Genomic DNA, 137786 nt, shown 5'->3' on the forward strand with positions numbered 1-137786 from the left:
ATCAGCGCGTTATAAGCCATTTTGTGGTTATTTTTGTCAAAAATACATAGAATAATCTGTATTTTATCCTTGATAATTATCTCACTATTTTAAACTCAGTTAACGTTAATGTTAGTGCAACCTCAAATAACCGTATCAAATCATCAATTGATTGGTGACCGTGAAAAAGCGCGTTAATGCAATTTCACAATTTATTTTTAATCGCATTATTTTATTTATGTCACATGAAATAACATCAGCTCTTTTTGTTTACATTTGTTCCTTCTCGATCCTTCGTAATTACAGAAATATTCACGATAACTTTTAAAGCGTTTTCGCCAAAATTAAACAATTAGTAATTTGGTCGCACATGAGGCCTAATTTAAAGTTACACAGCCATCATATAACAATCGGAATCTGTACTATATAACAATGTACCATATGAAGAACAGAAGACAGGTCACAACCACAGACAATACTCGTCACACAATGGCTGCCACTGACATCTGTATCAGATAATATGACACACGATACGCAACTTATAATACCACGTAATTTACCATCGATAAAACCCTTAACAATACAGAAATAAGGTTTAATTTGCTATGTGTCAATTGTATTAAGTCTTTTGGTTATAAAATTGACAGGGTCGCGATGTGAGTAAGGGGTGCATTCAATGATTCTGTGCATTCATTCCGCTCGGTTGCGAGTAATTGAATTTAAGGGTTTTGTTTCTGAATACCTAGCTTGATTGATTTTCAAAGTTTTAATCAAAGTGAGATTATCTCAAGCAAAAGCACTTACCTACCTATCATATGAAATCGAGCTGATCATTTTTAACAGAGCCTGTACATACTTCGGTACAGAAAAATAGTGGTACATATATTGATAAATATGTATTTATTTATATTTATGAAAAAGCCTGTCCCAAAACCATTTTGTGATAATGTAGGTATTTAACGGATACCATCGTGTAAGTGGGTCTTTCGTCATCTCAACACACTTAACTCATCACGAATGTGTTCAGTTGGTGAAACTCAAAATTTTAACATTTATCATGTCGTCAACTCGACACGTCAAGATTTTGATGCGTGTTCAGTTGGTGAAACTTAAATTATTCACTTTTATGTTTTCACCGAGTCGACACGTTTTGGAATTTAACCCGATTTCAAGCAAAAAGTACAGTCAACAAATGAATGTATTCATTTTCTGTGTCACAAACATCATCGGCCACTGAGCTTAGTAAACGCTTGAAACGCGACTCCCAAACTACTTACTACAAGTACAGTTCTGTTACCCTAGTACTTGTGACAAACAATGATTCGATTTCAATACCATTATTTTATTGTAGAACATTATTAAAAGTTGCTATATTATAATGCATCTGGCTTCAATGCACTTATGATTTCCTAGTACTTGTACTAAGTAGTTTGGGAGTCCATGTTTGCGTTTGAAGCGTTTGCTAAGCTGACGTTCAGTGGCCGATGATGTTTGTGACACAGAAAATGAATACATTCATTTGTTGACTGTACTTTTTGCTTAAAATCGGGTTCAATTATAAAACGTGTTGAGTTGGTGAAAACATAAAAGTGTATAATTTAAGTTTCACCAACTGAACACGCATCAAAATCTTGACGTGTCGAGTTGACGACATGATAAATGTTAAAATTTTGAGTTTCACCAACTGAACACATTCGTGATGAGTTAAGTGTGTTGAGATGACGAAAGACCCGTGTAAGTAAATCCAAAGACTAATACCCATAATCGAAGCAAATTTTTCTCTGTCGACACGACGCAAAGCAAATTATGTCAAAATAGACTAAAAAACCAAACTTCGGATAGAAAGACCACTCGAGAAAATGGGAAAAATTAAAAAGTAATAAAAACACAAATGAGGTGCTTTCAATCATCCCTCTGACAACAGTGTCGTATGGGGGTGGGTAAGGGGGGATGACGTCACATGAGATTAAAAAGTTTGACGGGCTCTCCCACGGAAATTAGCATTTTACCCGTGAGCTTCATTTGCATACTGTCCGATCTAATTTTTATCTCTTGTTGATGTTAATACCGCGGGGAGTAGCATGTGAAGCGCTTGGCGATTGTGTTTTGTTGAGTCTCTGTTTGATTGTTTGATTAATGATGGCGTATGCGTTTTGATGGCAAACAATTTCTATTAAAAATAATATAATTAATTTATGTTGAAGAATTCTAATTTGTGTGTTTTTGATTTAATGTGTTTGTATATGAATTTTCCTTCCATGCTTATTCCATATTAAGCCAATAAAATACCGCAAAAGGAAACCGCTTAGCTTACTAAATTATTCCCGTAAAATAAAAAGACGTTTCTTTTATGTAATAAGCACGACTTATTCAAACATTATAACTTTTTAAAATATCGAAATCTTTTCAGTGTCCATGATACATTATGCAGACGGAATTGAAAAGCCTAATTGTAAAATGAGAAGCAACGTCGGAACCATTGTGAACGAAGACAAAAAATATGGAAAAAACTTCCCCGGAGACTTCAGAAAATAAGTAGAAAAGTCCCGCTTCGTTTTACACGTAACTTCACTTTTTCCCCCTTCAATGTTTGACAAAAGAATTTTGTAATAGATATCGAGTTTCTTGGATCTGTCAGTTAATTGAAATTATTGATACAATTTTAATTTTTACTCTATAGACATTATTCTATTGAAATAACAAGTCCGAGGAATTCAAATGACGAGAAATACTTTTCTAAACACACATCAAAATAAAAGAGTCTATTCTAAATACTAAATAAAAAGAAAACTTTTGTCTATACTACAAAAAATGCTCAGCACTCATTTACTTCTTAAAAACATCAAAAACGCACCACATAACACATCAATTAACACTAAACAAAAATACCTCCACCCAAAAAAATACACGATTAAAATTCCCGAGCCGGGAATCGAACCGCGACTGTCCGCCCTCACTAACCGCGGTACCGCGGTCTCACACAGCTGTCACTTAATAATTTAATTGTGCATTTCCCCCCTTTTTCACGGCGACGGCGACGCTTGGCGGCTGATGTTCAATCTATTATTATACTAGGTCTGTGTTGGTGAATATTTGATAATGGCACACAGATTTTTATTATAGGAATTAGTATTTTTTTTTAAGTAAATCAGTTTTTGGTGGCGGTTTATGGAAGTGTATAAAAAAAGTTCTCAGTGTAAGCAGCAAAAATATGAAATCAAATAGTTTTTTTTTGTTAATTTAATTGTGCATTTCCCCCCTTTTTACGGCGACGGCGACGCTTGGCGGCCGATGTTCAATGTATTTATACTAGGTCAGTAGATGGTGAATATTTGATAATGGCACACAGATTTTTATCACAGATATTTAGGAGTGCGTAAGCGGCAAAAATATGAAACCAAATAATTTTACTCGGGCTGTCAACAACACAGCCTAACCATGGGGCTTCAAAGCTAAAAAAAGGAACCTTTAATCTTTTGGGGGCATTTTTCAGCACAATTTCAGTTACCAGTGATCAGTGAAGATTATAATAACGCTCTCATAAAAAAAAATCAGATAAGTACGCTTAATAAAATAGAAACGCTTAGGTAAGTTATGATGAATTCTAATTTAGAATTACTAAATAAAATAAGTTGAGGATAGCGTAACAGATATAAGCGGATTTTCGTTTGCACATGATAAACCAAATCAAATCCGATTACCGGGAAAATGGAATTACCTACCACAACTTATAGCTGTGAAAAATGAAAAATATATTTCTACTGATTCCGATCGTAACGATAACGTTGAGAGATATATGTTCTTATACAAATTATTGTTCACACTATCATTTAAAAATTTACTTTACAATTAGGCCCCAAACAGAGGATTTATGCATTATCTTCATAGGATGCGACTTAACTAATTAAAACGTTCCCAAATAAGAGGTTCTTGACAAAATAATTCAAACAAACAAAGAAACGAATACCTAGCAAACTTGAAAAACTTCTAAACGCGCTGTTAATGAGCGAACTTTACAAAAAGTAACTAAGTGTGACATAGAAAGTATTTTTCCATATTCAATGGGAAAAATATAGGAAAACAGCTGCATGACATGACCTACGTTTCAAGGGGAGATCCGTAATCGATTCAGAGCAAAACGTTATCTATTCGATATAGCAAGTGCAAGAAACTCTTTTTACGCGACACAATTGATGGCGAAACTTTTGCAGTGCCACTTTTAATAGCCAAAGTGATAGTGTAACTTTTAAATTCAGTACAAAACAATCTTTAAAAAATCATAGAAAAAGGGATTTATTAAATCTACCATTTAAATGCCACAAAAAAAAGCAAAAAAAAAGTCATACACACCTGTTTTCTCCAACAGCGCCGACTCACGTAAACTAGGATAGGGTAAGCAACAACTTTACGGTGTGTTCTCTTCGACTACTCCGTGCATACTGGCTCTGACTCCAGGATTTCGCGACAGCCGCCCAGCACGGTAGGCGGGGCCACGTCTGGGCGGGTCCAGGGAACCAATCAGCTTCGTTCCTACTTCTTTTCTTCCCATTCCAAGAAGCTTTGGTCAGCTGTAAGTGGGCAACAGAAATGGTAGTTACCACGTTCTTAAGTTGAACAGTACGTAGATAGGTTTATTAGGTATGTAAAATAGGATAATAGCGTAAAATAAGTTGATCTCTTTATAAGCTTACATTTAAGTGGAAAATTATTTATGAATCAACTTTAAATGGCTCTTGAAGAATATTGAAATTGTTTTTAATAGTGAGTTGATATTAATTTGCAGCTTGATTAATTTTTTTACAATAAATAATGTAGCTTTGACACCAACATCTTATTAACCATTTAAATTGAAGAGGTAGCACCATTTCAAATGATATAGTCATTACCTATTGCCAAAACCGATTTCAGGACCTTTAGAGGAGATTTATCTAAGTATTCCTTTTTAAGGGCAAAGAATAGATGGTACAATAGTATCAGTAGGTAAGGTATGTGTTAATAAGTGAAGTGTGTGCTCCTATAGCAAGTACCCATTATGGTTCTAGTAAGCATGGACGTAGTGATGATGATGAAGTATGGACGTAGTGGTAGAACACTAGTTTTCAACTACACACCTACAGGTACCTACTACCTAGGTAATGTTAAATCTGTCATACCTAGGTTTTAATCTACGTTTAATGAAACAACGTAAGTACGTTAAATCAAACAACATTAAACTTACGTTTAATCAAACTATAATCTACATATGTGATCTAGAGAGAAAATCCATTTTTTTATTAAAATCGTTATTTTCGCTCTTTTAAATAAACGATTCGGGTCGTTAATGATTTTTTTGATGCCAAATTCTTTTGGACATGGAGAATTCTATAAGGGAAGGTGAGTAAGTCCTCCCAAGCACGTTGCGAGTTCTCCCGTGCAGCCAGGCGGACACAACCTGCCAAGTGCTGAGCTACTAGAGCCCTGGCGCCTTGGGGAACCCGCTTCAGTATTGGAATTGTGTTTTTGAATTTCGAAAGTCTTTTCCAGAACGGTTCCAAAGTTGATGTGTCGGTTATTGAATTAGTTTGAGTTGGGGTAAGAGGAACTGCACATTGGGGTTTGTGTATCTTCCCAATGTGCACGTTCAAACCCCGCTTACCTATAAAAAACCGTCCTTGGGGGCACAGCGGGCATCTCTGCAGGACATCCAGAGATGTTGAAGGTTTACACCCACTCAAACCACTTCCATCACTACTGCTTTACATCCGGGTGCCTCGCGTACACTTACAGCTATTTATATATTACCTAATATTTACAATAATAAAAGTATACAAATCAAAATAAAACTATTATAAAAAACACAAACACAATGTCAATTTGACACAGTCGCGCTCGCTGATCTGGCGGATGCCACATTTTGGCGCAGGACTCACTGGCCAGCTCCGGCCGGCCAGTGCCGCCCCGCGGCTTCTTCGTCGTATCGGTCTATAGCGAATAGTAATTGTTTGATGCTGATTCTATTACGATAAACAGGAAACGTCGGGCAGAAATACGATAGTATAAGGCAAGCGTGCAGACGCGGTTACTCCGTAATGCCGCACTGTTTGTATTATTTTAATGTACACTTCGGAAAGAATCACGATAATTCATTGTATTTCAATAACTAGATTCTCAAAAAAAGATATTTGTGATTTTATTTGATACATTGACATTGTCATTTTTTCAAAACAAATTCGATTTCGACACTAAATTACCGACAACAGGATCTACCTATTCGAGGACCATCCCCCACCTGGTAGAATCCAAGTTAAGTGAAGGTGACATAAGTGGTGCAGCGAGGATCCTCTTCAGCAGTGATGTGGTGGCACCGTGTTCTCCAGAAACACTTTCCGCTTTGGAGAGCAAACACCCTGCCCCATCCGATGACCTTTCTTTTCCCGACCCCCCTGATCCGGATATACATACCCTCATCGTTGTTCTCAAAATTATCCACTAAGGTATAATTGGATGGAATTATTAACTGCGGATTTCTGTACCTTACATATCTAACTCTTCTTTTGCGATTGGAGATTGAAAATATGGAGTTAATGTCAAAATTCAATCATAAGAATGTAGGGAATTAATAAGTATATGAAGGGATAAGTACATACATCATCATCTCCCGAGCCTTTTCCCAACTATGTTGGGGTCGGCTTCCAATATAACCAGGATAAGTAGGTCGCAGGTAGGTTATAGAAATCCCTCATAAAGAGACCTACAGGAAAATCGCAACCCAATATCGTCCTCCCACAATTGTGCAGCTTTAAGAGGCACCAGGAACAACCCTTAGTAACGTCCTACGAATAATATAAGCCCAAACACGAGGTAGTTTACAAATTCAGTCCTCGAGTTCCCTCGACCTTCTCTCGTCTCCATCATCAAGTCAACTTTAAACCTAAACTCTTGTATACTTAGTGCTAGCAGGTACTTCACCTGAGTGTCAAGTTTTTACCCTATGCTTACTTCACTTCGGCAACTTATCTACTAAAGTTTTAACGCCTACAACTTTAGTAGATAAGTTGCTGAAGTGGGCATAAGAGTGTCACTTTAATTTGCTAAGTTATAGAAAAGTGAATAACTACCTAGGTTTTCTTTCACCCGGCTCTCTACTTACCCGTACCTACCTACTGTTACGTGTGTGTTTAGGCTGACCACCTACTTCCGGCAATCGGTGATAGTAGGTATCTATTTTTAAGAGAAAAATAGAACACACTGATACTTAACCGACATTTGACTGACTAGGATTTGATTGATTATAGAAAGTCTTACAAAACACAGGGCTTATTATCTGTCTGACAACAGTTTGACGTCAGCTTAAGTTTTCTCGTCTACTGGGGCCCGATTCTCCTAATTTTACTTAAGCGCCATTCGATTGCCGTTCGACTCGATTCGACTGAGATCCAATCCCGACTCGATTACGATTGAAGCGTATGTGGCATTCCGCTATTTTTTCTTTGAAATAAACGTTTTTATCCTTTTCTGTCATTCAATAATGAATCATTTTGTCTGCAAATGATTTACGATTGCAAAATGATTGTACAGCAAACTACCGTATAGACCAAAATCATCAAAATAGCAGACCAATCGCACACCAATCAAATGTCAATCGAATACGATTGATCTTTTATTAGTAGCAGAATGCCCGATATGGTTAAAACTGCTATTACGATCATATTGCGATTCGATTTCTATTCGATTTTGACATTATTAACTTAGGAGAATCGGGGCCCTGCATTCTGCTACTAATATAAGAGCAATCGTATTCCAATGACATTCGATTGGTGTGCGATTGGTCTGCCATTTGGTCTATTCTACGGTAGTTTTCTCTACAATCATATTGAAATCGTAAATCATTTGCAGACAATTATGATTCTTTATTGTATCACAGAAACGAAAACAAACGAAAAAACGTTTAGGTACCTATTTAAAAGAAAAAATAGAGGAATCCCACATACGCTTCCATCGTAATTGAGTCGTGATCGGATCTCAGTCGGATGTGAATCGTATGTCGCTTAAGTAGGTAAACTTAGTGCAATTTTGTGTCTACGTTTGCTGTACAATCATTTTGCAATCGTAAATCATTTGCAGACAAAATGATTCATTATTGAATGACAGAAAAGGATGAAAACATTTATTTCAAAGAAAAATTAGCGGAATGCCACATACGCTTCAATCGTAATCGAGTCGGGATTGGATCTCAGTCGAACCGAGTCGAACGTGAATCGTATGTCGCTTAAGTAAAAATAGGAGAATCGGGGCCCAGATACTTAACACTCCTCTTTTGGCGGCAAGGATTAAGGCCACTGAAAATCAAGAGTAGGTACTTAGTAGGTAAAATATATATACAGTACATAATTCATGGTACTTACATACCTTCCATAATATATACCTACCTATGTTTTCATGCTTTCAGTCAGATTTTTCGCTTTTCGCACATCTAAATAAAAGATACCTAGTTTGTCTTTGGTCCGACCTACAGAACAAAGTCTTAGGTACCGAAGTCTTAGGTCTAGTACTCAGGTACCTACTTAGAAATTGCCTAGGTATATACTATACCTACTAGAAGTGCTACATTCGTAAGTCTTAGAAATCATAATGAAGTAAAAGGAAAACTTATATCCATGAGGAAAACTGGACTTAAAAATCTGAAATCGCCAATCCACGTTGAGCAGGCGTGGTGATCAACTCAATGAGGGTTCATGCAGAGCCTTCTCTGTATGTCTATGTAGTTTCTGACCTAGAATCGAACCCAAACCTTAGAAGCACCTTAAGTGCTTTAAAACCACTAAGCCTTAGGAAGGATGGAATAATGGAAAAAATCCGTAAACCTACCTAAGTTTGTAATTTTTTAATTATTGTATATGTTATGGACCATGTGATTAATTCGGGCATTATAAATAATGCCCGAGCATTATGAATAATGTCTAGCTTTATTGGGCCAAGTGATTAATAACTATCTTAACTTCATTATTTATCACATTGCACGGTCATTATTATATTGCTACATGACAGTTGGGCAATTTGATAATAAAGCTATATTTTACGCGGTGCGAGGGCGGGGAGGGAAGTACGCATGGCGTGACACGCTTTGACCAATCAGAGACAGCCATTCTTAATTTTATTTTATGTTATATTTTTAATATGACTTTCCTTAACATTTATATGCAAAAACTAGTGGATTTTTAAGGCAGAAGTCCTTGTGAGGAAGCGCCCGGGTGTCAACACTGTGCGGACAGCCCCGAGGACACGGTGGACCACACAGTCCAGGAGTGCCCTGTGTGGGAAGAGCACCGCCGGGTCCTAGTCGAGGCTTTAGGCAGCGGCGACCTCTCGCGTCCAGGTCTGGTTCAGGCCATGGTCCGGGGCGAGAGTCACGAGATGACTCCCGGCCTCCGTAGGCGTGGGTCTGTGGGCGGTTAGTTCGGGTGGCTCGCTCATGTCTATTTTTAGGCAACAGACCCGTGTCGGCGGCGCGCGTTGTTCCACGCGCTCCTCAAAGAGATGTCAGCAACCCCAGCGGGGCCCATCAGAGCCATGGTCTGCCGGGGCTGAGGGATTGTTCGAAAGACCGCGGCCCTGGTACATAAAAGGCCTACGACGGAACACGACGGTCAGTCAGTAAGAGTCTGACACCCTCACCGCTGCTAACCCACAGCGGGGGGTCATTTGATGAAAAAAGGCAGAAGTCCTTCATAATTAATCTAAATCATGAGGCTGATTATTTAAGTGGTTTAATATTTAGTTTATTTTAAGTTAAATGGCAATAACAATAAAAAAATTGAAATTAAACATGTTTTTATTACTTTGCCCAAAAGGTCACGGGCAATAGGTATACTGCCCGGTCAATTTGATTATTTGAATAATTATTATCAAATTGCACTCTCATATTGGGCATTTTTCATAATGACCGGGCATTATGTATACTGCCCAATTTATCACTTGGTCCATAACATGTATACGTATTCTTAAAGTAAGTAAGTATCTTTATGTACATTTATTTTCTTTTTATACTATATTCTGAATGAAGTGTTCTGAAGAATTCATCATAGTATTAGTATTTAAATTCAACATTCTTTATCTCAAACGTAGCAAACCACTCACATGAAATCATCGATGGTTTACTCATGACAACCAAAAGATGGCGCTTTCAGCATTTATATAAAATTAAAAAAAAATGTCTAATATTTTCTACCTTTCTATCTACCTGAAAGATATACCTACCCACTGTAAAAAATAAGTTACCTAAATTAAAATCCTCAGACAGCCAAAACGTTGAAATATTTATGTTGATAATCACTATTCGCACCCAGAATATTTTACCACCTTTAGTGAGTATCGTATCTAAGAAATACTGGATGACGGTGAAATATTTTGAAATAATAGCGCCACCATGAGATCATTATCCTGAATCATAATTCATTTTGGTTGTGTCTACTGATAATCAAAGGTCAATCCCCTCTTCGTACTACCTAGGTACCTGATAATAATCGTACTCAGTAGTAATCATGAAAAAAAACGGGATTCTACACGAAGTAGGCATCAAAACCTTTAATTCTTATAGATGTATTGTTTTGATATAAGTACTAATTGACTCCGCGCAATTTTACATCTTTATTTCCATATAATATATGAATGCTGCAATCAGAGCCCTCTATTGCCCTATTATAGTTACCTTATGTAATAATAGACAACCAAAGTGGGTTACGTTTCGTTGGATGCGTCATAATATTCACTTCCCGCTATGTGAGCGCTTGCTGAGTAAAATTAGAACGCGCGCAATCAATAAGTTCATAAGACATTCGTCTCAGATGGCGCCACTGTACGATTGTGCGCAATCATGTCAATCGAATATATGGAATTAAAAATACAATCCGCATTATAAAGTAATACAATTATAGTTGTGATTTATTTATTTGTTTAGAAGAAGCAAGTTTTATAGATATTTTGTTTTTTCTTCGTATTTGCGGTTGTAAGTATTGAATATGACTACATAACAGCACCGCCCCGCAAAGCGTCAAACTGAACAAGCTTGTTGTATTGAGGCCGCCGCTTTGCGAGTTTACACCGCCATCTTACGTCCACCGTGTCAACTTGTGTGTGTTGGATTTGGTGCAGTAATTTTGTGTTTGATTGTGAGTTGTGACGAGAGCAAGTTATCAAAATACAAACTATTCAGTTTGGCCGATATTCGTAAGTACCATGAATAAAACACAGCATATTTGTGGCGGAAAATTCAAGTGAAATGTAAATGTGAAACGCGTTGTTCGCATGGGGTGTAATAGCATCACTTCAGACTAACTAACAACGAATTTTAATGTCCGTTTACTGGATCAATAGTTGCCGCATTTAATCGCGTGTAACTCTGATGATGCTCACATCTAATGATGATAAACTTCTGTTTCAGCGCCTGCTGTGCAGTACAAATAATCTATATTATGGGATGATAATTTGCAACAATGTCCGACGTAAAGCAAGTGAAAGTTGACAACTGGGGAATATATTTCCTCCAGAGGCTAAAGCATTTCTTTAATCGAACGGATTACTGTGACTTGACGCTACAATTTCAAGACAATGCCCAGCTAAAGGTACATCGATTAGTACTCAATGCTTGCACCGAGTACTTCGAACTGTTGGAGCGAACATGCGAGATGTACGAAGATTGTTTGGTGATGCCGGACGACTTGCAAGCCGATGTCGTCGTGCCCATCGTCAATTTCATGTACACGGGACATTTAGAATTCAAGCAAGAATTACTCGAAAGATTGTATCAAACATCTCAGATACTAAACATGCCTGTGTTGAGTAAACTTCTCGAGTCGCACCGCATCCATTTGCCTCCAAAACAACCAACTCACAGTTATAGTGCCGCCAAGAGATACTCTAAGCAAAGTGAGCCTAGAACTACAAAGACATCAACAGCAGCTACTACTAACAAACGCTCCTATAGCAAAGCTTTTGACAATTCTGTAGTCTACAAAGATAAAAGGTCTTATCAAACTGTGAATAAACCTGACACCGGTCTCAACACTTATGGAGGACGAGCTCCATCTCCTATATCAGTGGATCCATTTGCCTCTCGAAAAACAGCCTTAAATGATCCTCGCCCAACCAGATATGAGTTACCTGAAGAACTGGACACTGACAACGTGTTTGACAATTCATTTTGCAATATATCTTATACTTCTCAGCCACTGATGGTCCATCCCGACACTGTCAAGCGCTATAAGGCTAAGAGAAGTAATGTATTTGGTGAATCATCAGGCTCCAAAAAAATCCCCACAATGTCTACAGTTGATATTGTTGAATGCAAGAAGATATCATCTAAAGATGACAGTTTATTTGATGACAGTAATGCTGATCATAGTTTTAATAATGAATCTGATTTGTTTAATGCTTCCTACTTAGAAAGTGAAAAAGATACTAACCAGCTTTTTGACCAGATCTTAGACTCGAGTGATAGCAGTGGTGGTCCTAAGGTAACAATAGAAACTAAGGACAGTAAAGCTGCCTCCAACCTAGACCATGCAAGAATAATAAGTGAAGTTTTGAAGAAATATCCTCATTTGGTTAAAAGTAATAAGAACATAAAGCTGAAGATTCTGGATCCTGTACCAGGTAAGAGCAAAAAACAATCAAAATCGTCTGCTCCAGTTTATGTTGAAGAAAAACCAGTCAAGTTAAAAAAGGAAGTTGAAGATTTTACATATGAAACTGACATTATTGACTCAAAACAAGCAGCTAAACTTATTGCTATGGGTGCGGAGAATACAAAAGGCCCTTGGATATGTTTGATATGTGGTACACCAGGAAAAGCCTTACATTTCAATTCATATTATAAATTCCGTCGTCATTTAGTAGAAGTACACAATGAAAAACCAGTATCTAACATTTGTGAATACTGTGGCCTCAGATCTTTGAAGAGAAATTATTTATTGCATCATCTGTATGCACAGCATGGAGTACAGCCTCCACCGCAGTATCACTTCCCTAAGTGCAACTTATGCAGCTATATTGCATTAACTGAAGGCCTTCTTGTCAAGCACAAATTGAGTCACAAGGATATTAAAAACTTCCGCTGTAATGTTTGTTCAGCCGCTTTTGCATCATCTAGTCAACTACTGCAACACATACAAAACACTGGACATAAGTATTCAGCTGAAAAGAAACCTAACCTGCAATGCATATATTGCTTGAAAGTGTTTTTGCGAGAGACAAACCTTTATGCACACATTAAAACACATCATAAAATTGAAGCTAAAAGTGATGGCATCATTGAAGATTCTGATGAGGAGGAAAAACCAAGAACAAAGCCTGTCAAATTTGAACCTAGTACTAGCTATGACAATGAGTTTGAATTAGAAATAGACTTACAGTATCCTTCTCCGCAGCAGAGATCTGCAGCTGAAAAACAAGTTACACCTAGGAAACAGGTTAACATTGCCAATCAAAAACAAAAGATATTAAATGCTGGCTTTGGTACTCCAAAACCTGCACAAAAGCCTAAGCCTATAAATAGTATGAGTCCATCTGTGCATAATGACTTCTTCCAAGATATCAAAATACCTATTAGTCCACTATCAAACAATAATCAAGAAGATGAGATTGTTGTTATAGAAAACAATGAATATATTATGAGGGATAATCAATTGATTCCTAAAAACAGAAAAACATGTAACACTGACTTTATTTTATCCTCCTTAGAGGCAATCCAACCGCCTACAACAACTGTAGACTATGGTAACATTCAAAACACAGATGTTACAGAAAATGTACCTCAGCAGTCCAGTATGATAATAAAGAAAACTACAAATCTTAATCAACCTATACAAATTGTAGTGTCAAATGAAGATGAATACAAAGCTTTGATGGCTTCTAACCATCCCATTATATTTGATAATGGTGAATCAAACAAAACTCTCACAGTATTAACCGCACCCCACCACAACCAAGATGTTGAGACAAGAACAATTGATTTGGACACTACTCAATCAAACGACATGATGATTCTTCCTGAAGGATATCATTCCTCGCTAAATGTGTCTGAGGCCGTCACATCCGATAACTCAAACATTGTGGTGGTTTACAGCCATCCTGTTGATGACCAAAACAAGCAATTCCAGATCATCACTACTGGGGGAGCACAGTTTGTGCAATCTTCTGCAATCATAACACAAAATTTTGAAACTGTAACTACCTCTACACCAACAATGAATGCACATTGCATTGAAACACAAGTGGATCAAAATTGGCAAAATAATATGCAAAGCTTAGATGGTCAGGAAATACAGCTACATTCACATGCTGTTATACAAGGCGTTGATTCTAACCAAGTAGTAATCAAGCCTATTCTTACTGAAACAGGTGATAATTTAGATGAGCTTCCAGAAGTACATTTAGGACATGAAATTCAAAAAGAACTACCTCCTAGTGAAACTGATATTGCTCTTGATCAGTCAAATATAACTATTGAACATATAAATGAAACTGTTGAACATAATGTTGCAGAAGAACAAACTAATGTAACAGAGTTAAATTTGATTGAAAATGAAACAAGTAATATACCTGATAATGAAACTTTGGAAACAGTTCCTCATACAAAATCAATGCCCGAAATTAATACTAATGATGAAAACATTCAGGAACAAATGGAAATCGAGAATGTACTCCAACAACCAGGTGAAATAGAGAATGTTATGGAACAACCAATGGAGACAGATAATATAGAACAACAAATTGAAACAGAAACAGTAGTAGAACATCCCATAGAAACAAGCAATTCAGTTGAACAACCAATGTTAACTGAGGGTGTACTTGAAGAACCAATAAGAGCAGACAATGAACTGGAACGACCACTAGATGCTGATAGTGCAATAGAACAACAAATAATGACTACTAATATGGCAGAAGAACCAGTTCAAACTGAAAATATGATGGTACTCCCAATGGAAACTGAAAATGTTTTACATGAACAGATCAGCACAGAAAATACTGTGGTACAGTCTATAGAATATGAAAACATTGAAAAACCGGTAGAATTAGACAATTTTATTGAAGCGCCAGTAGAAACGGTACCCGTAGAAAATGAAGGTGCAGCAGAACAAACCTCCAATCAAACTGAAGTTTCCTCAAATCATGAACAACTTGCAGAAACCATGAGTGAATACACAGTTATTGAAAACCCTGAGATTCCATCTGCATCAGAAGACCAACAAGCAGAACTTATTGCATCACAAGCGTATGATGACATTGTAGAAATAAATCGTGACATTAATGTAGAACCTAAAGAAACAGAGCTGGTACAATCACAAACTTATGATGAAATAGCAGAAATTACCAATACCAATAATGGGGAACCAATGAATATTCACAGAGCAAAAGGTAAGATTCAAAGTTTAACATCAGAGTGGTCAGAAGATGAGTTTGAAGTTGCAGAAGACCAAAGCAGTAGAATTACTGCAATTGCATCAAACAGTCTACCCCAACCTCAACCTAATGAAGATGTACCAGAATTAGAAGAATCAATAGAAAACATTCAACAAGAAGTACAGAAACAAATACAGATGCCCCCAGCCCCCAGCAACAATCTGGTGCAACCTGTGCATCTGGGTCAGCCTGAACCAGATGTTCAGGTTGAACCAGATTGTGAAACTGAAGAAAGTGCTGTTTCTTCCCAAGAAGAAGACTCATCTAGCCAGGAAATGATTCTTCCTCCATTGGTTGAGTCTCCTATATTAGAAAATCCGCAAGCACAGCAGAAAATATCATCCCTACTGAATGATTGGGAGGATAATGATTCCCAAGAAGAAATTAATACTGTCAGTGAGAATACTGACCTAAAATCAACCGAAGATCAACCCTTACCTGATAGTTCAGAAGATCCAAAGAATGACAATATCAAAAGCTTGGTCAGTGACTGGGATGATGACGAGGAAGAAATCAAGGAATGACATTTTAAATTTTAACCAGATCTTCAAATCTAATTGTGTGTTGCTTGATTCATGAACAATCTTAAGATAGTTAAACACAGTTATTCACTTAATAAATGCCTAAATAAATAGTTAGCCCTTTCCAGTTATCATTTGAATGTATTTATATATATATTTTATATAAATAGTTATAAGTAGAACTACTAGTAGTACTAAGTATGTAGGTAAATATACATAATTGTTTATGTATCATATAAAAAGCAATGAGTTTATATAAGTGGTTTATTATAATGTTTTAATCATAACATTACAATTCTTTTTATGTTTTATCAAATAGATATACCATGTCACATGTTCTGTAAAATACAATAGCAGGTCAACCTACCCCAATCTGTCAAATTTTACCATCCTAATATTGACCTGATAAGGTTGAAAATCTATTTTAAAAAATTGACAGAATAAGGTAGGGTGATGTGCTGTTGTCTGTACTTGAGCAAATTATTACAAAATCAAATATTGTTATATAGTTATTTAGTGGTGTAGCTTGCATTATTCTAAATATTTAACATGAACTGTATACCAGATATATGGAAATAATATGTAAACATCGGACTTCTGATTAAAGGAATACCTATACTTTAACTTTAACCTTAAATTATGGAAAAGATACTGAATGCCTGCCTGTTTTAAATAAATGGGTTGATGAAATAAAAATTCTTGTTTTTCATTTTATGTTCCAAAATAAAACAACATTTCATAGAAAAATATGTTTTACTAGATTTTAAACAATTTGCTGTTGCTAAAATCAATAGTACAATGATTACAATCCACATAAATTCATTTATGTGCAACATTGCATGGCAAAATATATATTGGCCTTATTCATGTAGTTTAAACATTTCGATTTCTAGGATTTAAAAAGCTGAAAATATAGCTAACCGATTGGGAAAAATACATATAGTAAATTAATATTATAGGAAGGCCAGAATAGTATTTCAACACAGCATGGAATTCATTTAAGTACTTTTATTATTTTAACAAGACAATAAACAATATTACACAATACACATTCAATAAAATTGCAATATGAATGTCACATGAAATAGTTGAAAATATAAAAGCTGCTTTGACTTAGTGACATTATGATTATCGTACAAATTGCAAAACAACTCTAGTGCTATAATGTAAACCAAACATGTTTCTATTTAATATTTTAAGGAATAAAATGTCCTGTTGTATTTAAATGTAAAGTAACATAGTGATAGGGACAACACAATTTAAATGCAGCAAAATAGAAGTCATAGAATTGAAAGATTTGTAGAATGAGAGCAACAAAAAGAATTAAACTTGGTACAGCCCAAATTAAGAAGAATCTTTACTACATAGTACCAAACTGGACATTAATAATCTTATTCATAATTGGAATAGTATGGTTGCCTAATCATCATTTATCTGAACTGGCAGTAATACAAATGTTAATTGAGATTACTTACTACATGTTTTATTTTCTTACTTTAGTAAACTTGCTAAATTTCTCTCACATCAATTATTATATTAAAAGCTAATTTGCAATTTTAAATTGATTGAGAATACTTGCAAGGGTGAAAAACTATATCACATTATTCTACACTTTTGTCTAATTTAAAACACACTACCTAGCTATTCATCACAAAGAATATCTATAAACACTATAAATGTGTGAATATACTTCATAATATGTATGTAATGGTGAAAAGTGCATAACCACATAACATATGTATAATATGAGTACTTAATGGTTAATTTCTGTTACAGCTAGTCATTTCTAAAATATCAAAAATGTGAAATAGCACTTTGGTACTAATTATTATATGAAACTGCTTCTCTAATGGAATTTAATTTTTATGTGAATTAAGACTGGGGCAGAGTCCCATAAATCTGGTTGGATGACTGGTAACTATACAATGTTAAAGAAACCACTGAAGCAGGCATGCTATTTCATCCAATGTCAGAACCGCCACTGATCCGTCAATAATTTCAATTCATAATTAATTAATTGAATCAATGCATTCATTACTGCTTCAATAATCCTGTATGCTTAGCACAATTTGTCATTTAATTATAAACTTCAAAATTTGCCTCTAATGGAATAAATGTATTTACAAAATAAATTACAATATTTACATTAATAAAAATACAGCATAACTAATGCCTAGTCATTGGATATGGAGAGTAAGACATATTTGACCATGTATGCAAGAAAAACAAAGCCTAAGAGCACAAATAAATTAGTCAAAAAATAGTACATATTTGACTGCTGCTCGGTAATCACTTCACCCTCACTCGTGTTGCTGTTGTCAGCCTGAAGCATAGCCTCCTGCCGTAGCTTCAGCTGCTGCTCAATCTCCTGGACATACTCCGGGAACAACTCACAAAACATTTTGTTTTTTATATTTGTCTCCAAGGATTCCGCCGCTAAGCAACGCTTTTGGAAATCCGATGTCTCAACAGAGCCCAGAGTTGGTGTCTTCTCTAACATGAAACTCAGTAAACCAGTTAGGATGGTAGATATTGACCATGCTGGGTTCCATGTGTCAGGATGAAAGTCGGTGATGCTAAGGCACAGTCGAGTATTTGTCTTAAAACGACCATTTGGCGTAATCATATAAATTGATGGCGGTTTGAACGGAAACTCCCTTGGAAATATGATCTTGCCATGATAGTAACCGCCTTCGTAGGGGCTCTTTTCTGGTCCTTTGACTACGTAATGCCATTCTAAAATGTTAGACGGCACTGGTTCAGCCGTCACATACGGAACGGGGTCATTTTTAAGCCTAAGGTAATCCTGCTTTAGTCTGCTGGTCGCTCCTGTAACTTTGGTTTTTGCCATGACTTAGCGCAAAACAGCAATCATAAAATATCCGACACACAATAAAATTTATATCACTGCAGTCATACACTATTAATTCTTCAATAAAGTTTGCAATTCCTATATTTTGGTAGATCGGAATCAATCGCGAATAAATAAAATAATACGTCAAATGATTTGCAATCATACGATACGTCATTCGAGTAGAGATGTGAAGTATCATTTAGTTCACTTCACCGACTAAAAAATTGTACTATCATGTTCGTGCGTTTCAATCTGAGATTTACATGATCACTGATTTCAAAAACTTTAAAAAATTGCATCCGTAGGGATCGTATCGTATCGCAGTTTTATGTAGGAGCCCTTATCCGTTAAACAATGCTGATAATCAAGAATATCGTTTTCAATTAGTACGTTTAGTCGATTGTCTGGGCCCAGTTTATATTTATCTTATTGAAAATGATTACAATCAGGATCTTGCAGCATAGGAAGATGTGGAAAAATTTGATGAAACTTACACTAAAAATCTGGGTAAAGCGTATTTTTCATTCATCTTGTTAAGTATGAAATAAAAATCACAATCATCATCGGCTCAGGGTCGGTTTTATATGAAGCGACTGCCTATTAATAAAAAAGATCCAATTCAACAATTCCAAAAATTTTATTTAGCAACAAAATTGTTCTTTATGTTACATTATCAGTCACAAAATGTGTTTTAACAAATCTTATTTATAATAACTACAAGTTAAAGAAACATGATAAAAATAACATCAATATCTTACGATTTTAATTAAAATAAATGGTATTATGAGTCCCAATTTTCTACCCCTTGTTTGGAAAGACCATAGAGAAATATAACGCAAGTTGTCATGTTACATTTCCGTTAACCAGATTATTTTCCTTTGTACTAAAAATCATTCTATTTTAGTGGCGCTAATTTTAAGGACTTGCCATAATGGGATTTATCGTAACTAGACAACAAACATTCAAGTTACATTGGAGCATGAATTATTATTCGAACGGTCGGTTATCCGTAATCGATATGAGTGTGTCTACATCTTTCAGCCCCACATAAGCCTACATGCGAGATTTCATTGTTAGAGGCTAGTAGGTGTTTTAGGGTGCGTCCACATCTGGCGAATGCGCCGCGAATGCGCAGCACGCGAGCCGATCGCGAGCTGTCCGCGAGCTGCGCGCGTGCAGTCACTGCAATAGTTCGGTGCTTGTCTTTAGCGCAACTCACGCAAGGCTCGTATAGAGCGCGCGAGCGGCGCGCGATCTGCGCGCAATCAGTTCTCGCCCTTACAGTTCCGTATATTGGCTCAGTACTATCGAAGATGTCAGACGTCGCGCGCCGCCTGCGCGCCGCTCGCGTGCGGCGCTTAGGTCGCGCGCGAGCTGCGCGCGGGCCAAGCAGAAGCGGCGCACGAACAAAAATGCACGCGCGCAGCTCGCGGACAGCTCGCGATCGGCTCGCGTGCTGCGCATTCGCCAGATGTGGACGCACCCTTAGGATAGCGAAATTTGGATACAAACATAGTTTTGATTCACTTTCACATAAAAATGAATGTCTGTATCTATTCACAATAAGTTAGAATCGGGACTTAATTACAATATTATTATAAGCCCGATTGTTTATAAATAATTATTATATGTCCGATTGTGTATAAATATGTGTGCAAGTCGCGAAAGATTATAGAACTATATCAGTTCGATTACTGAATCAAATCAGGATATTTCAACAACTATTCCCCAATCAGTTCAGATAATCGACGCTCTACTGTACCTAGCGTAACCCATCCCTAAATTCATTTGCATTTTGAGAGACTACAAAATAGGCCTTAAAACTTTGATGGCACAATGTAATAATGCTGTATTTTAGGAAGCCCTTTTGTAACATTCATAGTATAGTACCTACATTATTTATTTAACATACTCCAGGCAAACACTGAATCAACACTCCTTAGAGTAAGCACTTATCTAAACATAAACAATCTTGATATATTTTTTTTATTATACAAACTCAGTTTAAAAATAAAATGCTGCTAAAAATCAATTGGAATACTATAACAACAGTTATTTAATCAATTGACTCATTATTTTAAGCAGTACTTCATTTTTTTAATATGTATTTGTATGAAAAGTCCTATCTAAATTGTTTGCCTTTAGTTTCGTGCCTACTGAATAGAGTATAGTTAAGTATATTATATACTGTTATTTAAAAACGATCATTGATATTACATCATTAGGGGTATAAAAATAGTTAGGCCCAGACTCCACCAAATCGGAGGTTTTAAACAATCAATAGAATTTCGATATTCAAATAAAGGCTTAGTTCAAGCAAATTATATTCAATACTTATTTAGAATTAAATAAACGGTTTTAAAATTATGTACAAAACAAAAAAAAATGTATATTTGTGTGCGATTATCTTACATTTGGCTGAACAGATTTTAATGTAGTTTCCAGCACATTTTTTGTCAGACTTTTTTGTTTTCCTTATCTTGTCTCCACTCAGTAGAACATCCAAATTCTATTGGTTGTTTAAAAACTGCTTTGAAGTCTGGGCCTTCTCTTCAAAAGCACAGCACTACTGAGTATTAATTGTTTAGAGAACATAATTACATCTATATTATAAAAACCGGCCAAGAGCGTGTTGGACCACGCTCATTGTAGGGTTCCGTTGTTTACCGAGTTTAGCCCATACTTATCCCGACCCCATCAACTGAAAAGTATGAAAATAATCTACGGTCAAGTACCACAGTTAAGTAGTAAACTTCTAATTTCATGGTTCAGGTGTTTGAGCAAATCTTCGTCCGGGTTGTCTTGTTGTACTAGGCGGTCGCGTTGAGCTATCAACTCGTTTATTCTCTCGTTCATCGGATTTTTTGGGGCGTTCCTGCAATGATAATTTTTCATTCTATTAATATTTTAAGGTGAACTAACTCAGTAATTTTAAAAATTGATTTTGTCAATTTCTGAGAAGAAAGATGTATGAGATAGCTTTTCCACAAGTAGATTTTGTACATAGAACGAGCGGGATGGAACTGTTATTTTTCAATTGTCACCAACGCCTGTATGTAAGTCGCGGAAAATATGCTGGTTTGAAGCGCTCTTATAAGTAAAGCTTTATACATTTACTTACTTGAGATCATTGTACATTCCTAATTCATCTGGGCCGGCAGGATCTGTGGAATTGACCATTATTAAATTATTACACATTTTACTGTTATGATATTGCAATGGCTTTATTTATTAACGACTAGCTGTTCCTCGCGATTTGACCCGCGTCCCGATGTATCAGCAACAGCCGGATTAAAACTAGCCTGGTTTTTATAAAATTTGTTTATATGTAGTGTAAAAATTTAAAATTTAAATCAGATCGGTAGTTTGGGCTTGAAAGTGAACAGACAGACAGTTGGACATACAGAGTTACTTCCACATTTATAATATTAGTAGCAGAAATAAACTAACTTATAATAGAATGCGTGTTGAGTGTCGGCGTGTTGGCGAGTATGTCGACGTAGAAATCGTCCTTCAACTTTTTCAAGTCAACTGGAATTGAATTCACGCTGTTTTCATCTTGGTCTTCTATTGGCTCCAATCTGTAATAAAATTGAAACTGGTTATATTTCGCTGTCTGTTTCACCCGCTTCCCAAGAGACCTACTTACCGCATTTGTGTTCATGTGTTATTCTGATGTATAAGCTATTATTGCAGACTTTCATCAAAATTAATTCCATAGTTTTTCATGCAAACTTTCGCATACTTTAGTGAGATTATAAAATATGAGTATAGCTATAGGAGGACTGTGTAGGATTATTGATTAAAAAAATATATTGAGTTGTCTTTAGTTCAATCATCATTCTCCGAGCCTTTTCCCCAACTATGTTGGGGTCGGCTTCCAGTCTAACCGGATGTAGCTGAGTACCAGTGCTTTACAAGAAGTAACTGCCCTGCCTGACCTCCTCAACCCAGTTACCCGGGCAATACCCCTTGGTTAGACTGGTGTCAGACTTACTGGCTTCTGACTACCCGTGACAACTGTCTTTAGTTCAATACCCAACCGACTTCATAACAGTAAGAATTAATTACCCCATCTCCCCCAGCTGTTTCCTGTCCTCCTGCAGCTGAGTAAGCATCTGCCTCCTGGTGGATAGCTTGACGAGATGCAGCTCTCTGACAGCTCGTCCCCACTGCTCCTTGAAGAACGACTTGGACTGCACCGCGCTGTCTAACTTCTCTTCTAGGTAGCGCTGGGGAATAGATATAGAAAAATGTTAGTCGTCATTTTAATAATTTTCTTACCAATAAAAGCACATGAAGTGATGAAGAGCGGTTTTATGGGCTGCGTTTTGTAAAATTGGCCTAGTGAAAAGTGCTGATTTTATGTGGAATAAATAACTTTTTATCTTAAGCTTTTCTCTAATCTGTCAGAAAATGACAACTAGTGGTCGGAACGCATATCTATCGGAGCCGAAAGCGCCGAAGAAACCGCATTGCCTTTATTGCCTTTGCAAATCTGGTGACGACACCCGAATTGTGAGATGTGCAGTTTCTTATGTTGTTATAGAATATTCTAAAATCTTTTCATGCGGCGTATTTTATTTATTTCTTTCCTTATGATAGATGTGCCTTCATTACTTGGATTTTTGTGTTTGGTGTCTGACATAATATAACGCCAAACTTTAAACAATAGGATATGAAAAATGTAGCAACTTACCAGTTCTTGTATGAGACTCGCAGTTTGATCCTTTGTAAGGCCTGAATATCGGCTCTCGCATTCCTTTTCAGTGTTCTTTATATTGTTCTGAAAAACATACATTGGTATGTAATGTTTATATGGTACTCAACTTCCTGATGTGACCTTATTGATATTATAATTAAACCGGTTTCTAACTAACCAAGGATAGATTGAGGAAGGATTGTCCATTTATCGAAGAAGGCTCAATAGCCTTATAAATAATAATGGACAATAGAATTTTTAAAATCGGATCCGTAGTTCCCGAGATTAACTCGTTCAAGCATAAGTACTAACTCTTCAGCTTTATAATAACCTAGTAATTAAAAAAGAATATTTTTTAAGTTATCTGTACTCATAATTAACCTACCTTCAACAATTCCACTTGTTTCTGCAGCTGCTGCACCTTAACCTCCAGCTCTTCGACCCTCATATCCTTGAGCTTGAGCTGATGGTTCATGTCGTCCTCCATCTTCTGCGACGCCTCGCGTAGCTCCTGGTACTTCGCCGTGTAGTGAGATTCTAGAGCTTTCTTCGCTTCATGCAGCTGAAATGTTTGAATATACATATATGATAATATAATCCGTTTGAGTAAAAATGAATAATGTTGACAGGACTTTTCCTACAAATCGATATAGTGTCTGGCTTAAAGGTTTTCAATTCTCTAATGCCCTAAAAAAACAGTTAACAGTTTTTTCAGTATACCTTTCAAATGTCAAAAATATCGCCGTTCTATCCACCCACGTTTTCTCTTTATCACATACCTATTCTTTTTATGATGAAGAAGAAAAGACAAACTTCAGTGCAAAGATGAGGAAATTCATCGAAGTCAGTCGTCTTTCGGTAACGCAAACACATACAAAAAACTCCCCCAGTCATGGCATTGCAGCAATGCCATGACTGGGGGAGTGCAATGCCATTGCTCTATATTACTTAGTTTACATAACTCTACTTATTATTACAATATAACTTGTATACAATACCTTCTTCTCCCTATCAGTGTTGCGGTACCCCCGGAGCCGGAAGTCGTCAGTAGCTCGGCTGAGGTCAGCGGCTAAGTTGCGACATTGCTCTATGCCTTTACTTAGTTTACATTCTAGTTCCACTTGCTTTTTAGCCCATTCTTTGGCTAGAAGTTCTAGGTGGTATTCTTCTTTGCGTTTCAGCTGAAATGAGGAAGAAAAAGAATTAAGGTTCCCTATCAATATCATTTACACTTGGCTAAGTTGCCGAGCCAAAGGGAGTCTCTCAAGTACACGAGTGTCTGGGTTCGTTTGCAGGTCAAGCAATTGTCAGTGTAACTTCTAAGATATAAATATGTATTTTCCAAGTGCCAAGTGTTTCTATGCCAATGACTGAGTAAATATGAGGGAAAACATATTGAAGAAATCTGAACTTTGAAGTCTAAAATCGCCTCCGCCCCGAGCAAGCGTGGTGATTAACGCTCAATCGTTTTCTGTATGAACAGAGATATACAGTGGGACAATAAAATTCCAGATGATGAGTAATTTAAAAATAAATAAATATTAAGTATCCAAATGTGTAAATTATATGGAATAAAGAGATATAAAAAATTATTTAAATTACATCTAAGTTTAGGCTTTATTGACTGTGTTTAGCAATTTATTTGTATACTAACTTGACATTTAAACATTTCCTGTTGTTTCTCCTTCCAATCCTCGAGCTCGTCCACAAACTTCTGCATGATGGCGTCGCGTTCTATTGCTGGGATCGTCATCTTTACCATATCTGTTTATTGTAAAACATATAGTTTTGTTAGTTAAGTTAAACTATTCATAACTAATAACATAAAAAACAGATTAATTTTTATAAAGTCCTACCTTTCTCGTTATGCGTAATACAAGTGTCACTTTTGCTTGTTTCTAGTTTGTCTGGCCTGAAACACATTATTTACATTAAAGTATATAAGTGAGTAACTTATATACCTAAGTACCTAATTTGTTTATCCAGTAGCGGGGCAAGACCAAAATTTGATGTGGGCAAGACAGATTTCGCGAGGCCCTGTTCTATGGCGACCTGAAGACGGATTCTTTAAAATAATAAAAACAAACGAAACAATTAACACTGCCTTTTTTTCATAAAAATACAAATTAGATTAAAGTCGCTGGCAGAAACTAGTATTGAATAACACGTTTCCATTTAGTGCCGGTTTTAACTCTACCAGCGCCCTGGGCGAGATTTCTACGGCGCCCTCCAACTGCAATTCAACCCCATAGGAAAAACAGAGACATATGCAGTCACCGAATTTTTTTTGAAAAATGTAGCCCAATCGTACATAAGTTATTGCTGGTTGGTTGGTGAAGGCAAAAATACGGGAACATAGCTTCTGATTACGCGAGCGAAGCGAGCGGTATTTTTTTTTGTAATATTGTAGAACTCAAAACAAAATTTACTTAAAATTAAGCCCAAACGTACGTATAACTCTTTGTTGACGCCTATGTATTACAATTTTGGGACTTAAAGTAGTACCGTAAATAAGAAAGTTCATATGGAAACTATAAGTTACTTTCATATTAATAAAAGGACTTAAAAACGACACTTAACTTTTTGCTAATGTAGACTAAAAAATGTTGACACTAACAATGAAAACAACTATATAGTGAAGCAAGCCCGAAAATTTTTGAGTTTTGGATCAGGGCAACTGTGAAGTGAAGAAGGGAGCGCGAATTTTTGTGAATATTGGGACATTAATAGTAGCTATATGTGATAAAAAATGTAAGTGTAAAGTAAAGAAATCGCGAGCGAAGCGAGCGCGAAAATTTTTGAGTTTTGGGACATAAAAGTAGTGTTTGTTCGAGAACATGTTTCACAACAAAATTGATTCATATCTTTTATTTTATTCTCGCTTTAAACATTTTTGAGGCGCGAGGCCCCTTGTACCGCGAGGCCGTAGGCGGTGGCCCACGTCGCCCACGCCTAGCGCCGCCTCTGTATTTATCACATTTTAGGCAAGAAGAAAAGAAGGGTGCTGATCGCGTCTATTTGTGTCTGTGGCACTGTAGCTCTTAACGGATGAACTGATTTGCAATGCTGTTTTTTTTTTTAATGAAAAATAAATCTAAGAATGGTAGCACTAATCTGTTTAGGTTACTCTGTAGCTCTATAAACTATACCCACTTATTATCACCACGGCACGTGAGCAGGGTGTCACTAGCGCAATGGGGCACGGCGTCAGTATCACACTGCACCTGCATGTCAGCAGTGGTGGGTCTGACGCGAGTCTGCAACAACTCTTGACTGACGGTTAACGACTCGTACATCTTCTTTATCAGTTCTGCTATCTCTGTGGATTGTAGGACCGTATCGCCGGATGCTGTTTTGTATCTGAAATTGTAGGTTTTAGTGTTGAAAATTGTGTTTTCAGTGAAAGGAGTTAACTGCAGATAGAAATACTGAAAATGAAGTGCTTTAAAGTATTTCGTTTGGGAATACTATCTACTAAACAAAGCAAATTCAATTTTAGGTTTGGTTATAACCAGCTGAGTATTATTTTTTTCCCGCGTGGCAGGCTCGCGATGACAGCGAGGCTGCCGCGCGTGGCAGGCTCGCGATGACAGCGAGGCTGCCGCGCGTGGCAGGCTCGCGATGACAGCGAGGCTGCCGCGCGTGGCAGCCTCGCGATGACAGCGAGGCTGCCGCGCGGGGCAGGCTCGCGATGACAGCGAGGCTGCCGCGCGTGGCAGGCTCGCGATGACAGCGAGGCTGCCGCGCGTGGCAGGCTCGCGATGACAGCGAGGCTGCCGCGCGTGGCAGGCTCGCGATGACAGCGAGGCTGCCGCGCGGGGCAGGCTCGCGATGACAGCGAGGCTGCCGCGCGTGGCAGGCTCGCGATGACAGCGAGGCTGCCGCGCGTGGCAGGCTCGCGATGACAGCGAGGCTGCCGCGCGTGGCAGGCTCGCGATGACAGCGAGGCTGCCGCGCGTGGCAGGCTCGCGATGACAGCGAGGCTGCCGCGCGTGGCAGGCTCGCGATGACAGCGAGGCTGCCGCGCGTGGCAGGCTCGCGATGACAGCGAGGCTGCCGCGCGTGGCAGGCTCGCGATGACAGCGAGGCTGCCGCGCGTGGCAGGCTCGCGATGACAGCGAGGCTGCCGCGCGTGGCAGGCTCGCGATGACCGCGAGGCTGCCGCGCGTGGCAGGCTCGCGATGACAGCGAGGCTGCCGCGCGTGGCAGGCTCGCGATGACAGCGAGGCTGCCGCGCGTGGCAGGCTCGCGATGACAGCGAGGCTGCCGCGCGTGGCAGGCTCGCGATGACAGCGAGGCTGCCGCGCGTGGCAGGCTCGCGATGACAGCGAGGCTGCCGCGCGTGGCAGGCTCGCGATGACAGCGAGGCTGCCGCGCGTGGCAGGCTCGCGATGACAGCGAGGCTGCCGCGCGTGGCAGGCTCGCGATGACAGCGAGGCTGCCGCGCGTGGCAGGCTCGCGATGACAGCGAGGCTGCCGCGCGTGGCAGGCTCGCGATGACAGCGAGGCTGCCGCGCGTGGCAGGCTCGCGATGACAGCGAGGCTGCCGCGCGTGGCAGGCTCGCGATGACAGCGAGGCTGCCGCGCGTGGCAGGCTCGCGATGACAGCGAGGCTGCCGCGCGTGGCAGGCTCGCGATGACAGCGAGGCTGCCGCGCGTGGCAGGCTCGCGATGACAGCGAGGCTGCCGCGCGTGGCAGGCTCGCGATGACAGCGAGGCTGCCGCGCGTGGCAGGCTCGCGATGACAGCGAGGCTGCCGCGCGTGGCAGGCTCGCGATGACAGCGAGGCTGCCGCGCGTGGCAGGCTCGCGATGACAGCGAGGCTGCCGCGCGTGGCAGGCTCGCGATGACAGCGAGGCTGCCGCGCGTGGCAGGCTCGCGATGACAGCGAGGCTGCCGCGCGTGGCAGGCTCGCGATGACAGCGAGGCTGCCGCGCGTGGCAGGCTCGCGATGACAGCGAGGCTGCCGCGCGTGGCAGGCTCGCGATGACAGCGAGGCTGCCGCGCGTGGCAGGCTCGCGATGACAGCGCGGCTGCCGCGCGTGGCAGGCTCGCGATGACAGCGAGGCTGCCGCGCGTGGCAGGCTCGCGATGACAGCGAGGCTGCCGCGCGTGGCAGGCTCGCGATGACAGCGAGGCTGCCGCGCGTGGCAGGCTCGCGATGACAGCGAGGCTGCCGCGCGTGGCAGGCTCGCGATGACAGCGAGGCTGCCGCGCGTGGCAGGCTCGCGATGACAGCGAGGCTGCCGCGCGTGGCAGGCTCGCGATGACAGCGAGGCTGCCGCGCGTGGCAGGCTCGCGATGACAGCGAGGCTGCCGCGCGTGGCAGGCTCGCGATGACAGCGAGGCTGCCGCGCGTGGCAGGCTCGCGATGACAGCGAGGCTGCCGCGCGTGGCAGGCTCGCGATGACAGCGAGGCTGCCGCGCGTGGCAGGCTCGCGATGACAGCGAGGCTGCCGCGCCCTCTTGGGGATAGTTTCCACGCGCGGCAAATGGACACGCCTATTCGCAAGTAGGTATATCGTTTTAGGTAAGGCATTTTTGGTTGCCTATCTATACTAATATTATAAAGCTGAAGAATTTGTTTGTTTGTTTGAGCGCGCTAATCTCAAAAACTACTGGACCGATCTTTCAGTGTAGATAGATAGCCCATTTATCGAGGAAGGCTATAGGCTTTTTATCCGGGTTCGTGCCGTGGTTCCTACGGGATGCAGGTGAAACCGCTGACAGAAGCTAATACTAAATAAAAAATAAGTTTTACCTAGCAGTATTAGTAGCGGAGAGGTTAGTATAGGCCACTCCTCCCACATCCCTGGCGACGTTGGTGCAGCTGCCGGCGCGGAAGTCCAGGATGTGTTCCTGAGGAACCGCCTCCCGACGCCGACCGCTCTCCAGGTGAGTGGCGCTGCGAGCCGTCAGGTTGTTTGGTTTCTTCTGGGGAATATAATGTATGAAAGTTACAATATGCTGGCTAAAACATGATGATGGACACTGCAGGTGGGGTAAGACCCGGAAGAGATGGCGTATCGATCTGGAAATTTACCAATGAAACTATTGCCTGTTCAACGGATCCGTAAGTGTGAGAGGTGTCTACTAGCATCGGCCAGCGGTTTCGACCGCTTCTTAAGGGAACTACTTGCCGCAACCAGATAAAAATTAGTAGTAAGTATGTTATTCTGATCTATTCAGTAGTTATTATGTGAAAGAGAAGAAGTAGAACCAATAGAATAGAATTATACAACGTCGTCACACCTCCTACTCGTACTTTGTGCCATATTTTAAGCTAAAGAGGTAGATTAAACTATAAGAAATATTACCTGCACTTCCTGTTTAACTCCAAGATACTTTAGAGACATTTCCACATCAACAAATGGTCTTCTGCCATAATCTAACGCAGGCGTATCATCACATCTCAGTATAAAACATCTCTCGTGTATCGTTAGAGCTCCGTCACTGTTACAGAACTTGTCCACAAAGTGCTGAATGTCTTCTGTGGGTATTAGCTTGCGGAGATCCATGCTGCAGATGCCTGGAAATAATATTTTAAAATGATGTACGAATATGAAAAGGATAGTGGAATTAAAGACCACTTTCTATGAAGTAAAGGGAGTACTGTTTTTACCTCATGATTTTTAAGCAAGCAAAGGAAAAAGAGGAGTGATTAAGCTTTAATGTGTATTTATTTATGGTATCGTAACTCCCAAACGAATGAACCAGTTTATGCAGTTTACTGAGTCGTAGGTAATTTTTCGTAGGTAAAGTATCACCTCGATGTTGTTAGGTTTGAAGTTATCTTAGAAATATGTCTGATTGAACTACATGATTTATGAATTTACTAGCTTCCTATGTCCTTTTCCCGGGTCTAACCTATCTTTCCTCTAATTTTTAGCTTAAGCGGTTCAACCATTCTCGAGTTATAAAATGTGTAACTAACACGATAAAGGACCATGGGCAAAAATGTATGAAGCCTGGGCTCACCCACCAACAGAGATGAGACCACTTTGAATATACTTGTAAAGCACTAAATATAAAGACTTAAACTCATTTTTGCGAAGAATCCATTGGGTTATTTTGCTATAAATATTTTTCTCCGACCATAAATAAAAACTAATATTTTGCAAAAAGTAGTGCTGTTATGGCATTGTAGGTTTTGTTATTGAACACCTTTAATTAGTTTTAATTCCAGGTTTAATGTATACATAAAAAATAAAACAGCTGCTAACAGTTAAAATTATTTTTGTTAACATTTCAATCAATATCAATAATAATGTCGTCTAAATATCCTGCCGGTGGATTAAATTGTGAGTGCCTGCCTAACCCTAGATACCATATTATTGAAATGATATGAGCACAACTTCCTACTGTGCGTCTACCTGTTAGACACGAGCAGTAAGGGTCATGGCACAGTATAGCGGCACCGCAACAGCACGGCTCCACACCAGCATAAGTTGTCATTCAATTTAGAGCATTAAATCGTGTATATTATAATATATTTCGTAATGTCAATATGAAAAAGCCAACGGCGAGCAGTCAGCGCGCTTGCCGCTACCACACAACTCGGCTCGCAGCCCGCGTGCTGCAAGCGAGCGGACCTCATGCGTACAGCGCGCCGACGGCACGCTCATTACGCGCCGACTCTGAGTCGGCAGCGAAACAACGTCATTACGTCGTGTTCAATCATAACTATCTTAAAATAATATTGAGTTTGCGGTGACAGCAAGCTTACACCTCGCGGCCGGCGCGCGGTCGGCGAGCTTGCACCTTGCGGACAACGCGTAGTTAGCGCGCTGGCAGCTAGCCGTAGTCTTAATTCGAGGCGACGCCGTGCTGCAGCCGTGCTGTTGCGGTGCCGCTATAATGTGCTATGACCTTAATACTGAGCGATGGCATCTCGAGCCATTTCGTTTCTGTTAACCAGAATGTATACGTAATATGTACGTGCACGAACATCTCTTGACTGTATTCTTCCTCTTAATAGCCACACATTTTGGTGATGGATATTGCATGCTGCTAAATAATTTAATTCATTTTCACGACATACTTCTATCGTATATAAATTATAAACCATTGCGTAAATGTTCGCTGCAATATGATTTAGCAAGTTCCATTTGATATGACCCAAGCGATATCATGAAAATCTCGTTTATTGTTAGCCGAGGGAAGTCTTCCAGCTGATTTGCTTCCAATGTAATGCTCTTTGTCTATTTAGGTTCCTCAGTTGTACATAGTCGTTCAAAAGATTAGGTGTATGGAGTCCTATATTGGGTATTCTTAATATTTCATTTGCATGTCAGCTATAACAATGGCTTTTGTATTTTCTTCGTTGCCAAACAAGCCTTTTGGTAATAGCAGGTTTCTTTGCAGTATATTTTCTCGCGAAATATGGCTAATACCAAGGTGTCTGCTAACGAAGTCATTCATTAAACATTGTCTGGCTATTGCAAGTTTTCGTTCCAGGGTTCGGCGAGATATATTAAACAATGTTGACAATCTCTCGTTTGACTCTCCTGTTCTTAGTTTCGTCATATAGATACCGAGGACAGTCCGTGGACGATTTCTTCTTTGTGCTAGAGATGGAGTCTCCTGATGTCTCCTATGGATGTTCCTGAGTTTATACGCCACCGACTTCTATGCCGATGCACCTAAGAATAGTTTTTTTTTTTGCTTTTCAGTGTTTTTGGGAGTCGGTTTTATTTTTTTGTAATTTTTTTTTTATTTTTGGCTTTTCAGTGACAATCATAGTTGTCACTATGCGCATTTGTGGAAAGTTCTCATCAATACGAATAATATAAGCCCAAACACGAGGTAGTTTACATATTCAGTTGTCGAGTTCCCTCGACCTTCTCCGGTCTCCATCATCAGGTCAGCTCCAAACCTTCACTGTTGCATAGTGTTATCAAACGTACACCTCATTGTCAAGTTTTTAACCTATGCACGCCTACAATTTTTGAAAGTTGCCCTCGATTTCTCAGGGTTTCCATCATCAGATCCTGACCTGGTGATGAAGGTGGTCCCATAATCCTAGCATAATCAAATCCTGTGAATCAGGTTTTATGTCATGAACAACCAAGCGCACTACGACTCCTAACAATTCTTTTTCTACAAAACCTGTTTAGGTGCATATCTTTTTTTTGCCATGGAATTGAAGGTAGTGCCCATAGTAACAATTTTAGTACAAACAAAAACCTTCATAACGGCATATGCTATAACTCTGTTGGACAATGAGCCCATTTTGACTCATGGTCCTTTTTATATACAGTAATTACATATTCTAATCTAACTTACCAACATCATTCTCAGCAGCACAGACCCTAGTGACCAGATGCGGACACTCAGCGAAGTACCGGCTCAGTGTGGCCAGGTCGGACGCCAGCCGGAGTGATGTTCGCTGGTTGAACTGCACGTGGCTACCGCCGTTACTGCTTAGAGAGGCTGCTACCCTGGTACATGGAAGACGAGTTTGTAAGGGGTTTTGGTGTAAATATATAAGTTGGTAGTTGTTGACCCGGCAAACTTCATATGGTTAAACTTTCTCTAGACCTTTACAGATAAATTTAAAACCAAATAAAGCCAAATCGGTCCAGCCATTCTCGAATTTCAGTGAGACCAACGCACAGCAATTCATTTTAAATTTATTTTATGTGAATAAAATATAGTTCTACTAGCTGGTTTCATCCGCGTTCCACGGAAACTACTTATTTCCCATACCCGGATAAAATTTAACCTACCTATATCACGAGATAGTGTTGCTCCGTACCAGTGAAAATTTTATTAAATTGGCTCCATAGTTTCTGGAGCATCAAACAAAACATTATTTTTTTATTATTTTACTTCAGATAATACATACCTATCCGTGCTAATGTTGTGAGTGAACACGGAATATGTGACGTAGCAGTTCACTTCTCTATTCGCATTTCTGTCAGGTAACAACTGAAACACACGGCATGATAATTTTAGTACAGTTTTGCAACACATTTTTACAGTACCTTATTTTATTTTTAAGTTACAGAAATACTTGATTATGGCGACCAGCTTGACTGTCGGTCATGGCATGGCATATAATAGTGCAGATGCTTTTGCTTGGACACAGGTGCACTTCCTATTCCCTGTCTGCTTGCGATGGGACGGCAGTCCGACACCACCGGAGAGAGATCACAATCATGACCGTCATTGATGTGCTTTTACGGGATACACAGGTGTATCAATCACCAACTTCCAAAGTACTTTGTGTTTGTTTAAAAAATAACATTTCCATATAAATGTACCCACTTATTTATACGTAAATACTTACCAAATCTAGATTCTCAACGGCACCAATGACAAAGCTGAGCACAAACAGTTGTTTCCCCGCGCCGATCCTTATGAGTCCCTCGTCACACAACAACTGTGGTATTAAATCCGGTGATGATACTACCCTCTTACTCTCTGATATGTATTCTTCTGTAAATAAATAACAAAAATAACATTAAGGCGCGTCCCCGAGCAAAACGCAGCGGAAGCCGTTTATTGTACTGTTTTTTGAAGTCAACTTCTCTTTGTCTAAAACAAATACCAACTCATAAAAAATACATAAAAGGACAATGCCAGGGTCTGGGCTCATAGTTTGCCCAGCAATGGGAGTAGTTCCAGGGGGTTCCTTAGTGCACTCTGAACACGTAATGCAAATATTTTTGAAATCGCTCCCTGAGGTCCCGAGGAAAACCGGTTCAAATATTCTCCATGAAGAGTCACTTTACAAGGCCTGAGCCATTTGCCCAGTGGTAGGAGTGGTTAGAATAGATTCTTTACTTCACTCTTAACACGAAATTAAAATATTTTTGAAATCGGTCCCAGGGGTCCCGAGAAAAACCGGTTCAAATGTTCTCCTTAGATAGTCACTTAACAAAGTCTTTGGCATTTGCCCAGTAGTGGGAGTGGTCAAAATAGGTTCTTTACTTCACTCTTAACATGAAATCCAAATATTTTTGAAATCGGTCCCTGGGGTCCGGAGAAAAACCGGTTCTAATATTCCACATGAACAGTCGCTTTACAAAGCTTGTGTCATTTGCCCAGTAGTGGGAGTGATTGAAATAGGTTCCTTACTTCACTTTTAACATGAAATTAAAATATTTTTGAAATCGGTCCCAGGGGTCCCGAGAAGAACCGGTTCAAATTTTCTCCTTAGATAGTCACTTAACAAAGTCTTTGGCATTTGCCCAGTAATAGGAGTGGTTGGAATAGATTCTTTACTTCACTCTTAACAAGGAATTAAAATATTTTTGAAATCGGTCCCAGGGGTCCCGAGGAAAACCGGTTTAAATGTTCCACATGAACAGTCTGTTTACAAAGCCTATGCCATTTGCCCAGTAGTGGAAGTGGTTGGAATAGGTTCTTTAATTCACTCTTAACAAGAAATCAAAATATTTTTGAAATCGGTCCCAGGGGTCCCGAGAAATTAATCTGATAAGACTTTTCTGCCAAATAAGTCTTACTCATATGTATGTTGTCAATCTCAATGCTCAGGATCTCGCTGTCAGGATCCAGTACTGGAAAATGTTGGAATGGGTTTTTTTTTACTGTGATTTTCAAATAAATTCTAAAAGCGTTGGATTCTAATAAGAACTGACAATGATTTTCTGAAAAAAAGGTAATTACCGCAATATTTTTGAATTTATGGTTTAAATCTACAAGGCGCCTGCGCTATGAGCTATCTTCTAAAAAAATCTTATCAAGACGAATAAAATAAGCTCGAACATGAGGTAGTTAGTAGATACCGTTGAGGAGTTCCCTCGTCTCTCTGTCGTCTCCATTGTCAGGTCAGATCTTAACCTTTACAGTTTTGTGGTGTCTGAGACATATACCCGAATGACAAGGTTTTACTCGATATGTGTCTACAATTTTCGAGAGTCGCTCCCGATTTTTTTTAGAGATTCCATCACCAGACCCTGGGCCGGATGACAAAGGAACCATTGAGGAAGTAAGCCCTTTCAAACAATAAAATAATTGTTGAAATCGGTTGGTAAACGACGGAGTTATGCACGTACAAACTTAAAAAGAATACAAATGAATTAAGAACCTCCTCCATTTTTGGAAGTCGGTTAAAAAAAAGTTGTCGTGTACAATACCTCGTATTTGTCAATCAATATAATTCATTTCAATTAAGGTAATAAAAGTGGAATAGTTAAGAGTTCGTAAGCTTATTTTATGTAATATTGAATAATAGTCAAACCATTTTTTCTCAGGACTCCCGGGATAGATTTCGAAATGCTTTGGTCTGGGACCTTATATAAGCCTATGGAACATAATACACTATGCAGTTACTGTGGGCAACACTTGAGCCCAACTTCCATACAAAGAATAGCATTGTCCTTTGTAGTATTCTTGACTCTTGAATGGTATTTTTTTTTTTTTTATAAGCAGAATAATGTCTAATTATAGGGTCACAACAAAACCACAGAAATGAGAAATAATCACTAATAAGATGCATCTCTTCGTTAAATAACTATTATTTTTATTTGCTACCTAAACTAATAGATAGGTAATTTAATAACGAACATTATGGTAATTTTATTTTTTTCAAACCACGAACATTTTATTTTATAAACATTTTAATCCAAAATATGAGCGTTCTCGCTACGTATTTCTTGCGCAGAGTTTGTATGGCGCAGAGGCTCAAGGTCATTTGCTCAGGGTACCGTCTTAATGGTAAGATTTACAGGTTGCTGATAATGTATCGGATAGCTTATCTGACACATCTCGGATATTTGGAAGAAATTTTAAATGCTCCTTACCTGGCAGATAGCATTAACTATCAGATAACTAAGAGATGCTTTAAAGTAACCAGTGAAACCTAGCTTATACATTTTAATTGTTAGGCCCAAGTGTTCTTAAAACAACTGAAAATGTGAATGTGTGTGTGAAAATGGGTGTAAGTGTGTTACTGTTTGATAGCCCATTTATCAAGGAAGGATAACGGCTTTTTATCCGGGTGCACGGCTTTGGAACTTTGGATGTGCTTAGTGACTACAGGAGTGAGTCTGACTGTGCAAATGGAGCATAAAAAAGTACTTACTCAAAGACATCAACATAGATTTGGCAGTGGGAGGGTTAGAAGCTAAGCAGGCAGCTGGAAACGCTACCTCATTGCTGTGGAACATTCGTAGCTCGTTCCTCTGAAATTATAATTCATTTACTTTATTTATCAATTTGTTGTAGGCATTAAAAACTTACCTACTACTAGGTGCATATAAACATCACATATGTACTTTAAATATATGACTAATATTATTAAAACTAATACACAATAACACATATCACTTAAATCAGTTCAGTAGTTTTTGCGTGAAAGCGCTACAGGAACTACTTTGGAACACTACTTATTTTGACAGTCTAATTAACTCCAACCAGTAGGCACAATCTTTTTATGGATCCATTAGCAGCTGATACATAAATAACAAGAATCATGCCCCATTCTTCCGCATTTCATTATTAAAATTAACAATTAAATTACTTAGGTGTATAATTGAAGTTTACTTAAAACTTGATAGTGATTACACACATGCAACACACCAAATTGAACATGAATAAAGATGAAGCTATTTGTGTTTAATATTTCCTACTTATTACTTCCTAGTTAACTCACTAAAAAGGTTGAGTTGGTTTATGGGCCTGTGGTTTCTTTTAAGCATGCAGGTTATAAACCCAGTGCTGATTATTGATAATGGTGTTACATAATAGTGTAGAACTGAAAACCCTCAAAAGAAATATTATGTACTACATTCCTATGGGAATCACCATATAATGTGATAAATAAATATTATGATAAATGAACTAATAAATATTTTTCATTTTTCATAAAATAGATCATAGATCACAGAATGTTACAATTTTGTCTTTATAGCAACCAGACATTATTCCTGACACTTAGGCTCAAGCAATTTTTACCATGAATTTTCAAATTCAAGTTTCAGAATAAACAGTTGTTTTGAGAAAAACTGATCCATTATCTGTAAACAAGGGCTTTAGTAACTTCCTATAACTTGTTATATTAAGATAGATATTTGAGGTAAGTATATGTATAGAAACTTACAGGAGTTGGTGTGTTTATCCTATCTTCAACGGAGAGGCTCATCAGCAATTGTGGATGACAGCATTTACCTTCAGACTTCACACCGAGGAGTCTGTGCCATGAGTGTTTTACCTGAAAATGTATAAGTACTTCTAATTAAAAAAACACGCAGTCTGAAGTTAAAATGGTGCTGGCCAGTAAAACAGTGGCTATTGTTATTGAACTGAATTACTATAGTTTTACTGTTCTAATAACTACTCTCTAAGAACACAGTTAGACTCAAATAGCTATCCATTGAATACCTTTGGCATTTCTTTTCACAGATCTTGTTGAGAAACTGCTTGTTTATAGTTAACTACTATTGACTTCACAATAGTCAAATAAAAAGTGAACAAAACTGATTGAGCATATGTGGTGGGGCAAATATCTAACTTCAGCTATGCAAAGTTATATGCTTAGGATCTTCCTATATTCATGAGGGTACATACATTTGAATTCCCTAGACTATTACTACAATAAAGAAAGAAGGACCTACTTCTATATTCTTATGAGAAGGGCATGGCTGAGCACCTAGCAGGCTCAGTAGAAGGTATCCCACTTTGTCCTTACGTCCCTGTGTGCCCATCGTGTGCACCTCAACCTTGACAGGCACATTCTGTACTCGTAAACTGTAATTTTATGAAAATGATGTAATATATGGAGATGGTGGAAGACATTTTATTTAATGAAGGTAATTTAAAGAACATGAATAGATTTGAATAGCAAATCTAAGGGTCAAGATAACATTTCTGACAGTATGTTTTGGTTCTGCTATCCATTTATTTGGAGGGATGTTTTTGTGGACAGAAGTGGCGAAAACTTAATGCTGGTTTATTTATTCATAGATATTTAACCGAATAAAGAAAAAAAAAAACGTTGTTAACTTGTTTACCTTCGAAACCTTCTTTTGTCTGCTTCCCAAACAAGTTCGGCGTCAAAAATAGGGGCATGTGAAGGTACTACAGGGTCCGTCTCTAACATATATCCATTGAGGGATCCACTTACTATAAACGGAGACCGCAGAAACCCAAAACCCAAGCCTGAAAAAAATTATAAGAATATCAACAGCTGTTCAGGAACTTAATTCTTTAAGTTGACAATACATAATGTTAGAGGAGAATTTACCCTCTTTTACATGCAGGACAATCTGAATATTCGGTCCCCGTAACTCGTCCATTTATATTTTATTCGAAATACAACAAAAAATTATAAAAATTCAAATCAAAAGCAACTGTAAACATTGCTTTCCAAAATCAAAGTTGACACATCAATAGTGGTGTTGCTAACATGAATAACTGTGAATAACCTTTTCTGGAAGCAGTTGCCACACATAAATATACACTTCGTTACATTGAATGTGTTAATGAAAAACAAATTATTTTTATTTTAATCTTACTTATATATAATTTCACCCGTTATTAATCTCAATACTTCGTAGCTGATTCAATTCACATCTTTAATTTGTTTAAGTCGACAACAACTAACAACATTGTCAAAGGACGAAACAATTAAAAAATAAAATATTTATTCAGTCAAGTAATCATCTCATTAATTAAAATCTAATTAAGTTATAAGATTTATTAATGTATTAACTTAAATTAAATTCTGTTTCCGTCTTTTTATTTATATTATCATCAAAAAAATCACGTCTTGCAAAGGTGTTTGAAAGTTTTTGGATTGATTATATTTATTTGATTATTTTGTTTCCGTAAAAATGACAGTATTTTCATAAGCACTTTCGACATTGTGTTTTGGATGGATGAATTTCTTTGAATACGATATCTTATAAATAATTTAAGCCTACAAAATATGTGTCAATAATTTTTCATAGATTTTATACGTTTAAAAACCTTTCAAACTTAAATAAACTGCAATGAAGAAGTTTTTGTTTGAATACAAATCTAAAACTACAAGGGGTCGTTGTCAATCAGAAACGAGCACTGCAATAAGGTAAACAATCGTTTTCTGACTATTTAGCTCAAATGATTATAAACTACCCGAGAAGTATGTCGTAAATTAGAATCAAGTATTGTACGGTAGTAAATGCACATTGTACGGTTGACGAGCCGCTTGTGACCGCAGCAGACTAGAGCTGAGGAGGGCCGACGCTCGACAACCGGCGCGCATGAAGTGGATCACCGGAGCGCAACGAAAAGTAATTTGTACAAAAAACCAAATTCAACTTATTGCGAATGGCGCGTTGTTCGTGATGTTTTGTCTGACCGCACAATATATCGGCGGTCATTGCTGCTAGTCGTTTTTTATAACGATCGGACTTGTAACGCGCCGGTAATGTTCCGCGTGTTCCTAGCTTCGTCGGACCTTCCGTTTTAGTTTATAAAAACTTATATTTATATTCGATAAATGTTATTTAGTTGCTAATTGCAGACGGCTTGTTGACTGTGCGAACATTTTCGAACAAAAAGTGGATTCTTTGCAGGAAATGGGAGTTTTTAAGTGGTTGCGCCGGTAAGTACTTGTATTTTGTTATTTTTCTATTCATAAGATTAATTTGTGTCATAAAAAAGCATGACTTCTATCAGTGATGTTAATATTTATTAAAAGTAGGTATAGTTCGGCCATTCAGAGAATGCGTTCCTGACACGTCGCGATTGAACTGACGACGTAACTTTGCAATGGCGTTGCAGTTACGATAAAAATATTTTTGCTGGTTGTTTACCGTTTTAACAATTGAGGAGCATTAAAACAACATTATTATATCAATAATCAATGAATGTAGTTACGTCGTCAGTTCAATCGCGACGTGTCAGGAACGCATTCTCTGAATGGCCGAACTATAATTATTTTTCCATCTCAATAAATTCCACACAATAGACTTGAGATGGCGCTACGTAGCGTAAAATAGATCGATTCACCAAACAAAATTATATCGTACGTAAAAATGGAATTGGTCATGCGGTTTTTGTACCAGATGATTGCTCGAACAGTTACTTTTGGGCCGTAAAGTGAACAAAAATGTCGATTACAATGGAACATGCACAATGCGCCCAGGATGATGTAAGTAGTCTACCTAACGTTGAATCATCGGAACTGTACCCACAATAGATTTGATTTCATTCCAATAGAGGCCAAAGCTTTGTACGTAAACCTATTGCCAAAACGAATCACAGGTGAATGCAGTTAATTTAACTTAATTATTGCTGCGGAATCTAGATCAAACCACAGGTCTAGTTTAGTCAGTTTTTGGATTTTATCGTAAGTGTATCTTGGAGTTTCTGGCAACTGGAGACCATTCCTTGATTTCATTTTATTGTTAAAAAAAACCTGCATAGCATAATACCTACTGACTGTGTTTAAAGGATTAAAAAACAATATTGCTTGAATTAGTTCGAAAGTTGAAAGTTCGTTGACTTTGAGGCTTAGGTTCGTTAACCATTGCTCACCTGTTTCATTTCTAGCCTACTTTTTTACGGCTAAAATATTGACAGTCACAAAAACTGTCTAGGAAGCACGTAAAAATATATAATAATGGAATAGTGAAAAAGTTACTTATTCTACTATGATTCTGATCAGAAACCCCATAGAAGCACCTAAGCGTCTCAGGTATTAGCTGTTCACCGCGGTTCCCGAAGGAACTCTATTCCCTCGCCATAACATTGATAACCAGTAGACTATGTCCCTTCTCAGGCTCTATCTGGATCATCTGTGTACCAAATTTCATTTTAATCGTTTCAGTAGTTTTGGACAGCCAGACACGCTTATAATATTAGCTTTGGTCTGCTGTTTCACCCGCGCGTCCCGATAGAACTACATACCTATATACCTACTTCCCTTTTTTTTTCCAACCCACTTCGGGTAGTACACCCGACCGACGTGTTTTTGCTTCCCAATCGGTAGATTTTTAGACCAATCCGAATCAATAAAACACGGTCCGGTGTAGTACTACCCTACCCTTTTCGTCACTTCGATTTTCCTATATCAATAAGTATTTTTTACTATGTCCCCTATTTTGTAATGAAATCATAGAAGCACATCCAGTCAAATCCTTTCCTAATCACTTGGAAATTCTGTCTAGAGTCTAGAATCTAACGCTACTTAGCTCGCGTAATAAGAATAAGGTGCGAATTAGAAATAATTACTTATAATGTAACCACATACCTACCTGAAAATAAGCGTAAGTTGCATAAAACTAAACTAACATACTGCCTGTTGTTTTTCTGATACATAATTCACTTACGTTACTACTTCCTTATATGAACGTAACGTTTATGTTTCGTTAAACACAGCTACTGTTTTACCGTTCCTAAAAACTATATCGATAGCTAGGCGAAATTCGACAATACTACAACATGTATAACACCACTGTTTGTTTTCAAAAGGACTCATTCATCCTCTTTTTAGAATAAGTCGTCACTCAATCGCCGAACATTTTTGTATCCCACACTACCGTGCAATTAAAGTTTTCGCGACTGTCGGCAATAGCCCATAAGACATCACCCAACTTTGGAGGATCATTCCTTTACTGTGGGGTGTGAGGAGCTTCAACGGTTAATTGTCTTCCCGATGAATCAAAAATCTTGAATGTACACAAGCTTGTAAAACTTATTGTCAGGATCCAAGAAAGAATTCTCGAAAGAGGCTTGTGTACAGCATCGACACGCCTGACTTGCCGCTGTGTTTAATCTTCAGCTCTCATCATTCCCTGACATGGAGTCTAAGTCCTTATTTTTATTTACCCTTTCATCTTCTAAACTCTGAATGCTGAGATTCCTGGAGGGTTTCGTAAATTCTCATAGTAACTCTTCGCAACACAATGACTCATTGTTACGTCTAAATAGACCAAAGTAGTAAACTTAACAAGGATTGAAAGTGTCGCGACAGACTGTTCTACATTTTAACGAGATAATCAATCAAAGTAGGTATCTAGAAACTGAAAGATTCTTGACTCAGCTTTCAAACAAATAGAAAAAAGACAAATTACCTACTTTCTTTTGCTTAGCTAGGTTCTCGGGTTACATGAAGGCTCACAATACTTTCGTTTATTCAAATCAAACACACAGGAACTGATAAAAAATTAGTGTCCATGTTATTTTCTATTGCTTCATTCATTGCGCACGACTGAGTAATTTCGAAAAAGTAACTACAAAGGAATATCTCGTAGTACGCCCGTCGTGATTGATGCCTCCATTAATTACTGGTTCGATTCAATCTGAAGCCTTTCAATGGCTCTAAAACAGTATTATTGAAATTTCACTTTCACCAAACTTATTTGTGATAGCCAACCGAAGTTCTCTTATTGCTTTACAAATAACTAAAATTGTTGGGTAGACAGCTTCTTATTTATGTAAGCATTATCGTGTCACTAGATATGGGCTGGAGCTACGTGCTTTCTAGTTTAATTATAATATTATGTAATGTATTGTTTGTATCGAGATTATAAAATATAGCTTTGTTATAAGTTCCGGCGTATCGGAGATTACAATGAATGACTTTGAAGTTTTCTGGGGTAACAAAGAACTTGGTGAACAAAGCACAAATGTTGCTGAAACTGTTTTTATGGCTGAGGCCACGAACTGGAAAGTGTTCTGTTAAGTGGTGTCCAATAGGTCACATGAGATTAAGTGCCGTCATTACTGAAGCACTTTTACTTTGATAGCTCAATAAATCTGTGTGTGAACCAACATTGTTTGAATTCCGTAGTTGCTGTGATACTACCGGGAAATCAATCATTGAAACACGAAAACTGTAGTAGCCGTTGAAGTCACAACACCCATTAATAAGCGAACGGGGGACACTAATAGCACGTTTTGAATTATTTTTCGAACTACCTTTAAAATATAAAAGAAATTCCTTTCTCCACTCGCCTCCGTTGACAAAAACTTGTGAGCGTGACCAAAAGAGAGTATCAAAATGACAATATCTAGATTCTAGAATGTCTGTATTTTCTCTTTCAAAAAATTTTGTGCTTAGACACCTCACTGATATAACTAGTCTTTGTCAGACACGATCTATCAGTTTATTGGATCTATGAGCTGTTTCACAAGATATCAATTTGATGTCAGATGTACAATGCCTGGGAACAAATTTGCGAGCCTGATCAAATTGCTAATCGGTAAAAGTGTATCAATCCAGCGTTCGTTGTTACTCCGTGATTATAATCGCCTCTTATTTTGCTCTTATCTGTTGACTTCATTGTTGTTTTTTGGCTACTAGCTATTATTTAATCGAAACCTTGTTGCTAAGCGTGGTCAGAAATAGCCGATTTGGCATGGTCATGATAATAAAAAAAAGTTTGTTGAGGAAACTTTCGATTGTTTCAAGTATCTTACATTTACTGTTCACAATTAATCCTTGCCAATCATCTATTTTATTATGTACTCTACTGTTACCTTGCCTAATAATATTATGTCATAGAATTTCCGAAAGCGTTAGAATTATTAAGATTCGATACAAAATTCCCACTTATTTCGAGTAGATCTCGTTGCTTGGCGTCGGTGACCCGCGACTGTCCCACGCTTTTGCTGGCTGAATGACGTCCGAACTACCATTAGTTGCTGTTATTTGTACTTTTATATTGTTGCCGTTTTTTCTCAGACCATTGTTGGTTTTAACGCCTTACTTAAAAAAGTTTCGACTGTGAGCCTCTTTAAGACTCAAAAAAGATCAAGCTATGATAACTGTCGAGTAATTTGTAGTTATGTTTGATGACAGCTTGTGGGTTTTCTGGTTAAAAGCGTCAAATTGTTTTCTGTTTGTAAATTATTTGTATTCGGCTCATTTTCTATATACTTTGTTGGCAGGGAGCGCGTGACTGTAACCACTCATCACAGTGTGGGCTCCGACCCCTCAACGCCCGAAGCACAATGTGCCCACAGCACAACACAAATCGGCACCATTCGCACAGAGGAATATAAACGAGACTTAGCCGAGTTCCAAGCAAGGAGATCCATAGGAAGCAAGGAACCGCAAGAAACGTCAGTAAAGAAAAAATGCGGCAGACATTCCTTACCCGTCTCTTGTACCGACTGCACCGCAGACCATGACAACACTTTCAATTATGAAAAGAAATCAGCCGTTAAGTACAAAAAGAAAACGCAAAAACGCGCTCGAAGTACGACCCCTGAACGAACAGTTTACGGAGGAGTTCCGAACATACAGTTTTTATTCCAAAATCAGGTGTTTATGCCTGGGAATGTTTACCCGACGACGTCGTCGTATTCTGAACCACAAAAATACAAGCGTATATCACAGCACAGAATAAGTAGATCTCCAGACATGGACTTCTTAGTTCAGAAACACATAGAATTTAAAGACGATGACCAGCCAGATTCACCGCCTACATTTTATAAGAATAATTCTTTACCTTTTGATGTGAGGAATTTCTTAGATCGTCAGAGGAGTGAAGAGGATGACGTCGACGGGTTGAAAGCTGCGGGAGATGTTCAAGTTTCTAATCACAGTGCTGAGTTGAGTCCTAAGAAGCACGGGTCGGACGAGAAGCTGTGGGAAGTGATGAGTGAATTGAAAAACTTGGATCAGTGGGCCGACGAGCAACTGCAGGTCCGGTCGCCGAATACGAGCAAGTCCGACGATAGTAAAGTATGTTTGTTGGGGCAATGCCCGACTTCTATTTGTTTATAAGTATTGTCTGCAGGATTGGCCGTGAAATCGAACAAAACGGTATCAATTTTTCTAGTCGCAATTTAGATAGTGACATTGTTGCAGATGATTGATCACGATTGATTTGGTATTGTAAGATTTTAACGTTAAATCCCCAGTGAGATTCTTTCCCTGAAAATGAGTCATCGTCTGAGTCTGAAATGCAATCTTTTTCCTGTTTTCTTACTTGGTGATTACTTTTAGAGCGATACGAGTGCTTATGGTTTGCCGATAGCAAGCGCAAGCAACCTCGACGTGACGGTAGATAGAAATAAAGTATGGAACCTCGGGAAATGGGGCGTGGTTCCCGTGCAGATAAAGAAATTAAACGGTGTCACCATTGAGCATGTTAGGAAGAAACGGAACATGGAGATAAATATACTGAGGTAAGATCTTACGTCATTCTATCGTAAAGCCTTTTTTAGGTGTGTCTTGAATGTTATTTTTGGATGTCATTGTCCGTTTTATGAAGTGTGGCAAAGAGTCTCACCCGTTATTTAAAAATGTAGATGATTTCACTTGAAGTCTACTTAGATGTTCGTTTGTTTTAGAAAGTGTCGCCACCCTAATATCATACTTCTAATGGGACTCTATCCAGACATTCACGGCAATGTGCATATGATCTGCGAACGATGCGTAGATTCACTCTACGGCATTCTACATGTGCAGGTAAACCCATTGATATTGTTTCTTTACAATAGTTGGCTTTTTAATATGTACTTGTATGGGTCATTAAGTTTAAATAATGTACGAAAAGGTTTTGTCATTAATCTTTCAACTATTCTATTCAGTTTGCATAGGATTGAATCTGGGTAAGTGGATTGATTGACTGATTGAATCACCAGGGTTTGTTATTTATTTAATTAAAATCTTAGATACCTAAAGTATATGAAGAAATACACCCTTCATTCTTGTTAATCATACACTTAATTTCTATGATCAATTATATTTACTTTTGCAAATCGGTTTGAATTAACACTTTTACACGTCAAATTTTCTTTGAAAAGGGGATGAAGAAAGTTTGACATTAGTGCAAATAATCATTATGCCTACCAGGAATAGCTTTGTGTTTTATAAATCTTATTTTCCAACATCTTCACTTTCCAGGGTCGCATCCTAAGCGCACAAACGGCAGTACAATATGCCCTCGACATCGCCAACGCTCTGGTCTTCCTACGCATGCAAGGGTTTCTTCACACGGAGCTATCCAGCGCCAGTGTAATGATCACGAACCATGATGCCGCGAAACTGGCAGATGTGGGCTCTTGTATGAAGCTCGATAGACCTGAGAAGAGGCTGCCTAAACTCTATAATAATTACTCGCCTGAACCGCAGTATGTCAATATTGAAGGTAAGTTTTCGTTTTTACTAGCTGTTTTCCCGCGATTTTCTCACGCGTCCCGGGGGAACTACTGCCCGTACTGGGATAGCTTTCCAACAGTGAAAGTATATACATTACAAACAAAAATACAATTCTTTCCCTTTATCACATTAGTTGTCTTTATAAAGTTTAAGGAAGGTAATTGTAATTTTTGTAATTCTGAAGTTTTTTTGAGGAGTTAACATTTGCTGCGGGTTGTTCGAAAGAGATACCGCGGCCCTTGTACATAAAAGGCCTATGACGGAACACGACGGTTTTTAGTCATAAGAGTCTGACACTCCCTCACCGCTGCTAGCCCACAACGGGAGGGGTCATTTGATGATTTTTGACGTCGTTAAAAAAAAAAAGGAGTTAACATTTGTGTGCACGATGTATACCTCTTGTATAAATATGTTACAATTTCGGTCGTGAAGCGTAACAAAATTGGTATCCGATAAAAGTCAAGAACATACAGAATACCGAGAATATTAGGTTCTTAATACTTTTGGTCAAGACGAAAGATTATTCAAGGTTAAAAAAGTGCAGCGTCTTGCAAGTCTGTGTGTACTTGAACTGTATCGAAAACATCTTTCTTTGTCTAACTAAACTGAACGACAGCTGTTGTCATGCCGACTCAGCTGAAATCATTTACGTATTGTTATAAAAAGGCTTGCAGGCATAAATTGTAAGGAAGCATTCATTCATAATTGTCAGTACATTTCCATTGTTCTACCTGCCTTCAAGGCAAAGCATTTAATTCTTTAAAAATGTGCCTAACATGCATGATAACGACGGAATAATAATACGTATGAGACGTTGAGAAAAAATATACGTTCCATGCAATCAAATTAATTCAAATGACCATTGTGCTGATATAAATAGCCATAACAGATCATAATGCGGTGTTGATTAATTCATTTAACTGTAGATCTTAAACGCGTGTAATACAATGAAACGGTCCGTAGTAAAATCGTACGGTAGGTAACTGCATAAGAAACGTATCTCAAACGTTACGTAAACGGTTAATTATGAAAATTAAAAGATGTGGCTTGTTTTTTGTTACTTGTGCGAACAGCTGTTGTAGTAATAGTTTAGGTATGTTAATGATTTTTTCAAGTTTGTTAACAATAGCCCGCATTTTTATGTTGCAATTTTATGTTTTGTACATAGGTACCTGCATTTAGCATTTATCGGTAGCCAAGTTGTGAATGACTGAAGATTTTCTCTCTGAAAATCAATTTTAAACATAATAAATTAGCCTATACGTACTTAGAATCTTATATACTATTTTTGATTGAACGGCAAAAGAATAAAATATTTTCCTTGAAAAAAAATAGATAGAAAAAAAAAAGTATTTTTATATTCAAACATCTCAATATTAAATTCCGCTTAGCGTATGCCAACGTCCATACCACGTTGAATACACCGGTTCTCGTCCGATCACCGAAGTTAAGCAACATCGGGCGCGGTCAGTACTTGGATGGGTGACCGCCTGGGAACACCGCGTGACGTTGGCTTTTTGCATTTGCTAATTATATTTTAAACTTGTATTTCCATTGCCCAAACTTGAATATTATATTTTAGGTGCACAACAACTACACACTGTAAAACATGACTTTTCGCCGATTTTGTGACGTAAAAAAGTCGAAGGGTAAAGAGAGATAAAAAAACAGCATGATGGTTAATGAAAAAATTATTGAACTTTGTTACACTTTTCAGTACTTATAGTGTGAAATAACCAACCTTTAGTATCACAAAATAAGGAAACAAATATGGGTATCAATTGAAACGACGTCATAAAAATGTAAGGGAACAGAGGTTGCGGTCCAACTAACATCGGGCGCGGTCAGTACTTGGATGGGTGACCGCCTGGGAACACCGCGTGACGTTGGCTTTTTGCATTTGCTAATTTTATTTTAGAGAATAGTTTCGAAACTAACGAATACTGTATTTTTCACTACATATAAACAGTTTTTGCCTGAGCTAGTTTCATTTCATGTAACAGTAACGGCTGCGGTAATATATTATCAGCTGTACAAGAATAATAAAATATCCGATGAAATTATCGTGGTGCGCATTTAAACACCGAATGGGTTCCGTAATAAAGATTGAAATCGCTTGTAGAATCTCTGAAAGCAGAATCCTTTATCATAACTACCTGTACTCATCTTTTTTTCCAAAGACCCTTATTTTGTTATCATTATCACAATCACAGTGTTTGATTTCACTCAAAAAAAAAAATCCTATGCTGTTTGTCGCATAAATGAATCAAGGAATGTGTTTAAAATGGAAGAGTAGAACACCCACGTGTCTATTTCATATACTTTTTTTTATAAAAAATAATATCAATTTAGCCGCCGCCGCGATAGTGGAACGTGTTTTTTTATCAAAAATAGACCTAATTGAGAACAATCTTTGAGTGCTACTCACAAGCCGCACTTTTGAGTCATTTATGGGAAAAAAAATAAAAACATAAATCTGAAAAAATAATAATAACTCAGTGACCAAAGGTGATAATTCAAAAATCTAAACTGGGGAATAAGCGCCAAATGATCCTTCATGGAACTATATCAAAAAAATATATTTATCGTAATTAGTTACGCTTACACAATTTTTTTATTGATTTTTCTAGGTCAAGGTTATGAAATTGATATTATTTTTTATAGAAAAAAGTATATGAAATAGACACGTGGGTGTTCTACTCTTCCATTTTAAAGACATTCCTTGATTTATTTATGCGACAAACAGCATAGGGAAATTTTTTGAGTCAAATCAAACACTGTGCAATGGAAAAAAATAAAAACTGTTTTACAATGACGTCATAAGAACGATACCAAACACAAAATTCGGTTTTGCGTATGCCAACGTCCATACCACGTTGAATACACCGGTTCTCGTCCGATCACCGAAGTTAAGCAACATCGGGCGCGGTCAGTACTTGGATGGGTGACCGCCTGGGAACACCGCGTGACGTTGGCTTTTTGCATTAATTTTATGTAATTTTCACAGGTATTGTTTTGTTCACTTTATTTTACTAAGACAAAAATAGTCTCTCACAACATACATAAAACTAAGCAGTGACTTTCATACTTTTAATTACAGATAACAGTCCAAAAGACGTAGCGGAATTCGAGCCTCTCATATCAGCTCATCCGTCAGAAACCTACATGATCTCCAATGCAGTTCCCAAAGATTACAATCTGTACCAGAACTCTGACCGCTTTAGATGGCAAGCACCAGAGTTGTTTGTGCCCGATGAAGAGGGAATGGTGTATCCGTGTTCTAAAAGTGATGTTTATTCTCTATGTCTGGTTTTGTGGGAGGGCTGTAATGGTAAGTTTTAAAAGTCATTTATTATTTGGTATACACATGTATGAAAATTTTAAATCTTTTAAATAAGTAAAGTGTGCTACGCTTTGACTATCACACATTTAGTTGGTCTATTGTTTTTTTTTATACAAATCATGTTTTGGTTTGAGTCATAGCTATTTCCTCTGTACACGCATCTTAAGTCTAGAAAACTTGTAAAATAATTTTAATTGGGTTAAACTGGTAACTACTATGTATTTGCTTTTTCATTTTCTAGCCTCCATGCCATGGAAGAATTTATCTTATGAAAAACTGAAAGAACAGTATACACTATGGAAAACAGGTATAATCCTACCAAAAGACGGCACATATCCGGGAAGTCTTCTATCCTTGCTCGAATCTGGATTAACGCTTCAGCGTTACGAACGAATAGATCTGGAATCTTTGCGGAATACTCTACAAAATGCTAAGGTAAAATAATCTCAAATTATTCATCGAAAAGTACTTCATACCGATACTGAATTAGAAATTCGGCTTAGTGTACGTGTGCTAACGTCCATACCACGTTGAATACACCGGTTCTCGTCCGATCACCGAAGTTAAGCAACATCGGGCGCGGTCAGTACTTGGATGGGTGACCGCCTGGGAACACCGCGTGACGTTGGCTTTTTGCTGTGCTGATTTACATTTTGTTTAATCTATGTTATCGAATTTTCTTGTTCTGTCTATGCACTGCAACGGCAAAGTTGAAATTTTCTAAGTACACAACAATACGGGATGTATACTGACTGTATTTCTCGGTTTCACCCGCGTTCCGAAGGAACTACTTCCCATGTTAGTATAAAAAAAAAACAACGTAAATGACACTCACAGATAGTGACCATTCTGTTGGTAAAAGAATTTTAAAAATTGGTTCAGTACAGCTTAAGATTGCTCACTACAATGATAAGTATAGAAAAGGTAAGATTCCCATAGGCCATAATGCATATTTAAACCGAAATGGTTACGCAATACAAAAAGCAATTTGCTTCACGAACCTCTAAAAAGAGTGCCTACACTTCTATTCCCTTAGAAATATGGTGTTAAATTGCTTGCTCGTATTCAGTTTCAATCAGAAATCTTTATCACTTTATCACACCACCGACGCCTTTCAAAATACACGATACCATACACTAAATTCGGTTCAGTGTTCGCCAACGTCCATACCACGTTGAATACACCGGTTCTCGTCCGATCACCGAAGTTAAGCAACATCGGGCGCGGTCAGTACTTGGATGGGTGACCGCCTGGGAACACCGCGTGACGTTGGCTTTTTGCTTTTGCTGATTTTTTTTTTTTAACTTAAGTTACTGAATTTTTCTGTTCTTTCTATGCGCGGCGACGGCTACGCTTAAATTACTGCGTTATTAAATTCATGACAAAATAAACTTATCTGACCTACAATCAAACGTTACGCGTAAGAACCACAATGTCATTAGAAATTAGAACACACAGAACTGATAAAAATGACCCTTGTATATAAACTCTTTTGCAAAAAAAGCGGGCACCTATGCGAAATCTTGGTTTTAGGAACTTCACGTGTATTTCAAAGGGTTTTAATGACTGTAGTATGTTACTAACATCAAAAGGGTTAGCCAAGCATGCGTGAGAGTGTATTCTAAGGCTCAATTCACACCAAAAGAGCGGCGAAGGGCAGCGAAGCGAAGCGCGGTTTGAGTGTCATTTGAATTTTTACTTTATTCCCATTACTATAATGTATATTTTTGCATGACAAACTCGAACGAGTCGCGGGCATCCGCGCGACAATAATGGGAATAAAGTAAAAATTCAAATGACACTCAAACCGCGCTTCGCTTCGCTGCCCTTCGCCGCTCTTTTGGTGTGAATTGAGCCTAAAGCCAATAGGGTTGTTTCCTAGTATTCAGTCAATTAAAAATAGGTATATGCACCGAAAGTTCACAAAAATAGAAACACGATAAGCTATATTATATTAATAATAACTGACCACATAATTTTTAAATAATTTATGAAATTTAAATTTATCGTCTATTACGTCACGCCCTTGAAAACGGCGAATCGAGTCCGATGTCGTCACTTTACATTGACAATGACAAGTATTTGACAGTGACAGTCTGTGACAGGTATAACCTGAGAATGGTTGTGTTGTTTTCTTCAGTTTTTATTTGTATTTGAGCGAAAGAAACTTAGAAAAGAATTATGGAGAAAGGATTTATTGAAGCTGATAGTTTTATTGTAGCTCAATTCTTTGCAAATAACCAAGATAACACAAATATAACCTCAATAATAAACACAAACTTTACGTTCCTTTGCACAGTTTTATTTAACCGCGTACACAACTCAAAACATTACAGGTATTTTCTTTTGTGCCCAATGTTTAAAAATAATTTAAATGTTTAAAATATTTGTTTTTGTATCTATATTATAAGAATACATTATTAAAATTTAAAAATCAATGAGTTTTTTCTAATTAGTTTCTTCTCTTTAGATGTGCAAAGTGTAAAGGAACACATAGTAGACTCTGACGTCACAGTCACGTGATCGAGCGTTTTCTGGGCAATGTTTTAAGAAAAATAGAAAAAAATCGAATACATAAAAAGTAAAGAGATTTAAGATGCAAAATTATAGGAGGGGTGATCTTTAAACTATTTAGAAGCTATTTAAATAGATTTTCGAAAATTGGAAACAACCCTATTATTGGTCTTGGCTTCAGGTAGCCAATTATTGTTATGATTTAAGCAGAAAAGTGCTGTAGATACCAGAAAACCTCAGAGCAGGCAGGTTTATTTAATAAAATGTCCGTGGAATGAAAACCCGCTATTTGAACGCTCAGAATCATAGATCTTCAGAGGTCTACGGGGTTTCCCAAGAGGCGGGGTTATTTAAAAATCAGTGATTACGAGACCTTAAGACCTCGTGCTCACAGTTTATGCGTTATTTTCTGTATTATGTAGAATTTCAAAAATTTTCAGAACGTCAATGTCTAATAGGAGACGAGTTGAAAACGGCACTGCTAACTTTAAATTGGTTTTGTCGCAGCCCAAAGTACTGACACTACTCTAAATTGTGTTTATTTATGAGAAAGGGATATTTTAAACCGCGTGGGTACAATATCTAAAGAATAGAACGCTTTACACAAAAAAATCGAAACTCCTAAAATTGCCCTCAATCATCAGCCTATACCATTTAGAGCAGGTGAAAATTTTATCAAATACGCATAGTTTTTCAAAATGTTTTGATGTAACAGAAAGGTACATTAATCATTTATTAAAACTGCATCATCAGTTTTCTGAAAATCACGTCAAAAACTTTTCAAAAAGCCCACGAACTTTCTACCAAGAGTTAGTTCAAGTTACCGTTTAACCAGTTTTTTAGCAATTGTACAAAATTCAAATTTAGAATACACTCTCACGCATGCTTGGCTAATCCTTTTGATGCTAGCAACATACTGCAGTCATCAAAACCCTTTGAAATACACGTGAAGTCCTTAAAACCAAGATTTCGCATAGGTGCCCGCTTTTTTTGCAAAAGAGTGTATATTCATCTACCTCATTACATTAAGAAGTGATTTGCGAATGTAACTGTGGATCAATTATAAAAGAATTTACTTATACTTAAAGCTTAGTACATAACAATACATAATATATCCCGCTAGCTGTATTCCACGGTTTCACCCCTCCCCCCCAGAGAACTACTTCCCACGTTAAGATACAAAACAAAATCGATAACGTGACCATTCAATTGAAGTGAATTTTCAAAAATTGTTTCGGTATATTATCTAAAGATTGTGACTACAACAGCACAATTCAAACAAACTCTTGAAAATATACATATATGTTTTAGTATTCATAGAAAAGAGTAAGGATCCAGTAATGCACATTTAGAGCAAGTAGGGTACGCAATACAGATGGTAATTGCTTAACAAACCTCAGAAAAGCGCGCATTCATCTTTATTCCCTTTGAAATATGGTGTTAAATCTTTTGCGCGCACTCTGTTTCTATCCGAAATCTTCAACACTTTATTACATGTAATCGGTACCGAACACAAAATTCGGTCACGTGTATGCCAACGTCCATACCACGTTGAATACACCGGTTCTCGTCCGATCACCGAAGTTAAGCAACATCGGGCGCGGTCAGTACTTGGATGGGTGACCGCCTGGGAACACCGCGTGACGTTGGCTTTTTGCATGTGACAATTTAAACTTCATTTTGGTTCCGCCAATTTTTTTCACCACTCTCAATTTTTATGTCAAATACCTGCATACGCTTAGCAAATATCCTATTACAGTGACGATGCTAATTTATTTTAGAGAATTATTATTGGGTGTTTTACTGAATACACAATAGGATATGAAGTAAAGTATACAATACATCTCATTGTGGGTACTTGTACCTAATGAGTTACATTTTAAAGATGGCAGTCGTCTGACGAACCTACTCAAAGCGAGTGCTTATCGTGCAATTCGTTCTTTATTTCCTTAGAAATATGGTGTAAAATCGCTTAATTGCACTGTTTCTATTCGGAGTTTTTATCACCATCCCGAAATAAGAACCGTTTAAAATGACGTCATCGAAACGATACGGTACACAAAATTCGGACCTGCGTATGCCAACGTCCATACCACGTTGAATACACCGGTTCTCGTCCGATCACCGAAGTTAAGCAACATCGGGCGCGGTCAGTACTTGGATGGGTGACCGCCTGGGAACACCGCGTGACGTTGGCTTTTTGCATAGGACATTTAAATTTAATTTTGATTAGGCCAACTTCCTTCACCACTAATTATTTTGATGTCTAGTACCTATATAAATATCCTAAAATGATGAGGATACTAATACATAGTTACAGAGAATTATTCAGCAGCATACATAATCAGATACTCTTAGTAGAGTATAAATCTCATTAAGTATGTGTATGTAAACCGTTAAAGTAACGCAATAAAGATGGATGTCACTTGACAAACCTAGAAAAGCGTAGGCTTATGGTACACTGTTTTTTATTTCTCCACAAACCGCACTGTCTCCATCCGGATATTTTATCACTATGCCGAAACCATTTCAAATGACGTCATTAAACGAGACCACACAATACATTCGGTTTAGTGTTCGCCAACGTCCATACCACGTTGAATACACCGGTTCTCGTCCGATCACCGAAGTTAAGCAACATCGGGCGCGGTCAGTACTTGGATGGGTGACCGCCTGGGAACACCGCGTGACGTTGGCTTTTTGGTTTTATTTACCTGATTCTTATGCATTTTTATTTAATTGCGGGTTTTGTAATTGCCACAAAACTTTAATGCGAAGAATATGTTAGACGTTTTGATTTTTGACAGCTTTTGTATAGAAAACTAGTGGCTCGCGGTACGTGCTCCGCAACCTATAAATTCCACGATTTTATAATGGATAAATGAAGAACCGCTCGACCGATTTTGTGCAAGCTTGACATAAACAATCTAATTACTCAATAGTCCGAACATTTTGTCTGCATGGGCGAGATCGTTCTTGAGTTATAAAATTACAACGAAAAGTGTCATACATTTTTATATGACACATCTCTTATCTTCAAAGTTGACAGAAATAGAGAGCAATTTGACGACGTAAACAGTGCACACTCAACAGTTACGCACTGGTTTACAACAAACAATTTAGTACTAAATGCTAAAAAAACAAAATGCATTAAGTTCACTTTGCCTAATGTAAAAAACCTAGGTCCTAATGTTATCCTAAACAACGAGGTTCTTCAAACCGTTGCATCTACCGTGTTTTTGGGTATAACAGTTGATACAAAACTTCAGTGGGGTTCACATATTTCTAGCCTCGCGGGAAGGCTTAGTTCTGCTGCCTATGCCGTCAGAAAAGTTAGACAGTTCACTGACGTCGACACTGCGCGATTAGTGTATTTCAGCTATTTTCACTGCGTCATGTCCTACGGTATTTTGTTGTGGGGCAAAGCCGCTGATATAGAGAATATATTTATTATACAAAAACGTGCTATTCGTGCTATATACAAGTTAGGTACCAGAACTTCCCTCAGAGAGTTGTTTAAAGAAATTGGTATTCTCACTGTAGCATCACAGTTCATCTTTGCCAACATTATGTATATTAGACAGAACCTACATTTATATACCAAAAAAAGTGAAGTCCATAGCATTAATACTAGAAATAAGCATAAACTGTGTGTACCCTATCACCGGCTTCATAAAGTGCATGACACATTTCTGGGTTTAGGTATTCGTTTTTATAATAAGCTTCCTTTGACCTTACAAGAACTGCCGTTTAATAAATTCAAAGAACAAATTAAGGCTGTTCTTATAAAAAAGGCATATTACACCATCAATGATTATTTGAATGATAAAAATAGTTGGTCGCCATGATGAACGCAAGACAGCTATATTAGCTATATTATTTAGATAATTTAAATTTCTCCCATTCAATCTCTTGACTCAATGACATTTATTTTATTTTGATTTATTATTTAATTATTATTTTTTAATGTTTTTACATTATTGACAAGATACATTCTTTGTATTAATTTTCTGTTTTGGATTTTAGTAAATAATACTACTTAGCGGGAACTGATAATTTAATCTTGATATTAAGTTGTGTAGCAGTGAGTACGTCATGCTCCCTTAGACGGCACTGCTTGCGGTAGCGTCGGCGGTCGGGTTGCCTCCCTCCCTCAAAAATGTGTGAGGGGGGCGATGGCTGATCCTCGCGTTATGCTCGTGAACGGGTGCTGCTTGTGGTGCCAGGTCGTCTTACTGACTATATATTAGTTTTTTTGGTTTTATTTGTAAACTCTTTTTATTTTACATATGTTCTGGCTGAGCGGTCTAATTTACTAGTTTACAAAAGAATAGCACATGTAGGTGGGCACTCCCTGATATTCTATTAAGTGTAAATATTTGGAGGCTATAATTTTCTGTTCATCAAACATATTCAATGCTTGAGTTAGTTAAGGTATGTAGGGTGAGTGCTGGCTAGCATGTGGTGTATATGTCACCGTAAGATTACAAACATCGTTAGATTACAATCTATCTCGAGAGATTGTAAACTGTCGAATTATTGTAAACCGTAACACCTGATTGCAATTTAACGCATTATTTTTCGCTATATTATAATCTATCGATGAGAAATTGTCAAATTGTCAACTGTCCGAAAGCTCTCCCTGATTGGTCAGTCTTTTTGTAAGATCGAGAGCGATGTAGAGCGGTCAAATTGTCAACTGGCGTAGAACGGAATGCATCTTGCGCGCTGATTGGTAGAACGTCAAAAAAGACAATGTTCTTTGCAACTCCCGGTGTCACAGCTCTTTGACGTGCAAAAATAAGTGACGGTTTAATTTTTTATAAAATCAAAAATTGTACTTAATTTTTAAGACTCAAATTACACACAATTAAAAATTGTATTAAAAATTGAAGTTAGTGACGAAAACGAATCGCTGCAAAACCGACTCCACGTAGTCTTGTCTGCCCTACCCCTAGAGTGCAATTCAAAACCGCGTAGGCGCGGAGGGGCGAGGCGGCCTGCGAGCTGAGGCGCAGGTAGTTTCAGCGCTCGCCGCCGCGGCTGAGGCTGGCCGGCTCCGCCGGCCAGCAAGCCGAAGCTGCGGTGGTGAGCGTGAAAACCATCTGCGACGATAAGCTCGCATGGGACCGCCGGAGCCCCGCAGCGCCGGAGTCGTGACAGAAGTTATGCTTGCTGCATGTTGCATGCTTACTTCCATGCTGGGTCAATTAATATGGGATGTGTTATATTTTAAACAAAAAACTCAGTAGGTACGAGTTAAAAAATTAGAAGGTAAATAAATATTTTTATGATGTCATTTAATAGTATTTAAGAAGTTTACTGTTAGAATGCATGCTACAAATTTAGATGCAAAAAAATAACCATCATGCTGAGTTGTATTTAGAGTGGAAGATAACTCGTGGCTAAGATAGTGTTATTTAGATGCTCGACGCTTTATTAATTGTGGCTGACTTAGTAATTTAGAAGGCAACATACATTTTTGGGGGCGAATAATGATATTAAAAAGCAGCCTGTTTAATTAGCACCCCTTTTATTTTATTTTTAAATATTAGTTTGTATTTGAAGACAAAATACCTAACTGTATTTTTATAAGAGTTATTTTTATATAAATTTAATACTTGAAGAATTTTTGAAGAGCATTTATTTTATTTAACTGACTTCTTCTTAATCGGACACTCTTGGCAGAGTGGTCGTGATCATGGATTGTCTCTGGCGGCTGCCCTTGCGATTTCTCTCCACTTCTCCCTGCTGGTGGCGTTCCGTGCGCACTCCACAATTGAGCTTGATGTTACAGATTTTATGAGGTCTGTCCATCTGGTTGGCGATCGTCCACGAGAACGCTGTCCTTCTATTCTCCCTTGCACAACTAATCGTTCCATTGAGTCTTCATTGCGGATGATATGGCCAAACATTTTAAGTGTTCTTAGTTGCACAATCGAAGAAAGTCTTTAATTTAGTTAGTTTTATTTAACTGACACCTCTATTTCATTCCTAACTCTACGGGAACTCCATGGGAACAGAACGGCTGGTCGTGATTGGTCGATCTTACAAAAAGACTGACCAATCAGAGAGAGCTTTCGGACAGTTGACAATTTGACAATTGCTCATCGATAGATTATAATATAGCGAAAAATAATGCGTTAAATTGCAATCAGATGTTACGGTTCACAATAATTCGACAGTTTACAATCTCTCGAGATAGATTGTAATCTAACGATGTTTGTAATCTTACGGTAACATATACATTATTTTTACTGTATTGTCCTCTTTTGTAATATACAAATTAAATTGTATACAAATGTACATATCAAACAATGTTTAAGGTTCTTCTAACCGAACAGACAGACATGTGTTGCTGGGGAGTTTGTTGCGCCACTTCTTCTTCCCAGCAAAAACACATAGGAAGTGGTGAAGGGTGGGCGTTTTGGGGGCTGTCTTTTGTAATTTATTTTTTTTTGACGTTCGAAAAGTGCTGTTTTGCAGCCAAGTTTGAATAAATGACTTTTGATTTTGATTTCATTTTATATACAATAGATATGTCAATCCGACATATTTATTTCCCACATAGAAATTAACTGATGAATTAAAATTCGGCCCTTAATGTATATTGTAGCAATTTTATGTATTCTTTTATTTTGCAGCGTAATCTCGACGATCTTGGATACATCATAATCCCAGCTCGACTGCCAAACAAGAGGTCCAACTTCAGTTCAACAGCCTGGGACACTACCTCACCAACTGACTCCGACTGCCTAAGCCCACAAAACGTAGAGCACAAAGCCGTAGTTCATAACATGCCAGAAAGTTCCACAGAAAGTGAGAAAGAATGCAGCAAAAGCGACGGAAGCCCTCTATACGAAACTATTAGGCAATCACATGTAAATTCTATGTCTGTGGCCGAAAAATGCTTCATAACATCAGATGATGAAACAAACGATCTAGCTCCGATCGTCAGATACGAACATTTACCCGACAAAGATTTCTCTAGCGCATGTTCTACGCCGATTGCAAAAATAAAAGCAAGAATCAAAGATATGGAATCCCCAGGAACGTTACACAGAAGTGATTCTACTGAGTACTGTAGCATTTTCAGTCCGAATCGTACTGTTAACTTTGTTAATGATGATAGTATGAAGAATAGTAGCGTTGAACGCCCCCATACAAAACTCAGTAGAAGTTTCACTCCTAAATCTTATAAACCCCTTCATATCAAAGTTCCTGAGTACAATTTTGATTCGATAAAACCTTTGTTGAAAGATCGCAATAGTGATGAAAGGTCTTCGTATAATTTTGATATAAAGAACTATAGTTTGCCAAACACTCCGATTGCTCGCAGTAATAAGTTGAGGAAGAATGCTTGGCTGTCTGGAGATTTGAGTTCTAAAGAACGTAGTCCTGATACTAAAGATGTTACTATAACGCCAGAAAAAAAAGGTAAGATTTATTGCTTGTTGTATTTTTTGGGTCATTAATTATGTGTTAAAATATTAGTTATTTTTTGGGGTAAGATATTTATAAAATAACATAGGGTTTAAACCTAAAATTACATTGACAATTTAGAAAATTACGGAGTTTAATAGATTTCGCAAAATTCGGTGTAACATTCGCCAACGTCCATACCACGTTGAATACACCGGTTCTCGTCCGATAAAAAAAAAAACAGCATGTTGATTATGGTAATAAAAATTTAACTTTATTACGTAGTACTACTTTGTGAATTAGCTTGCTCTTAGCTACAAGTGCCTCTTAGCAACCCTTCCCGTCACAAAGTAGGGGTCCTATTTAAATGACGTCATAAAAATGGACGGGAACAAAAATTACGGTCCAGCGTATGCCAACGTCCATACCACGTTGAATACACCGGTTCTCGTCCGATCACCGAAGTTAAGCAGCATCGGGCGCGGTCAGTACTTGGATGGGTGACCGCCTGGGAACACCGCGTGACGTTGGCTTTTTTGCTTTTCATTCAAATTTTAACAATCTTCTTTAATTAAACTGAGAGTTACTTTGTCTTCTATTTAATTTACTATTGAACATTTTTTTTTTTTTTTCAGATCGTAAAACCATGACGGACTCATCTCTCGAGACGCCAACAACGCCTATAAATACGTCATGTGATAATGTGAACATGAATACTGCGAGTAACTTGGCTAGCAATAACCTGCAACATCCAACGACTCCGGATAACGGTTCTCCGGAGAATTCCCCGGAAAATAGAGCAGTTCCCCGCGACAGCTTTACCGGACTCCGTAGGTAAGATATTGTCGAATAACAGGGTTTAAAAAATAGTGATTCTAATTGGTCTTTTAGATAAGCAAACCACGTGGGGAACGATTTTTTTGTTGCAACAAAACATTACAAATTATTGACTGAGATATAACGCTTAAATCATCAGGAGTAACGGCTTGTGACGACACAATTCGGTTTAAGTAGTATCTAAATGTGGCTTAGACAATTTTTTTTTTGTTTCTTCGTTGTTGATTAGATTGGTGGAGAAAATTAAGAATATGCCTGTCACGTTGCTCATTCATTCCATTCGTGATGACTTAAATTGACCCTAATGGGGTGTATTTATTTATGTACCTAATACCATTGTGACTAACTTATACTGAGTTTAGTAATGAGGTTCTCGACTGACGTCATTGTTCCGTTGAACAGTAGTCGGCTAGTCAACGTCCATACCAAGTTGAAAACACCGTTTCACGTCCTACCTAGCTCATGCAAAATTAATGGAATCACATTGAAAATAAAAGCGGTATAAAAAATCAAAAAGCCAACGTCACGCGGTGTTCCCAGGCGGTCACCCATCCAAGTACTGACCGCGCCCGATGTTGCTTAACTTCGGTGATCGGACGAGAACCGGTGTATTCAACGTGGTATGGACGTTGGCGATAATCGTGACTAACTTTAGATACAGTATTCTGATGATCTCTAATATTCCTATATCTGACCATACAGGAATATTACCTCACGCTGCATTTACAAAATTCTAAGTTCTTACCGAGATGTTTAAGAAAACATAATGATATAATGAGAAGGTTTTTCAGTCACGCTGACCGTCGGTGTTGGTGCTGACAAGATAGAATACGCGAAATTCAAATCACTTGCTATATTTATGGTGCCGTTAGAGCACTAAAATATACAAATAGTAATTTTTAGAACAGGAAATGTTTTTATTGCGATACTAGCGCCACACACTGTGATTAAGTCATGAACTAACTTGTAACAGCGTTGCTTGAACTTGACCTTAATAAGTAGTTCTATGATTATAATTGTAGATGGCGCTTATTTATATTTATTTATTCGTATTAAATGAAAACAATAAATCTCATATTGTTCAGTTCATATATAATTTATTGATAAACCATGGTTTTTTTTTTCAGAATAACTCCACCGCCAGATTTTTACTCGCCAGAAAGTGAAGACGCAAGGGATCGCATGAGCTCTTGCTCGCTCAAATCCGGCCAAGATCGGAACAACCTCAAATACAAAATAGAAGAAGATATTCTTGCCAACGTGAACGTGAAACCATTAGTAGCGATACACGAGAAGTGGATTTACGAAGCCAACCGAAAAACCGGACGCTCCATGTCCTTGCCTGATGATAATAGGTAAGTAGTGACGTCATCTTGGCACATAATGAACATCAATTTTGGTTCTATTGTCGCCAACGTCCATACCACGTTGAATACACCGGTTCTCGTCCGATCACCGAAGTTAAGCAACATCGGGCGCGGTCAGTACTTGGATGGGTGACCGCCTGGGAACACCGCGTGACGTTGGCTTTTTGCTTATTTTTTTATTCAGACTAACAAAAAGATATATCTTTTTATTTTAATTTTTTTTTTTTTGCTCAGTTTTGTTCTTTACTAACCTTAAGTATGAGCGGCTATACCTTGTTCACAGTAAATAAAATTTAGTTAAGGCCAAATGGTTTGCGGAATAAAGATGGTATATCGCCAGACTACCCTCCAAAAACCGGAGCTTCGTCGTATATTCATCTCGTCGTATATCCCTTAGACACACGGCATTAAACCGCATAACGCGTACTTTGAACATTAATCTCCCCCTAATCTTTGTCAAATTGAGGGGAGAATGTAGACCTAAGTGACGTCATAAAAACGATACCAAACTCAAAATGGTAGTACCGCCACTGTAGGGACATGTTCCTAGGAATCTGTACAGAATCTTTATAAAACCATACTGAAGGAAATTATCATAAATTATGATTGATGAACACCGCGTGACGTTGGCTTTTTGATTAGAAAATTTTGTTTTAATTCTGGTAAACAATTAAATAATCTTATCATCACTAAAATATTTTTATGCTCAATTTTGTTCTCTTCTTAAGTACCTTAGTATGAGCGGCTATACTGTGTTCACCGTAAAATTAAATTGTACTTAAGCTTAATAGTTTGTGGAATAAAGATGGTATAACGCCAGACCACCCTCCAAAAACCGAAGCTTTGTAGTACATTCATCTTATTCCCTTTACACACGGCATTAAACCGTTTATCGCGTACTTTGAACATTAATCTCCCCCTAATCTTTGTCAAGTTGAGGGGAGAATGTAGTTCTATGTGACGTTATAAATACGATACGAAACACTGAATTCGGTTTTGCGTATGCCAACGTCCATACCACGTTGAATACACCGGTTCTCGTCCGATCACCGAAGTTAAGCAACATCGGGCGCGGTCAGTACTTGGATGGGTGACCGCCTGGGAACACCGCGTGACGTTGGCTTTTTGCTTTTTGTTACAGAAGCCAGATAGTTGCGGTGAAGCCGGCGTCCCACTGCGTTGACACGTTGCAGAAATCTTTGCCTCAATTGAATATGAAGAAACCGGGCACTAAAATATATCGCACGCGTCCTGCTTCCCCGGGCAACGGAAAAAATGGTCAGTCGCCTGTAAATTGTACCTTGTAAAGTACTTTTCTTTTTGGAAAAGCAGAACATTGGTCTTTTTTGCATTAGAATTTAAAAAATAATACTTACCATAATAATTATATTTAAACTTGCTCATTTAAATAAAGAGATACTTTTCAGGCTTAATTTGAAACTAGATGATTAATTATATAAGAATTGGTATAAATTCAGTACAAAAAAAAATTGATTGGGAAAAATTTATTAGTCATGATTATGGTGGGTTTATAAATAAAAAAACGAAATTCAAAGTCGAAAGGACGAGTTATCCATAAGAATATTACACTTCAATTTATTATTCTTAGTTTAATTTACTTCTTGAAATCTTCTAAAACCAAAATCCTCCAAAAGAATTGGGAAATCACTCATTTACTTTACTAACTAATGTGTTTTACTTAACATACGTGCTTAACTAACTGTTTTTAATGATTATGATATGATTAACTACTAACATGCTTGTCACAAACGGTGTTGGTACAATAAAATTTTACTGAATGCCTGGGGCTTTTATTTTTCTGCAAAATGTAGCGTTTAGTACATCCTCATGTCAAAATCAAGATTTGCAAGCTGTAAGTATACTTTGTATTTGTTAATAACTATTTTTTAATTTACTTATTCTAGATGCATTCCTTAAAATACACACTAAACTTGATCTTATCAGCCTTGAAAAATAACTTACTTTTTATCTGTTTAGGTTACTATAATATTAGTTTATTGTTGTTTTATCTTATCTCTTAGCATAAAAGATACATAGTTGATAGCCTACATAAAATTCGGTTTTGCGTATGCCAACGTCCATACCACGTTGAATACACCGGTTCTCGTCCGATCACCGAAGTTAAGCAACATCGGGCGCGGTCAGTACTTGGATGGGTGACCGCCTGGGAACACCGCGTGACGTTGGCTTTTTGCCATATTTATTTTTCATATTATATTGAAGATTTGTAATTAAATTATTAATTTTGATTTTGCTAATCAATTTAATTAATTCCTGCTTATTCTTTCAGTAAGGGAACAGCTTAGGTTATGCGGTGAACATAATATTGTCATATCTTATGATTTTGAGTGTGTTCGACATGTCTCGCCAAACTTTTTGGCGACTCGAAACATGCGGGAAGCTGCCCAGAAACTTATTTAACTAAAAAATTAAATGTTCCAGGGAATAATTGGGACCAATTCTGTCAAGCAAGGGAAACTATCGCTAAGAGCGTCAACTTTTCACGGAGTCCCGAACATCAACATAGGAGAAGTGACTCGGAAAGAGGGTAATTTATTAATTTATAAAATTTATTTATAAGAAGGATTATTTATATTGATCATAATTTATGGCCAAGTTATCGCCAACGTCCATACCACGTTGAATACACCGGTTCTCGTCCGATCACCGAAGTTAAGCAACATCGGGCGCGGTCAGTACTTGGATGGGTGACCGCCTGGGAACACCGCGTGACGTTGGCTTTTTGTTTTTGAACTATTTTTCATATATATATATCTAGCCTGTAGTGTCCCACTGCTGGGCAAAGGCCTCCCCGTCTCGCTTCCACGCTTCCCGATCTTTCGACCGTGTCCACCAATCCGGACGATAGGTATAGCTAATTTAATAGTGTATCATCTATGGATACGCGTCTAGTTCGTCACGCCATCTCTACCGGGTTCTACCCCGCCTACGGTGTCCATCCTGAGGTGTCCACTGGGTGATAATAATGGCCCATCTCTCCGGATGCATTCGGCTGACGTGTCCGGCCCAGTTCCATTTTAATGTCGCCGCCTTTAAAACCCTAAGGCTATTTAACTGTTTTTTTATACTATTTTTTATAACTATTTTTAAATTTACCTAAATATTTATTTTCAGGACGGGAATTGAAAGCCAAAAATCGGAACAAACCGACCAATCAACCGATACAAAGAGCATCGAAGACTTTATCCGAGATATGATACGGAAAGAGTTCCAACATCTTTTACAAGAGATATCCGACGAAGCCTCTTCCTCCTCTATGCCTACCAAGAATGAAGACATCCTTAACAAAGGAGTTGCTAACATCATGGAGTCTTTCAACAATGAAGACAAAACTTCAAAAAAAGAACCGATGAAGTCGTTCTCCCGTGTGAAAATCAACGGGAATAATAAACCTTTACTACAAATCACTTTTACTCGTTCCGGAGAAAACAGTCTGCAGGTTTTAGACAATTGTGTGAATGTGACTATCTGTGATGGCGCGAACAACAACGTTAGTACTAAAGATAAGATGAACCAGTCTATGGAAGACACGCTCACTGACGAACCGACTGTCAACGCTTTGAAGAGGTGCCAGGCTTTCAATGCTTTACAGGTGAGTTTCAATGAAAGTTACTAATTATTAAATTACTTAAGAATTTCCGCCTGCTGTTCTTCCCGCACGCTGATAAAAATCCTATATTTCATTTGACATTATCTATTTAGCCGTTTGTTCGTGTAGGAACAAATATTAAACATACGTACACATATAAACTCACAAACTTTCGCCTTTATAACATTAAGTGTTATGTATTTCCGGCTTTTGGGTCTCACGCAATAACATAAAAACAGTAACATCAATAACCATCAGTCTCAAACAAATGTATTTTCGTATTGTTGTCAACAGGAAGCTAGAAGTACCGAGGACCTGTACATAGACGACGACTTATCAACAATGCAAGAAAACTTCGGCGGCAAAGTGAAGCTAATCCCTCTGCACGGCTCCCTGCACGAGATCCTCTGCGAAAAGGAGGACGACTGCTGTCTCATCAAGGTGAAGCAGGAGAACGGCTGCGACACCATCTACTTCCGCTGCGACAACTCCGACACCGAGTCACGTGACGCCATCGACGGCTGCATCCACGACCACCGCCCCCAGGACACCGTCGTCTTCAAGCGAAGCATCTCTCTTGTCGAAGAGAGGATCCAACGCGTCTTCCCTAAAGACAAACGCGCACAAACACCCAGCTTCGTACGCAAATCGAAACCCCCCGAACACAGAATACGACCCAAATCCGAAGTATTTGTACCGAGACTCAACTTACAATCTCGCGTGCTAAGCAACAGCACACCGTCTTTGCCCACTTGCGACAAATCTGATGAAGTCGAGGTGAACATTGAGAATGTACTGTGTTACCAGGACTCGTCCTCTGACGAATGTGTCAAATGCCAAGCCGAGCACGACGACTTCGAATTACTTGAGAAAAAGATTGAAGAAGATATCGCGAACAGCAACAAATCTTCACTGAATTGCGGCTGCTTAGAAAAGATATCCGAAGAAAACCTCTCTAATCTAAACGAGGATAAGGACTGATTACTTCTCTTGATCCAGAATTAAGAATTTATATTTACATGTTAACAGTAATGTTGAAGCCATAAGTACAAATTACGTTACTGCTTGATGTGAGGAGACGAAAGTACTGTATTTTTCTTCACCGATTGTATTCGAAATGTCCAGTTTGACAAGTACAAAGTTGTTAGATTTTTGTATTCCTTCTTTTATTAGTAAATCGTTAATTATGAATGTCGCTGATATATTATCACAATCATGTTACTCAGCCGTCCAATTTGTACTCGCATTTAGAAAACCCAAAGATATTTGATAGGTTTTCTTATTTTAGATTGTTTCCGAGTTTTAATTTGTATCTTTTTAGTGATTAATAGTGCAAGGCTATGTGATTTAGAGTAAGTGGCACTGATACATTCCACTGTTGTGATTTTTAGACTAGATGCACCTTATAAAGGTTTCGCCTTGTTATACTTTAATATTAGCACTTTTAATCTGAATATTTTAATCTTCGTTTTATAAATTGTATTAAATAAACCAAACCAAAGGTTTAATTAGTTGCCTTGTTCGGTACTTTTCTATGGTCCTTTGATTTTCTAAAACAAAATGTAAGTTCATTTATAAAGTTTCCATTTTAAATGCTATTATTACTTAATTGTGTGGTTGATTTTAGATGTAACTGTTAAAAATAAAACTTTGTACTTAATTTTTGGCTTTTTATTTTTTTCTTCAAAAATATAGGATAACATAGAAAAAAGTAAATGGCACTTTACAATGATTAATGGAAATATACATTGTGCTTCATAAGATACATACGTTTTACTTGTCTATATTGGAAGACATTTGGAATCAATTTCATTGGTTCTACATATCTCAGCCTCTTTACCGGGTAAATGCAAAACATTGTTCACATAAAATAGCAAATGCAAAAGTTTACCGACACAAATTGTATTTGTATAGATTAACTTTTTTAGTGTTCAATATTAATTAACATTTACAGAGCATTAAAAATAGAGTATTCATTAATAACGATACAACTTACGAATTATTCTTCAATAATTTGTGAGTTGAATTCGTACAAAATACATATCGAAATATACATATTACGATATTTGTGCGAATGTCTTGAGTGAGACAGAATGCTTAGCACTAGATAACAAGTTATCGATATTTATTATATCACTACTAAAACAAATAAAACCTTCAAAAATTGCTGGAAAAAATCTTGAATACAACTGAATGTATGAAGGCTTTATAAAATTACGCCAGTACGAATAAAAATATTGATAACTTTTACCACTCCTCACCAAACACTCACTATTTCACCTTAATTTTACTCTTATGTTTACGATGTTTTATCAGTAAGTTTAGTGATGACAGCCTTAACTTCCGTGTAGTTCTTGATGCCGTAGGGTCCGTTCTCGCGTCCGATGCCGGATTGCTTGTAACCGCCGAAGGGAACCTGGTTGCTTAGCACGTTGTAATCGTTCACCCACACTGTGCCGGCGCGAAGTCGCTGGAAATAACAAAAAAACATATAAACATACAAACATGATTTTGGAAAGCATGTTAAAATTCAAGTTGATTTTTGTGTTATTGATATTGCATTTACATGATTTTCGCTTATGCTTCGAATTTATATGAATGAAATAATTTAGATGGTAAAATAATTTTATATTAAATCTAAACAAATTGGTAAATGGCAATATTATGTTCAATTCTATGTGATGCTGTATGTGTGAGTGGGATAAGAAGTATTTAGAAGCCCTTCATTCTTATTATACATTTTACATTAAACCACGTTACATTTATGTGAGTTCAAGAAATGCTGATAGATAAATTACGTTTGGCCACTCCCACACCAGGTCTATATTGAGCTATACCGCCATACATGATGTGTGCGTTCGCGCAGCGGAATGTTGTTGAATTTAAAGATTTTAATTATGCAGATAATTAGTGTAAGACGTCCTATAATTGTGTATGGTAAATAAAAATTTGTGTATGCAGCCATTGTGGAGAAATTCACCAAAAACAGATTCCGCTGGGCGAACGTTGGCGAACGTTGTCCTGGCGGAACTTTTTTTAATCCATATACTTTAGAAGAAAAGAGATGTGTCCTAAAATTAGTGTGTATTTGTGTATAATTGATTATGTATGAATGAAATCAGAGCATGCATAAACTTCGGAGAAATTCAAGTTTCCGCTACGCGAACGTTTGGCCATTAGCTAGTTTTCATATAAAGCGCTTACATAGAGAGCTGTAGATTTTTACATACGTTGTTTTGAATTTGTTTATATTTGTTTAAAAAACAGATTTAGAAAAAGTCGTAGGGTTTAAAAGATAAAAATATAAACGTAAAATACACTTATTAGGTCTTAGTTCTTAAAGTATGCAGTTTGGGGTCTAGATTTTCACGTTTACACAAACCTTGTAAGTGTCTCCAACATGTTGCCAAGTATCAATGATGTTCCGTTAGTAATTAAAAAGTTATAGGATATTTTACCATGAATAGATCACTGTTTACAAAGCAGTCGAATATCACGACGTTCTAAAGGAATTGCATGGTAAAATGTATGCCAATAATTAGTTTAATCATTCAACTATTCACTTGCAAAATTTCATGTCATTAAATTCAGTAATTAAAGAAAGACAATTATAATACTGACGGAGCATCGAAACCCTACATAATCCGACCAAGTTCGGATAGCTACAAAAAAGCGGCCGTACCATATGTCTAAGCAACGTTCTTAACTTGGTAGGTTAGTATTTATTAATATGGTACAGTTGCGTACACAAGCGTTAGGAAAAAATAAAACAATTATATTTCTTGATTGAAAAATATTTTTTTAATAATAATGCCACTATCTACGATAAAAATAAATCTTCAATTAACAAGTACTTCTCTATTTAAATATCCGTGCACAAAATATTTTTATTATTATTACTTACATAAATTACTTAACTGCGTGATTAAAAATAACGTTAATAAACGTTACGTACTTTAACTAAAATGTCGTAGATAGTGGCGTTATTATTAAAAAAATATTTTTCATTCAAGAAATGCAATTGTTTTATTTTTTCCTAACGCTTGTGTACGCAACTGTACCATATTAATAAATATACTAACCTTCCAAGTTAAGAACGTTTCTTAGACATATGGCACGGCCGCTTTTTTGTAGCTATCCGAACTTGGTCGGATTATGTAGGTTTTCGATGCTCCGTCAGTATTATAATTGTCTTTCTTTAATTACTAAATTTAATGACATGAAATTTTGCAAGTGAATAGTTGAATGATTAAACTAATTATTGGCATACATTTTACCATGCAATTCCTTTAGAACGTCGTGATTAGGGCATGCAATACCGGTTAACCGGTTTCGTTTTTACCGGTAAATCGCCCATTTTTGCGGGTTTTAAATTACCGGTAAAAATAATATGAAACCGGTAATTTACCGGTTTTTACGTTTTTCTGATAAAATATAGCAATTGTTCATTTAACGTCAAATCTTTGTTATGTAGCCTGAATATAATGTAATGTTGCATACATTACGTATTGTAAGAGTGTTATAGTTGCTGTTTTTTAGAAAAGTAAACTTGTGTGTCCTTAACTATCTCTAGGTTAGATACAAATCTTCTTTCTCATCTTAATTTATAAAATCTAAACAAATTGTATTCATTCAGTTATTCTGTTTTTCCTCATAGCTGTCAGCTCATACTAGGTACAAATGTAGCTAATGCTTATTTTACCTACTCTATGACCTTACTGAGCAAGGGCTTTTACTTCACCACCATGCGGACAGCTCTGAGGACACGGTGGAGCACACAGTCCAGGTGTGCACTGCCTGGGAAGGGTACCGCCGTGTTGTCGTCGAGGCAATAGGCAGCGGCGACCTTTCGCGTCCTTCCCTGGTTCAAGCCATGGTCCGGAGCTAGAGGGAATGGGAAGCCGTCGCCTCCTTCTGCGAAGCAGCCATGCTCGAGAAGGAGACGGCGGAGCGACTGCGAGTAGCACCTCTCATCCCAGCCGCTGTAGTGGACCAGGAAGACACCACGGGCGCCAAGGGTCGAGAGACGACTCCCGGCCACCGTAGGCGTCGGTCTGTGGGCGGTGAGTTCGAGAGGCTCATCGTTCCACCGTCTGCATAGACAACAGACCCGTGTCAGCGGCGCGCGTTGTTCCACGGGCTCCTCAGGGAGATGTCAGCAAACCCAGTGGGGCCCAGCAGGGCCAAGGCCTGCCGGGGCCGCGGGATTGTTCGAAAGAGTTACCGCTACCCTGGTCCATAAAACGCCTACTAAAAAACATGGGTTTTAGACAGAAAGAGTCTGTCATTTGATGATTTACCATAAAAAAGGGCTTTCCCTTCAATGAAAAATATATTTTTTACGGTAATTCTTAGCGTTTATCCCGTCTTGTGACGGGGTCGGCTTTCCGTATCTTCCTTCTTCCACTTCGCTCTATCCTCCTGAATAGACATCTTCCTCTTCGAGTTCGCAGATTTTCATGTCATTCATTACGACACTCAACCACCACGGTTTCGGCCTGCCTTTGCGCCTTTGACCGGGTATATTGAGATTGAGTATCACATTCACACTGCCGATGTCCTCAGGTGTCACTCCTTTTTAATGTCCGTACCATCGCAGCCGTTTCTCTTGCATTTTGTCGGCGACATCGCGTACGGATGGTACTGACATGTTTTTTGTTACGGCCCACGACACAAAAAAAACGTTTACCACCTTATACTTTGCATATTTATTTAGTTTTTGCTTTAAGACTACCCAATCTTATTGTTATAATATCACATTAAAAAAAAATACAAAAATTACCGTTTTACCGGTTTACCGGTAAAAATATTTTTATTACCGAATTTTTACCGGTAATTTTTGTTTTACCGAAATTGCATGCCCTGGTCGTGATATTCGACTGCTTTGTAAACAGTGATCTATTCATGGTAAAATATCCTAGAACTTTTTAATTACTAACGGAACATCATTGATACTTGGCAACATGTTGGAGACACTTACAAGGTTTGTGTAAACGTGAAAATCTAGACCCCAAACTGCATACTTTAAGAACTAAGACCTAATAAGTGTATTTTACGTTTATATTTTTATCTTTTAAATCCTACGACTTTTTCTAAATCTGCTTTTTAAACAAATATAAACAAATTCAAAACAACGAATGTAAAAATCTACAGCTCTCTATGTAAGCGCTTTATATGAAAACTAGCTAATGGCCAAACGTTCGCGTAGCGGAAACTTGAATTTCTCCGAAGTTTATGCATGCTCTGATTTCATTCATACATAATCAATTATACACAAATACACACTAATTTTCGGACACATCTCTTTTCTTCTAAAGTCTATGGATTAAAAAAAGTTCCGCCAGGACAACGTTCGCCAATGTTCGCCCAGCGGAATCTGTTTTTGGTGACTTTCTCCACAATGGCTGCACACACAAATTTTTATTTACCATACACAATTATAGGACGTCTTACACTAATTATCTGCATAATTAAAATCTTTAAATTCAACAACATTCCGCTGCGCGAACGCACACATACATGATCTAGGACATAATATAAAGTTGTAAAAAATGATATCTATACCTGCACTACATAGTTAGCCTTGTCGATGTCCTGTGTGAAGACAGCGGCCGCGAGTCCGTACAGCGAGTTGTTGGCTCGCTCCACCACCTCGTCCAGCTGAGAGAACTTCAGGATCTGCTGCACGGGGCCGAAGATCTGTGGGAGGAAGTGTTTTGTTAAGTAGACTAGCTAGACTCATACGTAATAATAGCATTTTTGTAATTGATTCTAGCAAATTCAAACAGAATGCTAAATCACTAAGCAAAATATGCTATATTTCAGTTACACTGGAACTACTTAAAGTGCTCATTTAAAAGTTGAAATAGATCCAGGGGCCCGATTCTCCTAATTTTATTTAAGCGACATACGATTCACGTTCGCCTGAGATTCAATCCCGACTCGATTACGATTGAAGCTTATGTGGCATTCCGCTATTTTTTCTTTGACATAAACGTTTTTATCCTTTTCTGTCATTCAATAATGAATCATTTTGTCTGCAAATGATTTACGATTGCAATATGATTGCAAAGCAAACTACCGTATAGACCAAAATCACCAAAATAGCAGACCAATCGCAAACCAATCGAATGTCGTTGGAATACGATTCGTCTTATATTAGTAGCAGAATGCCCGATATGGTTAAAACTGCTATTGCGATCATATTGCGAGTCAATTTCTATTCGATTTTGACATTAACTTAGGAGAATCGGGCCCTTATAATAGTCTTTGAGTTTATTCATTATATTAGAAGTCACTGCTCTCAAGTGGTGTAGATTTTTCATACTAGCTGGCTACGGCTACACCAGCGTTTCGGGGAAACTTCTTCCCGTACCAGGCTATGTTATTTGGGTAGTGTAGCTTCCCTGCTTGGCTGACTGTATAAGGTTCTGACCTCAGTGGTGGCGATGTCCATGGTGTCGTGCACGTCGCTGAAGACAGTGGGCTGCACGAAGTAGCCGGCATCAGCTCCCTTGCCGCCGCCCGCCACCAGCCTGGCGCCCTGCTGCTTGCCTGACTCTATCAGGTTTAGGATGCGGGTCTGCTGCTCTAGGTCGATCTGGAAATCAAGGTAATAAGTAAGTTCTTTATCCCTACCGTTTATTTTTAAATCAATAAACTATTGGCTGTTTGTAAAATATCAACTATGAACGTTCTACATTACGAAGAATACGCATTCACTTTTGGAAAGATCAAAAAGTGACTCTCTGTCTCAATCAAAATTTAAAAAAACTAATTACATTAGCTCCACACCAGTAACTTCAAATTACTATCTCTACTAAGCAAATCAACAGAGGGTTAGGACATTTTAATAGGGATAGGTTATTAAAATTCACTGCTAAATACATAATTGAGTTTTGGTAAACAGGTTTTGCCATTTTAAACGAATATGGAGTAGAAACAAGGCTGTAATAACATTGTATAACTATATAATGTAGAATATTGCATGTATAATGATGTATAACCTACCTGTGGTCCCTGTTCGGTGTCAGGCTTGAAGGGGTCCCCGACGACGCGTCGCTTGGCTCGCTCGGCGGACAGCTCCACGAACTTGTCGTAGATCTTGTCCTCCACGAATGTGCGGGAACCTGGTCAATATGAATATATCGTTATATTATTCAGAACATTTAAAGAACGTAATATTTTTTACATGCCTTCAAAAAAATCAATTTTCAAAGGCCTTTCAGGGTTTTTCAGTGTCTTGCTAGGTGCCCGTTTTTGAACATTATCATAAAAAAAGAAGAGGTTTTCAACTAGGGGGTGTTTTTTACCCACGACGGAACGGAGCAGGTATGTGCGTTTTTGTATACTTATTTGTTTGCGTTGTCAAAGATTGGATTTTTCACACACATTATGTATCAAGCAACTACTTTGTCTTTCGTGTCAATTTTGCTCCGTACTAATGTGTACCTACTTTCTTCGACTACGACCGCCAGTCTAAAGCCGGCTTTACATACGAGAACAAGTAGTTACGCTACCAAATGGCATCAAATAAATGCTATTAAATTAAAAAATAAATATGCTCTACATACCAGCACAGCAACACTGTCCCATATTGAAGAATAGAGCGAAATGTGCAGCCTCCACCGCTCTCTCAAGGTTAGTGTCCGCGAAGATGATGTTAGGAGACTTCCCTCCCAACTCCAGCGTAATGCGCTTCACTGTGCCAGCCGAGTTGCGCTGGATTAACTTGCCTACTTCGGTTGAACCTAGGGGATAGAAAAATAAAGATGAACATCAATATTGGTGGGAATAAATAAGAATTAAAACGGATTTCCATGGGGATAGTTGTTGTGATAATAAGTGTTGGCTTTGATTGAACTCATATACTTATGGATTTTATATGTGTGAAACTAGCCAAAGCCAATATTACTATACTGGTTTGCAAGACTATCAAAGTCTTGAAAAGTTTGATTGTTTCCTTGAAGCTAATTTCGGAAATTATTGGACCGATTTGTTGATTTTTGATTTGATTCTGTGAGGAAGTTTATAGGCTACTTTAACTTGGGTGCTTGGAGTTGTTCCTACCTACGGTACGAGGGTGAAACCGCTGGCGGACGGAAGTATCATTATAGAATTAATCTTGCATTGTTGAAGACGCCTTCTAGTGCAGTCATTGAAGCATTATTGCTACGATTTTTTTTACTGTGAACCGATTTGCATGAAATTTTGGTATTAGGTTCATCTTACCCTTAACTTCAAAAGTGAATATGATTTGAACTCCGCCACCCCCCCTGGGGGTGGTTGACACCCCTTCTTTGGGGTGAATATTTTTTTGCAAAATAACCTCGGATATCGATAGAAGACCTAATTTTAAGCCAAAGTTGTCTTTAAAGTTTTAAAAAAAATCCAATACTTTTCAAGTTATTGGCAATTGAAAATTCGCAATTTTTTCACGTTTTTCATCGGTTTTTTGCAAATATCTCCAAAAATATAGGTTTTATCGAAAATTTATAAAGAACAAAATTGTAGCAGGTAAAACAACGAACAATTTGTTTTTTTATAAAAGGTCCTAAGTGCAATATTAAGCTAGATATTAAAGATCAAAGCCGTTTTTTATTTTGTCTGAAATTTAATCGTTGTGGTCAATGCCATGTAGCGGCGAGTAGATGCATTTTATGCATTCGAATACAAATGGGTTTTGTAGTGCTTGAAATAAGCTTTAAGATGAGTACTATTAAAAGTCTTTTGCACGTAAAATAAGTGAGCTGTATTGCAAATAAGGGGAGCATTTTATATTTTTTCTTTTAAATCAATGGGTTTCATAAGTGCCATTTCCACCAAAATTAAAATTAATCGTATTCCGCCTAGGATTAACTTTATTATGAAGAGTTTGATAGATAGTATCAGTTTGGCTGCTTCAGGACAGATATTTTTCAAAAAAGTCACGATTAACGAAAAGAACAAAATTTCAAATTAAAGAAAAACCCACTTGTTTTTCATAATATCTCAAAAATTACGACAGATACGTATAAAAGTGTACTGATAAAAAAATTAGGTATTTTTCTGACAAACAATTTGGTTTGTTTGTTTTTTCTGTCGAACAAAAATTGACGGAGATATGATTGTTTAAAGAGCACGTGGCAGCGCAATCACAGCCTCTCTTAAGCACTTTAACCCTTCACCGTTTTAGAAAAAAGTTCTTTACTAAATATTGCAATGATGGATGTTGTAGCTCTCTTAATTACTTTTACAGTGTTTTTTTATAAATTGTGATAGCATGAAAATTGAAGGAGTTACGGTCCAAAAACTTGTCATATTTTTTTCTACTTAGTAACTGAAAACTTCGGAGTGTCAATATTTGGAGCAATGTGAAAGTAGGCAGTATAATAAAGAGTCACAACTATTGTAATGTGTATATATGTCACCGGAAAATAATAAAACTGGTAAATTGATCAACTTACTAAAATAATAGATGGCATAAACTTCGTCGATTAAATTTCAGACAAAATAAAAAACGGCTTTGATCTTTAATATCTAGCTTAATATTGCACTTAGGACCTTTTATAAAAAAACAGATTGTTCGTTGTTTTACCTGCTACAATTTTGTTCTTTATAAATTTTCGATAAAACCTATATTTTTGGAGATATTTGCAAAAAACCGATGAAAAACGTGAAAAATTGGGAATTTTCAATTGCCAATAACTTGAAAAGTATTGGATTTTTTTAAAAACTTTAAAGACAACTTTAGCTTAAAATTAGGTCTTCTATCGATATCCGAGATTATTTTGCAAAAAAAATATTCACCAAAAAGAAGGGGTGTCAACCGCCCCCAGGGGAGGTGGCGGAGTTCAAATCATATTCACTTTTGAAGTTAAGGGGAAGATGAACCTAATACCAAAATTTCATGCAAATCGGTTCACAGTAAAAAAATTCGGAGGTTAGACCGTATTTTTCGCTTCAATGACTGCACTATTCATAATATTGATAACAATATTCTTCATTATGTTTATGTAAGAACTAACAGACTTGATAAACTGATAAAAATACTTCTCCAAACATTTTCTATTTAAAGCTTAGCAGCTAGATAACCATATAACAACTAATTGATATTGTAATATTTACCAGTGAAAGCGATTTTGTCGACATCGGGATGGTCGACGAGAGCTGCGCCCGCGTCGCCGAAACCGGGCAGCATGTTCACAACACCCTCGGGGAAACCAGCTTCCTGAAAGAATATTTTAATAATTAAAATGCTATATCCTAAGTTTCTGTGTTTTAAGTATTTGGGTAAAAAGTGCATTCAACGGTAACATGCATAAGATTTTAAGTCATTAACTTTATAGTCCCCAGGCCGGCCAACAATTTTTTTTTGATACATTTACATTTAAGACTTTGTGAGTGCCTTCCTTACGATGAGTCCGACAAACTTTTCGAATGCGCAAATTTTGGGGCCGCTGCGTTTTTTAATGCTTGACTCCTGGAATAGTCGATATGACGTCACTATGACTCTTCGTACATACCTGTTTCATTTTTTAAGATTCGTTTAATAAAGTTAACTAGAAAATTGTGGTCAACTTGTCCGATAAAGATCATGCTGCGTTTAGAGTGTCCACCATCCGAAAAATGTCGAATTGGGAATAGTGTGAATTTTTCAAATCAGCTCAGCAGTTTCGGGGCCTTTATGGTACAAACAAAAAAATGTTCCTCTTTATATATTAGTATAGCTTATTTATCTCACCTTAACCAACTGAGCGAGATATAGCGCAGTAAGAGGCGTCTGTTCGGCCGGTTTCATGACGACCGTGCAGCCGGCCGCTAGGGCAGGGCCTAGCTTCCATGCTGCCATCAGGAGAGGGAAGTTCCATGGGATTATCTGACCGCATACACCTGGAGTATATTTAATTAATAGTTAGATATTGTTGGTTAGGTGCTGAAAGGTAGTATTCATTAGTTTATCGATACAGCAAGCAGGCTTTTAACACCACAGAGGTCAATGGTGTATGTAGGTTAGCGTTGACAAAGATTAGAGTATGGAACACTGGTTCTGTCTGATTTACGTCGTATAATCTTATGCGGTTAAAAAATGCGACTATAATAACTAAACCTAAACATTTCATCATCATCATCATCATCTCAGCCATAGGACGTCCACTGCTGAACATAGGCCTCCCCCTTTGATCTCCACAGATACAGGAAGCGACCTGCATCCAGCGTCTTCCGGCGACCTTTATAAGGTCGTCTGTCCACCAACGAGGTGTCCACCAACGAGGTGGACCGTTGTCCACCTAAACAGTTAATACAATTTATTTCAGCACCGAAGTGTCTTTTAAAAATAAATATTGAAACATCATAAATAGTAAACAAGACTATGTGGTCTATTTTACTTCCATATAAATGCGATAATTTATAAGTTTTCCTTAACCGTATTACAAAATAAACATGTAAGTAATACAAATCAATGTAAACACGCAGTCATACATTCAATAACAGTGTCTAATCAAATTATCTAAGATGATGCGACAAAACATAGTTTATCGAAACGACGCTATTTATCGCAAGTACCATGATTGTTCAAAATCATACAAAATCCTTCACTGGAAAATGTACCAATAATTTTGTATATATTTTAGCAGATCAATATTTGATCAGATTGGACGATTTACATATTTTTTTTTTACACAGAGATAAGATTAGTGTTGCCCAAATTCAGTCTTGGCCTTGCAGTCTTGGTCTTGTTCTTGCGTTTTTGCAAGACCAAGACCAAGAACAAGACCGCGTATTTTTAGCAAGACCAAGACCAAGACTGACCGTGCAAGACTTGAGCAAGAACAAGACATAGCCTGCAAGACTCTTGCGTCTTGCAGCTAGGACTTAGCGCTATTTCACTGAGTAGTTAGGTGTAACAGTTCGGTGTATAGGTAGGTACGCTTAGGAATTCTATGAGACGCAAAAAACTGTATCAAAGAATATGAAAAACTGCGCACCTATGCGCATTACGACTAATACCATAAACATAGCGAATAAAAAAATATCTATTAAAATCAAACTGAGTGCATGCATAGTTATGTTTTAACCATCGGCACTTTGATAATGCGGCATCAAAGGTTTTGTACTTTACTATAATTTCCTAGTAGAGTACCTACAGGTGTTCCAAAGAATAAATAAGTTTCAGAGTGCTTAGAATGAAAATGAATACATTATACTGATCACGCAAATAGTATTATGATTAGGATAAAATGGTAAGGATAGGTAGTAGATGTCATATTAATTCATTCTAGTAAGTTGCGAATTTTGAAGTTCTTTGGGCACATTTCTCGAAATGAGAACTCAATGGAGAGGCTTGTAGTGCAAGGCCGTATAGAAGGCACAAGACTGAGGGGTCGATCTCCAACCCGCTGGATCGACCTCATTAAAGCTACAACAGAAGCGACTGCGGTACAATGTGTTCGCGATGCCGAAAACCAGCAAAAATGGAGGGGCATCGTGCGACGTGCAGCGGCCCTAAAGGCTCCCGACGATAGTGCGCCGCAACCCTGCCCATCAACAGCTACGACCACTCTGTCAAGAGTGCCCGACTGAGAAGAAGTAAGTATATATTATAATATTGATTACTTATATGGTTTTAAACTAATTACTTAGGTACTATTATTGTACATTTAGTCATTATATTTCTTACATTTTTTTACATGTTTTAGCAAATGTAAGCTTAAAAATCATAAATGTTTATTAAGAAACAGTTACTTCCATGGAAAACGACATATAGGTCAGTTGATTTTTCGAATTTCTTATCAAATCTTCAGTTATTTATTAATCTGCTTGATCTTTACTATGGCTATGTTAATTCAAGCTCACAATGTTCCAATTCTAATACGTTTTTCTAAGATTTAAAGTAAACTTTAATAAATAGTAATAGACTAATAGGTAATTGCAAGACTTGCAAGAGTCTTGCTGCAAGACCAAGACCAAGACCAAGACTGGGTGCGCAAGACCAAGACCAAGACCAAGACCAGGTGTATTGGCGCAAGATCAAGACCAAGACTGGCTAAGTCTCGTCTTGTTCTTGCATTTGGGCAACACTACTTATGATAAGATGTACGGGATATTTGTATTCGGCCATATTATACGTTTATTTAATGTTACAGGAACGTCGCACAAACAAAACGGACAGATAGAGTATTATTTCATATGTACACCAATTTTTCTATTTTTGATCTAGATGACTTAATGGGCGGTCCTATATACATATAGAAGACTTTTAGAATTTGGCATCACTTGGATCAAAGCAATGGACTGATATATTTTGTAATCCTCAGTAAACGGCTGATAGTAGGATGACTGATCACTTATTTAGTGTCTGACTTGATAACAAAGGCTTATTGACTATTGTGCTGACGCCCATTCCGCCGCGCTTGGATAAATATCATTGTTTGTTGTCGCTACTGTCATGATGTCCAATCACGACGTTACATGAATGTGTAGATTTAATTCATGGCTTCGTAAAGTATAGAATATTTGGGACTTCAATTGAGCCACATACTAGCTTTTTATATCAAGTTCATAATATAAAAGTCGTTCACGATTTTTGTGTCATCTTCATAAAGTTTCTTTTCAAAAAGGCCTGTTACTTTTTGACCTTTAATTAACACTAATTTATTAAAAAAAAAAAAAAAACTGATGACCTCTATGCCAATCTTATGGTTTATCGTGGTGCTATCCTAGCTGCCTACACCTTCTTACTTACACATAATATTGGCTGTTTAAAATTCATCTAATTGCTCTAGTTTGAAAAATAAATATAGGTACCATGCATTTGACACGCTGACCGTATCCGATTAAAAGTAGATGTTCTATTTAGTTTTGGATCATCTGCCTAGACTTTTCCCAAGTTGTTGGGTTCAAAATACAGTCTCACAGGATACATATTACAAGAAACTCGTAATAACAAGATGCTCACCCAACCAGGGACCGACCGTAACAACCGTTGCTCAACCAGCCAGAAGCTCCTCTACTTTAATTAAGAACTTTAAAAGCATGTCTACACTTACCAACAGGCTCATGCCTAGTATAAGCGAAGTGTTTGCCGTCCATTGGCAGGACCAGGCCGTGACTCTTGTCGGCCCAGCCGGCGTAGTAGCGCAAGTTCTTGATAACTGCCTGCACGTCACCGTAGTAAGCCGCCGTGTAGGGCTTACCGTTGTCCAGGGTTTCTAGACTCTGGAGAAATAAGAGGGTTTTGAGAATTTTTGCGGAACATAGTTAAAAGTTGTGTAATAAAATTGTTGCATTACAGAAGACGAATGGTCTAACGCAAAATCATTTATCACTGTTTAGGGAACGCCAAGGTATTTGAATTTAGAATCGGGCTGTTCAGTTGTTTTTTAACTGGCATTGGTTTTTATTAGGACATTATTGCAAAACAATGCAAAATAACGCTAATGCTATTTAAACGAGGGTAAAAACCATGAAAATGAGTAGTTTCTTAGCATGACCATAAAATAGCAATGATGTGTCGAATCATACAAAAATATGCAAGTTAGTAGGTCCCTTACGAGACAATAACATAAAATGCTGGCGAGGACTTATTAATCACGGGATATGAAACAAGATCGTTGACCTACAGTCACGTTGCAGTTGCAATATTTATTTCAATCAAATGGCTGGTTGATATGAGAGAAGATAAACTAAAATATTTTTGCTCGTGTGATAGAAATCACCCGTCAAGTATCTAATCGGAAATACGACTTCTAGAACCAGATCAGGGGTTCGATTCACGGAATGGGCAATTTTATATAAGTACCTTGGTACCTACATAGTATTTTTTTTCATGACATTTTATCGATGCCATAGTAGGTCATTGAAATAATTACCTACTATGGCATCGTTAAAATGTTGTGTTTGGTGTTAATCCTACGTTTACTGTTGAATATCGTACAAATAATAAATAAGTAGCTACTTATCGTCAGTAGATTTTGTAACTTAGTACACATACCTACCTATGTAACCAGAAAGTTGAATGAACGGGAAAGCTACTTGACGAGAGCAGGTTGCGTCTGCGCCTACCTATGCAAAAATGTTACTTAGACTACAGACAGACAACGTCTGTAGTCTATACTTATAGATAAAGTGCACCTTTGTGTTGCATTACGAGTTGGTCCATCTTATGGCTCTTCATATTTTGATGTTTGCTGGTTTCAAAAGCAAAAACAATTTTGATGGCGTTAAGGAAAGGTTTTCTTTGGCTATAATTTATGGAGACTGTAAAAATAATTTAATTATCATTATATTGTTAGACAGTCAGCTTCAAAATTATCTTTTACAAGCGCAAGTAATCAAAAATGTATGGTAGCGTTAGGTCACGTCCTATCAGGGGGTTATGATAAACATAACAGATATTATTAGATACGTTTATAAGTACCTACCTACCTACATACTTAGTGTTATCTAGCTGTTGTTACAGCATATTACATTTATATCTACTTATTCTCTAAAAAGAAATGACATAATTGCAAGAAAAAACATAAATATGTAAGTACTTGATAAATAATGGTCAATGTCAATACCGAATACCGACTGTTATGGTTACCTATAACCTAAAAACAGACTATACAATACAATAAATCATTAGCGTTATTAAAGAGTGAGAAATATGAACTGTTTATTCAGATAAAAATGCTAAGTCATCGAGTTATAGTTCTACGCAATTTGCTATATTTACACATACCTACATGCTATGCCGGTATAATGCACGCTTGCATTAAGGAAAGTCAATGCACTTTGTTCACATAAATAGCTTCGGTATACAAAATGCAGGAATTCTAAGGTACATAGCCACAACATGTCATTAAAGTAATGCCAGGAAATCTTAATGTCTCCATCTATGGTATGAAACTGGTTTTGCGATTTAAGTAGGTAGATCGTGTATAAGAGGAATTTGTGTAGTCCAGTTTTTTTATGTCGATAGGCTCGCATTTCAATTTATAGGTAAATCTAAGTATTTAAGTTACACACAATATCGTCAACCTACAGCAAAGGTGTCAACTAATCTCTAAACAGGTTGAACTAAGTACGAACCTAGACAATTCTTGGACACCATATACCTACTATTGACCCTCATTATTTCATTTTTCTATAGATTTACCTATGTTTTTAAAAAAGCTTCCACGGAGTTTTGTTCTGGAAACTGGCCAGTAGTAGGTATGATATACTTACAGCCAAGTAAGTCCTGTCCCTCTCAACAAGATCAGCTAGCTTGCTGAGGAGGTATCCTCGCTCGGAGGCGTCCATCTTCCTCCACGGCGAACCCAGCCTATCAAAAAAATAAATAAAAATATAGTTTAAAAATATTATGATTCCAACAGTCCTTTGGAGAAGTATGAACAAGAAAGTCTTGACCTGGTATCAGTTAGCTTGTTACACTTGTTTATCAGGTCATGTTACAATCAAATTCCTTGTTATAACATAGAGGGACAATTCAAGATTTTTGTGAATGCGACTTTCGAACTGATTGACACCAGTCTAACCAAGGGGTATTGGGTTGCCCAGGTAACTGGGTTGAGGAGGTCAGATAGGCAGTCGCTTCTTGTAAAGCACTGGTACTCAGCTGAATCCGGTTAGACTGGAAGCCGACCCCAACATAGTTGGGAAAAAGGCTCGGAGGATGATGATGACTTTCGAACTGATTGACAATCGGAGAAAATTGTTAATACATCGATGTATTTAGCCGCGAATTATGTTGAAAACACATGAATGTTATGGTTGTGGCACATTCGGGCCAAGATAAAGATTATAGATTAATACATATTTATGGCTCGTAATTAATGGAAAATCCGTTAGTTACGGTTTTAGCACAATTAGACAATGATTCAGTTAATTTATCAAGATTAGGGAGATTTAGAGCGTGAATAAAAAGTGCAGTTCAGAACTTTTTTACAGGTAGTGTTATAAGCAAGTGCATAATCGTAAAAAAACCGCTAGCAATAGCGAGCAAGATAGATTTTGTAAATAAAGCATGACTTGTTGCCGCGATATCTTATCTTCATATTGGTATACACATCTACATCTATAGAAAAAAATTTTCAGATAAACTGTCTTCAAGGGGAAACCCTCGAAAAAGAAGAACTTAAGAACTTATCGCAAATCATAGATTAATACCACACGATTTTCGTATTTTATGGAATAAGAATAGAATAGAATATTCATTATTGTACATTAATAACAAACATAGAAGGACATAACAAACAAGTAGTAGACAAGTACAATAGGCGGTCTTATCACTAAAAGCGATCTCTTCCAGACAATCTTTGGATGGAGTCGATCTGTAAAGAAGTAGATTACAGGTAGTATAGCATACAAAAAAGCGGAATAATAACAGTGTGAAGTCATTAGGGCATTTTCTTTTCACTTTTATATTGGTCATGATAGCTCAAATATAATCACATTTAGGGACTTTTTAACACCTTCATGAATCGGACAAGGTTTTTATAACACATTGTAAGTACCTATATAGCTCCTTGTTACCCAGGTACCCTAAGATCTGAATGCTTGCTATAAATATTCTGATAGAGATACTTGTCTAAAACCAAAAGAAAAATCATACTTAAAGGCATCCTTAGCCGCTTTGACAGCCTTGTCCACATCAGTCTTGCTGGCCTGCTGTACATCTGCAATCACTTTGCCATTGCTGGGGTTCTCAGTCTTGAACGTCTTGCCATCCGATGACTTCACCCATTCATTGTTGATGAATAACTAAAATTAAGCAGATAATATGATAATTTCTGAGATATACATAACTATTTTTAGCTTTAAATTATTGGGAGACTAGAAAATAATTGTACAAAATCTTTTTCTTAATAGATTTAATGTTATTTTTAATCAATAATCTACTATAAAATCTGCATTAAATTATCATAATGTTTACTCCGCCCCTAAGACGACCCACTGACCAGAATTAGAGCACTTTATTCATATATTAATTAATTGGAATGAGGAAACCATATCAATTAGCCAGTGAATAACATTTTTTTTTCTTGTAGGTACCTACCACATGCAATGCTTTACAAATCTACCTTCCTACTTCTTCAAGTACTAGAGTAGATTAGAGTAGATTAATATTATTCAATAAAAAATATTATAATTGTACCTACATACATATATTTAAATAATGTAACAACTAATAAGTCGTTACATGGCCTTGAATATTTATATCAATCTGTATATCATACTGTAAAAACATAATGTTTGGGTGCCGGCAAGCTGACCGGTAAAAATTTAGTATCGTTTGGCAGGCGGAGGGGGAGGAAAAGGGGGGGAGGGTGGTGGGGGGCTCCACCCCTATCCTCTGGTACCACTCCCGTTACAAGGTAACGCATAATTTTTGAGAAAAATAGATATTTGTAACCTAACCTCAAAACACTATAATCACCCACTACGGTCGGAAAATTAAGTGCAAGTACTTCTAATCAATACGAACAAAGGCAAAGTCGACGGAGCCCCGCTACGCGGGGCTCCTACTTCTGGGTGGTTTAAAAAAAAATAACCACGAAGGGAATGGCGGGGTCTTGCAGACCCCGCCATCCCCTTCGAACCTAACCTATCCGAGTCGGGGGTGCCCTAAGTCGCGAGCTCGCTTCGCTCGCTCGTGCATACTAAGAGGAATAAGATGTTATTTGATATAACATCATAGTACATTCACGCAACTCGAAGAGATACGGAATGACACTAATGACAGCTAATCACAAATGACACTTAACCAGAGACATTTATTTATTTTTTGCGTTCCTTTTCACGGATTTGTACACCACAGACGATATACTAAAACACATTCGGTTGTCGATCGCCCATTTTAACGTTCCGTTTTACCGAATAACGTTGACATTACGCGTTTTATCTGATTTGAGGTTAGAAACATTTTTTGTAAATTTCTCGAAAAATATCCATTACCTTGTAACAAGAGTGGTAGCGTTATAATCGGAGACCCACCCTCTACCAGATTTAACCACTTTTAGCCCCGTCCGCCTGCCAAACGATACTAAAGCCAACCCAAAATAACTTCTTAACTATTATAATAGACAAGTAAAATTCCGTATTGTTACAGTTCTACTAGCATTAATTAACTATATTAATTCAACATTCCAAGCCCTAAGTTATTTTATTGATTCACGTTGGCAAAGAAATTGTTTACATAATAATTAAATGATTACGCACCCCGGTGTATAAAATCTCTGGGTTCGTTTGAGGAGCAGGGACCGCAGCTGTAGCGAATCTCGCCTTTTGCTGGACCACTTTGCTTAATTGGCGTAACATGTTGTAGAAATACGTGCTAATTCTACTGTTACGAACACGGAACTGGCAAGTGCAAAACTGGCAGTTTTCCAAGTTCCCGCGCACCGCGTTGGCGTTGCGTTGCTCCGATTTTTGATGTTATGACAGTGACAGTGACTTAGGTTGAAGAACGTGACAGTGACAGCTTCGGTAATATATAAAATGGAATCTATATTTTCCAAATAATGCTTCCACCAGCAAAGGGCAGAAAATATGTTAATTATATAAAATGAGATAAAAAGTATTCAGAAATCACTCATGTGTCACAGACAGAAGTACCGACTTTCTCTGATCATGTCTAAAGTAAAGAATTTAGTTTTATTACTTTTAAGTTGTATATATAAGTTTATTTTTAATTTATAAAATTAATGTAAATATTTTGTAAATATTAGGTAAATATTATAAAATAAACTTCGGGAAGTAAAGAAACTATCCTTGACCTGACCTCGCTTCCTACTGAATGTCAATGTCAGTCAATTAATTGTCAATTAGACAGATGAGGAACAGCTGTGCAGTTTAAAAAATATTTGTTTTGGTTAGAATCCCAGTTAAATTTTATATCAAATAGAAATGGATAGAACTAGAAAAAAAGCTACTTTTTATCAGGAAATGCATAAACAACTTGACGCAAAATTATTTCGGATAGTCAGAACCGTTGATAGACAAATAACAAGAAATTTAAAAGATGGACATATCGAGACAAGGTAATGTGAACTTTGAACAGGGTCCTAGATCCGGGTGCTTTTAGATATATTTATGGTATTATTAAAGCTATCTTTATATCGAATAATAGCTTAAACTCATTCAAGGTGGCCTATTGACGTAAACTTTTTTTTAGACCATCCACCACAAATGGGCTATGGTGTTGTGTCCTTCTGCCAACAGTCCTCTTCCTTTATGCGACACTTTATGAAGTATCGGAACTATACACATTCCTGGCGTATATATCAATAGGTTTGATGGCCCATAGCTTCCTTTTCATAGTGTTTACGTCTGTATCCTGCTTGGTGTTAAAGGACAATATCTATGGAGGATGTGTTGCATCGTCTCTCACAGCTACATTGCTGTTGTATGGGATTCAGAGACAAGGTAATAAAATTTTCTCTTAAGTAAATGTACACAGCCTGAAATCCTTATTCAGGTGTGAAGATCTGGAGTAATAATTATGTATAAGCTTTTGGAAGATAAACGGATTTCACCTTAATAAGCCTAAAAACAAAAGGTTGATAATTATGGTCAATAAAACAAACTATCATCATATTGAAGTTTTACTTAACAGTTTGAACAAACCAGTCATGTTTTCTTAAATCATCATAATGATGTGTATGTACCAGTGCTTTACAAGAAGCTACTGTCTACCTGACTGTTAATAGTTTGTTTTGTTTTCATAAATAGTTTAAACTAAATTAACACTTGAATATTTTTTCAGGATTGGTATTTTCCTTGATGTTCTCAATGGCATCAATCTTTTCATTCAGTGCACTATTAAGGATATCTCTCACATGGTACCCAAAGACTTTCACCATGGGAGAAGCCATGATAGTCACACAGAGTATGGTCTTATTCGCCATAATGGCAGTCTGCGAGACCCTGTACAAAATGGGTGATAGACAAGATGAAGAACTCAGATTTATTTATTCTGTTATATTTGTAAGTATTAAATTAAAATTCTATTTAATTATTTGATTAAATTATTTACAGATCCCTCTTAATTGATATTTAAGTTGCTTTTTTACTCTAAAAGTAAAAAAATCTTGTCTTAATTTTTCTTAGAAACATTTTATTTTTTTTTGTTTAATTTATGGCAGTTCAGGCAGTCCTAAGTGCCCCTTATTTTTTTATAAAAAATATTGCCTATTTTCAGGCCATATTATCAACAGTGGCAATTATTGTTGCAGCGTTATATGCGTTGGACGATTCCCAAAGAACTATTTCGGTTTTTTGTTATATCTTGAGTGTAGCGGGAACATATACCCTTATGATTTTACACGCACAAGTTGGCGTTGATTGCATAGTGCGACTTGCGGAATATGTTATACTGGATTCTGGTAGGGTAAGTGAAATTAAATTACATGTCATTATAAATTATAAGTTAAACGAAAACCCTCATCCAGTGTAAAACTAAATAAAACATCATGCCAGCCTCTTAGGTACACTCCCAGTGTGAGGAACTTTTTTGATGCCATTTTGTAACTATTGTTATTATTTTAATTAATTTCATTTCAGAGAAAGCAGAAACACTATTTGGCAATTTAAATTCCCGATAAAACATAACGTTCGTAGACCTCCTGGCGTCTGATTTAATTAAAAGCTCTTAAACTTTGTTTTTACAGGTGAAACTATTTCTATTGTGGCTCAGTTCGGCAGCCATAGCAGCGTTTGTCATACTAGTCCGCACTCAACTCAAAGTGAAAGCAAGCACAGTCACTCGTAAGACGTTTCACGTGCTGGCATCAATAGTATTTCTGTCTGGAATCTTGTTTGACATCAAACTGATGACCCTGGCTGCTGGAGTTGGGTTCGGTCTTCTCATATTAATTGAGGTTTGTAGAAATTATAGAAACATCTCTAACACTTAAGTATCCATGTTGGAAGATCGATACTTGAACTCCTTGGTCAATCTGACAGAAACTGAGCCTTATTTAACTTTTTCAGGCACTTAGAAAATCTAGAATAGAACCAATTTCGTCAGCTCTCCAAGCTGCATTCAATGTGTATAGTGATGAAAAGGTGAGTCTCATAAATTATTTTATTATTTTGTCAAGGATCAGTTATTTTTGACGAGGATCTGAGGACATGGCAGCAACCTTTATTCAGTATTTCTGACATCACTTGCCTTGGTCTGAAATTAACTACTTGGCAGTGCTATATTAATACCTCCAAAGTTCATGTTCCCTCTGAGTAGGGCTGCCATCTCGAATTTCGCCAAACTCGGACAAACATAAAAAAAACCCGGACATTTGGCGTAAATTGCATTTTTTCCCTAAACGAGTACGATTTTTTTTAACAAAATAATACCTAATTTGTAATCCATTTACTGTTAACATATGCCTACTTAAATTCAATGAGGTGCTTCCTTACATGAAAAGTGTCCGGGCACTTCTTAAAACCCCGCCCGGACGGCCTCGAAACGAGGACAAATCCGGGGATATCCAGACGGATGGCAGCCCTACCTCTGAGGTTCAATCGCGCTTGAATAATTGAGTTCCTTTTTAATTTCAAAATTTAATATGTGCATGTAAATATTTTTTAATTAGTTGAATATGTGAAAAATAACTATGGAGATAACGACGAGATTTTCAAAACCACTTCCATTCTGCATTTTAAGTTGTAATAATAATGTTTCAGGATGTGGGTAGTTTCGCGATGACACCACTATACTTATACATAGGCCTGGCTTGTCCACTGGTCTTGGTACCCGTACACCCGGGCTACGAGCTGGAGTTACTCAGTGGTGTCCTGTCGATAGGAGTTGGAGATACTGCTGCGAGCTGGTTCGGATCCAAATACGGATTCAATAAATGGGCAGGTAAGTTCTATCGTCATTTTGACTTCTTGAGGAAATCTGGACTTAAGTCTGAAATTTCCAATCCGCTTTGAGCAAGCGTGGTGGTTAACGCTCATCTGTGTGAGAAAGGCCTGTGCCCTGCAGTGCGACATTTAAAAAATCTGATGATGATTTATTTCATGATTCCAAAAAAGGGCATAGGACTTTGCCATAATAGTGCCAAATGTCGTCTAAATTCGAGAATGAACAACCAGACGGCAGAGACCATCAACTGAGGTCGCTCCAAGATCGCTCATAGAAGAGTGAAAATTGGCGACTTGTATGTGTGGCGGACTAAAACCTTTATACCTTCCTACCTTTTTGTGTGCGTGTTTTATTTTATATTTTATTAATTTTTCTCCGTCAAAAATGGTCTGACAGATTACAAATACTTTTACAATCTTGCTGAAGCATTTTTATTAAATACAGTCCTATTCAGGCCTGCGTAGTACGCTTAGATGCTACATTGGTGACCCCGACGTGATACACAAACCCCCCAGCTACGCCAGCCGAGCTCGTCTACGGGGAAGCACTACAGCTTCCCGGTCAGTTCATATCTATGCAAGCAGATTTCACCACAGCTGACGTCACCGAGTACGCAAATCGTTTACGGCGTCACATGGCCAGCCTCACTCCGAAACCTGCAGCATGGCATAGCACGTCGCCCTTCTACGTGCCGCGAGATCTTCATTCCTGCTCCCACGTCTTCCTCCGTCGAGACCATGTACGACGTTCACTGGAACCACCGTACGCGGGGCCCTACAAGGTTCTACAGAGGCATGAAAAATATTTCACGATCGAGATACGGGGAAAGCCAAGCAACGTGTCAGTCGACCGCCTCAAACCAGCTTTCATAGCACGTGATGAGGCGCAGCATGAAATCACAAGAGCTGACACTACTAACACCAATACGACATCTGGGGCGAAAATAACGAGAAGCGGGCGTCGTGTAAAGTTCCCCGATTTTTATCGACCGTAGTCACGGTCTGGCCGGGGGGAACATGTGGCGGACTAAAACCTTTATACCTTCCTACCTTTTTGTGTGCGTGTTTTATTTTATATTTTATTAATTTTTCTCCGTCAAAAATGGTCTGACAGATTACAAATACTTTTACAATCTTGCTGAAGCATTTTTATTAAATACAGTCCTATTCAGGCCTGCGTAGTACGCTTAGATGCTACATATGTATAAATCACAGCCTACTAATTTGAACTATTTTCTATTTTGCAGATGGACACAAAACGTTAGAAGGCACAGTTTTCAACATCCTGACACAAGTAGGAGTTATGCATGCACTTCACCTGTTTGGTGAGTTGAAGAATTTATCCTACCAGTCCTTGCCGCCGCCATTATAAACGCACCCAGAGATACTGGTCAAGGGCGAGTCGGACTCGTCTACGGAAAAGTTCCGTACCATTTTCGATAAAACGGCTCCTTTTTTATGAGCACCCCAGGACCCCTTAAAACATTGATTTAATTCTTGTTTGCAACGTTTCATTAACACTTCACTTATAAGAATTTCAACTAAATCTTTATGAGACAGCCTAGTGCCAGACGGACAGCGAAAGTCTAATAATAAGGCTCTTTTTATCCATTTGAGGGAACCCAGATCCTGTTGCTTGTATATTAACACCAGACTGCCAAGTTTCATCAAAATCCGGCCAGTTTTCCAATTAATTCCAATTAAACGTGTAGTATTCACCTCAACCAAACTTTCATGCGTATAATAGTAGAGTGACGATTCCTGAAATCTATCTGTTTCATTCAGGTCTACTAGACATTAGCAACGCATCACTTCGAGTAGCCGTGACAGCAGCTATTTCAGGACTGGTTGAAGCTAAAACTGAGCAAGTGGATAACTTGGTACTGCCTTTAGTGACGTTGATAGCATTCCAACTCACTTCTATGCTGTGTTAGTTTGTTTTTGTACTTATTTTTTGGTTTTTAGTTTTTATGTCGGGTTAGTTAAAGTTAAAGTAGCATTTACCTACACATGTTTGAAATGAAAATCTTCCGATGAATTTTGCATATTTTTTGTAAATCAAAAAGAAACATCTTCTTACATGAAAATATGTTTTGCTATAAGTAATTGTTGTATGTATGGTTTGAAAATTTATGAAATTTTGTATTTTTTTATACAATTTATTTTTAAAGAAATTGCTAGATTTTAGTAATAGTACAAGTTATATTTATAGCATGGAGATTTCCTAACATTCCAATGTTACCAAAGAGTAATAATATTTTGTAAATAAGAAGATATTTTTTATAAATAAATTATTTATTTTACTATATTGCTTCATGAGTTTTATGTATTGTATAAAACATAATGATTGTTCATTGGTACATATTTTTAACCTATATTGATCAAAATATGTCATCTTATACATTCTGTGGAATGATTAGAACATTGTACTTTGATTTAAAAAAATCTATTCACATAGAAAATAATACAGTTCGAATTCATTTAAATATAATCAAGTGGAAATTAAAATACTGCTGCCATAAATAAATATACCTACGTGCACATTACACACATTACTTAAAACTTTTTAAGTGTCAATTCTTTGATCATTTTCACTTCCATTTTCTAAAGGTTCAGGCTTAACTTCTACACAATCATTATTTTGTTCTTCCTTAACTTCTAACTTAATTATTTTAGACTTATCCTCACTAATACCATTAACGGAGCTAATTTCCGTACTATTACGTTTACTCTTTATTAGAATTCGTTTTTTCTTCACTCCTTTACATTTAGCTTTGAATATTTTCTCTAGTTTTAGAACGTCGCGTCTGTCAATTGTCCAATCTATAATAGTGGAGGCAGCTCTCTTTATGGGGTTGTCATCTTCAGAGTATGATGGTATGTCTATGTTGAGAATGTTCATCACTTTTTCTAGTACTTCATCTACGTAATAGTTTATTATTAGGTCTGCTTTGTTGTCCTGAAAACAGAGATTTATTTTTAAAGTCTATATTTATCTAAAGCAGTATACTTGTTCCTTTGCCAAATTATTCAAAATTCGTAAAGGAGTTTGTAAATAATCTAGGTATGTAGGTTTGAAAAAGACGAAAAAGTAACGTAGTAATAACTAGGTTTTTTAAAAATCCAGTTTTACAAGAGCAGCCTGCTAAAACACCAAAGATACTTACATGTTTGGTGGGTTGTAAGTTGCAAATGACTAGTTTTCCATCATACTTGATGGTCTCCAGGGGTAAATTTCCACTTGGCACAATTTGTAGGGTTGTTCCAAGACATATACTTAAATCTGCAATGCTGAAATAGAATAGTATACTATACAAATAATACAAATGTATTTAAGATGTTGCATAATACTGCAAAGAGAGTAGGAAAATATCCAGTTATTAATTCCTACAGTTAATCGCAAGCCATAAAATGAACTCTAGTCTTCATAAGAGTAACTGAGCAGAGCATTAAATTTTTTTTTGAATAATTTGAAAATCAGATTACCTAGACTGCCACTCAGCCATAGTAAGATCATTCTCCGGCAAGCTATGCTCCCAGTCCAGGACTCCATCATACAGACGGCCCCTGCAAGGTCTGCCGGTGACATGCTCAGCGGCACAGGGCACGCCACTGCATTTCTTACCAACTGTTTCTACTGGGCAACTTCGTACAAATTGCCTGGAAGGGTATGGTAAATATTGTAGTGAATATTTTATGAAACAGGAAAGAGCTCTGGATTTTGTGTAGCAAATAATTTAAGAGGAGTATTAATCAAGCTTTCAGTTTATCACAGGCTGAAACAGTGCTGGGATGCTTATATCAATATATCAATATACATGGAAAGTGTTTTCTAGCAGACTGCCAATTGAATTTTACTTTGCGTCTTAATCTCCTGCATTAGTTTTAATCATGGTGTACAATATTATGATAGTTTTGATGATTTGCTGTACAAATATGAAAAAATAATGTTTTTTTATCATAAAATATGTAGTGCCAGCACTGGCTGACATATGTGTAAGTAATAGAAACTGTAGTATATAAAGAAAACAGTTTCATGACCCTCACCTTTTACACAAATTGCATTCATCAATAAACATGTTGCCATGTAACTCAGCTAAATACTTCCTCGGCAGGCCTGACTTCAGATGTAATCCATCAATGTTCTGACTGACTACATAGTGTACTTTGTTACATTCTACTAGCTTCTTGAGTATCATGTGGGTCTTGGTGGGTTTGGCGTCAGTGAACGAGATGTTCACTGAGGGCCTCTTGCCTTCTCTTTCTAGTGTCCATACTCCATTGGGTCCTCTGAAACAATAATCGTTATTGTTAGCTTAACTTCCAATGTTTTTAGATTGTATAGTAATGTTTATACTACTGATATTTAAAAATAAGAAATTGGTCAGTGGGTCGTCTTAGGGGCGGAGTTTTATAAAACTGTGTTCAACATCTAAATTCAATGGTTCAGTGATACACTGTAATCATTGAGATATTTAGCAGTGTTGAACATTTCATGAATGAAACTGAGAGTGAAATGATACGAGGGGCTTATTTACCTGAAGTCTGGTATGCCAGCAGAAGTGCTAATGCCTGCCCCAGTGTGTACCACCACATGTTTCGCTTGTTCTATGAGCTGAGCCAATAACTCGCACTTTTTGTTGAATTTCTCCAGGGAATCGAATTTCTGCAACCATTTAAAGCAACGATGTTGAATGAAGTCAGATTTACAATATATTATGTTAATTACTGTGAAGATATCTGAATTTTGGATTAGTTACCTCTGGTACTCCTAAGATTCCTTTATTTTCATAGGGCGACAATCCATCAGCGTAATTGCAGGACATCCTTAAAAAGCTGCCTTGTATTCCTCACTGAAACAATAAATTCAAACTTAAAATTGTAACATTTTTTACATTTCATGAGATTTGCAAAAATTAAAAACAAAATGTTGACAAAATGCAAAACTTTTGATTTGACAGTTCGCTGGCATCATTCATAATCCGTGCAGAAACGGATCCTGTGGATTGTGGTGCTTTGCCGTGCGATTGATGAGTTTTACGCGTGAAATACTCTGCAAAGATTTTAAAGGACTTATTTGCGTATGCTTGCGCAAATATCACCAACAGCTAACATTTTATATATAGGAGAAAATAATAATTTACTCTTTCCGTCTGTCTGTCTGTCTGTTTAATTTTATTTAGTCTGTGGTCGTCGACGTCGGTCGCCGTTCGCTGACTTGTTTGTTGGCGTTTTTCAGTTTATTTTAGTTGCATTACTGAAATATTACATTGTTTCAAATTTTTTACGTACCTCTCAAGTTACAGAAATGAATCGCAGAAGGGCCCATGACGATGAGGATGGCTACGGTAAGCTGGAAAATATTTTACTCTGTATTTTGTAGGTTAGAAATTATATTGGTTTGATGACCCTTGGTTAACTTTTGTTTTAGAGCGTCTCAATCGCAAAAGACGTCGTGTATCCGAAAACCAGGAGATTGAGGATAGGTTGGAGTCTCTGATCCTGAGGGTGGGAGAGAAGAGTAGCTCCAGTTTAGAGAGTAACTTGGAAGGCTTAGCGAGCGTATTGGAAGCTGATTTGAGTACGTTTCGAGTGAAGATCCTACGTATTCTTACTGACTGTGCAATTCGTATGCCTGAGAAATGCACCATATACGCTACATTAGTGGGCCTACTCAATGCTAAGAACTACAACTTTGGTGGTGAATTTGTTGACTACATTGTGAAGACTTTCAAAGAGAACTTGAAAACTGGCAAGTGGAATGCTGCCAGATATTGTCTGAGGTTCATAGCTGACTTGGTGAACTGCCATGTATTGGCTGCTTCATCCTTATTGACATTGCTGGAGACTTTAGTGGACTGTGCTAATGAGGACGGAGTTCCTCAAGTCAGAAGAGATTGGTTTGTGTTTGCTGTGTTATCAGCATTACCATGGGTTGGCAGAGAGTTATACGAGAAGAAAGAATCCCAATTAGACCACTTACTAACCACCATAGACATATTCTTAAACAAACGCAGCAAGAAGCACTGGCCAGCTCTAAAAGTATGGTCTACTGATACCCCTCACCTTCAGGAAGAGTATCTGGATTGTCTATGGGCTCAAATTAAAAAGTTGAAGCAAGACAACTGGTCAGAGAAGCATATTCCTAGGCCTTACCTTGCCTTTGACTCAATTTTGTGTGAAGCCTTACAACACACTCTTCCTCCTATACAGGTAAGATTATAATTACAAGAAAAATTAACTCTACATATTTTTTAATATACATAGTTTCTAAGCAGAGCTACTGAGAAAAAACAATTGTAATAGAAATATAAAGTATGGTCATTTTATATAATATGAGTACAATATGTACTGATAAAAATATTGTAAAAAAGAATCTCAATAGACATATACCTGTGTTTACAGTTTACTAATTCAATGCTTAATATTTCTTCCAGCCACCACCACACAATGACACTGACACATATCCCATGCCTAGAGTCATATTCCGCATGTTCGACTACACAGATTGTCCCGATGGACCAGTCCTTCCCGGAGCTCACTCCATCGAACGGTTCCTCATTGAAGAGCATCTACACAACATCTTGGAAGCTTACCATTTGGAACGAAAAGAGTGTGCGGCACAACTACTCTGCTTCCCATACAAAGCAAAGATTCCTTTAGAATACTGTATTGTAGAAATAATATTTGCTGAATTGTTTAATTTGCCAAGGCCAAGATATTTAGAGATTTGTTACGGATCTATTTTGATTGAGCTCTGTAAACTCCAGCCTTCGACCATGCCACAGGTTTTGGCTCAAGCTACAGAAATATTGTTTATGAGAATTGACACTATGAATGTGGCCTGTTTTGATAGGTGAGTTTATAAAAGCCATCAATTAATTTGTATATGGAATTCAAAATAAATAGATTTTTTTAAACTTACCCTTTTAAAATAAATCATTGATAAAAAGGAACATAATGTAATGTTCTATTGATCTGTTTGTGTGACCACATATTTTTATTATTTTTTCAGATTTGTGAATTGGTTCTCCTACCATCTTAGCAACTTCCAATACCGTTGGTCCTGGGAGGAGTGGGAAGCATGCACTCAGTTGGATATTGATCATCCCAAACCCAGGTTTATTAGAGAGGTTCTTGGAAAATGTCTCAGGTACAAATTACCTAAATCATTTTTAAATAATAAATTTATACTTAAATCAACCTGACTAAAAATAATTATTTTTCTTTACATCTCCTTAGGTTGTCATATCAACAAAGGATAAAAGAAATGGTACCGGAATCTTTTGCAGCATTTGTACCTCTGAAACCTGAACCTATTTACAAGTATTCTATGGAAGGTGCAGGTGAGAATAAACTCTTAAATAAATCATCTTTATAATAATTTATTATACAAAAATATTATTATTACCTTAATTTAAACTTAATTGAACTTAAGTATTTACATTCCGGTAACACAGAAAAATAGGAATCGTGCAGCGTACTTTGAATTTCTTGGCGTCACATAAGCCTTAAGGAGCATTGTAAACTTTTGTTTCTGAAAACATTGACTTTTTTCAATTTATAAATTTTATGTACTGAATAGGTTTTCATAAACAAAAGTTTCCAATTAGGTTCGGCGCTAAATGCTTTCTAATTTATTTGTAACTTCACATTTAAAGTTTTTCCATACACGCAGATCTGTACTGGATCAGCACCGTCTAGACATTTAATACCGCTACATGACATCTTTATGTGAAAGCACCTTATGTCCATATAACTAAGTACAAGGCGGCGCCTGATCGAATGCTGACAATATATCTGCGATAACAATCAATAAATAGCTTTCATTGGTCACTGCCAGTGCTCAGAGATCAATGACGGACACAGCATTTAAAGCTACAACACTGAGTATGAGTATTCAGATTAGGAAAACATTCAGTCTATTCTATAGCCATTAATTCTAATAAACTAAACGGCCGATCTTGACTTTCTTGCGTTTCATCATAGTATTCTTCACCTAAGTTTCTGCTGTCTGAATTTTCTTCGTCATTATTGAACGGAGAATCTTCATCGTCAGTTTCATCATCATATTCTTCTTCGGAATTATTATGACTTGTGTTATTGTCATGCCTCTTTTCAAGGGAATGCAGAAAGTCTTTAATATCATCATCCATGTCTACGTAACGTTGGTGCTTGTGACTCGGACTTGGATCTGGTTCTGGTGCAGCAGTAGACAGCACTGGTATTTCTGTTGCATCATCCATTGTGAAACCTCCGAACAATTCAGTTAATATGTCCATTGTTGGGCTTGAAGTTGTAGTAGTGGTACTTGAGGTTTTACTGGCAGTGGTAGTTGCCACAACACTAGACGATTTGTTCGCTGCTTCAGTAGTAGTTAGGTTATTATGTTTCTTCTTCTGACATTTTGTCTTATTCTTTGAAACTGAATGAGTTGACGCAACCACTGTCAATTCGGTGGTCGTTAATTCTTTTTCTATACTAGCAGTTGGGAAAATGTATTCATTGTCATCTTTGGATTCTTGAGCATCAATTGTGAAATCTCTTTGTGCTGGCTCAGTTTCCTCCTCTCCTTCCTCAGGCGGCCACTCTGACGATTCTTCATTCATGTCATCGTCTTCGTAAGTTGGAGTAGTAGTAGCTTGTGGCCTTTTTACCAAAATATCTTCGTCTGCCTCTTGTGTTTGTTCTGTAGTGGTGCTACTAAGGTTTTCATGATTGGAATTAAAGACGTGGTCTCTATGATCCTCCTTATTTCTCACAACTTCCGGACTCCTGGGCTTGTTCGCAGGAATATATCCTTGGAATTTAGACGTTTTTCTTCTTGGATACTTGTTAGATAAAACAGAGTTCGTTCGGTTCTTGTCGAGTGTGCTTGTTGACCATTTGTCGTGATTAACCGACGTGCCTTTTTGCATCAGTGTGGATTGTCTGAAACGGTTTTTACTCTTCGGTTGCGTAGTAACAACCGGCTGTTCGGTGTCCACGCTGGGGCTCGATGTACTGGTAGTGCTAGAAGTACTGGTTGTTGTTAGTTTGACGGTCATCGTGGGTCGTGTAGTAGTACTCGTGGTTGTACTATTTGCCGGTGCTTTGAGTGCTTTTGTTTCCCATATGGAGTTAGCTGCGCTGGTTGCTGCAGAACTTGCTTGAGGCGTCAAATCATGGGCTTGAGACGTCGATGTTGGTTTCTTTGGATGGTATTTTCGTGTCGGTTTGACTGTAGTTGTGGTTGTGGTTGTAGTGGTGATTCGTTTATGCTTTTTGATTTTATCTTGTTTGTTGAACTTCGGCGGCGGGCGTGTTCGCTTCTTAGGTTTAGCTGTAGTGGTCGTCGTCGTTGTGCTTGTGCTAGTGGTTGTTGTACTCGTCGATGGAGTCTCATGTTCCCTCTCTTTCACATCTTCTGTAAGGTCTTCAGCAGCGGATGTTGTTGAAGGTGTTGTAGAAGTAACTGAGTCACTATTTTCCGTAGAACTCCTGTCCTTGTGTGATGCCATCGGGGTAGTTTTAGTAAAAGCTCCTAAGAGATTAGCCCATTCCATGGAGTTGTCTTCGATTGGCAGGGTTTCAGCTGTTATGATATCAGGCATTACAGTGGGTGGGCGATTGTATTTAATATTTTCGTGCTTTTTTGTCGGTTTCTTACCTGATAAGTGCTTACGAATATTCTTATTGATACTATTCTGAATTCCAGAATCGTAACTACTTTCGGTTGAAATATCTGTGAAGTTCATTGAAATTGGTCTAAATGCAGTGTCAGCTGCCGTATCTTGTTCAGAGAATTGGGTATCAAGAACTTGTGGGCTTGGACGGAAATCTGGAAGAATAGACTTATGTGGCTTGTTTCCGTGATTAAGCTTAAGCGGTGGCATTGGTTTAAAAGGTTTTTTGTCCATAGTAACGAAAACCCCCGGTGGTGCGTTATATACTGGAGGTCTGATGTGGTCAGTTATGTAACTAATTTTCACTGGCGTTTGTTTCTGATGATTTACAAATTGTATAGATTTGAAATTCGTTGCAATCTCTGGTTCTTTTGTTGTATAGTCTGTTGTATTCGGTTTAGTCTTGACAGAAACTTCGACGGTGGATTCTTTCAGGAGTGGATAATTTGTAATAGGTGTCGGCAAAACAGCCGGTCTTGTGGTCTTTACTGCATTGGATGGCACAAAGCGATTGTCTGAGTACGGTGGTACGTATGGAACATTCGCTATAGGATCTACGTTATAGTATGGATGCTGCACGTACGGCACTGGGGGAGGTGGGAGGGGATTGTGAGTGTATCTGTATGGTTGGTGCTTCGTCATCGGATAAGGAATCATCTTCTTCTGATGGTACGTTTCTCTGTCATCAACGTACCCTACTTTAGAATGTTGAGGAAACGCATGGGGCACGTAAGTTTTAGTTTTGGGTTTGTACGATGGTATAGGCTCCTCGTAGGTGTCTTCGTCGGAAAATAATGAGGAGAATAACCGGTCTAGGCCTCGTGAATGATGCGGACGTCTTTGGTAAGTTGTCAATGGATTTATATTTTTATGGACCCAAATGGCCCGTTGGGGTCTCTCGTTGTGGTGGGCCGACTTATCGTTGTGGTGGGCCGACTTATCGTAGTTACGACCTTGTGGAGGTTCGGTGGGTGTGTTCTCTTTAATAGTAAATGTTCTAACTGGATTCTCATATGGTTTTTTCACTTTTCTTGGTGTCTGCGAAGTTACTGAAAATGTCAACTCGTAGTGGTATTTTCCAGGCGATGGTTCTCCTTGTTTCATTCGTTTTACTGACCAAAAGGCTTTGACACCTTTAGTGCAATTATTGCTACTGCAATTATTCAGTGTTGCATCTTCTTCTACGAATCTGTATCCGTCCTTATCTTCAAGCAATCTACCTCTTGCCAATATAGTAACGTCGGCGGGTGGAATTGGCTCTTCCTTTAACCTGTCAAATTTAGCTGTTTTAATTTTATCCCAAAGATCGTGATCATCGACTTCTTTTGACGTCTGCAAGTCTGGTCTGCTGTCAGGCGATATGTAGTCTCCTTTTGCTATTAATTGGTCTATCTTGTCTCTGACGAGGGTTAAGTACACGCTATGCCTGAGGGCGTCCTCCCAGTAATGCGCGGGAATAGCTGCCACCGTGGGGGGTGCGTCAGTCTTGATGATCTCCTGTAGGGTCCCGGCCGAGTTGTGTTTGTTGCTCGGCCAGTCGATGAGCGGGATCGGCGTAGGTTTGAACTCTTCATCATTCTCAGCACAACTTCCGTCCTTGTGCACCTGTAATGCGAACATTCATATTTTAATAACCATGAAGTGACAATGCCAACGAACGTTAATTGAGTGCCCGATGACCACTTTATCATTACAATTGTATGACAGAAAAAAACGTGGATATTTCAGTATGCGTTTGAAAGTAAAATGGTGGTGGGCGGGAAAGTGCGCACGAGACGTTGGCGTGTTACAAATCAGTTGCGTGCCGGACGATCCAACCCCTCCGCGATGAGTTTCCAATTGAATAATTTCTGCACAAACCAACTTATTTGGTTAAAATTTGACTACCTATTTTCATTTCCCTCCTTCATCCGTTTCTGATTTTCTCGAATGTTTACGAAAATTCTGTTTAATTGTGCGGCGGAATGTTTATATTAGACAGTCAAACTATCATCAGAAAGTTCATCATGATGAAGTGAATCTGTTTTGTATAACACTGAATTTATATTCTCAAATAAAAAAAACCATATTGTAAACGCATCGGAAATTGTCTATCTACAAGATGTAGATAGTTAATTTTCTAACTGTCTACATAATGAACAATTGATTGAACTTACTTTACTTACTACCGAAATACCTCAATAGTGAGCATTTGTGTGAAACAATCGTTTATCATACTCGAACATAGTGTGCGTATGAAGATTTCATAACGTTGCAAGGAGATCCTAATCTCGCGTTTAGCAATTTCTTTGTATCTTCTAACAATAAATGAGCGGACGTATCGTAAATGGCTTCTGTGGTTGATCTAGACCTGAATACGCACTCAGCGTAGCGATTATGTAGATACAGAATGTAAATAAATAGTTTTGGTACATTTTTGAGAGACTGTTCATCAACTTAATGTATCTAATAATTTGAAAGAGATTTTATAAAATTAGTTCTATTGCTTTTTTTTTGTAAAAGGCGGAAGAAGTTTTGAGACCTGTTTGACTTTACTGTAGCGACTTTTGGAATATAATTTCTAAATTCCACTAGACTTGTTATTTCAATATATTAAACAAGTTCAATCAACATCATTATTGTTCATTATCACCATATAAATTAACGACTACATACACCATAGCTATTACATCGTATTTATGAAAATTATGAAGTACAAAACAATACAAAAACATCATTGTCGCGTAGAAGCTTGGTTTAATTCACATGACTGAACGTTGAGACGATTTGACTTCTGATAGTGTGGGACTAAAGCCGGCCTCTAGTTTATCGTCAAATTCAAAGTCTTTGTTAATTTGACATGTTATTATTTTTAAATTAATTCATAAATCGCGTTTATTTATTATAATGTATATTGATAAGTTATATGCCTCTAAAGTTATACAGAGAGCATTATTTTATTTTTATACCGTTTTATACAGTTTATTTATGGTACTTAGTTCTAGATATAACTTTTGATATCAGGATCGCAATGAATCTTCATCCAATACTACAGACTGTGTGACTTGTGGTTCTAATCCAACGTCAAATGATTTATCGTCTTTCGCAAAAGCAGGTCTTATTAAGAGATAGGAATACGTTAATTAGACGAAGGAAGTTCTATTAGTGATTTGATACATTTATGTATCTGTTCAAGTCTGAAATGGCTATTTGAAAAGTAGTTTACATAATGTCTTCTATTGTTTACATCGTATGCGCAAATCTATGTTTAATCACAAAACTCGCCCAACGTGGTTTTAGGTTTATTATAACAGGATTTTATGGAAAATGCCTGAGAAGCTTTTGTCTTCATTATTTCAAACTTTGAAAAGCGCGCCAATCAATTGCTTTCTACCAGACAGGGGTTAAATTATTTACGCCACGAAAAATCAGCCTGTTCATAGACCTACATCTAAACACATATATCATGTTTGTGTCTTAAAAACCAGTTTAGCACTTAATAAAAACAAAGCAATCCAAAAATTTCCCATTAAAATTCCCAAGGCGCTATTAAATTAATGTTGCTATTTTAATTTGCTCAACAAAAATATAGTTTTCCACGCAGAAATCGCACCGCGACAGTAGATATAGTTGATCGCTCCACTTGCATGGGAAGATCTCATCTGTACAATGGTATCGGTTTAAGGTCAGATCTCTGTTGTATAATGCGTTTAATAATATTGTTACAGTAATATTATTTGTGGGCTATGGTCGGCGGTTTTGTAGACAGACTTAGGTTTTATGTATTTACTAGCAAGTTTTTTAAATATATAACGTAGGTATATCGGGTGTGTCGTTCACAATCACATTAAATGAAATGCGTTAATATACTGGTTATTATATGTCGATTAACACAAAGAAAAAAGAAAAATACGTAAAAATAAAAAAATGAATTTTTCAAACAAAGTAAATAGAATAAAAATTTGTGAAAATTAGAACACCATATAAAAGTCAGTCATTACAAACAGCTGAAACTCTCCCTTGAAGACTGACGGCTGTCAACTGATCAAAACATTCAATACTCCTATCTAGAAAAACGAAAAATGACTCCTGTGGCTAAACCAATGAATGGATTAGGTTATTTTTTTTACAATTCGGCATAGAATACCATAAAGTATGTGTGATAAGATTTAATGACACCCTGTATGTTATTTTATCCTGGGCCATTGTTGCCTGAATGTAAATCATTAAATAAAAAACTCTATCAAATAAAATTTGTGGTTTTCTACGATTTAGGCTTGTTATTGTTGACGCAGCATGTCTTATTGTGCGTGTTTTAGGTTTTGTTGATCAATTTCTCGAAAGCTTGAAATGTGCAATATGTCTGTGATTGTCTTCGGGACTTTTTATTATAACTCCTGGGGAAGTTGCATCAAATTTATGCAGTTATTTAAAAGATACTAAGTGGTGTAGAGTTCCTTTTGCTGTCAAAATTTTAGGTTTGATAACTATCAGAGCTTGCTTCTTCAACTTATATACATTTCTGTTCTTTATCATTTATTTAATTCTTAACTTAAAACCAAACCAACCTGATCATAGATGACAAAATTCTTAAATCAAACTATTAGCTACATTAACACGAAACCACTGATTAGAATTTATTAATAAGAAATGCTGCAATTATGAGCAGAGAAAATCAGTCGCATATCAGACAACGTTTTGGTCAATTAATTCCTAGGATCGCCGGACGATTTCTTATTTTTGTTTGAGACTAACTTGATTGACAAACCTTGTATGAGTATTCAACAAAATATTGGTCATTGTTATTATATATTTAACCATCAAGTTATTATTATAGTTGAAGGATGCTATCACAAAATTCCAGATAAATATTATGCCTGGTTTCTGTCTAAACTAATAATCTAAAGAACTGATCTTTAAGCACTGAAGCTTATTCCAAGAATTCTTTCACAGAGAAAGCTACACTATCCTATATTTTTATACACTATTCAATGGGAAACACCAAATTTTTCCTATAAACAATAATTATAATCTCCATACTCACAACAAGTGCTAAGAAGACGCATATTAATGCGGATCTCATGTTTCACTAATTCACGGCACTGCACGGTATGTGTCCCACTGTTACTGTTACTGCGTACTTAGGAGCGACGCGGGCGCACGGACGGCGCTTACTGGCGTTCTACGTTCAAACTGATCGAGCAACCCACCCTTACCCACGTAGTCTGTTTATACTTTTCTTTATTAGGTTGAATAGAATGAGTACGGGATGAATATTGTCATTATATTGTAGCACGGCTCTAGTAAAAAATACAAAAAATCGAATTGGGAACCTCTACATACATAAGTCATGAATTTTGAGATTCGATTCTTGAATTTGAACTGTTAATTCAGTTTAATGATGCATTTGAATTTTTTTAGTTGGCTTGACTAAGGGCTGATAATGTTTCTAGGGTACTTATATGTACAGGTTAATGGGTCGTATGCTCAACATTTTTATAAAAATAGGTGTTTCCCACCTTCTGCCTGTACCGGATAAAATACAGCCTCGCCCGGGCATAGTGTACCACTTCCCACGACTGAAATATTTTTACAAAAATCGATTTATTGGTTTCGAAGCTTTTAGGGTACAAAAAATCCTCTATGCATTATGAGCATAGATCGACTCATCGCATTCAATACTTAGCTATAAAGAGTTACTATTCACATTAAGAGTTTGCAGATTCATAAGATGAACAGCGGCGGATGAGTTTATTTTCACACAGGTGTAATGTGTTGTTTATATACATTTCGCTTTGAGTAAGAAATTCATCGCTCTCGTTGATGCATCTGGATTTTTCTGTCATCAGGTATAATAATAGGTTTTCATTCAGTGATAATTTTGACAATTATTGTAGATTTTCTAATCTTTTGTATCTGTTCGCCGTTGAAAAATAATGAAAAACAGTTTTCTTTCATTGTTGTTAGCCACAAATTAATTTGGATGGTACATAGGACTGGTTATTTGTAGTTTTGTTTGTTTTACATATTATTATTGTAAATATCTAATAAAGTAAATATATGCCACAGTAAAATGGGCGGGATTATACTATTGCTAGATGGTTTGAATGGGATAAATTGGCGCCAAGCGTTACTTAACCTTATAACTGATTGACCTGTTCGGCTGTAACTTAGCCACAACCTCCTTGGGGAAAAGGCTAGGAAGATGTCAATTTTTTTTTGGTTTGAAAAAAAAAAAAACATTCTGCATTCAATTTGAAAAAAAAAAACACGATTCTATTGCTGAATATGAATTATGACAATATGAAACTAAATGGTTCAGAATCCATTATGGGCGGATTTTGAACCAATTAGTTTTTATTGTTTACTTTACACTGTACACCGACACGTTATATGACGTGTGAGTAACGCAATCACTATTGATTTCTGGCCGGCAGTAATTATGTAAATGCATGTAATGGAAAGTAAAGTATTGACAAAAAATTCGCGCGATCTATGCTTCGTAGTTCACTTTTATTTCACGGTCACGGCTTATTGTGTGAAGGAGGTTCTACTAGTGCTCTATGGTCATAAATAAGCATAGCATAGACAATGTAGCTTTATATAAGGGGTCGTTTTTTGGACTATTCAGGAATTAAGTTACATATTTATTTGATTTACATCCGAGGCTTTGTATTATTCTGTATAATAGTCGGATACAGATTTCATAATAATCATAAATCATCTAGCTAGATTACTGGGAGGTTTCTTTATTACTCACGGTTTACTATAACAATTTGTTAATACAATGGTATAATGAATTTCTTCTGTGTGAAAATAACCCTGTGCCCTGTAGTGGGAAAATACCAAAAAGGTTGATGATGATAATTGCATGTAGCATCCTTTTTCCTTTAATTACTGAAGAGAACGATTGCCTGGGTAACTGTGTTGAGGAGGTCGGATAGTCGCTCCTTGTAAAACACTTTATTCAGCCGCATCCGCTTAGACTGGAAGCAGACCCCAACATATTTGGGAAAAGGTTCGGGAGATGATATTGAAGAGAACAAAAACATACGTTTAGTTTATATTGGCTAACATTCTGGTACCTATAGTATACCTAGGACTAGGGCTAGGGCATTGACGCTACCAAAGGAAGTTCAATTTACACATGTAAATACAAACTTATCTTTATACAACGTGTAGGTATCTTGTCGGTAAACGAGGAAACTTCTGCAAGACTACAATAACGTCCGCAGGTTAATGAGTTTTTAAATATCTACGCCATTTTTATAATAAAAATCTGGATTTTTATCTTAGTTGTGTTGTGGTGAATAGGAAAAGAAATACATGTTGAGAAAACTTTGGATGTAAGAGTTTTATATCCGCTGACTGACACTTTGGAAATGCGTGGCCCTCAGTGTGTACAGTAGAAGCTTTTGAAAAATAATAATATCTGATTTTTTATTTAAATAGGTATAAAAAATCACGAGAAAAGTATAGGTAAATGAGGTGTAGTGATTGTTTGTAGTAAAATACATGAGTATTAAATAAGTACCTATGTACATGAGGCATTTGCCTGCTAAATAATGAGCAGCTGATACTTCTATTTAAATGGTAATATCCTAAAAACATCTGAGTACGCTTTTCCAACATATCTATTCTCATGATTGTTTTTACAAGCGATGTCCGTTGAAAAACTACGAGCATCCACGCGAGGGGTGGTCGAGTGAAATTCCTTATTCGCGTGCGCCACTTTCCATCTCGTGGACAGTTCGCGACTTTTTTATATTTGCACGCGGAACGCTAGTCTGCACTCAGCCTTATAAAACGATCCTCTAATTTTAAACACGCCATCGAATTTTAGATTCTATTGTCGAGAAGCTAGGGTTGAAAATGAATTGGGGTGGTATTGCAAATAGGTGCATTTATTAGTTCGCGAATCATTCTTATTATTGGTTTGCGTTGAATACCCACACATGAGATGTTATGCATGAACGAATAGGGAATCCGACTGCTTTCCTTGATGACTGGCTAATTTATGTTGATTTTACCAAATGTTATTATTATTTTCTTGAATTCGTGATTGTGATTTATGTGTAGAATCTTTAGTTTTTTTTTTCGTTATAGGCTTTAATGTTTAGTGGTGTAATGAATGCATGCTTCGAAATCAGCGGCGTAAGGTGATGGTTGCAACGAAAGATTTCCGCGATTTTGGAGTGTCTTGTGGCGATTAGCGTTAATTTTGTGCAAGAGTGTGTTAGGAACCTTTCATTATGATTGTGATTATAATAGGAACATAGATATGTTTCCTATTATCTTTCACCTTGACTTACTTATATACCCCGGTATTGTTCGTCGGCAATCTCGCGCCGAATCTACGTTAATTATCGCCATATTGCTCTAAACCCCATTATATCGCTCGAACTAGTGAGGAATTGCATGGTGCTCTTGGGAAATTATTTGGTAGGTCTCGGGTTATTAAAATAACGGAATATTTTAGTGCTAGTTTTTCCCATGGAGTAGGAGCTGTGGGTTCTTTAGGATAAGGTATATGAGCCATATTTATATTGATTTATTTACGCAGTAGGTAAATACATTACACAGTATTTTAAAAAGCCACACCAAACCTTGGTCAATAAACAAACTTTTTTTTATTGCATATAAGATAAGAATTGCATTTGGAATATTTACATTTTATTTCTTATCGCCAAACTAAATAACAAGTAACCATTTGCATTTATGTTTAATTTTACCTAAAAATACATTCCCTTTTCTCTCCGCAGCATCTCTACCAGGCACAGAAGCGGCCCACCAGTTAGTGGTCTGTGTTCGCAACAAGTGTACCCCAGAAGAAGCACTGAACGTTCTCCGGGAACTGCCCAACCCTCTCCGTGAGGGTGAACAACCAGCTGCCGCCCAAGCAGCCCCGTACAACCCTCTGAAGATCGATGTGTTCGTACAAACGCTCCTGAATCTTGGCAGCAAGAGTATATCGCATAGTTTCGCTGCTATTTCCAAGTTCCATTATGTTTTCAAGGTAAGTTTTGGATTTTTCTATCCTCCTGTTGAAAATGCAACTTTTAATAGTAATCCAATCTCTGAATCCCATTCTGAAATCAATTTTGCTTATATAATTTATTTGCCAACAACTTCCCACAAAAAGATTAAGAGTTGTAAAGTCATTTGTAAGTATTTTCAGGAAATAAAATAAAACAGTATATTTACCTAGGAACATCTGGTGGCTTACATCTCCGGCTGAAGAAACATATCACGCATTGTCAAAATTCATTTCGAGAATATTCTAATAACTTGGCAAACCCATTTTCCAGATCTTAGCGGAATCCGAAGAAGCTCAAATCTGTATTCTCCGCAACGTTTGGGAACTGTGGCAGCGTCACACACAAATGGTCTGCGTATTAGTCGACAAGATGCTCAAGACTCAGATAGTTGAGTGCAATGCGGTGGCCACGTGGCTGTTCTCTAAGGAAATGGCTCCGTACTTCACGCATAACTATCTTTGGGAGATACTGCATCTGACCATTGATAAGATGAACAAACATGTTTCTAAATTGAGTGAGTAGATTTTCTGTTGTGATATCTAGCCTCTTTGTTCGAAAATTTTAAGAAAGTAGTCATTGGGCTGATTTTGGGTCCTGAAGCTTAGACGATTAGAAGAAACCTTATTTTTTTGCCTCAAATATGCGTGTTGTATTTGATTTCGGAAATTTCAGGGTCTCTGAAAACATTTGTTTCCTCCAGAGAACATGGTACTTTAAGCGGCATGTTATGTACACTATGTTACAAGGCCTTCGATGCTATGTTTAAAACTATGATTGCAATAATTTCAGGTGGTGAGCTCCAAGAGGCCAGAGAAGCTTTAGCTAGAGCAGACTCCAGCAGTTCAGATTCCGAAGATGAGAACAACACCAAGAAGAAGAAGGATCAAGACAAACCTACTGAAGAGGTATGTTTATGTATTGAATATAATGGACAATGTCCTTTATTTGACATGTCGTCCATACAGAGCGGGAAATTCGTCGCGTAAAAGTTGTTCAAAGTACGGAAAGTATTTTAAATGACGTATTTTGTTACCATTACAACCTGAAACTTCTTTAGTAATTAAGTCTTAGGAAAATTCTTACATCAAATTCCGTTAGCTATTGTCGGCCTACAACAGGCTTCGTAGATAAAGCACAAATCTCCGATACACTGTGAAATGTGTCTCTACGCAACACAAATTAATCTATATCCATAAATTACTTCATATTATTGTCATTCCCAGGCCGTAGAGCGTATGGAGGAACGTCTAGAAGCGGCCCACATGGACCAGAAGCGGCTGTTCCTCATCGTGTTCCAGCGCTTCATCATGATCCTGTCGGAGCACCTCGTGCGCTGCGACACCGACGCCCGCGACCCCAACACACACTGGTACACCAGCACCGTCGCCAGGCTCAGCCAGGTCTTCCTCATCGTGAGTATTGTTCTGGGATTTTCTTATTGTTCGGATGGCACGTTAACACGATGGCAATGGGCAGGCCATATTGCTCGCAGAGCGGATGGCCGATGGGGTTAAAAAGTGCTGGAGTGGAGACCACGGACTAGCAAGCGCAGCGTAGGACGTTCACCAACAAGGTGGACAGACGATCTTATAAAGGTTCCCGGAAGACGCTGGATGCAGGTCGCTTCCAACAGGTATCTGTGAAGTGGGAGGCCTATGTTCAGCAGTGGACGTCCTATGGCTGAGATGATGATGATTCTTATTGACTGCATTTTATGCTCTTATCCCAATTTTATTTGGGGTCGGCGCAGCAAGTTTTCGCCTTCCATACTCTTCCATAATTTTGCTGTATTATAGTATGGGTAAAAATTTTAGACCGTATTAAAAAACATGTATTTTATTCTAAGATATTATGTAAGTTTTTCGATGGCTCTTATGTGAAATGCAACTCGCATGGATCCAATTACTCATTTCCGAATTTTCTTTGCACTAACAATTGAAGACTTGACGAAGATTGGACAAAAGTGTTATCTGACAAAACTGAAAAAATCGAGTTTTTGCATGGACATAGGTTTTAAGTGATGATATATCGACTGATGGGCTCAAAATATAAAATTTTTATTCATATCCAGAAATACAGACCCTAGCAAAGGTGTTAACAACCAAATGTGCATACATTTAAAGTAAAAAATAAATATATTAAAAATATTTTCTTTCTGTTATAAAATCTAGTAAGAAATTATATTTTAAAAAGGATTGACACTTCTGACTTAGATAAAACATTTAAAATGTAAAACTATCTCGATTTTAACATTTAAAATTTTCTAATGCCCATTTCTCAATTTGATTTTTTCGTTAGAACACCTTTGTCCACTTAACCCTTCAATTCTGATGAAATTACGGTTGTTATTCATTTAAACAATTCACTTTTACAGCACCACGAGCAAGTGCAGAAGTACAGCAGCACTTTGGAGACACTGCTCTTCACACAAGACCTGGACCCTCACATCTTGGACGTGTTCCACCAGTTTATTGCGCTCACCGCGTAGATATGATATTTAGACGATATAATGAAGTTCTTCATAGTCACGTCAAGTAACTTTTGCACCTATGATGTGACTGCGTAAAGACAAAAAACTGCGTAAATGTATGAACAAAACACTACTGCGCATGTAACACCAAATGGATGACAAAAGTAATTGACATGTGCTAAAAGGGTCGACGAAATGAAATCATTATTTATTACGCGAGACTTTGGCTGTTAGAGTAATGATTATACTGTATATGCGTTTTTCATCATAGATTACTACAATAAACAGCCGTTATTGAGATGTGGACATCATTTAATGGAATGTGAATTCCTGAATTTTATTGTAACATTATGGTTCACTCAGAAAAATGAAGGCCCATGCTGTGTTGTAATATTGACGATGAAATATTATATGAAATGTATTACAATGACTGAAAGTGGTGATAAAATAAATCTTCAATGTACTAACGAAATGATAATGTTAGTTCTCCCATTCAACCTAATAATTCGCGGAGCATAAGATTTTTCGCTTGTGATGTCAACCCTAAGGGTGCGTCCTGCGTGGACAAATCGCGAACGCAAATGCGATGCGATCCGAAGCGAATTGACAGATGTCCTCCATTTTGGGAAGTCGGTTAAAAATAGCGCCGCATCGCTTGGCGTTCACATCGCTCACTAGGGACGCACCGTAACATCTCAGAATTAGACTCCCAAGTAATAGATCATACTAGATTTAATTTTAAGTAATGCGTGATTAATATTTATGACCTCGATACAAAGTTATGGTGCGTAACAGTTATATGATAAGTGTTGCGTGGTTTTAGACTTAATTATTTTCTATTTTCCCCATTATATTCGCTTTTCAACCCCCACTTACTACTGCTCAACCAAAAATTGATTTAGCTTAGCAAATTCTGCCCCCTTACTTATAAAAATCTCTAATCACCTTCTAAACAACAACAACAACGTTTCTTAGACATATGGCACGGCCGCTTTTTTGTAGCTAACCGAACTTGGTCGGATTATGTAGGTTTTCGATGCTCCGTCAGTATTATAATTGTCTTTCTTTGATTACTGAATTTAATGACATGAAATTTTGCAAGTGAATAGTTGAATGATTAAACTAATTATTGGCATACATTTTACCATGCAATTCCTTTAGAACGTCGTGATATTCGACTGCTTTGTAAACAGTGATCTATTCATGGTAAAATATCCTATAACTTTTTAATTACTAACGGAACATCATTGATACTTGGCAACATGTTGGAGACACTTACAAGGTTAGTGTAAACGTGAAAATCTAGACCCCAAACTGCATACTTTAAGAACTAAGACCTAATAAGTGTATTTTACGTTTATATTTTTATCTTTTAAACCCTACGACTTTTTCTAAATCTGTTTTTTAAACAAATATAAACAAATTCAAAACAACGTATGTAAAAATCTACAGCTCTCTATGTAAGCGCTTTATATGAAAACTAGCTAATGGCCAAATGTTCGCTTAGCGGAAACTTGAATTTCTCCGAAGTTTATGCATGCACTGATTTCATTCATACATAATCAATTATACACAAATACACACTAATTTTCGGACACATCTCTTTTCTTCTAAAGTCTATGGATTAAAAAAAGTTCCGCCAGGACAACGTTCGCCAACGTTCGCCCAGCGGAATCTGTTTTTGGTGAATTTCTCCACAATGGCTGCATACACAAATTTTTATTTACCATACACAATTATAGGACGTCTTACACTAATTATCTGCATAATTAAAATCTTTAAATTCAACAACATTCCGCTGCGCGAACGCATACGTCAATAATGTAGTATGTTGAGCTAGTTCTAGAATAAGAGACAAATTCTAAGCAAAATGTATTACAGCCTAACTGCTGACAAAAGACTTAAGAAAAAAATACACAATATTCTAAAAATATCAAGTGAAGACTGCGAGCGACCTTTTGAAACCGATCACTGCGCTAATCATATTATAAGTAATGTATGTTTATTATTTTTTCATGTAAATAAAAAATAGTTAAGTTTAATATCGTTGTTTTATTTAACTGCTTGATTTTTATCGATATTGTAGTTTTAAAAACTTATATTGTGGCGCTGAACTGTGAACGCCAATGTGAATGCCATTTTCCAATTTGTCTAGTTCTTTATATATGGGTTCAAAAATGAATCCTTAGCCGATAGAGGTATAACTAGTTATGGAAAGGCTTTTTACCCAGATACGGGAAGAAGTTCTCTCGTGCAGAATAAAATGAAACAAAACCTCAGTCTTATAACATAACATTTATAACAGTAGGTAATTAAAATTACAAAATTCATATTTATTTTAGTTTTAACATATCACTTGGTACATAAGTCTATTTGTTCAAGTAGCTCAGTAATTCCTCAACATCTTGCTTGGAGCCGAGGAAGCAAGGAGCTCGTTGATGAATGGACGTCGGCACTATGTCTAGGACAGGAATCGTACCGTTGGTCGCCAGGCCGCCGGCTTCCGTTACTATAAACGACATTGGGTTGCATTCGTAGAGTAGACGTAGCTGGAAAAATAAAATATTATTATGTAAGTAAGATGATAAGAAAATGTATTTATTTTAGGATCTACATAAAGGTGGCGGCATATTGGGCTGACAAAGTGTAGTCTCACTATAAGACATGTCATCGACACGAAAGAAGAAGAATAAAGGTGACCTAAACACGGAGACATTGAATCATTTTTCAAACAGCACACGACACCTAACAAGATTTATTCTTTTTGAGGTCTCCGTCTTCAGGTAGCTACAATAATTCATTTTAAAATCAATGATAACACAGATTTAATATTGATTCACAGAAAAAAGAGACTCGAACTCATCGAAGGGTATAAATAATAATAAAAGGTGTGTGTTTGTCAATAATAGCCGTATCGAAACTGTTTACCATAAGCGGAATGACCTGCGACTCCCGATAGCCCGCAGATTGGGGTCACGATTATATTGTGTCTGATGCAAAGTTATCAGTCTACTGCATTACTCACTTTCGAAGCAAAGTTCAGTGATTTCTCTTATTAAATCCTGTTTTCCTTTGGAGTACGCATGTTTTTCAAGATATAAATACATTCTCTAGGCATCGATATCGATAGATTCGGTGTTTTGCACGTTCCTTTACTAGTCGAGTTAGAGAGTTGCCATAATTAAATTAACAATAATTCAACGTAAAATGTTTATACTATCAAGTATAAAAATTTTACGTTGAATTCAGGTGTTTTGACCTGGAATTCAACGACGGATTGGAGTTTTTAGTCTAAATTGCAGGTACATAATTATTTTAGGTAGCAGCTAGTCAGAATAAATACAATTTTGCTGTCAGCATGCAGCATGGTCAAACTTGATTGAATTTCGGAGTTCTTCCTTCTCTTCTAGTTATTGATTATCTACACTTACTTTTCCATTAGGAGCAGACTTAGTGGCTGGGTACATGAATATACCGCCATATTTGATGGTCCTGTGCACATCAGCGACCATAGAGCCGACGTAGCGAGCGCCGTAAGCCTTGCCTTTCTTAGGGTTCTTCTTGTCATCTATGTATTGGCGGAGGCCAGCCTGCCATTCTGCTGCGTAACCTGGGAAATGAAGGTGAAGTTTAGGATTATTGAACTAAGTAGGCAGAACCTTTAAGAGTGTTCTTCTCTGATAGAAGATTCTAAATGATAGCAGGGTGTTGAGACCCTCAGGGCCCTGATACACATTATCTCTGTGGAAGTCTCAAATAATTTTTAACTAGCTATCTTTGAGCGGTTTTCATATCAAAGATCTTAATAAGAATAAAGGCCAGTTGTTGAACTTAAATCCATCTTACTTAGTTTTTTCTGTATAGGTAATAATGTTTCGTCACTTGCAACCAGAATACAAGATAAGATTGTGTAACTAAAGTAAATAGAAAAATAATGCATTTTTTTTTGCTTTTATGCTATTTTAAATAATGACAAAGACTGATCAAATCGGCACATGTTACTTAGTAACAATGACTTAACTTTCTATACGGTACAGATTTTGATTAATATTCACTTTGTTAAGATATGGTATCACGATGTAATAACGATTTATTCGCTAATTTGCTTGCAATCTTATTTCTAGGAACAAAGTGACACAAAGTATTTTGTTTCAGAATCAGAACATGTGACTTTGTGCAGTAGGCGAATGAAATAACTGAAGCCAACAAAAAATTGCTAAAAAAAAACTCGCTTCCATTATTAAAAGCCTAAAATTCCTCTTCTCTGGTATCCACATAATGATCTGTGACGATGGATGAAATCATCACGCGAACCAAAATTAGTACAAAAATCTCACCTTCATTAATAGAGTAAATATTGCCCTTCTCAGGTATCCTCATATTGGGGTCTGTGAGGATGAACTCGCCCAGCGAGGGGTCGTACATGAACCCATTGACCCCCTTGCCTTTGCCCAGTGAGAGCACCATCATGGTGGCTGAGCCATAGAGTGCGTAACCAGCAGCCACTAGTTCGTTGCCGGGTTGTAAGGCGTCAGCTTCGCTTGGTTCGCCCGCTGATTTCTTTCTGCGAAGACAAAATGGGAACGTTGAGTTTTTACAAACCTGACATAATAATCTGGGAAATAGTTGAACGGGAGGGGACCAGTTAAAGGTGAAGCTGTGTCAGACGAGAATCGCGTTCATCATATTTCATTTTCTCTTTAAATGTATTAAAATTAATTTTATATTATGTGGTTTTAATAAACATTGCCTTTTATCGATATGCCATGTGGTTTTTCTGTCATCATTTTCGAACTGTTTTATTTCATCATCTTCCGAGCCTATTCGAAGTGTTTTTTGTTTATGTAGCACTAACAATTGATAGCTTGCCAGACAGTAATTATAATTTAATTGCTAACACATTATGGCGCTAATCTTCCATTAGCTTTTATCTAATCTTGTACAATAAACCTTTGAAATCATTGTGATTTTATCGCTGTATTGACTATCACCTCATAAATGTATTAAAGCAACATATGTTAATGCTTTTATTTCATAGTATACCTAATAATAACTTCATATTGTAAACAATTAAATAGGTACATTTCCAGTTGCAGGGACCTGAGTGATACCACCGTGCCCAGCAATGAAAAGGCTGATGAAGAGGTAGGTATTTGATGCGATTTTTTTATCTTATTAGTGCCCATCTACATGCTAACCTATTCCGAAATTTAATTCCCGCACGTTTTCCTTTATGTCCACTTTAGGATAGTTTTTAGTGGTAAACAGGTAGTGACTGGTTCTCACCAGCTCTTAGTATTTTTGTTACACTTAATGTTTGAAATAAATGCTCACTTGTAAATAGAGAAGATGGATCCCACGGAGACGAGACAGTCGATGTTGGAGGACCCGTCCAGTGGATCGAAGCACACCACGTATTTACCGCGTCTATCGCTCTCTACCTGTGGGTAAGTTGTTATTTTAGTTCCTGGAGTCTTTTATGGTGAATAAGCATGCGGGATTTTCGAAAGACATCATCATCTCATCTAGTTCGTAAGGCACCAGAAAGAACCTTGTTGGGTTCAGTTAGTAGTAGGTACATCATAGAGTGCATAAGGAAGTTTAAGGAGAGCACATACGGAAGTACTATAAAGGGGGAGTAAATAAGGAAGTAAATAAGGGTTGTGGGCATGCCTACGCCCACTACGTTAGATCCACCACTGGTTGGGTTTTAGTCCGCCAGAAAGACACTCTATATAAGGAAAAATGGATACTGTTTATACAAAAAATAATTTCAAATATTCCATTGTAGAATTAATTTCAATAGACCTTGAAACTGAAAGCGACATACGTATAATATTTCCTATAGGTGACGACAGAATAGGCTAAACACTTGAGATACTACAACTTGTTCAATATATCTACATATATTTTGATATTCATAAATTGGACCTTGTTGAATTGAAGCTAACCTTGACATTTATGAAAAGGCGGAACTATTCAAACCTGCGCAGACGCAAATAGGCACTTGATTGTCAAGCAACAACAATTTTTCAGTGCTTTTATAAATCCTCGTAGATAGTAAGTAGGGTCAAGATTTTAATATAGGTACTGTTAACGTATAAAAATAATGAGTATTTTTCTCAATGTGATATCGTTATGAATTAATTGTGTAACATTTGACCCCGATTGATAACACAGTCAACAATTTTATAGTTCAACAAACAGGTATGCATATGAGTTAGTATAGTTAAGTATAGTTATAAGATGGTTTCTATTGTTTTTCCTATGGTATGATCAGTCACATGACCTAGTAAAGATTATGTTATATTGTCTGGATAAAGGGTTTTAGTGAGAAAACAATAAAAACATATGGGCTGTGCTAGACTCGAGGAATTCGTCACGCGCGAGAACTATCAGTTACCCTACATACGATGAATGTGTTACTAATAGATAGAAACTATCACCCTACATAAAACCAATGTGTTACTTGAAGACTATGTTATCGGTTAATCTATAGCCCCAGTCTATTAAAGAGTTAATTAACGTCAGGTCAGATGTTTCTCATTAATAGCCTTCTAATCACCTTCCTTAAGTAAAACTGCTACTTAGCTGAAATGTCTTGTTCTTAATATAACGTGGGATCGAGATCGATACAGGTTTTCGTATGAAACTTACTTGTATAACAGTGGGATTCTCCTCGGAGACGAGAAGGCACGTGGTGAAGGAAGACTTGAGCATATTGATGAACAGGTCATTGGATAAAACGTCCAACTTCTTCACCTGCTCGCCTTGCACATTGGTGTCGCCAGATATGCCATGGCTAGAGAAAAAAAAAATATACCTACTGAGAGATTCTGGAATCTGGACTTTAGGCGCAATATCTTTACCTGGATGATGTTACGATTTACTCTTTCTCTGATCAGGAGGCAAGAGAAAATTTTATCTATCCTTAACTATCGATAAAGGGCGATTTGTGTGATGGGCCTTCCTATTTTAATGTTCGGATTTAAACGTACATATTTGACGGATAATATTTCGGAGCAAGGCTCCGGGAACTCCCAACTTTTTCCTGAATATTGTCAATTCATGCTTAGGTATTCATGAACAATTTCCTTGTCTAAGATAAGAAACATTTGATAAGGTCAGCAAGTTTTGACTCGTTAGACTGGTTGTGGGTGTGTCGACTACGTATTGGCCAGACTTTGGAGGTGTGGCAAAATACGTTTCAAAACTTAGTTGAGCAATTTCTACGAGAAATACCAATTGGACTGTTTAGCAATACTTTTTAATGTTTTAGTTGGCATGTCGACGTGTTTATTTTAAGAGACATCGTTAATTAAATGACATTGTTTGCATTTTAGCTCATTGATCACATTGCCGAATGGACAAGGTGAAATTCTTATTTGCATAGTGTTGTCGTCAATTATTTTGCATTATTAATTTTCTTAACCTGCCCAAACAAGAACGGACACTGTTCTCTTCTAGTGAATAAATATCGTCCCACAGATAGATAAGACCGCATTACCGGCGGGAAAGTTATAAGCGCTAATAACAGTAATCTATCTAATAGCGACAGATATCTAACATCGTGAGCTATGTAATAAACACGATGACATGAAATAACTGTAACTACAAGTAATATTCCTATTGCCTAAATTGAACAATTAGGCCCACAATGATCAATTGAAAGAATCAAATAGTGAAAAATAAGTGTACTAACAGTTTAGCGATGCCGGCTTTCCTCACGGCCGACTGAATAGCCTTGACTGCGGTCTGGATAGAGTTCAGGAGCTGGGTGAGGTCTCCTGTGGCCGAGGGTGCTGTCCGCTGCTGGTGCAGCACCCACCGAGTCAACGTCATCGCGTTGACGTCAAACGCCGGTCCTTGCTGGGTCATTGTGATGTGTTGGAGTTGTGAAAACAATAAAACACGTGCTACTATGTCGGCTGACCGCGACCGACTGAGGAGGAGTTCAGTCGTTGACTGTTGCTGGCCGTGCCTCCCGCCGAAGGTTGCTACATTTCGTATTTAGAAAGATTGTGTCTGAATAATGATGTAAGGCCCGGCTAGTTTGTGATATTTTTTTGTTTACCAACTTGTTATCTGACGTAGAAACGGGGCGTGTATTTGACGATGACTTCGTATGATTTTTGAATATTCACTTATCCGATAGCAATCGAGGTCGCAGTGCTAGTGATAACAAACATTTTGGGCAATAACTCTGATGAAGAAAAACTGAGATTTTGGCAGTGTAATTCTTCAGTTCACAATGATTATTCTGGGATACAAATCGTCTGGAATCTCGGTACAAGTTTTAAATGCTATCGTTTTGACTACAAGTAGAGGCAATAAACTATGTTGTGAACGTTATTTTTATAAAGATTTTTCCACACAAACAAATGAAAATATTGCAGCGTTTAACTTTGCAATTATCCAATCTAAATAATGGTACAGAATTTTAACTAGGTATACTAAATACCTACAGCTTTAGTTAGGTAGGCATGTCCACAACGCCAATTTAAAGTAGGTAGGGTAAATACGCCAAATGTCGGCCTCCCCCCAAACTTCGGCCGTCTGTACATTTTCAGCTTGCATTCATTCAAAAGGTAATTAAGTGTTAGTTTTGCTCCTCGAATTGCAACCTTGGTTTATACTCTATACGTACAAATCGTTACTATCCGATTCTGTCACTTACTCTCGTAAAGTAGCTTACTCGAAGTGAATACTCACATTTTGGGGATTGATATTAGAACGATAAAACATTTATTTATTTTTGTTTTAAGGTTGATTGTCACTAATGGGTTATTTTTACTATATTTTAAGATAGTTTTTTCAGCGTTTTGCGTATATTTTTCAAGGAAAAATAGGAGGCCGCCATTAGGACAACAGTTTTGACTTAAAACCGGAGTCTCGGCCGTGGCCGACTTAAAGCAAATGCAGTCTATTTTATAAATTCCTATTGTACTAATTCCGTTGGCTTAACAAGAGAATTTGCAAAGCTTATAGGCAAATAGATCTATTTTACGTTTAATAGCCAAATAACGGCCGGGGTGATATTAGTTGAATCTCGAGAAATAAGGTACAAGAAATAGGGGCCGACATTAGAATCGTAAATAATCGTAATGTCGACCAGCCTCGAACTCAAGCGCCACTATACAGGCTGATGAAAAAATACTTTTATATTTTTTCATTTTCTCAAAATGAAATAATTGATTTATTATAATTCATTATATCGTATAGGAGTTAAGTTTAAATGTAGGAGTTGACAGTATTGTAGGCATGTTTATGGTAGCTTTATAGTTTGATACTTGCTATCTATTAAACCGTTCTTATTAGCTTAAAAAATATAAATGGTTGGTCGTGAATACGACTTTTTTTGTTTAGGGGAAACAAAAAAAATATTTTACTATAAATTAAACAAATACAATTACAAATGTATATTTAGTATTATATTATAATTCTGCTAAAATAAATCATGTTAATAATATTTGTCACTGCCTTAATTTAAAACAGCCTATACCTGGCCGACATTTGGAAAAAACGCAACCGACCTTGGGCCGTGAATGGCCGACTTTAGGGTTTTTCTGTTCTCGACGCATCTAAGCCTTATTACTTTTTTCTTTTCGTAGAAATATCAATCTTATGCCTATAAACATGACATAGATTAATCAAACTATCCAAAACCGCATCAGAAACTATCTTTCGTTGGAAACTGACGGTGCTATAGCGAACCGCAATCAGAAAATCGCTAAGGGGGCCGACATTTGGCGTATTTACCCTACCTACGAAAGCGATGAATTCACACTTATTTCTTCTTTTTAGCTACTCTTTACTCTTATGCACTCCCTTGTGCACTACCATATTCCTATTTTTAAACACTCTTATGTACTCCCCTAACAAACTTCCTCTAGAAACCCTTTTTGGACTCTCTGTGTATGTATACTCCACGTTTGTACGCCTTTATATTATGTCTTATTTACCGACCTCCCAAAAGGGAGGAGGTTCTCAATTCGTCGGGATCTTTTTTTTTAAGTCCTCCTATGTGCTCTCTTAAGTACTCCCTTATCTACTCCCCCTGTGTACTTCACTTAATATACTCCTTCATGTGTCCCTCATGTCATTGAACATCCTTGGCAGTCGTTGCGGGTAGTCGGAAGCCAGTAAGTCTGACACCAGTCTAGCCAAGGGGTATTGGGTTGCCCGGGTAACTGGGTCGAGAAGGTCAGGTAGGCAGTCGCTTCTTGTAAAGCACTGTAACTGCTGAATCCGGTTAGACTGGAAGCCGACCCCAACATAGTTGGGAAAAGGCTCGGAGGATGATGTGATGTGTCCCTCACGGACGAGTATCTGAATGTAGGTACTGTAGTCTGTTTTTTAATCTCGTAGACATGACGAGTATTGTCAGTTTATTGCAAATTCTTAAATAGTGATGTGGCACTACCGAAACTTAGCGTTAATAAAATCAAGTATCGTTTTTTTACAATAAGTCATCCTGAAATAATGGGCTTATCCTTGATGATTACGCATGGCTTTGCGTGGTCAGATATCCCTGCCAGTTTGTAGCACGTCGTACAGCCGTGTGTACCTACGTACGTGAATTTTAAATATAAAACTTTGAAAGAATATGAAATTCGTCTATTACCTATAGATAAAAAGTTACGATTCAACGAACCGGTATCGTAAGTACAACACTGCACCAAAGAGCTAGCAACATTATTTGGAAGTTTGACATTTTGCAAGTGTCAATTTAGTCTGCGAGATTAAAAAACAGACTATAAACGTGAATGTATGTGACTTTTCGGCATAGATGTAATATAATAAACAAGATTGCGCATGCTCAAAATATATATTTACGAAAATGAACTCTATTCCAACGCAATAAGGTACTAAATTTGTTGCATAATACACAGAGGCAAATCCGAGCCGAGAGGGATAGTTAGAACGGAGGCCGTTTGTCTCTTTCTAACACCTTGCCAGCATAAAAAAATGTTGTGATCAACAGTTTTGTCTTCCCAAAAAAACAATTGAATCACATATATTTTTATCTTATTTTAACAATTGTAAGTCAACAAATTAAAAAAATCACATTATTAAATTCTTGACCGTTATTTGAAGCTTACTAGTTTGAGATAGGCACCTACGTGTTTTCCGCTTTTATCTCCGTCCTTTTCTACCCCATATCTTGCATCTCTCTCGCACACCGACCAGTTTCACTCCCCACCAGGCAGGAGGCGACGAGTGTTCTCGGCGGCCACAGTTCGTCATTGGCGTCTTGTTTTCCGCCCGAGAAGGTTGTCTAACCAACCGCTGTAGTATTTCGTTGAAAAATAAACTCAGTGCTCTCGCAGAACACAGGTGAGTTTATAATATTTTATACAATTTGTTAACGGTTTTACCGTTCGATATTCGATTTTGCGAAATCAAGTGTTAATATTTTGTACATCTACCCCTTTTTTGTCACGAGTTTCTTCCGTGTACTTTTTTTTTCAGTAATTTGTTTTCAGAATGAGTGACTTATAAAGCAAATACAGATGCGGTAAATAATAAAGCTACCACAGCCCGTGCACGTGACTATGGAAAAGAAAGCAAGCCCGAAGTTCCTAAGGCACCTGTGGCCCTAGTTCAATCCTGCAAGGCGTTCAACGGTTTGACAAAAAAGAATGGTGTGAGGTGCGGTCCAACCAGCATCTCCTTAGTTCGGACTGATCACTACCGCACTTGAAGAGGGCTGATGGTGTCAAGAAAGCTTTTCGGCCTTGAAAGACTTGGTACGCTCCCCTCGGACTACCAGTAAGTCTGTTAGCCACCTCCCATGGGGGTCGGCTCATTATCACGGCGTGTGATGGTTTTCGGCCTTGAAAGACTTGGTACGCTCCCCTCGGACTGCCAGTAAGTCTGTTAGCCACCCCCCGTAGGGGTCGGCTCATTATCTCGGCGTGTGATGCTTTTCGGCCTTGAAAGACTTGGTACGCTCCCCTCGGACTGCCAGTAAGTCTGTTAGCCACCCCCCGTAGGGGTCGGCTCATTATCTCGGCGTGTGATGCTTTTCGGCCTTGAAAGACTTGGTACGCTCCGCCTAAGACTGCCAGTAAGTATGTTAGCCACCCCCCACAGGGGTTGGCTCATTTTCACGGACCCGCGCAGGGTACCAATCTTGCATGTTGCGAGACGCAGCATCATTACAAAGTGGGGACCAGTAAGTATACTAGCCACCCCCCACAGGGGTCGTTTCATTATCACGGACCCGCGCAGGGTACCAATCTTGCATTTTGCGAGTCGCAGCATCATTACAAAGCAGGGACCAGTAAGTATACTAGCCACCCCCCGCAGGGGTCGGCTCATTATCACGGACCCTCGCAGGGTACCAATCATGCATGTTGCGGGTCGTACCATCATTGCAATCTACCCTCGCAGGGTGGCTTTTTGGATCGACTTTCGAAGAGTCGCCATTATAACCTTCCCTCGAAGGGAAATGGTAATCACACTCACGCTGAATGGCGTGTGACGCAAAACTCTAAAAGCTCCCTTGGGATATCACGAGTAAATTACAATAGGAACCATGTCCAACAGAGGAAACAGAAAGCGTCCAGGACCGCAGGCGGACTTTGATGCGTCCAACAAGGCACGTAAGTTATGACTTTCCAGGCGGGTTGCCTAACATTATATCAAGACCAATGGAAAGAAATGGGAGCTCCGCCTTTCTTGTCAAAAATAATAACTGGGTATCGCATACCATTGGCCAAGAGCCACCTTTGATAGATAATGCCAGATTTGACCAGAGAGTCCAAAGAGATGGATGTCGTCATATCCCAAATGATAAAACAAAAAGTTCTATTGATAGCTGCAAATTCTGCCAGCTTTCTTTCCAATATGTTTCTTGTGCCCAAAAGGCGACGGAAAGAACCGTCCAATACTCAATCTCAAGGTTCTCAACAAGTTCATAATTACGGAACCCTTCAGTTTAATAAATGTTTTTCGGGTGCTAGAGTTTCTTCAGAAAGACGAATGGCTGTGCAAGTGGATCTCGCCCAGGCTTACTTCTACCTTCCGGTAGCCGGAGGTCACAGACATGTTCTTCGACTAGTATACAGAAGAAGACTGCTTCAGATTACGTGCCTACCATTTGGCTTAAGCACGGCACCCAAGACCTTCGCCACAGTGACCAATTTGGGTGGCTCAAACTTTGAAAACTCAAGGGTTACTTATAATTGTGTATCTCGATTTTCTGGTGGCTCACCAAGATATATTTGCCTACTTTGGGATCATTTGCACCACGTTTTGGATGGCAAGTGAATAAATCGCAAGCATTATCAACAAGATAATGACAAAACGCACTACGTGACAAACAGCACGACAAACTTAGAAGACCTGCATAGCTTGATAGGACTTTTAAACTTCGCAAGTTTTCGTTGTTCCATACGGCAGACTGCATTACCGGGCTCTCCTCACTTTCCTCAATGCAGTGTTGAACAGCAATCTATACCTACCCTATTCATGGAACCGTGAGCCAAACGGTGAACAAACCATAAAAAGGGTTCTTATAAGTCACGATTGAAGTAATGATCATATTTTATAAAAATAACTACGAAAGTAATATACTGACAACATTAGAAATGATATTTTAGAACGATGTCTGTGGAACTTATGCAATCTTTTCAAACTTATTTGAAATCAAATATGTATAATAAAGGCCGTAAATTATTTTCTTAATTTTAATGAAATATGTAGTAAATCGTTTACATGTAAAATGAACCTAGAAGTCTTGACTGTCATACATAGAACCCTACTTAATTGAAGACCACGATACTATATTTACATAAAAATGTGACGTTTTTGTCATCGGTCGGGTTATACCCACCATTTTGAAAAAGTGTCATTCTTTGGTTACATTGTGGGCTCACGGCTCGGTGAATGGAGTATAGCAATGTTGAACCTACCAGCAGATGCCTTAGCAGATCTAAAGTGGTGGCTGGTCAGCTGCCACCAAACCTTGGATATTCATTCGCCACTTCCCTGTCACCTTATAACCACGGACGCCTCCGATGTAGGATGGGGGCACAACTGAACGGAACTCCCGTAATGGGTTCATGGAACGAGTGAGAAAAAGGCTTTCACTGCGATCTGAAAGAGATGCTCGCAGTATTAACTGGAAAATCACGGCAAGTTGCTAAAGAGATCAACAGCCATTTTTCAATGCAAAAATGGGACTGTGGTGTCATATCTAAGAAATCAAGGTGGCACCCGATCAAGGAGCCTACCGAACTTGACGTACAGAGTATTCAGTTATCTTGAGCTGTATCAAATCTATCACGTCGTGAATCATATACCAGCCCTATTCAACAGTCAGGCAGACCATCTCTCCCGACACAAACCTCCACCGGAGTGGCATCTTGTATCAGCAGTGGACCTACTTGCCTCGAAGCGAGCCCAGGGACACATAGTTGTGTACTACGTGCCCCTAGATCTGAAGGACCCGAAAGCGGGGTTCCACGATGCCTTTTTCTCAAGTTTTGACTTACCCGCTAGCATGGGTATTACCGCCACCTTACCTTATACCGTAGGTCCTCAGTCATCTCAATTCAGGAACGGGAGTTAATCTCATAGTAGTTCCTTCGGTGGCACCAGGTATTTTGGCGAGCAGATTTGAAGTCCCGATCATTAGCAGTACCCTACACACTGATGAACCTCGAGCAGAAACCGATAGACACAGCAACGGGGATACCCCCTGCCAAGGTCAGGGAAATGGGGGGGGGGAGGGACAAGGAGTCTCTCCGACTGAAGTCTTCTTCAATCCACACGCAACACTTATCAATCAGCTTGGAGTCGATGGTTAAATTGGGGCGAAAAGTATGAAATTGGATCCTATGAATCCTTGAATCCCTATTTGGACCTATACTTACCCAATTTTTAGCAGACTTACACATAGTAAATAAACTAACATACAATACTATTTTATTACACAAGTCAGTTATAGCTACACTATGCAATGCAGAAACCACTGGAGAGCTAGGTTCACACGTTCTAGTCGGACACAATTTAAAATCAATAGCGCTGAGCAAACCTGTTCCCCGGGAAGCCGTCCATCTGGAATAATGACCAATTGGTAACCTACTTAAGTGCAGTAAACGTAGACGAGAATAATCCATTTGCAACTTCCAGGCACACTGCTGCTCTTTCTTTTGCTAGCTTGTTTCGGAAAGGCGAGTCCATGATCTTTCCTTGCTTGCAATAGACCCAGAACATTTCAAAAACAACAAAGATAATTTAATCTTATGGCCAGTCTTTGGCTCTAAGACCGACAGTTCTAGTCATAGGCAGTCGGGTTGTTGTTTGATGGATAATCAGGAAAATATAAATCTAAGTCCAGTGTATTGGGTCAGAAAGACTAAAGCCTTGTTAGAAGATAGACGGACATCGGCTAATTCCTTAAATTTATTTATATCCGTTAGAGGCCAACCAAAGGCAGGCACCCGAACGATGATGCGGGTGGATTAAGACATTGTTAAAAGAGGCAGGAATAACTACAACCCCAGGAAGCTTCCACTCGGCGGTAGCGTCAAAATCTGTGTTGACAATATACTTTTGGACGATATATTAGCAAAGGGTAATTGGCGATCAGGCAATACATTTGCCCATTTTTACAGAAGGGAAAGATACCCACTAAATAGAAGTAGCAAGTTATCTCGATTATTTAATTAATCCAGCTGATTAATGTCTATATTTTTGTTACTATTGTTATTAAGAAGTATCGCAATGTTTTTGTTAATTACTATTAGAAAATGAAATCAATTTTGCTTTTGTTCTTGCATCTCTCTTTTAATTTTTATTACTCATCCTTCGAGCCCATTTCCCAACTATGTTGGGGTCGGCTTCCAGTCTAACAGGATGTAGCTGAGTACCAGTACCAGTTAACTTTGATTACATTAGTATTCCAGGACGCAATACACATACTTACATGTGATTACTCGTGTACCTAAGTACCTATTTACATACACAATTTCATTGTGCTTTTGCTCACATTGGCGTCCACTTCCACCAGGCGATAACAAACACGTCTCAAACTAGTAAGCTTCAAATAACGGTCAAGAATTTAATAGCAGCGTTTTACCTGAAATAAAACGCATATTAAATACTTACCTTATTTGAAGCTTACATTTTAATTTCTGCCTGGTGTTTTCGACTCAATGACGAACTGTGGCCGCCGAGAACACTCGTCGCCTCCTGCCTGGTGGGGAGTGAAACTGGTCGGTGTGCGAGAGAGATGCAAGATATGGGGTAGAAAAGGACGGAGATAAAAGCGGAAAACACGTAGGTGCCTATCTCAAACTAGTAAGCTTCAAATAAGGTAAGTATTTAATATGCGTTTTATTTCAGGTAAAACGCTGCTAATTTATTATACAAATAAATTATTTATATAAATTACACTATATAGTTTACAAATTTTTATTTTCTTCATATACCCCTCGCAAAATCTATACCAGTACTCTCCGCCACCTTTGTACATTCTAAAAGTAACAACATAAAAATTCTATCAAGTCACATTTTTTTTCTAGCATTTTCACCAGGATTTAAAGGCTTTTGAAGATCGTCATCAAGGCTATTGGGACGAAAATATGTTGGGAGACTACTCCTGGTCTATATTAAGAGAAACCGATTCCGAAACCTACAAAAAGAAGTCCAAAATTAATAATTTTTAGTTGTTTATGGTCCGTTTTCTCGTGTTGTTTAAATTAAGTATAATTCCAAATGTGGATGTGATAGATTGTTTTAAATATTTTTCCTAGAGTACCTATAGATAGATAGATAAAATTCAACAACTTTCATCTGGTATATAAAAACCGTGTAAACTAGTGTTATTATTCTTAAAACATAAACAACATAAATTTTTATTTTGTTTTTTTTTTTTTCCCCGGTAACCCTGAACATTCTTGGCGCGTAATCAGCATTTAAAATTTTGTTTATATTTTTTGTATTAAATCAATTTAAACTATTTAAATGGTGAAAAAGTGTTGCGTTTATACTTGTAAAAGTGAATCCTATGGTGGTTGCAATGTATCGTTCCACAGGTTAGCTAATAATAACATTTTCGTAAACCAAACAACTAGGGTGCCCATAAATTCTTGTAATGTGTGAAAATATGGGTGATGGAGTTTAAAACTGTTGTACTATTGTTATAGCTTCCCAAAAAATGAAGAAAGGCGACATAAATGGCTCAGCAGTCTATATATATATATGAAGTAGAAATACAAAAAAAACAGTCTTCACTTCGAATGTTCCTGCTTTTATACTGCTAATTCCCGCTAATTATTAAAAGCCTTTATAAGTATCTTAAGGTCACAAACTGCGTAAGTTAAAACTTCAATACCAATCCGCATTTAATAATCCTAGCAAATTCGGATTTGTCTCATATAGCTTAATCTCATAATCACCCTATTAGAAAGGTACAGACAGCCTCCGTACTAACTGTTTCACCCGGCTCGTTTTTTGGGTTTATGTGCGCAGTCCTGTTTACTAATATTATGTCTATGCTTTTCAGCCACATCTAAGGGTGCTTACATAAAGAAACAGGTTTCCGGTACAGACAAACCTGTACGGGTAGGTACCGATCAGTGCAGGTATAATATTTCAATACAGTCCTATTTACTCACTTATAAAGAAACAGGTTGTTTACCTGTTTCAACTTACCTTGTAAGCACCCTAATATTGGATGGATGAAATAATTTTGGCATGGGGATGGTGTTGTGTAGGATGTACCTATGTGCACAACATGGAGAATAAATGACTAGATCCTGTGCTAGGTTCACAACCTTTTTTAATAATAGGTAAATAACATGTACACATTTTGTTATACGAATTCAAAACCATAGGTAATACGAACGCTCTGTTCCTTGCAGTAACGTACCAAGATCAGCGAAGTCTAGCCAGCAGTTAGGAAAAGAATAAAAAAAAGAAATGCCCTCATTATATTCAATAAAAAAAATAATAGTTCCGAACAAAATGATAGACAACGTTGCACCTACTAAGTTACTGGGCCTTTGCCAACATGCTCATTGACCCGAGCCCTTTATGTGGCTTGGTTCAAGAAAGTCAGACTTCTAGACAAATTGTTTTCAAAATCTCTCGGGACATTCGGATAATAATCAGACTGACTTCTTTTCATAGACATAATATTAGTAAACAGGACTGCGCATATAAACCCTAAAAACGAGCCGAGTGAAACAGTTAGTACGGAGGCTGTCTGTCCCTTTCTAATAGCGTGACTATGAGATTAAGCTATGTGAGACAAATCCGAATTTGCTAAGATTATTAAACGCAGATTGGTATTGAAGTTTTAACTTACGCAGTTTGTGACCTTAAGATACTTATAAAGGCTTTTAATAATTAGTGGGAATTAGCAGTATAAAAGCAGGAACATTCGAAGTGAAGACTGTTTTTTTTGTATTTCTACTTCATATATAGACTGCTGAGCCATTTATGTCGCCTTTCTTCATTTTTTGGGAAGCTATAACAATAGTACAGCAGTTTTAAAATCCATCACCCATATTTTCACTCATTACAAGAATTCATGGGCACCCTAGTTGTTTGGTTTACGAAAATGTTATTATTAGCTAACCTGTGGAACGATATATTGCAACCACCATAGGATTCACTTTTACAAGTATAAACGCAACACTTTTTCACCATTTAAATAGTTTAAATTGATTTAATACAAAAAATATAAACAAAATTTTAAATGCTGATTACGCGCCAAGAATGTTCAGGGTTACTGCTAGAAAAAAAAGATATGTTGTTTATGTTTTAAGAATAATAATTTATATAAATAATTTATTCGTATAATAAATTAATGCGATTTTTATTAATTTGTTGACTTACAATTGTTAAAATAAGATAAAAATATATGTGATTCAATTGTTTTTTTGGGAAGACAAAACTGTTGATCACAACATTTTTTTATGCTGGCAAGGTGTTAGAAAGAGACAAACGGCCTCCGTTCTAACTATCCCTCTCGGCTCGGATTTGCCTCTGTGTATTATGCAACAAATTTTGTTCTAAATTTGTTGCATCCCAATTTTCTTTTTTTTAATTGTTGATGACAAAAACGCTTCGATACACGACCTCAAAATTGTATGAAGTTGTAAGATATGATGAGACGCTCCGTTCTATAGAGATGAGTATAAGTACTGACGTCTCCGTTCGTTCCCTGCAGTAACGTACCAAGGTCAGCGCCATCTAGAGATAGGAAGATAATAAATAGAAGTTCTCACTGAAATCCCTCATACAAATCAAATCAAATTCAAAGGATATTATTACATACAGATTTACAGATTTGGATTGTACAGAACTACATAGCGCCTCCATCCAGTTAAACCTGCAATCTTTGGTTGAATATTTTTGAAATTGTACCATAGACTAAAGACTTCAAACTTTTCTTCATTATCTTTGGTTCGACAACGGGCAGCCATTTTTCCTAATTTCTGTAAATAAATAAACATGGCACCGAAATTAAAGTTTGCCGATGGTAAGAATTTTGTAATTTACGAAAATTTGCTTCTATTTTCTATTAAAAAACTTGTGATGTCTTAGTTATGTTGTGTTATCAATATACGTAACTAAACTTTCAATTTCAGGAGAAAAAGTGTTATGTTTTCATGGACCCCTGATTTACGAGGCAAAATGTCTCAAAAGTTCTGTGACGAAGGATAAACATGTAAGATATCTCATACATTACGCCGGGTGGAATAAAAAGTGAGTTACCTAAGTCTTTCTTGGTAATTTAATATTGATTTTGGTGCATGCAGTTCAAATCTGTCAAATATAGCAACTTGTTGGTTCTAAAGATGCTATGATGTAATTTCAGTTGGGATGAGTGGGTTCCTGAAAGCCGTGTGCTGAAATACAATGAGGCGAATGTGCAGCGGCAGAAGGAGGTCCAGAGAGCACACTCAGCGCAGCCCACGAAGACGAAAAAAAGTGAGTTTTGTGGTACTTTGTTGATCCATTTACATAATTGAGTAGGAGAGGTAGTTCACACCAAAACTAGCCTAAATTAATGCTCCAAATTATACCTATGAATCTTTATATCTCTACAACTGGATTTTGAAAGTCTTTTTAGGTATCTGAACACTAACCAGGTTGGCTCTTGTTGCTGAAATTGCTCTTTAATAAACTAATAAGTAAATAATTTAGTCTTTAGTAACAAGCCCAACATACTTTCTAACATACTATGGTTTTTATTTTTGTATTGATTGAGGTTGACTCACTTCTGAATTTTATTATAAACATTTAGTACATTTGGATAGAAAATGTATGGCATTTAATCGTAGATTCTGTTAATAAGATATTTTTTGTAATTTAATTGTAAGCACAATACTGTTTATTTGATTTCCAGCTCCTGCTAAAGGTAGGAAGTCAGAGACGGCAGCAGCAGCAGCAGCAGCGGCGGCGGCTACTGCCACTCCGGCTAGAGAAGAATCCAGAGCTTCTACGCCTGCAGGTAAATTATACAGTACAGTAATGATATTACTGTCTTTCAGTGGTTTCACCCGTGTCCCAAAGAAAGTAATTGAAAATGTTTAACCTTCATTATAAATGAGCTATCTAATACTGAATTCTTAACAAAAAAATAAGCTCCGAGAAGTAAAACCTCTTATTTGAAACGGAAAAAAAAGATTAACTTGCCTATGTGGCTCTGGGTATGTAATGCTATAAATTCCGATTGGGCCTGACACACTCCTCTTGTGATTTTTAGCTAGGCCCACATCTAGATATAGTATAAAAGTGAATGCAATGATATATTAAGTAATTTCATCAATTGTTTTTCAAATTAACCATTTGTACTGTTGTATGCCAGAGCTCAGATAAAGACAAGACAATAGTTGATCTTCTATTTTCTTATAAAATAAAGGCATACAGGAGTTTAAGGATTAAAACTGTATTTTCCTAACATAACATACAAACTGTTCTAGGTAAAGAGGTGGAAGCTACTCCGGCACCAGCGAAGGCTACCAAGACTCAGAGCAAGGACACCCCTGCTGACTCAGGATCCGATCAGCCCAAGTAAGTTCTAACACATGGTTAAGCATGATACGGTTCTATTATGAGTACTAACACTGGTTTATTTTATTTTTTTATTTGCAACTTAACTATCATGAATACTGTATAACAAATCATGCTTACAGTGCGTTGCGCCATTTATCCTTAGCGATAACCATTGTCAACAGTTATTCTCAAATAACACATTTGACTAATGTAAGGTAATTTCACGGCTGGTTATACAGGAATGAATTTTATCCAGTGCGCAATTTTTAGAGTTTCAAGTTGTATAGATACGTATATTTTTATTTTGTCGTGTTTAAGTACAAAGAAGAAAAGTTATTGACAGCGAAAGATGTTTATTTTGTAACCGATTGTACGGTCGCAGTCGTCATAGTAGGCGCGGCGGCAACGCGAAACCGGTTTACTGACGCGAGCACTGCTCCAAGCGCGTAAGAATAGTTGGTATCCATATTTAGCTGATTTTAGGGCAGACAAAAGAATGAAAAAAATTTTTACTGATATGTTCTGTTAATGATTCTGGACCACCAGTTTTTTTTTGTGCACTGTTTAAAATTCATTCCTGTATGTAGTTTAATGGTGCTTGTGAAAAATATGTTTTGCCTGTCAATCATCATGATAATTTGGTTGAACTGATATGAAGGCATTTCTACCTGTTTTATTATCATCATGCTCATCCTCTAAGCCTTTTTTCCCAACTATGTTGGGGTCGGCTTCCAGTCTTCCTTTTTTATTAGTGAACAAATAATATTTTGTTTTTTTTGGTGCTTGTGGTGTTGGGAAGTGAGTGGGATTGTGATTCTAGCGACATCTAGTAAATATAACATGTGAATGAAGTTTATGAAATACTTCTAAAAGATGGCGTTGCTTGTGTCTATTATTTCAACTTGGTGAAACATTCTTAACAATAATTTGCATTTATGCTTTTCTGTTTGCTTGTTTTTAGACTTTTGGTCAGCAGACCAAACTTTATAACTTTCTTGCATCTTTTCAAATTAACCTTACTGTTTATATTTGCGGCCACACTAATTCTTTCTTTCTGTTGTCTGCTATATGTGCTACTTGTTTAATGGACTTGCATCTTGCTTTATGTTTTCCTTGCTTATTAACATGCACTATGCATTTAAAGTTATTGTGTTTTTGCAAATTTTCATTTTGGAGCCTTGAATATTGAATATTTTTCATTTCTTTTTGTTCAATTATTTTATATGCTTATTTATTGGTCGTTTTTTGTTTGCTAATGCATTTGTGTGCAGGTGCATGATTTGCATGTTTACTAAAACAAAGAACCATACCAGCATTTTTAGAAATTATTCCTGCCACTTTATTTGTTGGTATCTCTGAATTAATTCTAAATTATCTTAGTTAATGTTCCTATATTACTGACAATTTTTATTCAAGTCCTAATGTGTAATTTTCCAGGAAAAAGCGTGGCCGTTTGGATCTATCAATCGAATCTGAAGAGCAATACCTAGCAAAAGTAGAAGTTAAGATTAAAATCCCTGAAGAACTGAAAGTGTGGCTGGTCGACGACTGGGATGTGATCACAAGGCAACAGAAACTCGCCATACTGCCAGCCAAGTTGACCGTCTCACAGATTGTAGACAACTATCTAGCGTTTAAGAAATCCAGTAAATCTCACAACCAGGCTAAAGAGACAGTTTTACTTGACATCACTGAAGGAATCAAAGAGTACTTCAATGCCACTCTAGGGTCCCAACTCCTTTATAAGTTTGAACGACCTCAGTACAGCGAGATACTACAAGAATATCCCGACACGCCAATGGCTCAAATATACGGCTCCATACATTTATTGAGGTTGTTCGCGAAAATGGGACCTATGTTAGCCTACACGGCCTTAGACGAGAAATCTCTCCAGCATGTTTTGACGCATATACAAGACTTTTTGAAGTACATGGTGACTAATAGATCGACATTGTTTAATTTGCAAGATTATGGGAATGCGACTCCTGAATATCATAGGAAAATTCAGTAGATTATATAGTTTTAATGATTTAAATAAATGACTTTGAATTTTATCTTTGTTTTTTTCCTTCACCTTTCGTATACATTCGTAGTGCAGAACGCACTACGAATGTATATTTACCACATAATTAAATTTAAAATGTATTAAAAATATAAATTTTAATTAAGTAACAGATAAGTACAAACATACATTTTAACTTCACCTTTATAATGAAATCAATAATTTACTAAACCTTAATAATATTTATAGGTTTTATTGGAAATTCGACACATAAATATATTGGTTTACATTATAAATATTATGTTTTAATTGCGTTTCAATGCCATACAAGACCGGTAGCTGGCAGTGACTCAGCGCGGGAAAATCTCCGCTGCACCGAACATGGCCGCTGCGGTCTTACCACAGTAGCCATTTATATATTTATTTTTGATTGTATCGTAACCATTTACACTGACATAATATCAATAACTTCCATTATTTAGTCGTACCTACGGATAATTATGCTCGAGAGAAGTTGTAAAAGTATTTAATCCTTACTTGGAATGTTTATTTGAATGAGAATTCATCCGACTATAAAATATAGTGATTTCGTCCTGGCGACGTGTTTATTAATGTTAAGATGATAGTTTAATGTGATAAACCTAGTAGACTTAATAACAAAGGCTTGATAATGTTAAAATATTTTACATTTCGATTGTGGTAGAAACGTACAGAAAATAGGTATTAGTCATCTAGAAGGATAATGATTGGCAGATCGACGCGCCATGCCTAGCTGACCATTACAGTACAATAATACTAAATTAACTTTATAAAGCATTACAAGGCTTTAGAACATATGGCTGCCGTGCACAATGTGTGCAGTGTTGCAACGACGAGATCTCAACAATATGCTTGAGTAAGCAGGATATGTTCAACTAAGTATTATGTGTGATTATGTAAGTGGGAATGACAAGTGCGTAATGGTAATTAAATAGGCGCCTTGTCCGCATTTGTAGCAATTTATGTGCAGATATGTTGATAATCTTTTCGAAGATTATGTAAAGAGCTGCCTACTTTATTAGTTGTATGTTGAGATTTGCTGACTGCAATCAATGGATTTTCAAGATGCATCGCACTGTAAAATAGGTTTCTGTAAAATTAATTCAGCTTACACCGAAAATAAATGAGTGTATTTTATCCTTTTTCAATGACGAAAATACGTGCTTTTACGCACGAATGTCTGCATTCTGTAGGTATCTACTTATTATGAAACATTTTGATTAAAACGCAATCCGACAGCCGTTAACACTTGGTACTTGTGAAAACCTTATCAGGGTCTGCGAGTGCCTTAAATGGTAGAAAACAGCCGGTTTGTTCGCACTGGTCGGAGGTCGGCGCCAACCGTCCAGCCATTAATTGTCACTTGCAACATTATGCATTGTCGAATGCACTTTTATAGCACTTTGTCAGCAATGTACCAAGGTCTGGATGAATTATTTATGATAATAGACGTTTTATATCTGTGTTTGTTTGCCTTTTTCATCTACCCGGAACTGTTGGCTGAATGATAGGCATCTACTCAATCAGCACCGTGTGCAATGTTTGTTGCGTTGTTTCTATGCTATTTATTGACTGATATGTGTATCGATCAACGAAATACAATGGCATACAATAACGAGTCTTTCTTCTCAACTTCTCGTTAAGACTTCAGGCTGAGAATAAAGAGTCTGAAGTCTTAGATTGTTATTTTCCCAAATAGCAGCGGCCCCACTGATGGATTTTTTACCAAAATATTTTTTGGGCCTTCGGGGGCACATAATGCCATACCACTACGTCTTAAACTTTCTTCTAATATTTTAAAACTTAAGTGCCCTTTCAAAATTCCATTTAGTCCAAGAATCTTCACAAAACGTTACGAGCTCGCATTTTAAACCGATGAAAATAAAAAAGCTGTAGGCATTTCGATTGTGTGTTATGATGAAACCGAGTTATTTCAGGCATGCGCCTGAGCACGGCTGCGGACCGAAATAGTCGTATGTTACATGTGTTGCATCGCTTTCTCGGCTGATGAGCCTTGATTCAATAAAGTAGGTAACGATATCGGTTACGGTTCATAAGGTTTGCTAGCCATTCCGGTAGACTGATATTTATTTTTAGTGCTAATTTTACTTTGGGTGAAGGAGAGAACCCGCCCCGCCCTTTTGTAAATTCTCTACAAGAATGAGGAATAATGACAGCTTGATCATGTCCTAATACAGAAGCTAACTAGCAAGACAAAAGATTTTGGTCAGTGTTTGTTGAAGTAAACAAAATTGTACGAGTACCTAAATTATTCCAATACCTAAAGTAAGATATCCTGCAATGTGCAACAAACCAATCCGAGTGAAAGACGTCATTGTTCTGCTATAAAACAAACCCGTTACCGTTTTGTATTTACTGCCATTTCACTTTGAACACTAACAAAGTGAGATTTATGAATGTATTCCGGTCTGGGTGTAGGCTGTGCTGAAAATACATCGGCGACGTGGATACATACTATTGAAAACATAATATGTGTACTTACAACGTCACTATGTAGGTACGCAAATCGCTATGTTATGAGCTTGTAGGATGTTTATCTTCATCTGAGATCATAGACATATAAGACATGGGTTTTGCAAGTTGATAGCGTTTCGTTTTATTCATACACTGAAAAAGTCTCTGTAATCTCTCTCTATTGTTTAGAGATATAGTTTCCGCCAGCTTTTACTCCACGCACCGGGGTAAAGCGAGCCTACAGCTATCCTCGTCGAGGATTCCTCGATAAATAGGCCATCTAACAGTGGAAGATTTTTAAAATCACTAGAAGGTCCCAAGCTTAGCACCAGGGGTGACAATCTTAATAGTGGCAAACGAGAAAACGTATCATTATAGGTCTGCAAAATGAAGTGAGACAGTAAATACATTGAGGTCCTTACATGGAAGTGTCATTTTAATTTGGTAGTATTATAATGTAAGATATTAAAGAAACTGAAATATAGATGGCGTTATTTGTAATGACGATGATGCGCGATTGCGTAGTAGTTATGCTTAGGTGTGTAAGAGGGCGCTATCACATCTTTTATTGGTTCTACTCTTACCCTATCTTTTTTTTCAGCTAAAATAAAAAAATAAATAATAAAAATTTTGAGTTGCATATTGAAGCAATTACTAAAATTTAATGTTTATTATCAATTAGCCAGAAATAAAATAAAATTCAAGAATTTATTTTCTACTGGCAACATTAAATCCATTTTCTACATGCAACATTATGCAAAAATTGTCAATCAAACAAATTAAAATTTGGCTGCCGGTTTGCGCTGAAGTGCTTTTCGGTGTCTTGTTTGTTTTTCCAGATTTTTATCCCTATTAGTGCTTTATCCACCTAACTCCGTTAAGTTGAGCCTCTGCTCCTTCGGCCGTGTCGATTTTGTGCTTGAGGTGATCGAAATCTTGTGAATTTTGTGCTTGAGATAGGACTCGTTGACCCGTTTTGTGATAATTAATATTTATCATGTCTAATAGAAAGTGTTGTGTTCCCGGATGTACAAATGGCTTAGGTAAGCATTTATCAACATCCTTAAAACAAATAGTCGTCATTTTGTCACGACTCCACTGAATTCTAACTTGTTACCCTTTTTTTCAGACACTACGGGGTATTTACATAAATTCCCTAATCCAGATAAGGATAGGCAGCTATTTAATACATGGGTCTTTCATATTGGTGGTGACATTTTGCAACTTGAAAATAACCATATTTTCAAATACCGCCGCGTCTGTAATGATCATTTCGAACCAAAATATTGGTGCCGGAATAACCGACTTGCCAAAGGAGCTGTACCTACAAAAAACATGCCAGGTTAGTTTTAGTAAAATACCCAAATTAAGGTACCTGTTTACCTTAAAGAGTACCTAAGTCTCAAATTTCTAGAGTTGATGTTAGAAAGAAATAAACAGTCATGTTATTTGAGTTTAAAGTAAACTTTCCAAATCACAAAATGAAAAGCTGCAGTAAGTCTAAAACATCTGAATAGAGATTTCTTTGGAGCCACAATTTCTGTATGTACGCAGTATGTCATACAAGAGTTTCTATATTACATTTC

At 37.5% G+C, this 137786-nt stretch overlaps 11 protein-coding genes and 13 non-coding genes across 24 annotated transcripts; 17 read left to right on the forward strand and 7 right to left on the reverse strand.

Annotated features, from left to right (window-relative positions):
* The first annotated feature begins 10686 nt into the window (after positions 1-10686).
* On the forward strand, positions 10687-16634 carry LOC124636823 (centrosome-associated zinc finger protein CP190). Its single transcript, XM_047172997.1, has 2 exons — positions 10687-11184; positions 11399-16634. Exon 2 carries the CDS (start codon positions 11451-11453, stop codon positions 15939-15941), a length of 4491 nt encoding a protein of 1496 aa, XP_047028953.1. The 5' UTR covers positions 10687-11184; positions 11399-11450; the 3' UTR covers positions 15942-16634.
* A 38-nt stretch (positions 16635-16672) lies between these two features.
* LOC124636824 (ubiquitin-conjugating enzyme E2 J2-like) lies at positions 16673-18965 on the reverse strand. The gene has a single exon (XM_047172998.1). It carries the CDS (start codon positions 18787-18789, stop codon positions 18112-18114), a length of 678 nt encoding a protein of 225 aa, XP_047028954.1. The 5' UTR covers positions 18790-18965; the 3' UTR covers positions 16673-18111.
* Positions 18966-20283: 1318 nt separating this feature from the next.
* LOC124637059 (centrosomal protein of 120 kDa-like) lies at positions 20284-38841 on the reverse strand. Its single transcript, XM_047173377.1, has 20 exons — positions 38706-38841; positions 38473-38620; positions 38077-38209; positions 37563-37673; positions 36546-36645; positions 33786-33934; positions 33342-33424; positions 32780-32934; positions 29812-30023; positions 29256-29428; positions 26648-26854; positions 25351-25406; positions 25149-25258; positions 24493-24675; positions 23880-24056; positions 23492-23578; positions 22864-23024; positions 22243-22373; positions 21914-21956; positions 20284-21667 (listed from the first exon to the last, which is right to left on the reverse strand). The coding sequence occupies exons 1-20, from the start codon at positions 38755-38757 to the stop codon at positions 21520-21522; spliced, it is 2619 nt and encodes an 872-aa protein (XP_047029333.1). The 5' UTR covers positions 38758-38841; the 3' UTR covers positions 20284-21519.
* Positions 38842-39703: 862 nt separating this feature from the next.
* LOC124636787 lies at positions 39704-67336 on the forward strand. The gene is made up of 14 exons (XM_047172936.1): positions 39704-40049; positions 44342-45140; positions 45405-45586; positions 45752-45869; positions 46308-46551; positions 49663-49893; positions 50147-50340; positions 59064-59856; positions 60477-60675; positions 61806-62033; positions 63187-63323; positions 64509-64614; positions 65202-65679; positions 65971-67336. Exons 1-14 carry the CDS (start codon positions 40024-40026, stop codon positions 66655-66657), a joined length of 4422 nt encoding a protein of 1473 aa, XP_047028892.1. The 5' UTR covers positions 39704-40023; the 3' UTR covers positions 66658-67336.
* LOC124637227 lies at positions 47959-48077 on the forward strand. The gene has a single exon (XR_006985192.1). It is a non-coding gene; the product is annotated as a 5S ribosomal RNA (ribosomal RNA).
* LOC124637239 lies at positions 49421-49539 on the forward strand. The gene has a single exon (XR_006985203.1). It is a non-coding gene; the product is annotated as a 5S ribosomal RNA (ribosomal RNA).
* On the forward strand, positions 50418-50536 carry LOC124637237. Its single transcript, XR_006985201.1, has one exon. It is a non-coding gene; the product is annotated as a 5S ribosomal RNA (ribosomal RNA).
* LOC124637244 lies at positions 51062-51180 on the forward strand. Its single transcript, XR_006985208.1, has one exon. It is a non-coding gene; the product is annotated as a 5S ribosomal RNA (ribosomal RNA).
* On the forward strand, positions 53953-54071 carry LOC124637245. The gene has a single exon (XR_006985209.1). It is a non-coding gene; the product is annotated as a 5S ribosomal RNA (ribosomal RNA).
* Positions 54499-54617, forward strand: LOC124637246. Its single transcript, XR_006985210.1, has one exon. It is a non-coding gene; the product is annotated as a 5S ribosomal RNA (ribosomal RNA).
* On the forward strand, positions 54999-55117 carry LOC124637228. The gene has a single exon (XR_006985193.1). It is a non-coding gene; the product is annotated as a 5S ribosomal RNA (ribosomal RNA).
* On the forward strand, positions 60256-60374 carry LOC124637236. Its single transcript, XR_006985200.1, has one exon. It is a non-coding gene; the product is annotated as a 5S ribosomal RNA (ribosomal RNA).
* On the reverse strand, positions 61194-61312 carry LOC124637229. Its single transcript, XR_006985194.1, has one exon. It is a non-coding gene; the product is annotated as a 5S ribosomal RNA (ribosomal RNA).
* LOC124637230 lies at positions 62089-62207 on the forward strand. Its single transcript, XR_006985195.1, has one exon. It is a non-coding gene; the product is annotated as a 5S ribosomal RNA (ribosomal RNA).
* LOC124637231 lies at positions 63050-63168 on the forward strand. The gene has a single exon (XR_006985196.1). It is a non-coding gene; the product is annotated as a 5S ribosomal RNA (ribosomal RNA).
* On the forward strand, positions 64137-64255 carry LOC124637232. The gene has a single exon (XR_006985197.1). It is a non-coding gene; the product is annotated as a 5S ribosomal RNA (ribosomal RNA).
* Positions 64689-64807, forward strand: LOC124637233. Its single transcript, XR_006985198.1, has one exon. It is a non-coding gene; the product is annotated as a 5S ribosomal RNA (ribosomal RNA).
* LOC124636788 (aldehyde dehydrogenase, mitochondrial) lies at positions 67333-86056 on the reverse strand. The gene is made up of 11 exons (XM_047172937.1): positions 85864-86056; positions 84257-84405; positions 82870-82966; positions 80706-80874; positions 77399-77547; positions 76783-76885; positions 74250-74426; positions 73687-73805; positions 73112-73276; positions 72241-72375; positions 67333-68146 (listed from the first exon to the last, which is right to left on the reverse strand). The coding sequence occupies exons 1-11, from the start codon at positions 85960-85962 to the stop codon at positions 67976-67978; spliced, it is 1533 nt and encodes a 510-aa protein (XP_047028893.1). The 5' UTR covers positions 85963-86056; the 3' UTR covers positions 67333-67975.
* A 400-nt stretch (positions 86057-86456) lies between these two features.
* On the forward strand, positions 86457-91819 carry LOC124636985 (dolichol kinase). The gene is made up of 9 exons (XM_047173285.1): positions 86457-86684; positions 86819-87069; positions 87410-87630; positions 87845-88033; positions 88314-88523; positions 88636-88710; positions 89329-89509; positions 90759-90836; positions 91297-91819. The coding sequence occupies exons 1-9, from the start codon at positions 86551-86553 to the stop codon at positions 91443-91445; spliced, it is 1488 nt and encodes a 495-aa protein (XP_047029241.1). The 5' UTR covers positions 86457-86550; the 3' UTR covers positions 91446-91819.
* Positions 91788-94485, reverse strand: LOC124636986 (NAD-dependent protein deacetylase Sirt6). The gene is made up of 6 exons (XM_047173286.1): positions 94272-94485; positions 94050-94177; positions 93559-93801; positions 92998-93171; positions 92679-92802; positions 91788-92470 (listed from the first exon to the last, which is right to left on the reverse strand). The coding sequence occupies exons 1-6, from the start codon at positions 94335-94337 to the stop codon at positions 92078-92080; spliced, it is 1128 nt and encodes a 375-aa protein (XP_047029242.1). The 5' UTR covers positions 94338-94485; the 3' UTR covers positions 91788-92077.
* Positions 94486-94681: 196 nt separating this feature from the next.
* Positions 94682-111622, forward strand: LOC124636964 (nuclear cap-binding protein subunit 1). Its single transcript, XM_047173262.1, has 10 exons — positions 94682-94859; positions 94943-95724; positions 95949-96367; positions 96527-96664; positions 96754-96857; positions 107918-108171; positions 108464-108707; positions 108983-109098; positions 109417-109605; positions 110568-111622. Exons 1-10 carry the CDS (start codon positions 94820-94822, stop codon positions 110679-110681), a joined length of 2400 nt encoding a protein of 799 aa, XP_047029218.1. The 5' UTR covers positions 94682-94819; the 3' UTR covers positions 110682-111622.
* Positions 96883-104238, reverse strand: LOC124636965 (flocculation protein FLO11-like). Its single transcript, XM_047173263.1, has 2 exons — positions 104176-104238; positions 96883-100754 (listed from the first exon to the last, which is right to left on the reverse strand). The coding sequence occupies exons 1-2, from the start codon at positions 104236-104238 to the stop codon at positions 97434-97436; spliced, it is 3384 nt and encodes a 1127-aa protein (XP_047029219.1). The 3' UTR covers positions 96883-97433.
* A 1317-nt stretch (positions 111623-112939) lies between the features above and the next one.
* Positions 112940-118834, reverse strand: LOC124636975 (fructose-1,6-bisphosphatase 1). Its single transcript, XM_047173274.1, has 6 exons — positions 118366-118834; positions 117321-117465; positions 115998-116104; positions 115001-115227; positions 114095-114273; positions 112940-113212 (listed from the first exon to the last, which is right to left on the reverse strand). The coding sequence occupies exons 1-6, from the start codon at positions 118539-118541 to the stop codon at positions 113033-113035; spliced, it is 1014 nt and encodes a 337-aa protein (XP_047029230.1). The 5' UTR covers positions 118542-118834; the 3' UTR covers positions 112940-113032.
* Positions 118835-130014: 11180 nt separating this feature from the next.
* Positions 130015-133738, forward strand: LOC124637069 (mortality factor 4-like protein 1). Its single transcript, XM_047173390.1, has 6 exons — positions 130015-130164; positions 130274-130391; positions 130504-130616; positions 131035-131139; positions 131612-131702; positions 133122-133738. Exons 1-6 carry the CDS (start codon positions 130137-130139, stop codon positions 133693-133695), a joined length of 1029 nt encoding a protein of 342 aa, XP_047029346.1. The 5' UTR covers positions 130015-130136; the 3' UTR covers positions 133696-133738.
* The last annotated feature ends 4048 nt before the right edge of the window (positions 133739-137786 follow it).

The sequence above is a fragment of the Helicoverpa zea genome, chromosome 15 (genome assembly GCF_022581195.2).
Source record: "Helicoverpa zea isolate HzStark_Cry1AcR chromosome 15, ilHelZeax1.1, whole genome shotgun sequence".
NCBI classification, from domain to species: domain Eukaryota; kingdom Metazoa; phylum Arthropoda; class Insecta; order Lepidoptera; family Noctuidae; genus Helicoverpa; species Helicoverpa zea.

Coding starts and splice junctions, on each gene's coding strand:
- LOC124636823 (XM_047172997.1), top strand. CDS start 11,451: ATGTCCGACGTAAAGCAAGTGAAAGTTGACAACTGGGGAATATATTTC.
- LOC124636824 (XM_047172998.1), bottom strand. CDS start 18,789: ATGGCAAAAACCAAAGTTACAGGAGCGACCAGCAGACTAAAGCAGGAT.
- LOC124637059 (XM_047173377.1), bottom strand. CDS start 38,757: ATGGACGAGTTACGGGGACCGAATATTCAGATTGTCCTGCATGTAAAA. Junction 37,674..38,076: donor CTTCTCATAAGAATATAGAA/GTAGGTCCTTCT, acceptor ATACATTTTCAG/GTAAAACACTCATGGCACAG. Junction 23,579..23,879: donor AACAAGTGGAATTGTTGAAG/GTAGGTTAATTA, acceptor TATGTTTTTCAG/AACAATATAAAGAACACTGA.
- LOC124636787 (XM_047172936.1), top strand. CDS start 40,024: ATGGGAGTTTTTAAGTGGTTGCGCCG. Junction 49,894..50,146: donor TTTGTGGGAGGGCTGTAATG/GTAAGTTTTAAA, acceptor TTCATTTTCTAG/CCTCCATGCCATGGAAGAAT. Junction 62,034..63,186: donor TCCTTGCCTGATGATAATAG/GTAAGTAGTGAC, acceptor TTTTTGTTACAG/AAGCCAGATAGTTGCGGTGA.
- LOC124636788 (XM_047172937.1), bottom strand. CDS start 85,962: ATGTTACGCCAATTAAGCAAAGTGGTCCAGCAAAAGGCGAGATTCGCT. Junction 73,806..74,249: donor GGGACAGTGTTGCTGTGCTG/GTATGTAGAGCA, acceptor CATATTGACCAG/GTTCCCGCACATTCGTGGAG. Junction 73,277..73,686: donor ACACCGAACAGGGACCACAG/GTAGGTTATACA, acceptor CTTGATTTCCAG/ATCGACCTAGAGCAGCAGAC.
- LOC124636985 (XM_047173285.1), top strand. CDS start 86,551: ATGGATAGAACTAGAAAAAAAGCTACTTTTTATCAGGAAATGCATAAA. Junction 86,685..86,818: donor GATGGACATATCGAGACAAG/GTAATGTGAACT, acceptor ACTTTTTTTTAG/ACCATCCACCACAAATGGGC. Junction 87,070..87,409: donor GTATGGGATTCAGAGACAAG/GTAATAAAATTT, acceptor ATATTTTTTCAG/GATTGGTATTTTCCTTGATG.
- LOC124636986 (XM_047173286.1), bottom strand. CDS start 94,337: ATGTCCTGCAATTACGCTGATGGATTGTCGCCCTATGAAAATAAAGGA. Junction 94,178..94,271: donor GAATCTTAGGAGTACCAGAG/GTAACTAATCCA, acceptor AAATGGTTGCAG/AAATTCGATTCCCTGGAGAA. Junction 93,172..93,558: donor GAATGCAATTTGTGTAAAAG/GTGAGGGTCATG, acceptor ATACCCTTCCAG/GCAATTTGTACGAAGTTGCC.
- LOC124636964 (XM_047173262.1), top strand. CDS start 94,820: ATGAATCGCAGAAGGGCCCATGACGATGAGGATGGCTACG. Junction 96,665..96,753: donor GTTCTTGGAAAATGTCTCAG/GTACAAATTACC, acceptor ACATCTCCTTAG/GTTGTCATATCAACAAAGGA. Junction 109,606..110,567: donor TCAGCCAGGTCTTCCTCATC/GTGAGTATTGTT, acceptor TCACTTTTACAG/CACCACGAGCAAGTGCAGAA.
- LOC124636965 (XM_047173263.1), bottom strand. CDS start 104,238: ATGAGATCCGCATTAATATGCGTCTTCTTAGCACTTGTTGTGAGTATG. Junction 100,755..104,175: donor GTATGGAGATTATAATTATT/GTTTATAGGAAA, acceptor AGTTGTGCTGAG/AATGATGAAGAGTTCAAACC.
- LOC124636975 (XM_047173274.1), bottom strand. CDS start 118,541: ATGACCCAGCAAGGACCGGCGTTTGACGTCAACGCGATGACGTTGACT. Junction 114,274..115,000: donor TATTTACTCTATTAATGAAG/GTGAGATTTTTG, acceptor TTCATTTCCCAG/GTTACGCAGCAGAATGGCAG. Junction 113,213..114,094: donor AGTCTGCTCCTAATGGAAAA/GTAAGTGTAGAT, acceptor TTATTTTTCCAG/CTACGTCTACTCTACGAATG.
- LOC124637069 (XM_047173390.1), top strand. CDS start 130,137: ATGGCACCGAAATTAAAGTTTGCCGATG. Junction 130,392..130,503: donor TACGCCGGGTGGAATAAAAA/GTGAGTTACCTA, acceptor ATGTAATTTCAG/TTGGGATGAGTGGGTTCCTG. Junction 131,703..133,121: donor TCAGGATCCGATCAGCCCAA/GTAAGTTCTAAC, acceptor GTAATTTTCCAG/GAAAAAGCGTGGCCGTTTGG.